The sequence below is a fragment of the Scylla paramamosain genome, chromosome 1 (assembly GCF_035594125.1).
Source record: "Scylla paramamosain isolate STU-SP2022 chromosome 1, ASM3559412v1, whole genome shotgun sequence".
Lineage (NCBI taxonomy): Eukaryota > Metazoa > Arthropoda > Malacostraca > Decapoda > Portunidae > Scylla > Scylla paramamosain.
Window position 1 is genome coordinate 21,203,969 of NC_087151.1, and position 144,179 is coordinate 21,348,147.

Sequence of the window (144,179 nt, forward strand, 5' to 3'; positions counted from 1 at the left end):
ATGTGTATTATGAGTGTGATTCACCATGTTATGTACCAAAACGCGAAAATGCATAGAAAGAACCCTTTCTGGAGAAAAAAAAATAAAAATAAAAAAAATAAATAAATAAATCAGCATATAATATTATAAAATCGTGTGTTTTAAGTGTTTTTGTTAGATATCAAAATGCCAAAACCTATGCAAAGGTTCCAGTATAGGGAAACGAAACGAAATAATCACAAACAAAAGCTATCAGGATGCTAAAACACAAAAATAGTAATCTATATTCAGAAACAGAAGAACATTAAGAAAAGCGTTATGAATTATGAATCTTATTCACTATGATAGGTGCGAAAACTTCAAAATGCTTACCTGTATGCATATATACCTATATACCTGTATTAAGAAACACATCTATATTACCAAAAACCTGGATTATGACTGTTTTTTTTATTTAGTTAGATATCTTAAGATACCTTAAGATATCTTATTAGAAAATAAAACAACTGCCAAAAACATGTTTTTTTCAGGTTTTGCGTATCAAAACGCTAAAATTCATGAAAAACATCCCTTAAGGAGAAACAGAACAATCTCACAAATAAAGTGTTTTTTGAGTGTTTTTTTTTTTTTTTTGAGCTTCTTACGTACCAAAACTCTAAAATGCATGCAAAACTTTCTATCCGGAGGAACATAACAACATTACCAATAATGTGTGTTTTAAGTGTTTTTTTTTTTTTTCAGTTCATTATATACCAAAACGCCTAGACATTTACAAATCGACCATTATGGGGAAACTAAGCGATATTTCCACACACGTGTCTTATGAGAATTTTTTACGATTTATAGGTGATGAGACGCTAACACAAATAAATATTAATCTATATTGAGAAAGAAAACGTTATTACTAAAAGTGTGCGTTATGAGGCTCTTTCACCATATTAAGTACAAAAACGCCAAAAATGTATACATAGAACTTTTCTGGAGAAACAGAACATATCCAAAAAAGTAAGTTTCTTTTTATGCATTTCATCGTTTTTGTACCTAACGTACAATAATAAGACTCATAATACACGTTTTTTTTTTTTTTTCATAAAGTTGTGTTTTTTGTCAGTATAGAGTATTATTCACGTGTTTTAGAGTTCTGATATCTAACAAAATCGAAAACACTCATAATACACATTTGTGATTATATCTTTTGGTATCCCTATATTGGCTACTTTGCATGTTTTTTGGCCTTTTAGTACTTATAAACTTGAAAAAAAATAAATAAAAGAAACGTTTTTTGTTTCTCCAAAAAATTAAGATTTTGTATCTAATATGGTGTATCACTTTCATAATACACATTTTTATTAATGATATTCTGTTACTCAACCTTGAGTATTACTCATATGTTGTAGTGTTTTAACACCTAAGAACCTCAAAAACACTCATAAGAAACGTCTTTGACAATATCATTTAGTATCCCAATACTGGCTAATTTGCATGTGTTTTGGCGTACCTAATAAACTCAAAAGCACACCTTTTTGGTAATGTTTTTCTGTTCCTCGAGAATGGGTGTTTTGGATGCATATTAGAGTTTTGGTACCTTAAAAGGTCATAAACACTGAAAAGACACAATTTTGATAACATTGTTTAATTGTCCATTTTAGGGTGTTTTCCATGCTTTTTAGCGTTTAGGTGCCTAATATGTTTAGAAACAGGCAAATAACACGTATCCCATATAGGTTGCTTTGCATGCATTTGGGGCTTTAATAACTAACTAGCTCAAAACACTCAAAATATACTTTTTGATAAAGTTGTTCTGTTTCTCCAAAAAGGGTGTTTAGCATGCGTTTTAGAGTTTTGGTTTGTAAGAATCCGAATACACTTAAAAGAAACGTTTTTGGTAAAGTTGTTTTCTTTTCCAATATATTGTACTTTTCACCCACTTTGGCGTTTTGGTATCTAACAATAAAAAAAAAAAAAAAAACATTGATCATAGGCTTTTTGGTAATGTAGTCCTGTTTTTTTTTTCTTTTTGTTTGCATGGATTTTCACGTTTTGGTACCTAACATGGTGAAAAATACTGTTCTGTTTCTTAATATATTATACTATTCACGTGTTTTAGCTTTCTGATACATTACAACATCAAAAACACACGTAACACATGTTTTTAAAGATTTTTTTGTAAGAAGATAAAAAAAAACTCAAAAGACACAATTTGTTAAAGTTGTTTAGTTTTCTAAAATAGAGTTTTTTTTCCATACTTTTTTAGCATTTTGGTGCCTAATTTGCTAAACAAATAAAATAAAATAAACAAGCAAATGACACGTTTCTCGTAATGTCGTTTCTTTACCCTTAAACGATGCTTTGCAACCATTTTGGAGATTTGATACATAACAAGCTCAAAAAGTCTCAAAATACACTATTTTGATGAGGTTAATCTCTATAAAGAGTGTTTCGCATGAGTTTTATCGTTTTGGTATATAAGTAGCTGAAAACACTCAAAAGCCACGTTTTTGATAATGTATTCTTTTCCAATATAGTGTGCTTTGCATGAATTTTGGCGGTTTGGTACCTAACAAGTTCAACACATTCATGATGCAGGTTTTTGGTAATGTAGTTAGGTTTCATACTAATCTAATTTTCAATCTGTAAAACACCAGCTTTTCTCTTTTAAACCTCATCTTCTTTTCCTCACTGAACTGACTGAAGCAACTGACAGTAGCCCCTTTTCTGTTCCCTCCTACTTTCTCTATCCTCATTTTCAATCCAAAGCTGGATGTTGCGTGTATGTGCGCAACGGCTCTCGTACCCACGCTCTTGAATCTTCCGAGTTTTCCACTATATGGCTACGACTAGAGAGTCACTCTCAAACTAAATTTATCTGTGCTGTATACCTCTCACCTAACTCCTCTGACAATAAGAAATTCTTTTACTAAACTTCCAAAGTGAGCACATTCTGACTCTCTTCCCTTTTGCAGTGATCTCCATTCTTGGAGACTACAATGTTCACCACCAGCTTGGGTTTTCCTCTCCCTTCACTGACCATCCTGGTGAACTAGCCTTCAACTTTGCTATCCTCCACGACCTAGAGCAATTGGTACAACACCCTACTCGTATTCCTGACCGTCTTGGAGATACGCCTAACATTCTTGACCTTTTCCTGACTTCTAATCCTGATTATGCTGTCACCCTTTCTTCTCCATTGGACTCCTCCGATCACAATCTCATATCTGTATCTTGTCCTCTCGCTCCAATCCCTTCTCAGGATCCACCTAAGCGAAGATGCCTCTGTCGTTTTGCCTCTGATAGTTGGACCTGACTATTTAGCTAATTTTCCTTGGAATGACTACTGCTTCCGTGTCAGAAACCCGTCTTTGTGTGCCAAGCATATAACAGAGATGATAGTGTCTGGCATAGAGGCGTACATTCTTCCCTCTTTTTCTCGATCTAAACCTTGCAAACCATGGTTTAACACAGCTTGTTCTCGTGTTATATATATGCTATATATATATGATAGAGAGGTGGCCCACCAAAGGTACTTAAACCTTCCATCACCAGAATCTCATGCACTTTATATTTCTTCCCGGAACCATGCAAAGTCTGTTCTCCAACTAGCCAAAAACTCCTCCATTAACAGAAAGTGTCAAAAATTTTTTTTTTAAGATCTAACTCACCTTCTGACTTCTGGCACCTAGCCAATAATATCTCCAATAACTTTGCTTCTTCTTCTTTCCCTCCTTTATTTCAACCAGATGGCACCACTGCTATCACATCTATCTCTAAAGCTGAACTCATCGCTTAAACCTTTGCTAAAAACTCTACCTTGGACGATTCAAGGCTTTTTCCTCCCTCTCCTCCACCCTCTGACTACTTCATGCTACCTATTAAAATTCTTCGCAATGATGCTTTCCATGCTGGCCTAAATGCTCTAAAGGCTTATGGACCTGATGGGGTCCCTCCTATTGTTCTCCGAAACTGTGCCTCCGTGCTTGCACCTTGCTTATTCAAACTCTTTCAGCTCGGTCTATCAATATCTACCTTTCCTTCTTGCTGGAAGTTTGCCTACATTCAACCTGTTCCTAAAAAGGGTGACCGTTCTAATCCCTCAGACTACCGTCGTGCCTATCTAAAGATTTTGAATCTATCCTCAACAGGAAGAAACTTTTGCTGTTGCCTTGGATATATCAAAAGCATTTGAAAGAGTCTGGCACAAAGCTGTTCTTCTAAATCTATTAACAGTGGTGTTCTTCAGGATACTTTCCTGTCACCTACTCTCTCCTTATTATTCATCAATGACCTTCTAGACCAAACTTCTTGTCCTATTCACTTCTACGCTGATGATAACATCCTGCACTTTTCCACGTCTTTTTATAGACTTCAGAAGTAAACATTTCATGCAGGGAAGCCACAGAACGCCAGACTTCTGATCTTTCTAAAATTTCTGATTGGGGCAGAGCAAATTATGTATTGTTCCGTGCCTCAAAAACCCAGTTCCTCCATTTATGAACTTGACACAACCTTCCAGACAACTATCCCCTCTTCCTCAATGACACTCAACTGTTCTCCTTTTCTACACTGAGCATCCTCGGTCTGTCCTTTACTTATAATCTGAAGTGGAAACCTCACACCTCATCTCTAGCTAAAACAGCTTCTATAAAGTTAGAAGTTCTGAAACGTCTCTGCCAGTTTTTCTAACCCCCCTTCTGCTGCTAACTCTGTACAAGGGCCTTATCCGTCCATGTATGAAGTATGCTTCACATGTCTGGGAGGGTTCCACTCATACTGCTCTTCTAGACAGGGTGGAATCAAAAGCTTTTCGTCTCATCACCTCCTCTTCTCTAGCTGATTGTCTTCAGCGTCTCTCTCATCGCTGCAATGTTGCATCTCTAACTATCTTCCACCGGAATTTTCATGCTAACTACTCTTCTGATCTTGCTAACTGCGTGCCTCCCCTCCTCCCGCGGCCTCACTGCACAAGACTTTGTTCTTTCTCCCACCCCAATTCTGTCCATCTCTCTAATGCAAGAGTTAACCAGCATTCTCAGTCATTCATCCCTTTCTCTGGTAAATTCTGGAACTCCTTGCCTGCTTTTGCATTTCCATCTTTCTATGACGAATTCCTTCAAGGGTGAGGTTGAAGACACTTATCCTTCAGTTTTTGACTACTGCTCTGGACCCTTTCCTGGGACTGGCATCTCAGTGGGCTTTTTTTTTTATTATTTTTTTTTATTGGATTTTTGTTGCCCTCGGCCGGTGTCTCTCCTACATGAAAAAAATAAATAAATAAATAAAATTAAAAATAAAAATACAAGTTTCTTTGTATGCATTTTGGCGGTTTGGTACTTAACATTGTGAAAGTCTCATAATACCCGTTTTTTGATAATGGTGTTCTGTTTCTCAATTTAGAGTACTATTCACGTGTTTTAGCGTTTTCATACCTAGGAACTTCAAAAACACTCATAATACACTTTTGTGATTATATCGTTTCGTTTTCCTGTATTGGCTAATTTACACGTCTTTTGTCGTTTTGGTACAAAACAAACTGAAAAAAAAAACACTTAAAACACAAGTTTTTGGAAATATTCTCTTATTCCAGAATGTGTTCTTTGTATGTATTTTGCATTTTGGTAACTAATATGGTGAATCATACTCATAATACACGTTTTTTGTTAATGATATTCTGTTACCTAACATAGATTAATATTCATATGTTTTAGCGTGTCTGCACCTAAGAATCTTAAAAAGACTCATAAGAAACGTTTGTGGTTTAGTTTCGTTATATTTTCTAATTTGTATGTGTTTTGCCGTTTTAAGAAACTGAAAAACATCGAAGACACGTTTTGGGTAATGTTTCATGTATTTTAGAGTTTTGGTACATAAAAAGCTTAAAAAAAAGTAAAAGACACAATTTTGATAACATTGTTTTAGTTTTTCAATACAGGGTTTTTTTTTCCTTTGTTTTTAGCGTTTTTATGCCTAATATGCTTAAAAAAAAACACAAATGACACGTTTCTGATAATGTCATTTCATATCCCCATATTGGGTGCTTTCCATGCATTTCGTCATTTTGGTAATTAACAGGCGCAAATAAACTAAAAATACACTTTTTTGGTGAAGTTGTTCAGTTTCTCCTAAAAGGACGTTTAGCATGCGTTTTAGCGTTTTTGGTACGTAAGAAAGATGAAAACACTCAAAAATAACTTTTTGGTAATGTTTCCTTTTTCAATATAGTGTGCTTTGAATGCACTTTGCCGTTTTGGCACCTAACAAATAAAAAAAAAAAATCATTCATAATACAGGTATTTAAGTAATATAGTTTTCTTCATAGAGTTTTTTTTTTTTTTATGCATTTTAGCTTTTTGGTACATAAGATAGTAATTATTGTTGTTTTGTTCCTCAGTATAGAGCTATTCATGTGCTTTAGCGTTCTGATACCTAAGAACATCAAAAACAATCATAACAAATGTTTCTGATTATACAATTTCTTTCTTTTCTTTATATTGGCTAGTTTGCGATTTTGTACCTAATGAACTGAAAAAAAAAAAAACATGTAAAATATACATTTTTTGGAAATGATGTTATGTTTCTAAATATGGAAATATTCATAAGTTTTAGCATTTCAGCACCTAAGAACCTTAAAAAACACTCATAAGACACATTTGTGGTAATATTGTTTTATTTTCCCATATCAGCTAATTTGCATTTGATTTGCGGTTTTGGTACCTAATAAACTCGAAAACACCCTAAACACAAGTTTTTTGGTAATATTGTTCTGTTCCTCCAGAAATGGTGTTTTACATGTATTTTAGAGTTTTGGTACGTAAGAGGCCCAAAAAAATTTAAAATACATGATTTGTTAGTAATGTTTAGTTTTCCCAAATGAGATGTTTTCCATGCTTTTAGCTTTTTGGTGACTTGTATGCTCAAAACAAGAAAATGACAGGTTTCTGGTAATGTTCTTTCATTACTCGATATAGGATGCTTTCCATGCATTTTGTAGGTTTGGTATCTAACAAGACGAAAAAAAAAACACTTAAAATACACTCTTTTGATGAAGTAGTTCTGTTTTATCTATTTTATTTATTTATTTATTTACTTATTTATTTATTTATTTTTTGCGTGCGTTTTAGTGTTTTGGTACGTAACTAGTTTGAAAACATTAAAAAGACACTTTTTTGGTGATGTTTTCTTTTTCTAATTTCGTGTGCTTTGTATGCACTTTGGCGTTTTGGTACCTAACATTCATAATACAGGTTATTGGTATTGTAGTTCTGTTTCTTCATATAGATTTCTTTTTATGCATTTTGTCGTTTTGGTGCCTAACACGGTAAATAAGACTCATAATGCACATTTTTGTTAATTACATTCTGTTACTAAACATAAAGTAATATTAACATGTTTTAGCGTTTCAGCACCAGTGAACCTTAAAAACACTTGTCAAATACGTTTGTAATACTATCATTGTATCCACATATTAGCATATTTCCATGTGTTTTGGCGTTTTTATAAACTCAAACAGACTCAAAACATCCGTTTTTTGTAATGTTCTTTTTCACCAGGAAGTGTATTTTTGCTTCCATTTTAGAGTTTTGGTATGGTACAAGATTAAAAACCGTCAAAATACACGATTTTGGTAATATTCTTTAATTTTCTTATATCGGGTGTTTTCCATGCTTTTTAGTGTTTTCGTGGCTGATATGCTCAAAAACACGCAAATGACACGTTTCTGGACTTGTCATCTCATTATTGTATATAGAGTGTTTTGCTTGCATTTTGGGGATTTGTTACCTAACAAGCTGAAAAATCACTAAAAATACATTTAAAATGAAGTTGTTCGATTTCTCCATAAATGAGTTTTATGTTTTGAATGCGTTTTAGCGTTTCGGCACGTAAACAGTTGAAAACCATGAAAACCCACGTTTTTCGGTAATGTTATTTTATTTTCAAATATAGTGTGCTTTGCATGCATTTTGACGTTTTAGTACATTTATAATACATATTTTTGGTAAAGTAGTTCAGGTTCTTCATATAGATTTCTTTTTTATGCATTTTGGCGTTTTGGTATCTAACATGGTGAATAAGACTCATAATACACGTTTTTTTTTGGTAATATTAATCTCTCTCCCAATATAGAGTACTATTCACGTGTTTTAGCGTTCTGATACATAAGAACATGAAAAACACTGATAACACACTTTTGTGATTATATAATTTAATTTCAATACATTGGCTACTTTGCATGTGTTTCCGTATTTTGGTACCTGAGACACTGAAAAATACTTAAAGCACACGTTTTTGGAAATATTTCTCTGTTTCTTCAAAAAGGGTTACTTGTATGCATTTTGGCATTTTGGTATTTAACATGGTGAATCACACTCATAATACACATTTTTGATAAAGATATTGTTTCTAAAATACAGAGTAATATTCATGTGTTTTAGTGTTTCAGCAACTAAGAACCTTAAAAACACACATCGGAGACATTTGTGGTAATAACGTTTAGTTTCCTTATACTGTCTACTTTGCATTTATTTTGACGTGTTGTTACCTAATAAAATAAAATAAAAATAACTCAAAACACATGTTTTAGGTAATGTCGTTTTGTTTCTTCAGAAAGGGTGTTTGGGTACGTAAAAAGCTCAAAAAACACTCAAAAATACATTTTCTTTTTTTTTATAAAGTGTTTCCGTTTCTCCATAAAGGGTGTTGTGCTTGCGTTTTAGCGTTTTGATACCTCAAAAACCTCGTTTTTGGTAAAGTTGTTTTCATTTCCAATATAGTGTGCTTTGCATGCACTTTGATAATGTAGTTTTGTTCTTTCACATAGGTCTCTTTATATGCATTTTAGCGTTTTGGTACTTAAAATGGTGAATAAGACTCATAGTAAACGTTTTTGGTAATGTTGGTCTGTTTCTCAGTATAATGTACTATTAACGTGTTATAGCTTTCTGATACCTTAGGACATCAAAAAAACTCATATTACAAGTTTGTGATGGATGTCTTTTCGTTTCTTTATATAGGCTACTTTGTACGTTTTTTTTTTTTTTTGCATTTTGGTTGCTAAGAAACTTAAAAACACGTTTTTATGTAGGGAAACAGGCCAAGGTCAACAAAAATCCCCGACCAACAAAAAAATAAATACAAAATAAATAAAGAAAATAAATAAATAACCCACTGAGACAATGATCCCTGAACAGGTTCCGAAGCGGCAGTCAAAAATGCATAAGTGTCTTAAATGATAAGTGTCTTGAAGGAATTCAATTTATAGGAAGGTGGAAACACATAGTCAGGCATGGAGTTCCAAACTTTACCAGAGAAAGGAATTAATGATTGAGAATACTGGTTAACTCTTGCATTAGAGAGGTGGACAGAATAGGGGTGAGAGAAAGAAGAAAGTCTTGTGCAGAGAGGCCGCAGGCGGAGGGGAGGCATCTAGTTAGCAAGATCAGAAGAGCAGTTAGCATGAAAATAGCGGTAGAGGGTAGCTAAAGATTTAACATTGCGTCGGTAAGAAAGAAGCTTATGCCAGTCAGTTAGATGAGAGTTGATGATACGAAAATCTTTTGATTCCACTCTGTCTAAAATAGCCGTATGAGAGGAATCCCCCAAACATGTGAAGCATATTCCATGCATGGACGGATAAGGACCTTGTATAGGCTTAGCAGCTGGGGGGATGAGAAAAATTGTCGTAAAAGTCTCAGAACACCTAACATCAAAGAATTGTTTTTAGCTGGAGATGAGTTTTGAAGTTTCTAGTTTAGGTTATAAAAAAAAAAAAAAAAACAGATGTTCAGTGTAGAAGAGATGAACAATTGATTGTCTTTATACAAGAGAGGATAGTTGTCTGGAAGGTTGTGTTGAGTTGATTGGTGGAGGAATTAAGTTTTTAAGGCATTAAACAATTAATGCAAACAATTAATCAGAAATTTTTGAGAGATCGAAAGCTAGGCATCCTTGCGTGAACTGTTTACTTTCGGAAGGGTTGAACGTCTATAGAAAGAAGTAGAAAAATGCAGGGTGGTATCATCAGCGTTGGATTGGATAGGATAATATGTTTGGTTTAGAAGATCGTTAATGAGTAACGGGATGATAGTGGGTGACAGGATAGTACACTTAGGAACACCTCTGTTAATAGATTTAGAAGAACAGTGACCGTCTACCACAGGAGCAATAGAACGGTCAGAAAGGAAACTTGTGATTAAGATACAGAGAGAAGAATAGAAGCTGTAGGTGGGTAGTTTGGAAATCAAAGTTTTAGGCCAGACTCTATTAAAAAAAGAAAATAATATGTATAAGGCAACAGCAAAAGTTTTACCAAAATCTCTCAAAGAGGATGATCAAGATTCAATAAGGAAAGCCAGATCACCAGTAGAGCGGCCTTGACGGAACCCAAACTGGCGATTAGATAGAAGTTTGTCAAGTGATATATGTTTAATAATTTTCCTGTTGAAGGTAGATTCAAAAACTTTAGATAGGTAGGAGATTAAAGCAATAGGACGGTAGTTTGAGGGATTAGAATGCCCACCATTTTTAGGAAAAAGGCTGAATGTAGGTAAACTTCCAGCAAGATGGAAAGGTAGATATTGAGAGGCAGAGTTGAAAGAGTTTCACTGGGCAAGGTGCCAGCACAGAGACACGGTTTCGTAGAAGAAGAGGGACCCCATCATGTTCATAAGCCTTCCGAGATTTTAGGCCAACGAGGGCATGGAAAACTTCATTACGAAGAATTTTAATAGGTTGAAAGAAGTAGTCAGAGGGTGGAGGAGAGGCAGGATAGCAAAGGTTTGAGCGAAGAGTTCAGTTTTAGAAATAGATGTGATAGCAATGGTGCCACCTGTTTGAAATAAAGGAGATAAAAAAAAAGAAGCAAAGTTATTGGAGATGTTTTTGGATAGATGCCAGAAGTCACGAGGGGAGTTAGATCTTGAAAGATTTTGACACTTTCTTTTAATGAAGGAAGTTTTGGCTACTTAGAGAACAGACTTGGCATGGTTCCGGGCAGACATATAAAGTTCACACAGATACGGGTGTCTGACACAGATGCAGTACTCCTTCCAAGAAAAATCAGAAAAATACCTCCTCAGGTCCTTCCAACTAACAGAGGCAAAACGCCAGAAGCACCTCCGCTTAGGGTGATCCAAAAGAAGGATTGAAGCGACAGGACAAGATACAGATATGAGATTGTGATCGGAGGAGCCCAATTGAGAAGATATGGTAACAGCATAAGCAGAAGGATTAGAGGTAATGAAAATGTCAAGAATACCTGGCCTATCTCGAGGACGGCGAGGAATACAGGTAGGATGTTGCACCAATTACACTAGGTCAAGGAGCATAATTGAAGGCTACTTCACCAGGATGGTCAGTGAAGTGAGAGGAAAGCCAAAGCTGGAGATAACACTGAAGTCTCAAAAAATGGTGATCTCTGTAAAAGGAAAGAAATAATGTGCTCCACTTTGAAAATAAAGCAGGCAAAGAATTTTCTTATTGTTAGAGGAGATAGGTGAGAGGAATACAGCACAGATAAATTTAGTTTGAGAGTGACTCTGTAGTCGTAGCCAGACAGTATAAAACTCTGAAGATTCGATAGCGTGGGCGCGAGAGCAGGTTAAGTCACTGCGCACATAAAAACAACATCAAGATTTGGATTAAAACACAGGTTTTTGAAAATGTTGTACTTTTTCTCTAGAAAGGGTTGTTTGTATCCATTTTTATCATTCTGGTACCATAAATGGTGAATCACACTCATAATAAACGTTTTTGATGACTATGTTCTATTTCTTAATATTGTGTAATATCTATAAATTTGTTTCAACGTTTTAGCATCTAAGAACCTTAAAATCACTCATAAGACAGGTTTGTGGTAATATCTTTTCGTTTCCCATCATTGCATTTGTATAGATATTTTAGTATATAATGAACTCAGAAATACTCAAAACACACGTTTTTCATAATGTTGTTATGCTCCTCCAGAAAGATTAATTTGAATGCATTTCAGAGTTTTGGTACGTAACAAGCTTAAAAGCACTGAAAAGACATAATTTTAATAATATTGTTTTGTTTTTCAATATTTTTTTTTTATATCTTTATTTATTTATTTATTGTGTGTGTGTGTGTGTGTGTGTGTGTGTGTGTGTGCTTTGGTGTCTGATATCCTGATAAAAAAAAAAAAAGCAAATCACCCGTTTTTTGTAATGTCGTTTCATTATCCTATATAAGGTGCTTTGCAAGCATTTAGGCGTTTTGCTACCTAAAAAACTAAAAAAAAAAACTTTCTTCTTTAAGGGTGTTTTGCATGCATTTTAGCGTTTTGGTACGTAAGAAGCTGGAAAACTCTGAAAAGAAACTTTTTTGGTAATGCTGTTTTCTTTTCCAATATAGTGTGCTATAAATGCAGTTTGGTCTTTTGCTATCCAACAGGTTAAAAAAAAAATTGTTAATGTTGTTCTGTTTCTTCATATAGGTTTCTCTGTATTCATCTAGGCGTTTTGGTTAATAACATGCTCAAAAACACTCAAAATCAACTTTTTAATGAAATTGTTGTTTCTCCATAAATTGTGTTTTGAATGGTTATTACCGTTTTGGAACTTAAGAAGATAAAAACACTCAAAAGCCACTTTTTTTTTAGTATTTTTTTCTTCCTAATATAGTGTGCTTTCTATGCACTTTGCCATTTTGGTACCATATATAAATATATATATATATATATATATATATATATATATATATATATATATATATATATATATATATATATATATATATATATATATATATATATATATATATATATATATATATATATATATATATATATATATATATATATATATATATATATATATATATATATATATATATATATATATATATATATATATATATATATATATATATATATATATATATATATATATATATATATATATATATATATATATATATATATATATATATATATATATATATATATATATATATATATATATAATGCTTAGAACATTAAAAACACTCATAATTCACGTTTATGATTATGTTTTCGTTTTCCTATGCTGGCTACTTTTCATGTGTCTTGGCTTTTTGTTACCAATCAAACAGTAAAACGCTTAAAACACACGCTTTAGGAAATGTTCTGCTTTCTTTTTATGAATTCTAGCGTTTTGTTACCCAACATGGTGAAACAGACTCATGACTGTCGTTTTAGGTAGTGATGTTCTGTTTCTCAGTATAGAGTAATATTAATTTGTTTTAGCCTTTCACCGCCTATGAACCATTCATAACCATTCATAAGAGACGTTTGCGGTAATATTATTTAGTTTTCCTTTATTAGTTGATTTGCATGTGTTTAAACAATATGCTTCCTAATAGACTGAAAAACTGTCAAAACACATGTTTTTGGTACCTAATAAGTTCAATTTTTTTTTTTTTGGGGGGGGAAGTAATGCTATTCTGTTTCTTTATATAGGTTTCTTTAAATGCATTTTAACATTCTGGTAAGTAACAAGCTCAAAATATTTTTTTTTGATGAAGTTCTTCTCTTTCTCCATTAAAAATACTTTCCATCTGTTTTAGCGTATTGAAAACACTCACAAGAAAAGTTTTTGGGTAATGTTGTTTTCTTTTCCAGTATGGTGTCCTTTGCATGGACTTTGGCATTTTGATACCTAAGAACAAAAACATTTATAATACAGATTTTGGTTATATAGTTGTGTTTTTTCATATAAGTATCTTTATATGCCTTTTGGCGTTTTGATATTTAAAATGGTGAATAAGTCTCATAATACACGTTTTTGGTAATCTCTTACTTTTCCTCAATATTATTTACGTGTTTACCTGATACCTAAGAAAAACAAAAACACTCATAACGCCCGTTTATGAGTATATCGTTTCGTTTTATTATGTCGGTTACTTTACATGAGTTTTTGCGTTCTTGGACCTAACAAACTATAAAACACTTAAAACATACATTATTGGAAATTATCTGTTTCTCCAGAAAATGTTTTTTGTATACATTTTGGCGTTTTTGTACCTAAAATAGTCAATGAGACTCGTAATACACGCTTTTAGTAATAATAATTTGCTTTTCAATATAGAGTAACACTTATTTGTTTTAGCGTCTCAGCACCTAAGAACCTCATAAAGAACCCTCATAAAACATGCTTGTGGAAATACCGTTTATTTTCCTCATAACGGCTTAATTTACAAATGTTGAGGCGTTTTGGTATATAATGAATTGAAAAATATTTAAAACACTCATTTTTGGCAATATTGTTCTGTCCCTCCGGAAAGGGAGTTTTCATGCATTTTAGAGTTTTAGTATGTAAGAAGCTCAAAAGCACTCAAAAGATACGATTATCATAATGATGTTAGTTTCACCATATCAGGTGTTTTTTATGCTTTTTTTGGTGTTTTTTAGCGTTTTGATGCCCAATATGCTCAAAACATATAGGGTGCTTTAAATGTATCGTTTCGTTTTATTATGTTGGTTACTTTACATGAGTTTTTGCGTTCTTGGACCTAACAAACTATAAAACACTTAAAACATACATTATTGGAAATTATCTCTTCCTCCAGAAAATGTTTTTTGTATACATTTTGGCGTTTTTGTACCTTAAATAGTCAATGAGACTCATAATAAACACTTTTAGTAATATGTTTTGGTACATAAGAAGCTCAAAAACACTCAATAAACAGTTTATTTGTGAAGCTATTCTGTTTCTCCATGAGGGGTATTCTTCCTGCCTTTTAGCATTTTGATACGTAAAAGCTGAAGAAAATTCAGAAACCACGTTTTTTACAATGTTGTCTTCCTTTCCAATATAATATGCTTTGCAAGCGCTTTGGCGCTTTTGTATCTAACAAGTTAAAAAACAGTCATAATGCTGGTGTTTGGTAATGTGGATGTGTTTCTTAATAAAGGATGCTTTGTATGCATTTTGAAGATTTCGTAACTAACATGGTGAGTAACATTCATAATGAATGTTTTTCTTGATGTTGTTTTGTTTCTCAATATAGAGGACTATTTTCGTGTTTTAGCGTTCTGATATTTAACAAAAATAAATAAATTAATAAAAGTAAATAAATAAATAAATAAAAATAAATAAATAACATAAAATAATGTAAAAAATAAATAAATTATGGTAGTTGGTGACTATGTCGTTTTGTTTCCTTATATTGGCTACTTTCCATGTGTTTTGGCGTTTTTGTACCTAACAAAGTGAAAAAAAAAAAGAAGTTTTTGGAAATATTGTCATGTTTCTCTCCATTAGGTGTTCATTGTATGCATTTTGGCGTTTCGATACGTAACACGGTGAATCACATTTATAATAGACATATTTTTCTTTTATTTATTTATTTTTTTCCAATACTGAGTATTATTCATATCATTTAGTATTTCAGCACCAAAGAACTTTAAAAACATTCATAAGATCCCCAGATTGGCCATGTTACCATATTTCCATGGCGATTTGCTACCTAATATACTCAAAAAACACTCAAAATACACATTTTTGGTAATGTCCTTTTGTTCCTTCAGTAAGGATGTTTTCATGTATCTTAGAGTTTTGGTACGTAAGAAGTCCAATAACACTCAAAAGACAAGATTCTGATATTGTTGTTTAGTTTTCTAATATATGGTGTTCATGATTCTTAGCGGTTTGCTGCCTAATATTCTGAAAAACACGGAGACGACACGTTTCTGGTACTGTCATTTAATTACCCATAATGCATGCTTTGCATGCATTTTGGCGTTTTATTACCTAAAAAAAAAAAAAAAACACTAAAAACACACATTTTTGATGAAGTTATTTTTCTCCATAAAGGGTGTTTTACGTGCATTTTAGCGTTTTCGTACGTTATAAGCAAAAAATAGTCAAAAGCCACGTTTTTTGGTAATGTTTTCTTTTCCAAAATAATGTGCTTTAAATGTTGTTTGGAGTTTTCGTATCTAACAAGATAAAGAAAAAAAAATTCAAAATACACTTTTTTGATGTTCTTTTTTCCATAATAGGTGTTTTACATGCGTTTTACTGTTTTGGTACTTAGGAAACTGAAAAAAGAGCCATGTTTTTAGTGATTTTATTTTCCGAAATAGTGTGCTTTGCATGATACAGGTTTTTGAAAATATAGTTTTTTTTTTTTTGTAATAAACGGTTCTTTGTATGTGTATTCTCGTTTTGGTACCTAACATGGTAAATAAGACAATACAAGTTTTTTTTTTTTTTCAATATAGGGTTCTATTCAAGTGTTTTAGTATTCTGATGGTAAGAACATCAAAAATACTCATAATTTACGTTTTTGATTATATCGTTTCGTTTCCCTCTTTCGGGTACTTTACATGTGTTTTGGGGTTTGGTAGCTAATAAATAACACTTTAAACACACGTTTTTAGAAATGTTGTTCTCTATCTCTAGAAAAGGTTCTTTTTATGTATTTTGGTGTTTTGATACTTAACATGATGGAACACACTCATAATACACGTCTTTGGTAATGATTTTTTTTTCTTTTTTAAGATAGAGAAATATTCATATGTTTTAGAGATTCAGCACCTATGAACCTTAAAAAAAAGCACTCATAAGACACGTTTCCGGTAATATTTTTTTTGTTTCCTCATACTAGCATATGTTTAGGCGTTTTGTCACCTAATGAACTGAAAAAAAAACACTAAAGCACACGTTTCTGGTAATTTTATATTCCTCTTGAAAGAGTGTTTTGCATGCATTTTTAGAATTTTGGTATATAAGAAGCTCAAAAACACAAAAGTCATGATTTTAGTAATATTGTTTACAGGGTTACTATATTGGATGTTTTCCATGATTTTTATTAATTTTGTTCTCTATATGCTCAAAAACACGCAAATGACACGTTTTTGGTAAAAGCATTTAATTAACCTACATAGGGTGCTTTGCTTACATTTTGGCGTTCTGGTACCTAAAAAGCTCAAAAAACACTCAAAATACACTTTTTTTTCAAGAATTTGTTTTGTTTCTGTAAAATGGGTGTTTTGCATGCTTTTTACCGTTTTGGTTCTTAAGAAGCTGAAAAAAAAACCCAAGAGTTAGGTTTTTGGTAATGTATTATTTTCTATTATAGTGTGCTTTAAATGCTCTGATGCGTTTTGATATGTAACAATTTCAGTCTTAATACAGATTTTTGGTAATGTAAAAGTGTTTCTTCATATATATTTCATTGCATATATTTTATCGTTTTGGTACCTAATATGGTGAATAGAACTCAACACACGTTTTTGTTAAAGTTGTACTGTTTCTCACTAAAGAGGGCAATTCACGTGTTTTAGAACATAAAAAAAAAAATAAAAAAAAACACTCATAATACACGTTTGTGATTATATCGTTTCGTTTCACTATGCAGGATACGTTGCATGCGTTTGGTAATTTGGTACCTAACAAACTCAAAAATACTTAAAACACACGTTTTTTTTTTAATGTTCTGTTTCTCCAGAAACTGTTATATGGCGTTTTGGTATTTAACATGGCTAATGACACTCATAATACACGTTTTTTGGTAATAAATTTATGTTGCCTCAATATAGAGTAATATTCATATGCTTTAGCGTTTCACCTCATAAGAACCTTAAACACTCATAAGATATGTTTGTGGTAATATCGATTAGTTTCCCCGTATAGGCTACTTTGCACCTAAAAAGCATGTTTTAATAATGCTTTTCTGGTTCTACAGAACGAGTTTTAGAGCTTTTCAGAGTTTTGTTATGTAAGATAAGATGTTATGTAAGATGATGAAAACACTCAAACGACACGATTTTTGTTTAGATTTCTCATAAAGGTAGTTTTCCATGCTTTTTACCGTTTGAGTGATTAATATGATGAAAAGCACGCAAAAGAAACGTTTCTTGTATTGTCGTTTCATTACCCTATATAGGATGTTTTGCATGCATTTTGGCGTTTTGGTATCTAACCAGCTAAAAAAATACTCAAAAGACATTTTTTGATGATGTTCCTTTTCATTCTTAGTAACGGGTGTTTTGAATATGTTTTAACGTTTTGGTACGTAAAAGCACTCAAAAGCTGCGTTTTTGGAAATGTTTTTTTTTTTTTCCATATATAGTGTGCTTTGCATGCACTTTGACGTTTTGGTACCTAACAAGTTCAAAAACAGGATTTTGGTAATAGAGTTATTTTTTTTCCAAAATAAGTTTTTTTTTTTTTTTGTGTATGCATTTTGGCGTTTTGATGTCTAACAGTTTGAGAAACTCACAATACACATATTTTTTTTTTTTCTGTAATATTGTTTTTTCTGAATATAAAATGTTTCAGCATTCTGATACCTAAGAACATCTAAAACTCTCATAATACATGTTTGTGATTTTTATCGTTTCGTTTTCCTATATTGGCTAATTTCCATGTGTTTTGGCATTTTGGTACCTAGCATACTGCAAAAAAAAAAAAAAGAAAAAAATTTTGAAGTTTTTCTGTTTCTTTAGATAGGGTTCTTTGTATGTATTTTGATATTTTGGTACCTTATATGGTGAATCACACTTATAATACACGTTTTTGGTGATGATGTTCTTTTCTCAATATTACTAATAATTAATATTGATTAAAATTAATAATATTAATATGTTTTGGCGCTTCAGCCCCTCAGAATCTTTAAACACTCATAAGGCATGTTTGTGGTGATATATTTTATTTTCCCTATATTGGCTACTTTTGATGTGTTTTAGAGTTTTGGTACGTAATAAACTAAAAAAAAAAAAAAGCGCTCAAAACACTTTTTTGGTAATGTTGTTCTCTTGCTCCAGAAAAGGTGTTTTGTATACTTTTTTAGAGTTTTGGTAGATTAGAAGCTGAAATACACTAATAAGACACAATTTTGGTAATACCACTTTTTTTTTCCTTTATAGAATTTTTTTCCATGCTTTCCAACGTTTTGGTTCCTAATATACTAAAAAACGCGCAAATGACACATTTCTGATAATGTTATAGCATTGTCCCATGTAAGGTGCATTTTGACATTTTGGAACCTAAAAAGCTAAAAACTACTCAAAAGACACTATTTTCAAATAATTTATGTTTCTACATGAAAGGTGATTTGCATGCGTTTTAGTGTTTTAGTACGTAAATTGAAAACAGTCAAAAGCTCCGTTTTTGTTAATGTTGTTTTATTTTCCAATAGAGTGTACTTTGTATGCAGTTTTACGTTTTCGTACCTCATAAGTTTAAAAAGTCATAATACAGGATTTTAGTATTGTAGTTGTTTCTTCATATATTGTTATTTTATATATTTTAGCGTTTTGGCACCTAATATGGTGAATAAGACTCAAAATACACGTTTTTGTTAATGATGTTCTGTTTTTCAATATAAAGTTATATTAATTTGTTTTAGCGTTAAGCACTTAAGAATCTAAAAACACTCATAAGACACGTTTGTCATAATATAATTTAATTTCTAAATAATGACCACTTTGTTTTATTACCTAATAAACTGCAAAATGCTCAAAATACACGTTTTTGGTATTGTTGATCTGTTGCTTCATAAGGGGTGTTTCATATGCATTTTAGAGATTTGGTTTGTTAGAAGCTCAGAAACATTAAAGTGACACGATTTTTGTAATATTGTTTAACTTTCTTAAATAGGTTTTTTTTTCCCATGTTTATATATTTATTTATTTATTTTTACAGTTTTGTGCGTAATATGCTCAATAACACGCAAATGACACGTTTCTGGTATGTTGTTTCATTACCCAATATAGGGTGCTAAGAATGCATTTTGATGTTTTCGTATCTAACACGCTCAAAAACACTCAAAATACATATTTTGGATGTTGTTCTGTTTTTTTTTTCTATTAAGCGCTGTTTTGCATGCGAGGCTGTTGTCTTTAACGTTCGAGAATAAAGTGTATAAAAGGTGTCTGCTCTAACCTCTTAAACTACTGCACTATTGCCTTAATTTCCTGCCCCTCTGAAGTTTTGAATATATCCTGAATAGGAAGATTCTTAAACATCTATCATTTCACGACCATACATGTAATCGCCAGTATGGGTTCAGTCATGGTCGCTCTACTGGCCATCCTTACTGAGTCTTGGTCATTTTCTTTTAAGGATTTTGTGAAACTTTCGCTGTTGCCTAAGAAATATCAAAAAGGTTTTAAAAGAATATGGCACGATCTTTAATTTCCAAACTACCTTCCTACCTACTTACCTTCTATCCTTTTCTCTGTAATTTCACCTCAAATGTCCTTTCTGTCCGTTTTATTGTTGGTGTTGTAGGCGGAGACTATTCTTTTCCTAAGTCTACGTATTAACAGTGGTGTTCCTATTATTCATTAATTATCTAAGACAAAATTCTTGTCCTATCCACTTCTACGCTGATATCACTATGCACTTTCCTACGTCTTTTCGTAGACGTTAAACCCTTTAGAAGCTAAACAGCTCACGTTGTGAAGCCACACTACGCCAGACTTCTAATTTCTTTAAAATTTCTGTTTGGGGTAGAGTAATGCCTCAAAAACTCAATTCCTTCATATATCAACTTAACAGAGCGTTCCAGATAACTATCCCCTCTTTCTTATTGACACTCAGCTGTCCACTGCTGCTACATTGAACTTCCTCTGTCTGTCTTTCATTAATAATCTAAGTTGGAAACTTCACATCTCATCTCTAGCTAAAACAGCTTATATGAAGTTAGGCATTCAGAGTCGTCCCCGCCAGTTTTTCTCACCCCTCCCCCACAACTTGTTTTTGGGCGTAGTATTGTCCATGTGTTCCCAGGAGTGAACGAAAACACAAGTAGAACAGCTACTGTATATATATCAATAATGGTACAGAAGCGTAGAGAGCCACGTGACCAACTGGCCCGCTAGGAGGGGATGTGGGCAGGTGTCAAGCTGTGACTGAGTGGGCGCGCAAGGGAAGACGCCAACTGAGACCCACAAACAAAATAAAAACGAGTAAAGTCCCGTAAGCAAAAAATAAATAACTAAATAAATAAATGAATAAGTGATGAACAATAATACATTTAATAATTACAATAGTTATAATGTAAGAAAAGAAAATAAACTTTATATATATATATATATATATATATATATATATATATATATATATATATATATATATATATATATATATATATATATATATATATATATATATATATATATATATATATATATATATATATATATATATATATATATATATATATATATATATATATATATATATATATATATATATATATATATATATATATATATATATATATATATATATATATATATATATATATATATATATATATATATATATATATATATATATATATATATATATATATATATATATATATATATATATATATATATATATATATATATATATATATATATATATATATATATATATATATATATATATATATATATATACTATCATAAGCTGCTGATCATGTACATATAGAGGGCCATTATCAATCCATGTAAGAAGCTCCAACCATGTATAGGTTGCACTCATACCGCTCTTTTAGACAGGGTGAAATAAAAAGTTTCTCGTCCTATCAATTTCTCTAACTGATTGTCTTCAGCCCTTCTCTCATCGCTGCAATGTTGCATCTCTTGATATCTTCTAATGCTATTTTCACGCTAACTGCTATTAAGATCTTACTGACTGCATGCCTCCTCTACTTCCGCGGCCTTGCTGTACAAAACTTTATACTTTCTCCCACCCCTATTCTGTCCATCTCTCTAATGCAAGATTACCAGTATTCTCAGTCATTCATCACTGAGACTCTCTGCCTGTTTATGTATTTCCTTCCTCCTATGACTTGAACTCTTTCAAAGTAGGCTTTAAGATACTATCCTCCAATTTTGGATGATTCTTTTTGACCTCGGTTTGGGAATTGGCACTCAAGTGGGCCTTTTTCGAACTTTTGATTGCCCTTGACCAGTGTCACTCTTACTTAAAACAAAAAAAGAAACAAGAAATAAAACAAAAAAACAACATCAACGACAACATCAACAACAAAAACAACAACGACGACAACAACAACAACAACAACAACAACAACAACAACAACAAAAACAAAAACAAAAACAACAACAACAACAACAACAACAATAATAGTATCAACAATGAACGTCATCATTAACAACTACATTGTCATCATCAATGATAAAACAGAGTTAACGAAGAAAACAACAACAAACTTAAAATGACAATAACAACATGAGTAAAAAAAAAAAAACTGCAAACACAACACAATTCTTGCAATGAAACGATTATTAAATCTTCCGTACGAAATAGCACACACACACACACACACACACACACACACACACATACACACACATTAACGATGATAATGGCAATAATAATGCCGATAACGTACTATACTAAAATTGTAATTTAAAATTATTATTATCGTTATTACAACTGTAATAATAATAATAATAATAATAATAATAATAACAAGAGGAACAACAAAAACAATACTACTACTACTAATAATAATAATAACGATAATAATAATAATAATAATAATAATAATAATAATAATAATAATAATAATAACATAACAAGCATGCAAGAACATGACAATTAATTATAACGACAAACGACTGTTTCTTATAACTGTTTGCAGGAGGAACTGTCCCCCACTGAATCTTGACATGTATTGCGCCCGTTATTTCGTGGAATGTGGCTTGAATGACCCTTCTTCCTGCCCCCGTGGCGAGCAGTGCTTTCCCGAAGTGTGCGGTACTCTGTGTGTCTCGAGGTCCCATAATCAGTAATGAGGGTGAGTTTTGACGAGAGAGAGAGAGAGAGAGAGAGAGAGAGAGAGAGAGAGAGAGAGAGAGAGAGAGAGAGAGAGAGAGAGAGAGAGAGAGAGAGAGAGAGAGAATTAGGTAGGCATGAAAGTGTTTTCCGCATTTGACTTACTTACTAAAGCTTTATTTATTTACTTTATTTATTTATTTATTATTTATTATTCCAGGAAGTAGAGATGACTTGTGTAAGGAAAATACATACATAGTAATTGTAATTATGTTATTCCGTTGACAGTAAATGGAAATTCAGGTAGTTTGAATTCCTTCCAGTGAAAAAGAGAGAACATGGCTATTATTATTTTTATTATTCTTCATCCACATCTTATAATGATTCTGATTGGTACTATTTTTAATATGGTTTTTTCTTCTTTTTTTTTCTTCTTTTTCTTCTTCTTCTTCTTCTTCTTCTTCTTCTTCTTCTTCTTCTTCTTCTTCTTCTTCTTCTTCTTCTTCTTCTTTTTTTCTTCTTCTTCTTATTATTATTATTATTGTTTTATTATTATTATTATTGCTGTTGTTGTTAATATTATTATTATTATTATTATTATTATTATTATTATTATTATTATTATTATTATTATTATCATCTGAAGAAGCACAAAAAAAAAAGTTTCCAAAAACGTGTATTGTAAGTGTGTTTGAGCTCGTTAGGTACTAAAACGTCAAAATGCATGCAAACCACTCTATATGGGTAAACGAAAAGACATTGTGAGAGACGTGCATGATGAGTTTTTCTGAGCTTCTTTGGTACCAAAACACAAAAACGTTTGAATATTACTCTATATATAAAAGCAGAGCAACATTACAAAAAAGGTATATTTTGATTGTTTTTTTTTTCTCATTGTTAAGTACCAAAACGTTAAAAAGCATGCGAAGCATTCTATACAGGTAAACTCTGCGGCATTACCAAAAAACGTGTCTTTTCAGTGTTTTTGAGCTTGTTACGTATAAAAACGCCAATATGCATGCAAACAACCCTATATACAAAATAAACCGATATTATAAGAAACGTGTGTTATAAGTGTTTCTTAGCTTCTTTGGTACCAAAACTCTAAAACAGAACAAAATTACCAGGTACCAAAACACCAAATGCATGTAAAGTACCCTATAAACAGAAAGAAAAGACATTACGAGAAGCGTGTATTATGAGTGCTTTTGAACTTTTTAGGTACCAAAACTGTAAAACGCGTGAATAGCACTTTATATGGAGAAACACATCATCATCAAAAACATTTATTTTCATTTTTTTTTTTCAAATTCTTAGATACCAAAACGCCAAATTCCATGCAATGCACTATATTGAGGAAACGAAATGACATTACCAGAAAAGTGTCTTTTGAGTATCTTTGAGTGTGTTAGGTACGTAAATGCTTAAAAATATGTAAAGCACCCTGCATTAAAATGGAAAACATAACCAAAAACGTGTTTTTTTGATTTTTTTTTTTTTAGCTTCTTCCGTATCGCAACACTAAACGCATGCAAAAGAGCCTTTATGAGGAAACACAGTAAAAATGCATGTTTCCAGTATTTTTGAGCTTATTAGGTAGGGAAACATCAAAATACGTGGATATTACTCTATATGATGAAATAAATGATATTATCAGAAACGTGTATGTATGTTTTTGAGATTCTTAGGCAACAAGAGTAAAAAACGCGTGAATAATATTATATATGGAGAAACAACACCTTTACCAAAAACATGCATTTTGAGTTTTTTTTTTTTTTATTGTTTTGACAATGTTAAGAATCAAAACGTCAAAATCCAGCACTGTATATGGGAAAGCGAAACGACATTACCAGAGAAATATCTTTTTAGTGTTTTTTTTTTTTTTTTTTTTAGCGTGTTAGGCAGCAAACAGTAAAATCATGGAAAGCACCCTATATTGGAATACAAAACAATATTTCCAAAAAAAGTTTCTTTTCATTGATGAGAAGCTTCTTACGTATCAAAATGCTAAAACGCATGTTAAAAACACTTTATGGAAAAACAGAATAACGCTACCAAAAATGTTTATTTTTAGTGTTTTTGAGCTTATTAGGTACAGAAGCGACAAAATGCATGCATATTACCCTATATGGTGAAAAGAACGTAATTACCAGACGCATGTATTATGAGTGTCATTGACCTTAAGGAACTAAACTCTAAAAGGCATGAAGAGCAATCTACATATAGATTGCACAAAAATGCAAAAATACATAGAAAACACCATATATTCTAATGCAAAAGAACATTACGAAAATTAAAATTTGAGTGTTATGTGTTTATGGACTTCCTACGTAGCAAAATGCTAAAAAGCATGTAAAACACCCTTCACATATAACAGGTGTTTGTGAACTTAATATTTAGACATACATACCAAAACAATAAAATGCGTGTAAACCACTCCATATGGAGAAAAACATTGCCAAAGACTTGTGTTTTAAGTGTTGTTCACATTGTTCGGTACAAACACATCAAAATGCATACAAAGAATGTGGTTTGAATAAAATGAACAAAGTTACCAAAAACTTCTCTTGTGAGTGTGTTTGTGCACATTACGTACTAAAACGACAAAATGCACGCAAACAACCTTATATGGGGAAACGAAGGGACATTATGAGAAACGTGTATAACGAGTGTTTTTTTTTTAGCTTCTTAGGTACCAAAAAGTTACAACACATGAATAGCTCTCTATATCTAGAAAAAGAATACCACCAAAAACATTTTGTGTGTGTGTGTGTGTGTGTTTTTTAGTGGTATCAAAACGCCAAAATGCTAGTAAGGCCTCCTATATGGGGAAACGAAAAGACATTACCACAAACGTGTCTTTTATGTGTTTAAGAGCGAGCTAGGCAACACGATAAAAAGCATGGAGGGTACACTCTTTGGAAAAAAAAAAAAAAGGATTAACAAAAACGTCTTTTTTAGTGTTTTCAAAAATGTATGCAAAAAAAGAAAAAATCTCGATGGAGAAACAGCATAACTTCACAATCAAAACGCCAAAATGGTTGTAAACCCTTCTATATGGGGAAACGAAAAGACATTACCACAAACGTGTCTTTTACGTGTTTAAGAGCGACCTAGGCAACAACACGATAAAAGGCATGGAGAGTACACTCTTTGAGAAAACAAAACAGTATTACAAAAAAAAAACGTCTTTTTTTAGTGTTTAAAAAAATGTAAAAAAAAAAAAAAAAATCTATTGAGAAACAGTATAACTTCAGAAGAAGCGTGTATTTTGAGTATTTTTGAGCTAGTTACTACAAAAACGCCAAAATGAATGCAAGTAACCCTATATGGGAAAACGAAAAAAAAAACACTAGAAACGTGTATTATGAGTTTTTTTTTTTTTTAGTTCCTTAGGTGCTATATTGCTAAAACATATTAATGTACTTCATATCGAGAAACAGAAGAACATTAACAAAAACGTGTATTTTGAGTGTTTTTCACATTTTTATGTATCAATACACAAAAAAGCATGCAAAGTTCCCTATATGGATAAAGGAAATAACATTACCAGAAATGTGTCTTCTGACTGTTTTACAGCGTTGTAGCCATCAAAACCCTAAAAAAAAAAAAAAAAAACATGGAAATCGCCGCATGTGGTAATACAAAACATTACGAGAAAAGTGTCTTTTGAGTGTTTTTGAACTTATTACTTACCAAAACGCTAAAACTGATGCAAAACACCCTTTGTAGAGAAAATAGAATAACATTACCAAAAACAAGCATATTTAGTGTTTTTGAGCTTTCTACGTACAAGAACGCCAAAATGCCTGCAAAGTACCCTGAATGGGGAAATGAGAAAACATTCCAAGAAACATGTATTATGAGTATTTTTGGATTTCTTAGGAACCGAAACCCCAAAACGTATAAATAGCACTCTTATATGGAGCAAAAAAAACATCACCAATAACGTGTATTTTGAAATTCTTTCATATTGTTTGGTAATATAACGCAAAAATGCATGAAAAACAACCTATATGGGAAAAAAATATATATATTTCCAGAAACGTTTTTTTTGAGTGACTGTGAGTGTGTTGGGCAGCAAAAACGCTAAAAAGCACCAAAACCATCCTATATGGGAAAATAAAACAATATTACTAAAAACGTGTCTTTTAAGTATTTTTCAGCTACTTACGTACCAAAACACTAAAACGCAGGGAAAAAAAAAAACTTTTATAGAGAAACACAATAAATTACAAAAAATAAACATTTTGAGACGTTTTAAGCTTTTTAGAAACTAAAACTCGAAAACTCTGTATGGAGAATCAGAACAACATTACCAAAAACGTGTGTTTTTTTAGTGTATCTCACATTGTTAGGAAACAAAAAATAAAAATCAGTGAAAAGCACCCTATATGGAGTAAGGAAACAAGGTTTACAAAAAAAAAAACTTCTTTTGTGTGTTTATGAGCGTGCTGGCACCAAAACACTGAAAAACATGGAAAGCAATGTGCATGAAAAAAGAAAACATTTTTCAAAATTGTTTCGTTTTTTTAATGTTTTTGAGCTACTTACGGAAAAACGTAAAAATGCGTGCAAAACACCCTTAATGCAAAAATGGAATAAAATAACGAAAAACAAGGTTTCGAGGGTTTTTGTGCTCGTTACGTAAAAAAATAAAAAAAAAAGACAAAATGCACGGAAATTACCAACTATGGGGAAACGAAAAGACATTAGTTGAAATATGTATTATAATTGTTTTTGAGCTTTGTAGCTACCAAAACGATAACGATCAAAACTCTATATGGAGAAGCAGAATAACATTACAAAAAAAACGTGTTTTTGATCTTAGTTACTAAAACGCTAAAACGCATGAATCTCTATATAGAGAAACAAAAGAGCATTACCAAAAAACGTAAACTTTGAGTGTAATTCACATTGTCAAGTAACAAAAAACTAAAATGCATGCAAAGCACCCCATATGAGGAAAGGGAATGCGATGTAAAAAAAAAAATAAACAAATAAATAAATAAATGGAAAACACCCCATATGGGAAAACAAAACAATATTCTAGCCTACTTATGTACCAAAACGCTGAAAAGCATGCAAAACTTTTTGTGGAGAAACATTATAACTTTACCAAATACATATATTTTCAATGTTTTTGAGCTTGCTACGTGCAAAAATTACAAAATGCATGAAAACCACTCTATATGGTGAAACGAGAAAAAGAAACGTGTATTCTGAGAGTTTTGAGCTTCTTAGTTATCAAAATGGTAAAACGCTTGAATAGCACTTTATATCGAGAAACAATAACATTACCAAAAACGTGTATTTTTAGTGCTTTCCCATTATTAGGTACCAAAACGCCAAAATGCTTGCAAAGCCGACGAAATGAAGTAAAAAACAACTTTACAAAAAAGTGTCTTTTGAATGCAAAAACACACTTTATGGAGAAACGGAGTAACAATACCAAAAAACAGTATTTTTGCGTGTGTTTCAGCTTGTTACGTACAAAAACTCCAAAATGCATCCAAAATACCTTGTAAGAGGAAACGAAAAGACATTACGAGAAACGTGTATTATGGGTGTTTTTGAGCTACATAGGTATCCAAACAATGAAACCGATAGCATTCTATATGGAGAAACACAATACCATGACCAAATAAGTGCATTTTGAGTATATTTCACGGGTATCAAGACCCTAAAATGCATACAAAGGATCCTGTATGGGAAAAGGAAACGAGATTTTCAGAAACGTGTCTTTAGAGGGTTTTATGAGCGTTGTAGGCACCAAAACGAAAAAAAAAAAAATCATGGAAAGCATCGTATATGGTAAAAGAAAACAATATTACCGAAAACGTCTCTTTTTTAATGTTTTTCAACTAGATATGTACCAAAACGCTGTAAACCATGTAAAAAAATTAATGAAGAAACAGCATAACTTTACAAAAAACGTGTATTTCTAGTGTTTTTGAGCATGTTACGTAGAAAAATGTATGAAAGCTACTTATAGGGGGAAACGAAACGATATTCCAAGAAACATATCTTTTACGTGTTTTTATGCATGTTAGGCACCAAAACGCAAAAAAAAAAAAGAAAATAACGCGAAAATGCATGCAAAATACCCTATATGAGTCAACGAAAACACATTACAAGAAAAGTATATTATAAGTGTTTTCGAGCTTTTTTATTACCAAACCCCTAAAACTCATGAATAGCTCTCTATATGAAGAAGAAGAAAAAAAAAACATTACCAAAAACTTGAATTTTGTGTGAATTCGCAATGATAGATGCCAAAACACTTTATGTGTGCAGAAGAGTGTTTATGAGCGTACTAGGCACCAAAACACTAAAAAGCATGAAAAGCATCCTATGTGGGAAAACAAAAAAACATTACCAAAAACGTCCCTTTTCAGTGTTTTTGAGCTGTTTATGTACCAGAACACTAAAATGCATGCAAAACACCTTTTATGGAAAAACTAAAAAAACATTACTCAAAACAAATATTTTGAGTGTTTCTGATTTTCGTATGTAGAAAAACGTCGAAATGCATGGAAGGTACCCTGTATGGAGAAACAAAAAGACATTACGAGAAACATGTACTGTAAGTGTTTTTGAACTTAGGAATCAAAACGCTAAAACGTATGAATAGCTCTCTATATGGAGAAACAGAGCATTAGCAAAAACATGAATTTTAAATGTTTTTCACATTATTAGGCACAAAAACACCAAAATGCATGTAAAACCCCCTCTATGGGAAAACGATGCGACATTGCAAAAAACAAGTCTTTTGAGTGTTTTTCAGTCTTAGGCATAAAAAAAACTTTAAAGCATGGAATTCATCCTTTATGGGTATAGGAGGGGGCAGTAGACACCTGCCGAAACGATAATTACTCCCAGTGAGGTCTAAAGCACTGTTCCGGTGGTGCTTTGAACTTATCTTTAAACTCAGCTGTGACCTCACTGAACGTTTCCCTTTGTGTCTCACAACACAAGGGGGCAGTCACAACCTGCCCTCTAAAGACAACTCTCTTCCTCCACACAAAACTACAAGCACCAAATAACACACACACCCTTCACTCAAAAATTTTAAAATCAACATGGCGACTCCTACACCAGCCTCGGAGTCCCCATCTGGGGAGGGGACCATAAATGTCCCTAGGTCGGACTGCCTTTCTGTCGACGACCCTAAGTGTCTTGACATCCCCCCTCAACTTTTTCTTCATTAACTTCTGCAACATTCGCGGTCTAAGATCTAATTTTCAATCTGTAGAACACCACCTCTCCTCTTCTAAACCTCATCTTCTTTTCCTCACTGAAACTCAGGTGTCTGAGGCAACTGACAGTAGCCTCTTTTCTGTTCCCTCCTACTTTCTCTATCCTCATTTTCGATCCAAAGCTGGAAGCTGCGTTTATGTGCACAATGACTTAGCCTGCTCTCGTGCCCACGCTCCTGAATGTTCCGAGTTTTTCACCATCTGGCTACGACTACAGAGTCACTCTCATACCAAATTTATCCGTGCTGTATATCTCTCACCTAACTCCTCTGACTATAAGAAATTCTTTGACTACTTAACTTCCAAAGTGGAGCACATTCTGACCCTTTTCTCTCTTGCAGAGATATCCATTCTTGGAGACTTCAATGTTCACCACCAACTTTGGCTTTCCTCTCCCTTCACTGACCATCCTGGTGAACTAGCCTACAACTTTGATATCCTCCATGACCTACTGTATTTCAACCAGATGGCACCACTGCTATCACATCTATTTCTAAAGCTAAGCTCTTTGCTCAAACCTTTGCTAAAAACTCTACCTTGGACGATTCTGGGCTTGTTCCTCCCTCTCCTCCACTTTGTGACTACTTCATGACACCTATTAAAATTCTTCGCAATGATGTTTTCCATGCCCTCGCTGGCCTAAACCCTCGGAAGGCTTATGGACCTGATGGGATCCCTCCTATTGTTCTCCGAAACTGTGCCTCCGCGCTTGCACCTTGCCTAGTCAAACTCTTTCAGCTCTGTCTGTCAACATCTACCTTTCCTTTTTGCTGGAAGTTTGCCTACATTCAACCTGTTCCTAAAAAGGGTGACCGTTCTAATCCTTCAAACTACCGTCCTATTGCTTTAATTTCCTCCCTATCTAAAGTTTTTGAATATATCCTCAACATGAAGATTCTTAAACATCTATCACTTCACAACCTTCTATCTGATCGCCAGTATGGGTTCCGTCAAGGGCGCTCTACAGGTAATCTGGCTTTCCTTACTGAGTCTTGGTCATCCTCTTTTAGAGATTTTGGTGAAACTTTTGCTGTTGCCTTGGACATATCAAAAGCTTTTGATAGAGTCTGGCACAAAGATTTGATTTCCAAACTACCCTCCTAAGGTTTCTATCCTTCTCTCTGTAACTTCATCTCAAGTATCCTTTCTGACCGTTCTATTGCTGCTGTGGTAGACGGTCACTGTTCTTTTCCTAGATCTATTAACAGTGGTGTTCCTCAGGGTTCTGTCCTGTCACTCACTCTCTTCTTATTATTCATTAATGATATTCTAAACCAAACTTATTGTCCTATCCACTCTTACGCTGATGATACCACACTGCACTTTTCCACGTCTTTTCATAGACGTCCAACCCTTCAGGAGGTAAACATATCACGCAGGGAAGCCACAGAATGCCTGACTTCTGATTTTTCAAGAATTTCTGATTGGGGCAGAGCAAACTTGGTATTGTTCAATGCCTCAAAAACTCAATTCCTCCATCTATCAATTCGACACAACCTTCCAGACAACTATCCCCTCTTCTTCAATGACACTCAACTGTCCCCGTGTTCTACACTGAACATCCTCGGTCTGTCCCCTACTTATAATCTGAACTGGAAACTTCACATCTCATCTCTAGCTAAAACAGCTTCTATGAAGTTAGGTGCTCTGAGACGTCTCCGCCAGTTTTTCTCACCCCCCCAGCTGCTAACTCTGTACAAGGGCATTATCCATCCATGTATGGAGTATGCTTCACATGTCTGGGGGGGTTCCACTTATACTGCTCTTCTAGACAGGGTGGAATCAAAAGCTTTTCGTCTCATCAACTCCTCTCCTCTAACTGACTGTCTTCAGCCTCTCTCTCACCGCCGCAATGTTGCATCTCTAGCTGTCTTCTACCGCTATTTTCATGGTAACTGCTCTTCTGATCTTGCTAACTGCATGCCTCCCCTCCTTCCGCGGCATCGCTGCACAAGACTTTCTTCTTTCTCTCACCCCTATTCTGTCCACCTCTCTAACGCAAGAGTTAACCAGTATTCTCAATCATTCATCCCTTTCTCTGGTAAACTCTGAAACTCCCTGCCTGCTTCTGTATTTCCACCTTCCTATGACTTGAATTCGTTCAAAAGGGAGGTTTCAAGACACTTGTTCATCAATTTTTGACCACTGCTTTGACTTTTTTATGGGACTGGCATTTCAGTGGGCATTTTTTTTATTGGATTTTTTTTGCCCTTGGCCAGTGTCCTTCCTACATAAAAAAAAAAAATAAAATATTGCGAAAAAAATGTTATTTTTTGTTTCAGTTTTTGAAGTTCGTATGTACCAAAACGTAAATGGCATACAAAACACACTTTATGAAACGCTAAAATGCATGCAAAGTACCACATGTGGAAACAAAAAGACATTACAAGAAACACGTATTACTCCTATGAGAGTTTTTCAGCTTCTTAGGTAACAAAACGCTAAAAGGCACGAATAGTATGTTATATTGAGAAACAGAACCACTTTACCAAACACGTGTATTTTGAGTGTATTTAACATTGTTAGGTACTAAAAAGCAAAAAATGCATGCAAAGCACCCTCTATGGGGAAAGGAAACTAGATTTCAAGAAACGAGTCTTTTGAGTGTAAGCGTGTAAGGCACCAAAACGCTAAAAAGCATCTAAAACACCCTATATGGGAAGAAAAAGAAAATTACCAAAATAGTGTATTTTCAGTGTTTTTGAAGTACTTACGTACCACTAAAACGCATGCAGATCACTCTATATAGAGTAAGACAATAACATTACCAAAAACAGGTATTTTGTATGTTTTTTTTTTTTTTTAGCTTGTTATGTACAAAAACGTCAAAAACGTACTTCTATATGAGGAACTGAAAAGACATTACAAGAAACGTCCATTATGAGTGTTTTTGAGCTTCTTAGGTACTAAAACACGAAAACGCATGAGTAATACTCTATATGTAAAAAAAATGATAAAAGGAAAACAGAACATTACCAAAACCGTGTAATTTAAGTGTATTTCACTTTGTTAGATACCAAAATGCCAAAATGCATGCAAAGAACACGTTTTTTGGTCATGTTCTGTTTCCTTTTATAGAGTGTTGTTCATGCGTCTTAGCCTTTTGATACCTCTAGAAGCTCTAGAAAACTTTTAATACACGTTTCTCGTGATATGTTTTCGTTGCCCTATCTAAGGTACTTTCTATGCATTTTGGCGTTTATCTATGTAACAATCTCAACAGAAATAATATTCTTTTTTTTTTCATAAAGGGCGTTTTACACGCATTTTAGCATTTTGGTAAAAACACTTTCTTGTTTTTTTTTCCCCATATATTGGGTGTTTTCCATGTTTTTTTTTTTCAGCATTTCAGCATTTCAACACGCTCATAAACACTCAAAAGATACGTTTTTTTTTTTTTTTTTGATATCTTGTATCCTTACCCCTTATAGGATGCTTTTGCAAAACACCCTTTATAGAGGGACACAATAACTTTACCAAAAACATGTATTTTCAGTGTTTATGAGCTTTTTACGTACGAAACCGCCACAAAAGAACACTTCGAGTGACGTGTATTTTGAGTGTTTTTGAGCTTCTTAGGCACCAAAACGCTAAAACGTGTAAATAGCACTATGTGGAGAAACAGAAGAACATTACAAAAAAAAATATGTATTTCTAGTGTTTTTCACATAGCTAGAAAAAAAAACGCCAAAATGCAAGCATAACACCCTCTATGTTGAAATAAAACGACATTACAAGAAACGTATCTTATAATTAATAATTTTGTTCATGTTAGACAACAAAACGCGAAAAAGTATGGAAAGCACGTTATATTGCAAAACAAAACATTATGAAAAACGTTCCTTTTCAATGTTTTTGAGGTACTTACCTACCAAAACGCTAAAACGGATGTAAAACCCTCTTCATTGAGAGAATTAGGTAGGCATGAAAGTGTTTTTCGCATTTGACTTACTTACTAGAGCTTTATTTATTTACTTTATTTATTTATTTATTATTTATTATTCCAGCAAGTAGAGAAGACTTGTGTAAGGAAAATACATACATAGTAATTGTAATTATGTTATTCCGTTAACAGTAAATGGAAATTCAGGTAGTTTGAATTCCTTCCAGTGGAAAAGAGAGAACATGACTATTATTATTTTTATTATTCTTCATCCACATCTTATAATGATTATGATTGGTACTATTCTTAATATAGTTTTTCTTCTTTTCTTTTCTTCTTCTTTTTTTCTTTTTTTTTTTCTTCTTCTTCTTCTTCTTCTTCTTCTTCTTCTTCTTCTTCTTTTTCTTATTATTATTATTGTTTTATTATTATTATTATTGCTGTTGTTATTATTATTATTATTATTATTATTATTATTATTATTATTATTATTATTATTATTATTATTATTATTATTATTATTATTATAATAATAATAATAATAATTATTATTATTATTATTATTATTATTATTATTGTTATTAAAAAGCATGGAATCTATTTTATATTGGAATACAAAACAATACTGCCAAAAACGTGCCCCTGTCAGTTTTGTGAGCTTTTTGCATACTGAAACGCTAAATCGAATGCCAAAAAAAAAAAAAAAAAAAAATTATTGCAAAACAGAATAACATTACCAAAAACGCCTTTTTGAGATTCTTACCTACAACAAAAACGGCAAAATGCATGAAAAATACACTGTATGGGAAACGATACGATATTATAAGAAACATGTATAACAAGTGTTTCTGAATTTCTTAGGTACCAAAACGGTAAAACACGTGAATAGCACATTCTATTTACTAGAAAAGAACAGCATTGACAAATATTTTATTTATTTATTTATTTATTTATTCTTTACGTTGTTTTGTATCAAATCGACAAAATTGATTCAAAACACTCCTTATAGAAAAACAAAAGGGCATTACGAGAAACGTGTGTTTTTGAGCTATTTAACTACCAAAACTCTAAAATGTGTTAATAGTACCCTATATGGTGAAACAAAACTACATTATCAAAAACGCTTATTTTGAAAGATTCTTTTTCACATTGTTAGGTACCAAAGGGACAAAATGCATTTAAAACACTCTGTATTGGGAAATGAAATGACATTACAAGAAACATTTCTTTAGAGTGTTTATGAGCTCGTTAGGCATCAAAATGCTATAATGCATGGAAAGCACTCTATATTGGAATACAAACGCACATCACGAAAAGCGTGCCTTTTGAGTGGTTTTGAGCTTCTTATGTACCAGATCACTAAAATACATACTAAATATCCATTGTGGAGAAACAGAATAACATTACCAAAAATGTGTGTTTATATGGTGAAACAAAACGACATTACCTGAAACGTGTATTATTGTTTTTGACCTTCTCAGGTACTAATATCCTAAAACGCGTAAATAACAATCCATATGTATAAACGGATCAACATTACCAAAAGCGTGTTTTTAGGTATTTTTCACAATGTTAGGTACCAAAACGCCAAAATACCTATATACCCCATATAAAGTGATTTCACTATATATGGGGAAAGGAAACGTTACCAGAAAAGTGTCTTTTTAGTGTTTTAGGCAACAAAACGCTAAAATGCTTAGAAAGCACCCTAGCAGCTGGAAGGAAAAAAAAAAAAAAAACTGACAGAGACATCTCAGAACACCTAACTTCATAGAAGCTGTTTTAGCTAGATATGAGATGTGAAGTTTCCACTTCAGAATAAAAGTAAAGGACAGACCGAGAATGTTCAGTGTAGAAGGGGGGACAGTTAAGTGTCACTGAAGAAGAGGGGATAGTTGTCTGAAAGGTTGTGTCGAGTTGATTGGAGGAATTTAGTTTTTGAGGCATTGAACAATACCAAGTTTGTTCTGCCCGAATCAGAAATTTTAAAAAAGATCAGTAGCCAGGCGTTCTGTGGCTTCCCTGCGTGAAACGTTTACGTCCTGAAGTGTTGGACGTCTATGAAAAGATGTGGAAAAGTGCAGGGTGGTATCATCAGCGTAGGAGAGGATAGGACAAGAAGTTTGGTTTAGAAGGTCATTGATGAATAATAAGGAGAGAGTGGGTGATAGGACAGAACCCTGAGGAACACCACTGTTAATAGATTTAGGTGAAGAACAGTCACCGTCTACCACAGCAGCAATAGAACGGTCAGAAAGGAAACTTGAGATGAAGTTACAGAGAGAAGGATAGAAGCCGTAGAAGGATAGTTTGGAAATAAAAGCTTTGTGGCAAATTCTATCAAAAGCTTTTCATATATCCAAGGCAACAGCAAGAGTTTCACCAAAATCTCTAAAAGAGGATGACCAAGACTCAGTAAAGAAAGCCAGATCACCAGTAGAGCGGCCTTGACTGAATCCATACTGGCGATCAGATAGAAGGTTGTTTTAGAATCTTCCTGTTCAAAAACTTTAGATAGGCAGGGAATTAAAAGAATAGGACGGCAGTTTGAGGGATAAGAACGGTCACCCTATTTAATAACAGGCTGAATGTAGGCAAATTTCCAGCAAGAAGGAAAGGTAGACGTTGACAGACAGAGCTGATAGAGTTTGACTAGGCAAGGTGCAAGCACGGAGGCACCGTTTCGGAGAACAATAGGAGGGACCCCATCAGGTCCATAGGCCTTCTAACTGTTTAGGCCAGCATGGAAAACATCATTAAGAAGAATTTCAATGTGAAGCATGAAGTAGTCAGAGGATGGAGGAAAGGGAGGAACTAGCCATGAATCGTCCAAGGTATAGTTTTTAGGAAAGGTTTGAGCGAAGAGTTCAGCTTTAGAGATAGATGTGATAGCAGTGGTGCCATCCGGTTGAAATAAAGGAGGGAAAGAAGAAGCAAAGTTATTGGAGATATTTTGGGCTAGATGGCAGAAGTCTCGAGGGGAGTTAGATTTTGAAAGATTTTGACACTTTCTGTTAATGAAGGAGTATTTTTGGGTAGTTGGAGAACAGACTTGGCATGGTTCCGGGCAGAAATATAAAGTGCATGAGATTCTGGTGATGGAAGGCTTAAGTACCTTTTGTGGGCCACCTATCTATCATGTATAGCACGAGAACAAGCTGCGTTAAACCAAGGTTTGGAAGGTTTAGGTCGAGAAAAAGAGTGAGGAAAGTATGCCTCCATGACAGACACTATCACCTCTGTTATGCATTCGGCACACAAATATGGGTCTCTGACACGGAAGCAGTGGTCATTCCAAGGAAAATCAGCAAAATACCTCCTGAGGTTCCCCAACTAACAGAGGCAAAACTCCAGAGGCACCTACGCTTAGGGGGATCCTGAGGAGAGATTGGAGCGATAGGACAAGATACAGATATGAGATTGTGATCGGAGGAGCCCAACGGAGAAGAGAGGGTGACAGCATATAGAGGATTAGAGGTGAGGAAAAGGTCAAGAATGTTACGCGTATCTCCAAGACGGTCAGGAATACGACGAGGGTGTTGCACCAATTGCTGTAGGTCGTGGAGGATAGCAAATTGAAGGCTAGTTCACCAGGATGGTCAGTGAAGGGAGAGGAAAGCCAAAGCTGGTGGTGAACATTGATGTCTCCAAGAATGGAGATTTCTGCAAAAGGGAAGACAGTCAGAATATGGTTCACTTTGGAAGTTAAGTAGTCAAAGAATTTCTTGTAGTCAGAGGAGTTAGGTGAGATTTATACAGCACATCCGAATTTAGTTTGAGAGTGACTCTGAAGTTGTAGCCAGATGGTGGAAAACTCAGAAGATTCAAGGGCGTGGGCACGAGAGAAGGTTATGTCGTTTCGCACATAAACGCAACATCCAGCTTTGAATTGAAAATCAGGATAGAGAAAGTAGGAGGGAACAGAAAAAGGGCCTACTGTCACTTGCCTCAGATACCTGATTTTCAGTGAGGAAAAGAAGATGAGGTTTAGAAGAGGAGAGGTGGTGTTCTACTGATTGAAAATTAGATCTTAGACCGCGAATGTTACAGAAGTTAATGGAGAAAAAGTTGAGGGGGGTTGTCAAGACACTTAGGGGCATTATTAGAAGAGCAGTCCACCCTGGGGACATTTGTGGCTCCAAAAAACGTATATTTTCAGTGTTTTCAGCTTGTTACATACAAAAATGCTAAATTGCATGAAAAATAATCTATTTTGGAAATTAAATGATATTAAAAGAAATGTTTATTATTAATGTTCTTGAGCTTCTTAAGTACCAAAAGGCTAAAACGCGTAAATAGCACTTTATATTGAGAAATAGAAAATTACCAAAAACGTTTGTTTTGAGTTCACTTTCCATTGTTAGATACCAAAACGCAAAAGTATATACAAAGCACCTTATTCGAGGAAACGAAAAAAAATATTACGAGAAACGGAAATTATGATTATATATATATATATATATATATATATATATATATATATATATATATATATATATATATATATATATATATATATATATATATATATATATATATATATATATATATATATATATATTTTTTTTTAGGTACCAAAACTCTAAAACGCATGAATAACACACCATCTGAAGAAATAAAACTTTAGTAAAAACATTTATTTTGAGTTTTTTTTTTTTTTTTTTTTTTTTTTTTTACTACGTTAGGTACTAAAACGCCAAAATGCTTGCTGTATATGGTGAAACGAGATGACATGTGTCGTTTGAATGTTTTTGAGCATGTTAGACACCAGAACATTAAAAAAGCACGGAAACCACCCTATATGGTAACAAAACATTACCAAAAACGTTTCTTTGGAGTGTTTAGACCTTCTTACATACCAAAATACTAAAACGCATGCAAAACATTCTAATGGAGAAACAGAATAACATTTCCAAAAATGTGTACTTTGAGTATTTTTAACTTCTTAGGAACACAAACGACCAAATGCATGAAAGATACCCTCTATGATGAAACAAAACGATATTATCAGAAACGTACTTTATGTGTGCTTCTTTTTAGATTCTTAGATACCAAAATGCTAAAACGCGTGAATATCATTTAATATAGAGAAACAGAACATTACGAAAAACGTGCATTTTGAGAGTATTTCACATTATCAATAATCAAAACTCCAAAATGCATCAAAAGCTCTCTATATGAGGTAATGAAAACCAGAAACGTTTCTTTTGAGTGTTTTTGAAAATATTAGGCACGAAAACGTTAAAAAGCATGGAAAGCACCCTATATTTGAATAGAAATCAAGAATAACAAAAACGTTGCTTATATGTTTTAAGCTTCTTCCATACTAAAATACTCAAACGCATGCAAAACACCCTTTATGGTCAAACGGAATAACATTACCGAAATCGTGAATTGAGGTTTTTTTTTTTTTTTTTTTTTTTACTACTTACATAGAAAAACGCCTTTATTGGGAAACGAAATGATATTAGCAGAAACGTGTATAATGAGTATTTCTGAGCTTAGGTGCCAAAACACTAAAACGTGTGAAAAAAAAAACTATAGGGAGATACAGAACATTACCAAAATCGTGCGTTTTGGGTGTTTTTCAATTTATTAATTAACAAAACGCCAAAATGCATACAAAACAACTGATCTGAAGAAGCACAAAAAAAAAAAGTTTCCAAAAACGTATATTGTAAGTGTGTTTGAGCTCGTTAGGTACTAAAACGTCAAAATGCATGCAAACTACTCTATATGGGTAAACGAAAAGACATTATGAGAGACGTACATAATGAGTTTTTCTGAGCTTCTTTGGTACCCAAACACAAAAATGCTTGAATATTACTCTATATATAAAAGCAGAGCAACATTACAAAAAAGGTATATTTTGAGTGTTTTTTTTTCTCATTGTTAAGTACCAAAACGTTAAAAAGCATGCGAAGCATTCTATACAGATAAACAATGCGGCATTACCAAAAAACGTGTCTTTTCAGTTTTTTGAGCTTGTTACATATAAAAACGCCAATATGCATGCAAACAACCCTATATACAAAATAAACCGATATTATAAGAAACGTGTTTTATAAGTGTTTCTTAGCTTCTTTGGTACCAAAACGCTAAAACAGAACAAAATTACCAGGTATCAAAACACCAAATGCATACAAAGTACCCTATAAACAGAAAGAAAAGACATTACGAGAAGCGTGTATTATGAGTACTTTTGAACTTTTTAGGTACCAAAACTGTAAAACGCGTGAATAGCACTTTATATGGAGAAACACATCATCATCAAAAACATTTATTTTCTTTTTTTTTTTTCAAATTGTTAGATACCAAAACGCCAAATTCCATGCAATGCACTATATTGAGGAAACGAAATGACATTACCAGAAAAGTGTCTTTTGAGTATCTTTGAGTGTGTTAGGTACGAAAATGCTTAAAAATATGTAAAGCACCCTGCTTTAAAATGGAAAACATAACCAAAAACGAGTTTTTTGAGTTTTTTTTTTTTTTAGCTTCTTCCGTATCGCAACACTAAACGCATGCAAAAGAGCCTTTATGAGGAAACACAATAACATCAGTAAAAATGCATGTTTCCAGTATTTTTGAGCTTATTAGGTAGGGAAACATCAAAATACGTGGATATTAGTCTATATGATGAAATAAATGATATTATCAGAAACGTGTATGTATGTTTTTGAGATTCTTAGGCAACAAGAGTAAAAAACGCGTGGATAATATTATATATGGAGAAACAGAACACCTTTACCAAAAACATGCATTTTGAGTATTTTTTTTTTATTGTTTTGACAATGTTAAGAATCAAAACGTCAAAATCCAGCACTGTATATGGGAAAGCGAAACGACATTACCAGAGAAGTGTCTTTTTAGTGTTTTTTTTTTTTTTTTAGCGTGTTAGGCAGCAAACAGTAGAATCCATGGAAAGCACCCTGTATTGGAATACAAAACAATATTTCCAAAAAAGTTTCTTTTCATTGATGAGAAGCTTCTTACGTATCAAAATGCTAAAACGCATGTTAAAAACACTTTATGGAAAAATAGAATAACACTACCAAAAATGTTTATTTTTAGTGTTTTTGAGCTTATTAGGTACAGAAGCGACAAAATGCATGCATATTACCCTATATGGTGAAAAGAACGTAATTACCAGACGCGTGTATTATGAGTGTCATTGACCTTAAGGAACTAAACTCTAAAAGGCATGAAGAGCAATCTACATATAGACTGCACAAAAATGCAAAAATACATAGAAAACACCATATATTCTAATGCAAAAGAACATTACGAAAATTAAAATTTGAGTGTTATGTGTTTATGGACTTCCTACGTTGCAAAATGCTAAAAAGCATGTAAAACACCCTTCACATATAACAGGTGTTTGTGAACTTAATATTTAAACATACATACCAAAACAATAAACATTTTTCTCCATATGGAGAAAAACAATGTTTTTCTCCATATGGAGAAAAACATTGCCAAAGACTTGTTTTTTAAGTGTTTTTCACATTGCTCGGTACCAACACATCAAAATGCATACAAAGAATGTGGTTTGAATAAAATGAACAAAGTTACCAAAAACTTCTCTTGTTAGTGTGTTTGTGCACATTACGTACTAAAACGACAAAATGCACGCAAACAACCTTATATGGGGAAACGAAGGGACATTATGAGAAACGTGTATAACGAGTGTTTTTTTTTTTTTTTGAGCTTCTTAGGTACCAAAAAGTTACAACACATGAATAGCTCTCTATATTTAGAAAAAGAATACCAACAAAAACATTTTGTGTGTGTGTGTGTGTGTGTGTGTGTTTTAGTGGTATCAAAACGCCAAAATGCTAGTAAGGCCTCCTATATGGGGAAACGAAAAGACATTACCACAAACGTGTCTTTTACGTGTTTAAGAGCGAGCTAGGCAACACGATAAAAAGCATAGAGGGTACACTCTTTGGAAAAAAAAAAAAAAAGGATTACCAAAAACGTCTCCTTTTAGTGTTTTCAAAAATGTATGCAAAAAAAAAAATCTCGATGGAGAAACAGTATAACTTCAGAAGAAGCGTGTATTTTGAGTATTTTTGAGATAGTTACTACAAAAACGCCAAAATGAATGCAAGTAACCCTATATGGGAAAACGAAAAGAAAAAACACTAGAAACGTGTATTATGAGTTTTTTTTTTTTAGTTCCGTAGGTGCTATATTGCTAAAACATATTAATGTACTTCATATCGAGAAACAGAAGAACATTAACAAAAACGTGTATTTTGAGTGTTTTTCACATTTTTATGTATCAATACACAAAAAAGCATGCAAAGTTCCCTATATGGACAAAGGAAATAACATTATCAGAAATGTGTCTTCTGACCGTTTTACAGCGTTATAGCCATCAAAACCCTAAAAAAAAAAAAAAAAAAAAAACATGGAAATCGCCGCATGTGGTAATACAAAACATTACGAGAAAAGTGTCTTTTGAGTGTTTTTGAACTTATTACCTACCAAAACGCTAAAACTGATGCAAAACACCCTTTGTAGGGAAAATAGAATAACATTACCAAAAACAAGCATATTTAGTGTTTTTGAGCTTTCTACGTACAAGAACGCCAAAATGCCTGCAAAGTACCCTGAATGGGGAAATGAGAAAACATTCCAAGAAACATGTATTATGAGTATTTTTGGACTTCTTAGGAACCGAAACCCCAAAACGTATAAATAGCACTCTTATATGGAGCAAAAAAACATCACCAATAATGTGTACTTTGAAATTTTTCATATTGTTTGCTAATATAACGCAAAAAAGCATGAAAAACAACCTATATGGGAAAAAATATATATATATATTTCCAGAAACGTTTTTTTTTTTTTTTAGTGATTGTGAGTGTGTTGGGCAGCAAAAACGCTAAAAAAGCATCAAAACCATCCTATATGGGAAAAGAGAACAATATTACTAAAAACGTGTCTTTTTTTTTTATATATTTTTCAGCTACTTACGTACCAAAACACTAAAACGCAGGCAAAAAAAAAAAAAAAACTTTAATGGAGAAACACAATAAATTACAAAAAATAAACATTTTGAGCCGTTTTAAGCTTTTTAGAAACTAAAACTCGAAAATTCTGTATAGAGAATCAGAACAACATTAACGAAAAGGTGTGTTTTTGAGTATCTCACATTGTTAGGAAACAAAAAGCCAAAATCAGTGAAAAGCACCCTATATGGAGTAAGGAAACGATGTTTACAAAAAAGAAAAAAACTTCTTTTGTGTGTTTATGAGCGTGCTGGCACCAAAACACTGAAAAACATGGAAAGCAATGTGCATGAAAAAAGAAAACATTTTTCAAAATTGTTTCGTTTTTTTAATGTTTTTGAGCTACTTACAGAAAAACGTAAAAATGCGTGCAAAACACCCTTAATGCAAAAATGGAATAAAATAACCAAAAACAAGGTTTCGAGGGTTTTTGTGCTCGTTACGTAAAAAAAAAATAAAAATAAATAAAAAATGCACGGAAATTACCAACTATGGGGAAACGAAAAGACATTAGTTGAAATATGTATTACAATTGTTTTTGAGCTTTGTAGGTACCAAAACGATAACGATCAAAACTCTATATGGAGAAGCAGAATAACATTACAAAAAAAACGTTTTATTGATCTTAGTTACTAAAACGCTAAAACGCATGAATCTCTATATAGAGAAACAAAAGAGCATTACCAAAAAACGTAAACTTTGAGTGTATTTCACATTGTCAAGTAACAAAAAACTAAAATGCATGCAAAGCACCCCATATGAGGAAAGGGAACGGAATTTCAAGAAACGTGTATTTTGAGTTTAATAATCGTGTTAGGCATCTAAACGATGTAAAAATAAATAAACAAATAAATAAATAAATGAAAAACACCCCATATGGGAAAACAAAACAATATTCTAACCTACTTATGTACCAAAACGCTGAAAAGCATGCAAAACTTTTTATGGAGAAACATTATAACTTTACCAAATACATATATTTTCAATGTTTTTGAGCTTGCTACGTGCAAAAATTACAAAATGCATGAAAACCACTCTATATGGTGAAACGAGAACAAGAAACGTGTATTCTGAGAGTTTTGAGCTTCTTAGTTATCAAAATGGTAAAACGCTTGAATAGCACTTTATATCGAGAAACAATAACATTACCAAAAACGTGTATTTTGAGTGTTTTCCCATTATTAGGTACCAAAACGCCAAAATGCTTGCAAAGCCGACGAAATGAAGTAACAAACAACTTTACAAAAAAGTGTCTTTTGAATGCAAAAACACACTTTATGGAGAAACGGAGTAACAACACCAAAAACAAGTATTTTTGCGTGTGTTTCAGCTTGTTACGTACAAAAACTCCAAAATGCATCCAAAATACCTTGTAAGAGGAAACGAAAAGACATTACGAGAAACGTGTATTATGGGTGTTTTTGAGCTTCATAGGTATCCAAACAATGAAACCGATAGCATTCTATATGGAGAAACACAATACCATGACCAAATACGTGCATTTTGAGTATATTTCACGGGTATCAAGACCCTAAAATGCATACAAAGGATCCTGTATGGGAAAAGGAAACGAGATTTTCAGAAACGTGTTTTTAGTGGGTTTTATGAGCGTTCTAGGCACCAAAAAGATAAAAAAAAATCATGGAAAGCATCATATATGGTAAAAGAAAACAATATTACCGAAAACGTCTCTTTTTAATGTTTTTAAGCTAGATATGTACCAAAACGCTGTAAACCATGTAAAAAAATTCATGAAGAAACAGCATAACTTTACAAAAAAATGTGTATTTCTAGTGTTTTTGAGCATGTTACGTAGAAAAATGTATGGAAGCTACTTATAGGAGGAAACGAAACGATATTCCAAGAAACATATCTTTTGCGTGTTTTTATGCATGTTAGGCACCAAAACGCAAAAAAAAAAGAGAATCACGCGAAAATGTATGCAAAATACCCTATATGAGTAAAGGAAAACACATTACAAGAAAAGTATATTATAAGTGTTTTCGAGCTTTTTTATTACCAAATCCCAAAAACTCATTAATAGCTCTCTATATGGAGAAAAAAAAAACATTACTAGAAACTTGAATTTTCTGTGAATTCGCAATGATAGATGCCAAAACACCTTATGTGTGCAGAGGAGTGTTTATGAGCGTACTAGGCACCAAAACACTAAAAAACATGAAAAGCATCCTATGTGGGAAAACAAAAAAAAAACATTACCAAAAACGTCCCTTTTCAGTGTTTTTGAGCTGTTTATGTACCAGAACACTAAAATGCATGCAAAAACACCTTTTATGGAAAAACTAAAAAAAAACATTACTCAAAACAAATATTTTGAGTGTTTCAGATTTTCGTACGTAGAAAAACGTCGAAATGCATGGAAGGTACCCTGTATGGAGAAACGAAAAGACATTACGAGAAACATGTACTGTGAGTGTTTTTGAACTTAGGAATCAAAACGCTAAAACGTATGAATGCTCTCTATATGGAGAAACAGAGCATTACCAAAAACATGAATTTTTAATGTTTTTCACATTATTAAGCATAAAAACACCAAAATGCATGTAAAACCCCCTCTATGGGAAAACGATGCGACATTGCAAAAAACAAGTCTTTTGAGTGTTTTTCAGTCTTAGGCATAAAAAAAAGCTTTAAAGCCTGGAATTCATCCTTTATGGGTATAGGAGGGGGCAGTAGACAGTCACAGCCTGCCACACAAAACTACAAGCACCTAATAACACACACACCCTTCTCTCAAAAATTTTAAAATCATCATGGCGACTCCTACACCAGCCTCGGAGTCCCCATCTGGGGAGGGGACCATAAATGTCCCTAGGTCGGACTGCCTTTCTGTCGACGACACTAAGTGTCTTGACACCCCCCCCCCAACTTTTTCTTCATTAACTTCTGCAACATTCGCGGTCTAAGATCTAATTTTCAATCTGAAGAACACCACCTCTCCTCTTCTAAACCTCATCTTCTTTTCCTCACTGAAACTCAGGTGTCTGAGGCAACTGACAGTAGCCTCTTTTCTGTTCCCTCCTACTTTCTCTATCCTCATTTTCGATCCAAAGCTGGATGCTGCGTTTATGTGCACAATGCCTTAGCCTACTCTCGTGCCCACGCTCTTGAATCTTCCGAGTTTTCCACCATTAGGCTACGACTACAGAGTCACTCTCATACTAAATTTATCCGTGCTGTATATCTCTCACCTAACTCATCAGCTACAGAAGAGGAGGTGATGAGACGAAAAGCTTTTGATTCCACCCTGTCTAGAAGAGCAGTATGAGTGGAACCCTCCCAGACATGTGAAGCATACTTCATACATGGACGGATAAACCCCTTGTACAGAGTTAGCAGCAGGGGGGAGGGGTTAGAAAAAATTGGCGGAGACGTCTCAGAACGCCTAACTTTATAGAAGCTGTTTTAACTAGAGATGAGGTTTCCACTTCAGATTATAAGTAAAGGACAGACCGAGGATGCTCAGTGTAGAAAAGGGGAACAGTTGAGTGTCATTGAGGAAGAGGGGATAGTTGTCTGGAAGGTTGTGTCAAGTTCATAAATGGAGGAACTGGGTTTTTGAGGCACGGAACAATACCAAATTTGCTCTGCCCCAATCAGAAATTTTAGAAACATCAGAAGTCAGGCGTTCTGTGGCTTTCCTGCATGAAATGTTTACTTCTGAAGTCTATTAAAAGAAGTGGAAAAGTGCAGGGTGTTATCATCAGCGTAGAAGTGAATAGGACAAGAAGTTTGGTCTAGATGGTCATTGATGAATAATAAGAAGAGAGTGGGTGACAGGAGAGTATCCTGGAGAACACCACTGTTAATAGATTTAGAAGAACAGCTTTGTGCCAGACTCTATCAAAAGCTTTTGATATATCCAAGGCAACAGCAAAAGTTTCTTCCTGTTGAGGATAGATTCAAAATCTTTAGATAGGCACGACGGTAGTCTGTGGGATTAGAACAGTCACCCTTTTTAGGAACAGGTTGAATGTAGGCAAACTTCCAGCAAGAAGGAAAGGTAGATGTTGATAGACCGAACTGAAAGAGTTTGAATAAGCAAGGTGCAAGCACGGAGGCACAGTTTCGGAGAGCAATAGGAGGGACCCCATCAGGTCCATAAGCCTTCAGAGCATTTAGGCCAGCATGGAAAGCATCATTGCTAAGAATTTTAATAGGTAGCATGAAGTAGTCAGAGGGTGGAGGAGAGGGAGGAACAAGTTTTTAGCAAAGGTTTAAGCGAAGAGTTCAGCTTTAGAGATAGATGTGATAGCAGTGGTGCCATCAGGTTAAAATAAAGGAGGGAAAGAAGAAGAAGCAAAGTTATTTGAGATAGTTTTGGCTAGGTGCCAGAAGTCACAAGGGGAGTTAGATCTTAAAAAAAATTTTGACACTTTCTGTTAATGAAGGAGTTTTTGGCTAGTCGGAGAACAGACTTTGCATGGTTCCGGGAAGAAATATAAAGTGCATGAGATTCTGGTGATGGAAGGCTTAAGTACCTTTGGTGGGCCACCTCTCTATCATATATAGCATATATATAACATGAGAACAAGCTGTGTTAAACCAAGGTTTGCAAGGTTTAGGTCGAGAAAAAGAGAGAAGAATGTACGCCTCTATGCCAGACACTATCATTTCTGTTATGCGCTCGGCACACAAAGACGGGTTTCTGACACGGAAGCAGTAGTCATTCCATGGAAAATCAGCTAAATAGTCAGGTCCCCCCAACTATCAGAGGCAAAACGACAGAGGCATCTTCGCTTAGGTGGATCCTGAGAAGGGATTGGAGCGAGAGGACAAGATACAATTATGAGATTCTGATCGGAGGAGTCTAATGGAGAAGAAAGGGTGACAGCATAATCAGGATTAGAGGTCAGGAAAAGGTCAAGAATGTTAGGCGTATCTCCAAGACGGTCAGGAATACGATTAGGGTGTTGCACCAATTGCTCTAGGTCGTGGAGGATACCAAAGTTGAAGGCTAGTTCACCAGGATGGTCAGTGAAGGGAGAGGAAAGCCCAAGCTGTAGGTGAACATTGAAGTCTCCAAGAATGGAGATCGCTGCAAAAGGGAAGAGAGTCAGAATGTGCTCACTTTGGAAGTTTAGTCAAAGAATTTCATATTGTCAGAGGAGTTAGGTGAGAGGTATACAACACAGATAAATTTAGTTTGAGAGTGACTCTGTAGTCGTAGCCATATAATGGAAAACTCGGAAGAATCAAGAGCGTGGGTATGAGAGCCGTTGCGCACATACACGCAACATCCAGCTTTGGATTGAAAATGAGGATAGGGAAAGTAAGAGGGAACAGAAAAGGGGCTACTGTCAGTTGCCTGTGACACCTGAGTCCAGTGAGGTAAAGAAGATGAGGTTTAAAAGAGAAAAGCTGGTGTTTTACAGATTGAAAATTAGATTAGTATGAAACCTAACTACATTACCAAAAACCTGTATCATGAATGTCTTGAACTTGTTAGGTACCAAACCGCCAAAATTCATGCAAAGCACACTATATTGGAAAAGAATACATTATCAAAAACGTGGCTTTTGAGTGTTTTCAGCTACTTATATACCAAAACGATAAAACTTATGCAAAACACCCTTTATAGAGATTAACCTCATCAAAATAGTGTATTTTGAGAGTTTTTGAGATTGTCAGGTATCAAATCTCCAAATTGGTTTCAAAGCAACGTTCAAAGGTAATGAAACGACATTACGAGAAATGTGTCATTTGCTTGTTTATTTTATTTTATTTGTTTAGCAAATTAAGCACCAAAATGCTAAAAAGTATGGAAAAAACTCTATTTAGAAAACTAAACAGCTTTAACAAATTGTGTCTTTTGAGCTTTTTTTAGTTTCTTACATAAGAAATCTTTAAAAATACATACAAAACACCTTGTCTGAAGGAACAAAACTGCATTACTAAAAACATGTGTTTTGGGTGTTTTTTTTTAGTTTATTAGGTACAAAACCACATGCAAATTATCTCAAACGTGTCATATGAGTGTTTTTTAAGGCTCGTAGATGTTGAAACGCTAAAGCATATGAATATTAATCAAAATTGAGGAAGAGAACATCATTACTAAAAACTTATATTTTGAATGTTAATCATCATGTTAGGTCCTAAATCGCCAAAATGCATACAAAAAACATTTCTGAAAAAAAAAAGTATTTCCAAAAATGTGTGTTTTAAGTGTTTTTCAGTTTGTTAAGTACCAAAACACCAAAACACTTGCAAAACATCAATATGAAAAAAATGAATTGTATAATCACAAACATGTGTTATGTGTGTTTTTGATGTTCTAATGTATCAGAAAGCTAAAACACGTGAATAGTACTCTATATTAAGAAACAAAGCAGTATTTTTCACCATGTTAGGTACCAAAACGTCAAAATGCATGCAAAAAAAACAAAAACAGAACTACATTACCAAAAAACTGTATGATCAATGTTATTTTTTATATTGTTAGATACCAAAACGCCAAAGTGCTTGAAAAGTACAATATAATGGAAAAGAAAACAACTTTACCAAAAACGTTTATTTTTAGTGTTTTCGGAATCTGATAAACCAAAACTCTAAAACGCATGCTAAACACCCTTTTTGGAGAAACATAACAACTTTATCAAAAAGTATATTTTGAGTGTTTTGAGCTAGTTATTAAAGCCCCAAATGCATGCAAAGCATCCTATATGGGATAACGTAACAATATTACCAGAAACATGTTATTTGCCTGTTTCTAAACATATTAGGCATCTAAACGCTAAAAAGCATGGAAAACACCCTAAAAAGGACAATTAAACAATGTTATCAAAATTGTGTCTTTCCAGTGTTTATGAGCTTTTTAGGTACCAAAACTCTAATATGCATCCAAAACAACCATTCTCGAGGAACAGAAAAACATTACCAAAAAGGTGTGCTTTTGAGTTTATTAGGTACGCCAAAACACATGCAAATTAGCCAATATTGGGAAACTAAATGATATTGTCAAAGACGTGTCTTATGATTGTTTTTGAGGTTCTTAGGTGTTAAAACACTACAACATATGAATAATACTCAAAGTTGAGTAACAGAATATCATTAATAAAAATGTGTATTATGAAAGTGATACATCATATTAGGTACAAAATCTTAATTTTTTGGAGAAACAAAAAACGTTTGTTTTATTTTTTTTTTCAAGTTTATAAGTACTAAAAGGCCAAAAAAACATGCAAAATATCCAATATAGGGATACCAAAAGATATAATTACAAACGTGTATTATGACTGTTTTCGATTTTGTTAGATATCAGAACTCTAAAACACTTGAATAATACTCTATACTGACAAACAAAACAACTTCATGAAAAAAAAAAAAACGTGTATATAAGTCTTATTATTGTACGTTAGGTACAAAAACGATGAAATGCATAAAAAAAAATTACTTTTTTGGAAATGTTCTGTTTCTCCAGAAAAGTTCTTTGTATACATTTTTGGCGTTTTTGTACTTAATATGGTGAATGAGCCTCATAACACACACTTTTAGTAATAAAGTTTTCTTTCTCAATATAGATTAATATTTATTTGAGTTAGCGTCTCATCACCTAAAAACCGTAAAAAACTCTCATAAGACACGTGTGTGGAAATATCGCTTAGTTTCCTCATAATGGCTGATTTGTAAATGTCTAGGCGTTTTGGTATATAATGAACTGAAAAAAAAAACAACACTTAAAACACACATTATTGGTAATGTTGTTATGTTCCTCCGGACAGAGAGTTTTGCATGCATTTTAGAGTTTTGGTAGGTAAGAAGCTCAAAATGAATTTTAGCGTTTTGATACGCAAAACCTGAAAAAAATAAAACATGTTTTTGGCAGTTGTTTTATTTTCTAATAAGATATCTTAAAATATCTTAAGATATCTAACTAAATAAAAAAAACAGTCATAATGCAGGTTTTTGGTAATATAGATGTGTTTCTTAATATAGGTATATAGGTATATATGCATACAGGTAAGCATTTTGATGTTTTCGCACCTATCATAGTGAATAAGATTCATAATTCATAACGCTTTTCTTAATGTTGTTCTGTTTCTGAATATAGAGTACTATTTTTGTGTTTTAGCGTCCTGATAGCTTTTGTTTGTGATTATTTCGTTTCGTTTCCCTATACTGGAACCTTTGCATAGGTTTTGGCATTTTGATATCTAGCAGAAACACTTAAAACACACATATTTTTTTATTATTATATGCTGATTTTTTTTTATTATTTTTTTTTTTCTCAAGAAGGGTTTTTTTTCTATGCATTTTGGCGTTTTGGTACGTAACATGGTAAATCACAATCATAATACACATTTTTGTAATGATGCTTTTTTTTTGTTCCCCCAATATAGAGGAATATTCATAAGTTTTAGCGTTTCAGCACCGAAGAATCTTAAAAAACACTCATAAGATACGTTTGTGTTAATATCGTTTAGTTTCCTCATATGTGCTACATTGCATATGTTTAGGTGTTTTTGCACCTAATGAACTTAAAAACACACATTTTTGATAAAGTTATGTTCCGAAGGAACATAACTGTTTTGATACCTTAGAACATTAAAAAAAAAAAGAAAAAAAAAAAACATATACACGTTTGTGATCATATCGTTTCAGTACATATACTAATTTACATGTATTTGGCAATTTCGTAACTAACAAGCTGAAAAAAAATTAAAACTCATGCTTTTGGAAATTTTTTTTTTTTTTTTTTTTGTACCTAACAAACTAAAAATACTTAAAGCACACATTTTTGAAAAATGTTGTTCTGTTTCCCCAAGTACAAGGCCAAAATCCATAGCCTATATGGCCTATAAAATCCATACCGTATATGGGAAAGTAAAAGACATTAAGAGAAGCAAATTATGCGCATTTTTATTTTTTTTTACTTCTTAGGTACAAAAAGGCGAAAAGGCGTTAATAGCACTCTATATGGAGAAACGAGACACCATTGACAAAAACCTATTTTTTGTGTGTGTGTTTTTGAACTATTTAAGTACCAAAAAGTTAAAACTCAAATAACCCTTTATGGAGAAACAAAAGACATTCAGATAAGAGACATTTCAGATATGAGAGTTTTGAGCTTCTTAGGTACCAAAACGCGAAATCGCATCATTAACACCATATATCGAGAAAGTGAGAGAAGTGTTTTTCTTTTTTAGGTACCAAAAAACACAAAAAATGCTTGCAAAGTCAATTATATTAAGAAATGAAATGACATTACTAGAAACATATTTTGAGTATTTTTGTGCATGTTAAGCTCCAAAACTCTAAGAAAAGACAAAAAGTATGGAAAGCACCCAATATGGGAATAGAAAAAAACTTTACCAAAAACTTATCTTTTTCGGCTTCTTACGTACCAAAACGCTAAAACGCATGCAAAACACCCTGTAAGAAGAAACAAAATAATATTACCAAAATAAAAAAAAATTGAGTTTTTTGAGCTTGTTACGTAAACGCCAAAATACATGAACAGTACACTATATGAGGAAACGAAAGAATATTATGAGAAACGTTTATTATGAGTGTTTTTTACCTTCTTATGTAACAAAACGTGATAAAACATGAATAGCACTCTAAATGGAGAAACTGAACATTAGTAAAACTTTTATTTTAGTGTATTTTACATGATTTAGGTACCAAAACGCCAAAATGCATGCAAAGCACTCTATATGGCGAAAAAAAACAACATTTCCAGAAAAATGCCTTTCGAGTGTTCATGAGCGTGTTAGGCAGCAAAACGCTAAAAAAAAAAAAAAATGGAAAACACTTTATCTGGAAAAAGAAAACAAGATTACTAAAATCATGTCTTTTGAGTGTTTTGAACTATTTATGTACCAAAACGATAAAACGCAGAGAAAACATCCCTTATGGGAAAACACAATAACGTTACCCCCCAAAAAAAAAAAAAAGTATTTTGAGTGTTTTTCCTCAGGTTACATACAAAAAACGCGAAAAATGTGTAGAAAGTATCCTATATGGGGAAACGAAAGGACATTGTGAGAACCGTTTATTATTAGTGCTTTTTTAAGATACCATACCCCAGAGCACATGACACTCTATATGGAGAAACAGAACATTAACAAAAACGTGTATTTATCACATCTTTAGGTATCAAACAACCAAAATGCATACAAAGCACATTAACTGGAGAAAAGAAACGAGATTTCAAAAAAATATATCTTTGACGAGTGTGGTAAGCATGATATCGCTAAAAGCATGGAAAGGAACCTCTATGGGAAAAGAAAACAACATTACAAATAACGACTTTTTTTCAGTCTTTTAAGGTACTTACGTACCAGAACACTAAAACGGATGGAAAACAACCTTTTTATGGCGAAACAGAGTAACATTACTAAAAATCAATACCTTGTCTGTTTTTTTAGCTTGTTACGTAGAAAAAGCCATAATGCATGCAAAATACTCTACATGGGGAAACGAAAAGACATTACGAGAAACGTGTATTATGAATTTTTGGGCTTTTTAGGTAACAAAATGCTAAAACGCATGAGTAGGACCTTATATGGAGAAAAAAAGAACAACGCTACAAAAAAGAGTATTTTGAGGGCATTTCACATTGTTAGGTATCAAAACGCCAAAATGCATGTAAAGCACTTTATATAAAAAAAGGAAAAGAAATTTCCACAAACGTGTCTTTTGACTGTTTATGAGCGTGCTAGGCACCAAAATGAAAAAAAAAAAAAACATGGAAAACACCCTGTATGGGAAAGCAAAATATCATTACCAAAAACGATTATTTTCATTTTTTAAAGCTACTTTCGTAGGAAACGCATGAAAACACCTCTTATGTACAATAATAGAATAAATTTCCCAAAATCGTGTATTTTGAGTGTTTTTCAGATTGTTACGTAGAGAAATACCAAAAAGCATGCAAACTACTGCATATAGGGCAATGAAAAAACATTATCAAAATTATGCATTATTATTATTATTATTATTATTATTATTATTATTATTATTATTATTATTATTATTATTATTATTATTATTATTATTGTTATCATTATTATTATTATTATTATAGGTAAGAAAACGCGAAAGCTGTTAATAGCACTCTATATGGAGAAAAGAAAAAAAAAACATTATGAAAAACGTGTATTTTTATTGTTTTTTACATTGTTAGGTACCAAAACGCAGAAATCTATGCAGAAATGTATGTAGAAATGCATCCCCTTATACGGGGAAAATAAAAAGACTTTACAAGAAACGTATCTGTTGAGTGTTTTCCTGGATATTTGGCACCAAAACGCTAAACAGCATGGAAAGCACCATATATGGAATCAGAAAACAACCTAACTAAAAACAAGTATTTTGTGTGTTTTTAACTACTTACTTACAAAAACACCAAAATATAAAGGAAAGGACATTACGAGAACCGTGTATTTTGAGTGTTTTGAGCTTCTTAGGCACAAAAAACGCTAAAATGCATGAATAGCACTCTATAAGGAGAAAGAGAACATTACCAAAAACGTCTATTTTGAGCGTGTTTCTCATTCTTAGGTACGAAAACGCCAAAAAGCACGCAAAACGCACTATATGGGGAAAGGCAACGAGATCTGGAAAAAACATGTCTTTTGAGTATTTATGAGCGTGCTACGAACCATAACGCTAAAAAGTACTGAAAGCAAACTATATGGGAAAACAAACCAACATTACCAAAAAGTCAGTAGTTTTTGAGCCAAAACGCTAAGACGTTTGTAAAGCACCCTTCATAAGGAAAAACAAACTATTACAAAAATATTAGTAATCTGAGTTTTTGAGCTTGTTACGTAGAAAAATGCCAAAATGCGTCCAAAGTATCCTGTATAAGGAAACTAAATGACATTACGAGAAACATGTATTATAATTTTTTTTTCTTAGATATCTAAACACTAAAATGTATGAAAAGCACTCTATATTTTAGGTATCAAAGCGCTAAAACGGATGAATAGCATTCCATATGTAGAAACAAAACAATATTAACAAAAACGTGCATTTTTAAGTGTTTTTAACATTGATAGGTACCAAAATGCGAAAATGCATAAATAGCACCTTATATGGGGAAAGGAAACAAGATTTCCAGAAACGTGTCTTTTGAGTGGTTATGAGCGTGCTAGGCACTAAAACGCTAAAAAGCATAGAAAACACCTTATAAGGGAAAGGAAAACAACATTACCGAAAACGTGTCTTTTGAGTGTTTTTGAGGTGCATACTGAGCTAATACTCATGCAAAACACCCTTTATAGGGGAAACACAATAACTTTACTAAAAAGTGTATTTTGAGGTTTTTTTTTACCTTATTACGTAAAAAAGCCAAAATGCATGTAAAATACACTAAACGGAATAACAAAAAGACATTACAAGAAACTTTTATTATGAGAGTTTTAAGCTTCTTAGGTTCCAAAATGTTAAAATGCACGATTAGCACTCTATTTTGGAGAAAAGGACATTTCCAAAAACGTGTTTTTTTTCAGAGTTTTTCGCATTGATAGATACTAAAACGCAATTAGCATTAAATGCCCCCTATATGGAGAAACCAAGAGACATTACCAGAAACGTGTCTTTTCAGTGTTTTTTTTTTTTTTTTTTAGTGTTAGGTAACAAAATTTTGTTATCTGGGAGTACTTTTCGACGAGGAAAACAGACAGAATATAGAAATTTTAAATAGAATACAGAAGTACAATGCAAATGTCAGTGCATTGTATCCCATACTTAAAGATAAGAATATTCCAACAAAAGCTAAAACCATAATATTTACAACAATACTAAGACCAGTACTTCTATATGGGTCAGAAATTTGGACACTGGCAACAAGAACATCTTCACAAATACAAGCAGCAGAAATGAGAGTTCTGAGAATTATCCGAGGTGTGACCAGACTTGATAGAATTAGAAATGAAGAAACCAGAGAGAGATTAGGGATAACGTCTGTACTGAAGATAATTGAAAAGAACAAATTGAGATGGTATGGACATGTCCAAAGAATGGAAGATACAAGATACGCAAGGAAGTTTCTGGAATGGGTTCCTCTAGGCAGGAGGCCGGTGGGACGACCTAGGAAGCGATGGATGCAGGGAGTTGAAGAAGCTACTGAACGAAGAGGAAGAAATCTACAAGAAATAACCAGAGATGAGGATTTCATGGATAGAGACCTTTGGAGAAGATTCGTAGAGGCCGGACACTGACAGGCATTGCCTACCTTGCGTCTGGTGAGAAAGGTGAGAAAGGTACCAAAAAAACGATAAAAATCATGGAAAACACAAATACAAAACATTAAGTGTGTCTTCGGACAATTTTTTTAACTTCTTACATACCAAAACGCTGAAAGGCATGGCTAAGAAGAATTACATTACCCAAAACACAAGTATTTTTAGCTTTTTAAGGTTGTTACGTTGAAAAATTTAGAATTGCAGGGAAAGTACCCTATATGGGGAAACGAAAAGAAATTATGAGAAACATGTATTATGAGAGTTTTTGAGTTTCTTAGGTACCAAAATTCGAAAACGCATGAATAGCACTCTGGTGAAAAGAACAATATTACAAAATATGAATATACCAAGTGTATTTCACATTTTTAGATGCCATAACGCTAAAATGCATGCAAATCACAATATATGAGGAAAAGAAACGACATTTCCAGAAACGTGTCAGAGACGTCTCAACAGCATTACCAAAAACGGGTATTTTTAAGTGTTTTGAGCTTGTTACGTACATAAATGGCAAAATATATGGAAGTACACTATATGGGGAAAGGAAAGGACCTTACAAAAACCGTGTCGTATGAATGTTTTTGAGCTTTTTAGTTAGCATAACTCGAAAACGCATGAATAGCATTCCATATGGAGAAACATAACATTACCAAAAACACGTATTTTGACTGTAATTCACATTTTTTATGTACCAAAACGCCAAAATGCACGCAAAACACCCTTTATGAGAAAAATAAATGAGATTTATAAAACCTGCCTTTTGTGTATTTATGAACGTCCTAGTCACTATAACGCTAAAAAAAAAAAAAAAGCATGGGAAGAACCTAATACTTTAAAACAAAACATTACGAAACACGTTTCTTTTCATAGTTTATGATCTACTTACAAGTCAAAACGTTAAAGCCCATATAAAAAAAAATCTCTATGAATGAAAATAACATTACAAAAAAAAAACAAGTATTTCGAGTCTTTTTTTTTACTTTTTACTTTTTACTTTTTTATGATTTTTTTGCATTTTTACTTTTTTTTTACTTTTTGTATTTTCCCAAAATGCAAAAAATATTTAATTGAAAAAACACAATAACATTAACAAAAACAAGTTATATGAATGTTTTTAACCTTGTTATGGACAAAAATCGCAAAAATGCATGGAAAGTACCTTACATAGGGAAACAAAAGGACACTATGAGAAACGTTTGTTATGAGTGTTTTTAATCTTCTTGGTATTAAAACTTGAAACAGCATGAATAACACTCAATATGGAGAAAAAGAACAAAATTACGAAAAATATGTGTTTTGAGTGTACGAGTATTTCACATTATATGGTACCAAACCGCAGGCATATACGGAAAGCACACAATATGGGGAAAGAAAACGACTTAAAAAAAAATGTCTTTTAAATATTTATGAGTAGGTGGTAGTCACAATAACCCTAAAAAGCATGGAAATACCTTATATGAGAAAACAGAACAACTTTACCAAAAAGTTTTCTTTTAAGTGTTTTTTTTTTTTTTTTTAGTTACTTACATAGCAAAGAGCTGAAACACATGCAAAACACCCTTTAAGGAGAAAGAGAAAAACATTACCAAAAACAAGGAGGAGGCAGTAGGCACCTGCCGAAACGATAATTACTCCCGGTGAGGTCTAAAGCACAGTTCAGGGGGTGCTGTGAACTTATCATTAAACCCAGCAGTGACCTCACTGAACGTTTCCCTTTGTGTCTCACAACACAAGGGGGCAGTCACAGCCTGCCTTCTAAAGACAACTCTCTTCCTTCACACAAAACTACAAGCACCTAATAACACACACACCCTTCACTCAAATATTTTAAAATCATCATGGCGACTCCTACACCAGCCTCGGAGTCCTCATCTGGGGAGGGGACCATAAATGTCCCCAGGTCGGACTGCCTTTCTGTCGACGACCCTAAGTGTCTTGACACCCCACTCAACTTTTTCTTCATTAACTTCTGCAACATTCGCGGTCTAAGATCTAATTTTCAGTCTGTAGAACACCACCTCTCCTCTTCTAAACCTCATCTTCTTTTCCTCACTGAAACTCAGGTGTCTGAGGCAACTAACAGTAGCCCCTTTTCTATTCCCTCTTACTTTCTCTATCCTCGTTTTCGATCCAAACCTGGATGCTGTGTTTATGTGCGCAGTGACTTAACCTACTCTCGTGCCCAAACTCTTGAATCTTCCGAGTTTTCCACCATCTGGCTACGACTACAGAGTCACTCTCAAACTAAATTTATCTGTGCTGTATACCTCTCACCTAACTCATCTAACTATAAAAAATTCTTTGACTATTTAACTTCCAAAGTGGAGCACATTCTGACTCTCTTCCCTTTTGCAGATATCTCCATTCTTGGAGACTTCAATGTTCACCACCAGCTTTGGCTTTCCTCTCCCTTCACTTACTATCCTGGTGAACTAGCCTTCAACTTTCCTATACTCCATGACCTAGAGCAATTGGTGCAACACACTACTCGTATTCCTGACCGTTTTGGAGATACGCCCAACATTCTTGACCTTTTCCTGACCTCTAATCCTTCTGCTTATGCTGTCACCCTTTCTTCTCCGTTGGGTTCCTTCGATCAAAATCTCATATCTGTACCTTGTCCTCTCGCTCCAATCCCTCCTCAGGATCCCCCTAAGCGAAGGTGCCTCTAGCGTTTTGCCTCTGCTAGTTGGGGGGACCTGAGGAGGTATTTTTCTGACTTTTCTTGGAATGACTACTGCTTCCGTGTCAGAGACCCGTCTTTGTGTGCTGAGCACATAACAGGGGTGATAGTGTCTGGCATGGAGGCGTACATTCCTCACTCTTTTTCTCGACCTAAACATTCCAAACCTTGGTTTAACACAGCTTGATTTCGTGCTATACATGGTAGAGAAGTAGCCCACAAAAGGTACTTAAGCCTTCCATCACAAGATCTAACTCCTCTCGTAACTTCTGGCATCTGGCCAAAAATATCTCCAATAACTTTGCTTCTTCTTCTTTCCCTCCTTTATTTCAACTAGATGGCACCACTGCTATCACATCTATTTCTAAAGCTGTACTCTTCGCTCAAACTTTTGCTAAAAACTCTACCTTGGACGATTCAGGGCTTGTTCCTCCCTCTCCTCCACCCTCTGACTACTTCATGCTACCTATTAAAATTCTTCGCAATGATGTTTTCCATGCCCTTGCTGGCCTAAACTTTCGGAAGGCTTATGGACCTGATGGGGTCCCTCCTATTGTTCTCCGAAACTGTGCCTCCGTGCTTGCACTTTGCCTAGTCAAACTCTTTCAGCTCTGTCTGTCAAAATCTACCTTTCCTTCTTGCTGGAAGTTTGCCTACATTCAACCTGTTCCTATAAAGGGTGACCGTTCTACTCCCTCAAACTACCGTCCTATTGCTTTAATTTCCTGCCTATCTAAAGATTTTGAATCTATCCTCAACAGAAAGATTCTTAAACATCTATCTTTTCACAAACTTCCATCTAATCACCAGTATGGGTTCCGTCAAGGCCGCTCTACTGGTGATCTTCTGGCTTTCCTTACTGAGTCTCTTTTAGATATTTTGGTGAAACTTTTGTTGTTGCCTTGGACATATCAAAAGCTTTTTAATAGAGTCTGGCACAAAGCTTTGATTTCCAAACTACCCTCCTACGGCTTCTATCCTTCTCTCTGTAACTTCATCTTAAGTTTCCTTTCTGACCGTTCTATTGCTGCTGTGGTAGACGGTCACTGTTCTTCTCCTAAATGTATTAACAGTGGTGTTCCTCAGGGTTCTGTCCTGTAACCCACTCTCTTCTTATTATTTATCAATGATCTTCTAAACCAAACTTCTTGCCCTATCCACTCCTAAGCTGATGATACCACCCTGCACTTTTCCACGTCTTTTCATAGACGTCCAACCCTTAAAGAGGTAAACATTTCAGGCACGGAAGCCACAGAATGCTTGATTTCTGATCTTTCTTAAAATTTCTGATTGGGATAGAGCAAACTAGGTATTGTTCAGTGCCTCAAAAAATTCAATTCCTTCATCTATCAACTCGACACAACCTTCCTGACAACTATCCCTTCATCTTCAATGACACTCAACTGTCCCCCTCTTCTAAACTGAACATCTTCGGTCTGTCCTTTACTTATAATCTGAACTGGAAACTTCTGCTGCTAACTCTTATTCGTCCATGTATGGAGTATGCTTCACATGTCTTGAGGGGGTTCCACTCATACTGCTCTTCTAGACAGGCTGGAATCAACAGCGTTTCGTCTCATCAACTCCTCTCCTCTAAATGACTGTCTTCAGCCTCTCTCTCACCGCCGCAATGTTGCATCTCTAGCTATCTTCTAACACTATTTTCATGCTAACTGCTCTTCTGATCTTGCTAACTGCATGCCTCCCCTCCTTCCGCGGCCTCGCTGCACAAGACTTTCTTCTTTCTCTAACCCCTATTGCTGTCCTCCTCTCTAATGCAAGAGTTAACCGGTATTCTCAATCATTCATTCCTTTCTCTGGTAAACTCTGGAATTCTCTGCCTGTTTCTGCATTTCCACCTTCCTATGACTTGAATTCCTTCAAGAGGGAGGTTTCAAGACACTTATCCATCAATTTTTGACTACTGCCTTGACCCTTTTATGAGACTGGCATTTTAGTGGGCATTTTTTTTATTTTATTTATTTTTTTTGTTTCCCTTGGCCAGTATCCTTCCTATATGAAAAAAGGAAAAAGAAAAGTATTTTGAGTGTTTTGAAGTTTTTAGAAAAACACCGAAAATGCAGGAAAAGATCCTTATATGGGGAAACAAAAAGGCATTACAAAAAAAACGTGTATTATGAGAGTTTTTCAGCTTCTTATGTACCAAAGCGGTAAAAGGCATGAAAAGCACTCTATATGTAGAAACACAAGAACACTACAAAAAAAAATAAATAAATAAATAACTGTCTCACATTGTTAAGTACTAAATGCCAAAATGCATGCACAACACCCTTTATGGGAAATGGAAGCAAGATTTATAGAAATGTCTTTTTTGGGTTTTTTTTTCATCGTGTTAGGCAGTAAAATGCTAAAAACCATGGAAAACACCCTATATAGAAAAAAAAAACACCAAAAAATGTGTCTTTTAAATTTTTTCAGCTTCTTACATACTAAAACCCTAAAACTCAAGCAAAACACCCTTTTTAGAAAAAAAAACACAATAACTTTACAATAAACGTGTATTTTGTTTGTTTTGAGCTTGTTACGTTGGTGTTAGGCACCAAAAAGCTAAATAAAAAAAAAAAAAAAAGCAAGGAAATCACCCTCTATGGGAATACAAAACTATAAGAAAAACGTGCCATTTTTTTTTTTAGCTTGTTTTTGAACTTCTTGCGTACATAAACGCTAAAACGTATGTAAAACACCATTCATGATTAAACAGAATAACATTACCGAAAACAAGTATTTTGAGTGTTTTTGAGCTTCTTACATTGAAAAACACCCAACTGCATGCAAATTACCCTATATGGGAAAATGAAATGACATTACGAAAAACATGTATTATGAGTGTTTCTAAGGTACCAAAATGTTAAAATGCGTTAATAGGACTCTATATGGAGAAACAGAACAATATTACCACAAATGTGTTTTTTTGAGAATATTTCACATTATTAGATACCAAACCACCAAAATGCATGTATAGCACCCTCGATGGGGAAAGGAAACGACATTTTCAGAAACGTGTCTTTTGAGTGTTTTTGAGCGTGTTAGGCACCAAGACGCTTGAAAAAAAACATGGCAATCAGCCTACATAAGAAAACAAAACAACGTAAGCAAAAACGTGTTTTTGAAAGTGTTTTTGAGGTACTTACTAAAACGCTAAAACGCAGGGAAAACATCTTTTACGGAGAAACACAATAACTTTACCAATAATGTGAATTTTGAGTGTTTTGAGCTTGTTACGTACAAAAACGCCAAAATGCATGGAAAATACCCTATATGGAGAAAGGAAAGAACATTACGAGAAACGTGTATTATGAAAGTTTTTGAGCTCGTTAGGTATCAAAACGCTACTACGCACAAATAGCACTCTATATGGAGAAACAGGAAAACATCACCAAAAATATGTATTTTGAGTGTATTTCACATTATTACGTACAAAAATGTAATGTAATGGAATACAGTACAAGAATGTAATGGACGCAAAGCACCTTATATGGGTAAAGGAAACTATATATCTAAAATTGTCTATTTTCACCCTTTATAAGCGTGCTAGCCACAAAAACCAGGAAAAGCATGGAAAGCACCTCATATTAGAAAACAAAACATAACTAATAAAAAAGTCTCTTTTTTAGTGTTTTTGAGCTACTTATGTACAAAAACGCATGGAAAAAAAAAACATTTTTGGAGAAATACATTACCAAAAACGTGTATTTTGCGTGTTTTTGAGCTTGTTACGTAGAAAAAATAACAAATTGCATGCATGGAACTCAATATGGCGAAACGAAAAGACATTACGTGAAACATGTATTATGAGAGTTTATGATCTTAGGTTCTAAAATAATGAAACGCATGAATTGCATTTTATATGTGCAACCAGATCATTACCAAAAAAGGTGTATTTTAATCGTTAGAATGTTAGATACCAAAATGCCAAAATGCATGCAAAGCCCCTTATATGGGGAAACAAAATGATGTTACAAGAAACGTGTTTTTGAGTGTTTTTGAGCGTGTTAAGTCCCAAAATGATAAAAAGCATGGAAAGCATCCTACATGGGGATACAAAGCAATATTTCAAGAAACATGTCTTTTATTTTATTTTATTGTATTTTATTATTTTTTTTAGTTACATACCAAAACGCTGAAACGCATGCAAAACACTCTTTTTGGAAATACATAATTACATGACCAAAAACAAGAATTTTTGGTGTTTTTTTTTCAGCTTGTTATGTTAAAAACGGTTAAATTCTTGCAAAACAGTTTATATTAGGAAACAATAAAACATTACGAGAAACGTGTTTTATGACTGTTTTTAAGGTAACAAAATGGAAAAACGCGTTAATAACACTTTATACAGGGAAAGAAAACATTATCAAGAATATCTATTTTGAGTGTTTTTCATATTGTTTGGTTACAAAACACCAAAATGCATGTAAAGCCCCTTTATATGGGAAAACGAAACGACATTAAAAGAAACGCATCTTTTGAGTGTTTTTGTATATGGTAGGCATCGAAACACTAAAAAGCATGGAAAGCACCCTATATGCGAATAGAAAATATTATTACCAAAAATGTGTCTATTGTGTTTTTTTTTTTTTTAGCTAATTACGTACCAAAACTCTAAAATGAGTGAAAAAAAAACAACAACACATTATGCAGAAACATAAAAACATTAACAAAAAACAGGTATTTTGAGTCTTTTTTAGCTTGTTACATATAAAAACGCCAACAAAGCATGGAAGATACACTATAAAGGGAAAATGAAAGGACCTTATAGGAGACGTGTATTATGAGTGTTGTTGAGCTTCTTAGATACCAAAACGCTAAAACGCATAAATAGCACTTTATATGGAGAAACAGAAAAACATTACAAAAAATGGATCTTTTTAGTGTATTTCACATTGTTAGGTACCAAACGCGAAAATGCATGCAACGCACCCAATATGGGGAAAAAAACTACACTTCCAGAAATGTCTTTTGAGTATTTATGGGCATATTAGGTAATAAAATAAAAAGAAAAGCATAAAAAGCACCTTATATGGGATAACATATCAAATAAAAAAAAAAGTGTCTTTTGAATGTTTTGAGGTATGCACCAAGGCGATAAAAAAAATCTTTATTGTTAATCAGAAAAAAAAAAACAGGTTTTTGAATGTTTTTGAGCTTGTTACGTTGAAAAACGCCAAAATGCATGCAAAATACCCTGTATGGGGTAACTAAAAATGTATGACTAGGTACGTGTATTATCTGTGTTTTTTTTTTATTTAGCTTTTTTAGGTACCAAAACGCTAAAACGTGTTAATAGCACTCTATATGGAGAAAAAAACATCATTAACAAAAAGAAAAATTTTTTTCATTGTTTTTCATACTGTTAGGTACCAAAATGCCAAAATATGAGCAAAACATTCAATATAGGAATATAAATAATTACCCAAAACGTGCATTTTGAGTGTTTTTCAGCTTCTTATATACCAAAAAGCTAAAACATATATTTTGTTTTTCCCTTATGGAAAAATCTTACCAAACCAAAAACATTAAAAAAACTTTTTTTGTGTGTGTGTGTTTTTTGAGCTATTTAATTACCAAAATGCAAAAACGGATGTAAAACGTTTTGTGTTTTGAGAAACACAATAGCTTTACCGAAAAAGTGTATTTTCAGCGTTTATGGGTGTGTTACGTAGAAAAATGCCAAAATCCATGCAAATGAATCTAAGCTTCCTAAATATGAAAATACTACAACGTATGAAAAGCACTTTATATACAGAAACAGAACTGCAATACAAAAAACGTGCATTTTCAGTGTTTTCACATTGTTAGGTACCAAAACACAAAATACATTTATATATATATATATATATATATATATATATATATATATATATATATATATATATATATATATATATATATATATATATATATATATATATATATATATATATATATATATATATATATGAGGAACACTGGCCAAGGGCAGCAAAAATCCTATAAAAAAAAAAATTTCACTGAGATACCAGTCCCAGAAAAGGGTCCAAAGCGGTATTCAAACATTGAAGGATAAGCGTCTTGAGACCTCCCTCTTGAAGAAATTCAAGTTATAGGAAGTTGAAATACAGAAGCAGGCAGGGAGTTCCAGAGTTTACCAGAGAAAGGGATAAATGATTGAGAATACTGGTTAACTCTTGCATTAGAAAGGTGGACAGAATAGGGGTGAGAGAAAGAATACTGTCTTCTGCAGCGAAGCCACAGGAGGAGAGGAGGCATGCAGTTGGCAAGATCAAAAGAGCAATTAGCATGAAAATAGCGGTAGAAGATAGATAGAGATGCAACATTGCGGTGATGAGAGAGAGACTGAAGACAGTCATTTAGAGGAGATTCCACCCTGTCTAGGCATGGAAAGCTTCCTGTATGGAGAAACGAAAGAACTTTACCAGAAACGTGTCTTTTGAGTTATTTGGAGCATGTTAGACACCAAAATGTTAAAAAAAGCATGGAAATCTCCCTATATACAAATTCAAAAGAATAAATACATGTTTTTTTTTCTTTTATTAATCTTTTTCAATGTCTTAAGTACCAAAACGCTGAAACGCGTGCAAAACACCCTTTATAAGTAAACAAAATAACTTTTCCAAAAACACATATTCTGAGTGTTTTTGGGCTTGTTATATTATAAAATGTCAAAATGCATGGAAAATACACTATGGGGAAACGAAAAGATTTTACAAGAAAGGTGTCTTATGATCGTTTTTGAGCTTCTTAGGTATCAAACGGGAAAATGCGTTAATATCACTCGATATGGAAAAAGAGAAGAACTTTACCAAAAACGTGAATTTTCATTGGTTTTAACATTGTTTGGTACAAAAACGCCAAGATGGTACAAAGCTTCTCCATGTATGGAGAAACAAAACGACGGTGGAATTTTTAGTATTTTCTGCATGTTAGTCACCAAAATTCTAAAAAGCATGAAAAAGCATCCTATATTTGGAAAAAAAAAACGAGACCTCCAGAAACGTCTCTTTTGAGTGTTTATGACCGAGCTAGGCATTAAAACGTTAAAAATGGAAATGCACTTTATATGGGAAAAGAAAACAACATCACCAAATTTTTTTTTTTTTTACTTCTTACGTACCCAAAAAAGCTAAATTACATCGAAAAGATCCCTTACTGAGAAACATAATAAGTACCAAAGAACGCTTGACTTCTGATCTTTCTAAAATTTCTGATTGGGGCAGAGCAAACTTGATATTGTTCAATGCCTCAAAAACTCAATTCCTCTATCTATCAACTCGACACAACCTTCCAGACAACTATCCCCTCTTCTTCAATGACACTCAACTGTTCCCCTCTTCTACACTGAACATCCTCGGTCTGTCCTTTACTTATAAACTGAACTGGAAACTTCACATCTCATCTCTAGCTAAAACAGCTTCTATGAAGTTAGGTGTTCTGAGACGTTTCCGCCAGTTTTTCTCATCCCCCCAGCTACTAATTCTGTACAAGGGCCTTATCCGTCCATGTATGGAGTATGCTTCACATGTCTAGGGGGGTTCCACTTATACTGCTCTTCTAGACAGGGTGGAATCAAAAGCTTTTCGTCTCATCAACTCCTCTCCTCTAACTGACTGTCTTCAGCTTCTTTCTCACCGCCGTAATGGTGCATATCTAGCTGTCTTCTACCGCTATTTCCATGCTAACTGCTCTTCTGATCTTACTAACCGCATCCCTCCCCTCCTTCCGCGGCCTCGCTGCACAAGACTTTTTTCTTTCTCTCACCCCTATTCTGTCCACCTCTCTAACGCAAGAGTTAACCAGTATTCTCAATCATTCATCCCTTTCTCTGGTAAACTCTGGAACTCTCTGAATGTTTCGGTATTTCCACCTTCCTATGACTTGAATTCCTTCAAGAGGGAGGTTTCAAGACACTTATTCACCAATTTTTGACCATTGCCTTGACCCTTTTATGGGAATGGCATTTCAATGGCCATATTTTTTTTATTGGATTTTTGTTGCCCTTGGCCAGTGTTCTTCTTGCATAAAAAAAAAAAAAAAAGTGTTTGAGCTATTTATGTACCAAAACGCTAAAACGCAGGTAAAACACGTTTTATGGAAAACAGAATAACTTTACGAAAAACAAGTATTTTCAGTATTTTTGATCTTGTTCTGTACAGAAACGCCAAAATGTAAAGAAATATGCAACACCAAAATGCAATGAAATAGTTTCTCCTATATGGGGAAACTAAAGAATATTATGAAGAAAGTGTATTATTAATTTTTTTGAGCATCTTAGGTACCAAAACTTGAAAACGCATGAATAAGTATTTCAAGTGTATTTCACATTGTTAGGTACCAAACTGCGAAAAAAAAAAAAAAAAAATATGTATATATATATATATATATATATATATATATATATATATATATATATATATATATATATATATATATATATATATATATATATATATATATATATATATATATATATATATATATATATATATATATATATATATATATATATATATATATATATATATATATATACATATTTTTTTTTTTTTTTTTTTCGCAGTTTGGTACCTAACAATGTGAAATACACTTGAAATACTTATTCATGCGTTTTCAAGTTTTGGTACCTAAGATGCTCAAAAAAATTAATAATACACTTTCTTCATAATATTCTTTAGTTTCCCCATATAGGAGAAACTATTTCATTGCATTTTGGTGTTGCATATTTCTTTACATTTTGGCGTTTCTGTACAGAACAAGATCAAAAATACTGAAAATACTTGTTTTTCGTAAAGTTATTCTGTTTTCCATAAAACGTGTTTTACCTGCGTTTTAGCGTTTTGGTACATAAATAGCTCAAACACTTTTTTTTTTTTTTTTTTATGCAGGAAGAACACTGGCAAAGGGCAACAAAAATCCAATAAAAAATATGGCCACTGAAATGCCAGTCCCATAAAAGGGTCAAAGCAGTGGTTAAAAAATTGGTGAATAAGTGTCTTGAAACCTCCCTCTTGAAGGAATTCAAGTCATAGGAAGGTGGAAATACCGAAGCAGGCAGGGAGTTCCAGAGTTTACCAGAGAAAGGGATGAATGATTGAGAATACTGGTTAACTCTTGCGTTAGAGAGGTGGACAGAATAGGGGTGAGAGAAAGAAAAAAGTCTTGTGCAGCGAGGCCGCGGAAGGAGGGGAGGCATGCAGTTAATAAGATCAGAAGAGCAGTTAGCATGAAAATAGCGGTAGAAGACAGCTAGATATGCAACATTGCGGCGGTGAGAGAGAAGCTGAAGACAGTCAGTTAGAGGAGAGGAGTTGATGAGAAGAAAAGCTTTTGATTCCACCCTGTCTAGAAAAGCAGTATGAGTGGAACACCCCCAGACATGTGAAGCATACTCCAAATATGGACGGATAAGGCCCTTGTACCGAGTTAGCAGCTGGGGGGGGGGGTGAGAAAAACTGGCGGATATGTCTCAGAACACCTAACTTCATAGAAGCTGTTTTAGCTAGAGATGAGATGTGAATTTTCCAGTTCAGATTATAAGTAAAGGAGAGACCGAGGATTTTCAGTGTAGAAGAGGGGGACAGTTGAGTGTCATTGAGGAAGAGGGGATAGTTGTCTGGAAGGTTGTGTCGAGTTGATAGATGGAGGAATTGAGTTTTTGAGGCATTGAACAATATCAAGTTTGCTCTGCCCCAATCAGAAATTTTAGAAAGATCAGAAGTCAAGCGTTTTTTGGTAGTTATTATGTTTCTCAGTAAGGGATGTTTTTGATGTAATTTAGCCATTTTTGGTACGTAAGAAGCTAAAAAAAAAAAAGAAGTTTTTGGTAATGTTTTCTTTTCCCATATAAAGTGCATTTTCATTTTCAACGTTTTAATGCCTAGCTCGGTCATAAACACTCAAAAGAGACTTTTATGGAAGTCTCGTTTCTTTTCCCAATATAGGATGATTTCCATGCTTTTTAGAATTTTGGTGACTAACATGCAGAAAATACTCAAAAAAAAAAATTCTTCCACTGTCGTTTTGTTTCTCCATACATGGAGAAGCTTTGTACCATCTTGGAGTTTTGGTACCAAACAATGTTAAAACCACTGAAAATTCACGTTTTTGGTAAAGTTGTTCTCTTTTTCCATATCGAGTAATATTAACGCATTTTCCTGTTTGATACCTAAGAAGCTCAAAAACGATCATAAGACACCTTTCTTGTAAAATCTTTTCGTTTCCCCATAGTGTATTTTCCATGCATTTTGACATTTTATAATATAACAAGCCCAAAAACACTCAGAATATATGTTTTTTGGAAAAGTTACTTTGTTTAGTTATAAAGGGTGTTTTTCATGTGTTTCAGCGTTTTGGTACATAAGACGTTAAAAAAGAATAATAAAAGAAAAAAAAACATGTATTTATTCTTTTGAACTTGTATATAGGGAGATTTCCATGCTTTTTTTAGCATTTTGGTGTCTAACATGCTCCAAATAACTCAAAAGACACGTTTCTGGTAAAGTTCTTTCGTTTCCCCATACATGAAGCTTTCCATGCCTAGACAGATTGGAATCTCCTCTAACTGACTGTCTTCAGTCTCTCTCTCATCACCGCAATGTTGCATCTCTATCTATCTTCTACCACTATTTTCATGCTAATTGCTCTTTTGATCTTGCCAACTGCATGCCTCCCCTTCTCCTGTGGCTTCGCTGCACAACACAGTCTTCTTTCTCTCACCCCTATTCTGTCCACCTTTCTAATGCAAGAGTTAACCAGTATTCTCAATAATTTATCCCTTTCTCTGGTAAACTCTGGAACTCCCTGCCTGCTTCTGTATTTCCACTTCCTATGACTTGAATTCCTTCAAGAGGGAGGTCTCAAGACGCTTATCCTTCAATGTTTGAATACCGCTTTGGACTCTTTTCTGGGACTGTTATCTCAGTGAACTTTTTTTTTTTTTATTGGATTTTTGCTGCCCTTGTCCAGTGTTCCTCATATATATATATATATATATATATATATATATATATATATATATATATATATATATATATATATATATATATATATATATATATATATATATATATATATATATATATATATATATATATATATATATATATATATATATATATATATATATATATATATATGTATATAAATGTATTTTGGCGTTTTGGTACCTAACAATGTGAAAACACTGAAAATGCACGTTTTTGGTAATGTAGTTCTGTTTCTGTATATAAAGTGCTTTTCATGCGTTGTAGCATTTTCATATCTAAGAAGTTTAGATTCATTTGCATGCATTTTGGCATTTTTTTCTACGTAACACACCCATAAACGCTCAAAATACACGTTTTCGGTAAAGCTATTGTGTTTCTCAAAACACAAAACGTTTTACATTCGTTTTTGCATTTTGGTACGTAAATAGCTCAAAAACACTAAACAAAAAAAAAAAGAAGTTGTTTTGTAATGTTTTGGTTTGGTAAGGTTTTTTCATAAAGAAAAAACAAAATATATGTTTTAGCATTTTGGTACATAAGAAGCTGAAAAACACTCAAAATGTACGTTTTGGGTAATTATTTATATTCCTATATTGAATGTTTTGCTCCCATTTTGGCATTTTGGTACCTAACAGTATGAAAAACAATAAAAAAAAAAAATTTGGGTAATGCTGTTGTTTCTCCATATAGAGTGCTATTAACACGTTTTAGCGTTTTGGTACCTAAAAAAGCTAAAAAAAAAAAAAAACACAGATGATACACGTATCTGGTAATACATTTTTAGTTTCCCCATACAGGGTATTTTGCATGCATTTTGGCGTTTTTCAACGTAACAAGCTCAAAAACATTCAAAAACCTGTTTTTGTTATTTTTTTTTCTGATTAACAATAAAGAGTGTTTTGCATGCGTTTAAGCGTTTTGGTACATGAAAAAAAAAAAGAAAGAACACAAAAGATACGTTTTCAGTAAAGTTTTATTTTTTGCTTTTATTTCCATGTAGTGTGATTTCCATGTTTTTTAGTGTTTTGGTGCCTAAACACTCAAAAGACACGTTTATAATAATGTCGTTTGGTTTCTCTTTATAGAGAGCTTTGCATGTATTTTTAGTCTTTTGGTACCTAAGAATGTGAACTCAAAATACTCGTTTTTTGGTAATGTCGTTCTGTTTCTCTATATAGAGTGCTCAAAAACTCTTATAATACAGGTTTCTCGTTATGTCTTTTTGTTTCCCCATATAGAGTACTTTGCATGCATTTTGCCATTTTCTACATAAAAAGCAAAAAATAAATAAAGAAAAACACACGTTTTTGATGAAGTTATTGTGTTTATAAATTGTGTTTTAGCTGCGTTTTACCGCCTTGGTGCGTACCTCAAAACATTCAAAAGACACTTTTTTTTTTTATTTGATATGTTTTCCCATATAAGGTGCTTTCTATGCTTTTTTTTTTTTATTACCTAATATGCCCATAAACACTCAAAAGACATATTTCTGGAAATGTAGTTTCTTTTCCCAATATTGGGTGCGTTGCATGCATTTTCGCGTTTGGTACCTAACAATGTGAAATACACTGAAAGATCCATTTTTTGTAATGTTATTCTGTTTCTCCATATAAAGTGCTATTTATGCGTTTTAGAGTTTTGGTATCTAAGAAGCTCAACAACACTCATAATACACGTGTCCTGTAATGTCTTTTTATTTTCCCTTTATAGTGTATCTTCCATGCTTTTTGGCGTTTTTATACGTAACAAGCTCAAAAAGACTCAAAATACCTGTTTTTTGTTAATGTTTTTATGTTTCTGCATAATGTGTTGTTTTTTTTTTCACCCACTTTAGCGTTTTAGTACGTAATTAGCTAAGAAAAAAAAAAACACAATAGACACATTTTTGGTAATAATATTTTCTATTCGCATATAGGGTGCTTTCCATGCTTTTTAGTGTTTTGTTGCCTAACATATACAAAAACACTCAAAAGATGCCTTTCTTTTAATGTCGTTTCGTTTTCCCATATAAAGGGGCTTTACATGCATTTTGGTGTTTTGGTACCAAACAATGTGAAAAACACTCAAAATAGATGTTCTTGATAATGTTTTCTTTCCCTGTATAAAGTGGTATTAACGCGTTTTTCCGTTTTTATTACCTTAAAAACTTAAAAACAGTCATAAAACACGTTTCTCGTAATGTTTTATCGTTTCCTAATATAAAGTGTTTTGCAAGAATTTAACCGTTTTTAACATAACAAGCTTAAAAAAAAAAAAAAACACCAAAAATACTTGTTTTTGGTCATGTAATTATGTATTTCCAAAAAGAGTGTTTTGCATGCGTTTCAGCGTTTTAGTATGTAAGTAAAAAATAAATAAATAAAATACAATAGAATAAAATAAAAGACATGTTTCTTGTAATATTGCTTTGTATCCCCGTGTGGGATACTTTCCATGCTTTTTATCATTTTAAGACATAACACGCTCAAAAACACTCAAAAACACGTTTCTTGTAACATCATTTTGTTTCCCCATATAAGGGGCTTTGCATGCATTTTGGCATTTTGGTATCTAACATTCTAACGATTAAAATACACCTTTTTTGGTAATGATCTGTTTGCACATATAAATTCACATATGCAATTCATGCGTTTCATTATTTTAGAACCTAAGATCAAAAACTCTCATAATACATGTTTCACGTAATGTCTTTTCGTTTCCCCATATAGAGTTCCTTGCATGCAATTTGTTATTTTTTCTACATAACAAGCTCAAAAACACGCAAAATACACGTTTTTGTTAATGCGTTTCTCCAATTTTTTTTTTACATGCGTTTTTTGTACATAAGTAGCTCAAAAACACTAAAAAAGAGATTTTTTTAGTTATGTTTTGTTTTCTAATATGAGGTGCCTTCCATGCTTTTCCTGGTTTTTGTGGCTAGCACGCTTATAAAGGGTGAAAATAGACAATTTTAGATATATAATTCCATTTACCCATATAAGGTGCTTTGCGTCCATTACATTCTTGTACTGTATTCCAATACATTACATTTTTGTACGTAATAATGTGAAATACACTCAAAATACAGATTTTTGGTGATGTTTTCCTGTTTCTCTATATAAAGTGCTATTTGTGCGTATTAGCGTTTTGATACCTAACGAGCTCAAAAACTTTCATAATACACGTTTCTCGTAATGTTCTTTCCTTTCTCCATATAGGGTATTTTCCATGCATTTTGATGTTTTTGTACGTAACAAGCTCAAAAACACTCAAAATTCACGTTATTGGTAAAGTTATTGTGTTTCTCCGTAAAAGGTGTTTTCCCTGCGTTTTAGCGTTTTAGTAAGTACCTCAAAAACACTTTCAAAAACACGTTTTTGCTTAAGTTGTTTTGTTTTCTTATGTAGGCTGATTGCCATGTTTTTTTTTTTTTTAGCGTCTTGTTGCCTAACACGCTCAAAAACACTAAAAAGACACGTTTCTGAAAATGTCGTTTCCTTTCCCCATCGAGGGTGCTATACATGCATTTTGGTGGTTTGGTATCTAATAATGTGAAATATTCTCAAAAAACACATTTGTAGTAATGTTGTTCTGTTTCTCCATATAGAATCCTATTAACGCATTTTAACATTTTGGTACCTTAGAAACACTCATAATACATGTTTCTCGTAATGTCATTTCATTTTCCCATATAGGGTAATTTGCATGCAGTTGGGTGTTTTTCAATGTAAAAAGCTCAAAAACACTCAAAATACTTGTTTTCGGTAATGTTATTCTGTTTAATCATGAATGGTGTTTTACATACGTTTTTGCGTTAATGTACGCAAGAAGTTAAAAACAAACTAAAAAAAATGGCACATGTTTCTTATACTTTTGTATTCCCATAGAGGGTGATTTCCATGGTTTTTATTTATTTTTTTTATTTATTTATTTTTTTTAGCATTTTGTTGCCTAACAAGCTACAAAACATTCAAAAGACACGTTTCTGGGAATGTCGTTTTGGTACCTAAAAGCACAAAAACTCTCATTATACACTTTTCTCTTAATATCTTTTTTGTTTTCTTATAGAATACTTTCCATGGATTTTTGCATTTTTCTATGTAACAAGCTCAAAACAAACAAAATTCACGTTTTTTGTGAAGTTATTGTGTTTTTTTTTCTAAAAAGGGTGTTTTGCTTAAGTTTTAGGGTTTTAGTATGTAAGAAGATGAAAAAAACTCAAAAGACACTTTTTTGGTGTTTTTTTCTATATAGGGTGTTTTCCATTGTTTTTAGCATTTTGCTGCCTAACACGATGAAAAAAAAAAAAAATCAAAAAATACATTTCTATAAATCTTGCTTCCATTCCCCATAAAGGGTGTTGTGCATGCATTTTGGCATTTAGTACTTAACAATGTTAGACAGTCAATTTTTTTTTTTTTTTGTATTGTTCTTGTGTTTCTACATATAGGAGGGGCCCCATCAGGTCCAAAAGCCTTCCGAAGGTTTAGGCCAGCAAGGGCATGGAAAATATCATTGCGAAGAATTTTAATAGGTAGCATGAAGTAGTCAGAGGGTGGAGGAGAGGGAGGAACAAGCCCTGAATCGTCCAAGGTAGAGTTGTTAGCAAAAGTTTGAGCGAAGAGTACAGCTTTAGAAGTAAATGTGATAGCAGTGGTGCCATCTAGTTGAAATAAAGGAGGGAAAGAAGAAGAAGCAAAGTTATTGGAGAAATTTTTGGCTAGATGCCAGAAGTTACGAGAGGAGTTAGATCTTGTGATGGAAGGCTTAAGTACTTTTTGTGGGCCACCTCTCTACCATGTATAGCACGAAAACAAGCAGGGTTAAACCAAGGTTTGGAAGGTTTAGGTCGAGAAAAAGAGTGAGGAATATACGCCTCCATGCCAGACTCTATCACCCCTGTTATGTGCTCAGCACACAAAGACGGGTCTCTGACACGGAAGCAGTAGTCATTCCAAGGAAAGTCAGAAAAATACCTCCTCAGGTCTCCCCAACTAGCAGAGGCAAAACGCTAGAGGCACCTTCGCTTAGGGGGATCCTGAGGAGGGATTGGAGCGAGAGGACAAGATACATATATGAGATTGTGATCGGAGGAACCCAACGGAGAAGAAAGGGTAACAGCATAAGCAGAAGGATTAGAGGTCAGGAAAAGGTCAAGAATGTTGGGCGTATCTCCAAAACGGTCAGGAATACGAGTAGGGTGTTGCACCAATTGCTCTAGGTCTTGGAGTATAGCAATGTTGAAGGCTAGTTCACCAGGATGGTCAGTGAAGGGAGAGGAAAGCCAAAGCTGGTGGTGAACATTGAAGTCTCCAAGAATGGAGATCTCTGCAAAAGGGAAGAGAGTCAGAATGTGCCCCACTTTGGAAGTTAAATAGTCAAAGAATTTTTTATAGTTAGATGAGTTAGGTGAGAGGTATACAGCACAGATAAATTTAGTTTGAGAGTGACTCTGTAGTCGTAGCCAGATGGTGGAAAACTCGGAAGATTCAAGAGTTTGGGCACGAGAGTAGGTTAAGTCACTGCGCACATAAACACAGCATCCAGGTTTGGATCGAAAACGAGGATAGAGAAAGTAGGAGGGAATAGAAAAGGGGCTACTGTTAGTTGCCTCAGACACCTGAGTTTCAGTGAGGAAAAGAAGATGAGGTTTAGAAGAGGAGAGGTGGTGTTCTACAGACTGAAAATTAGATCTTAGACCGCGAATGTTGCAGAAGTTAATGAAGAAAAAGTTGAGTGGGGTGTCAAGACACTTAGGGTCGTCGACAGAAAGGCAGTCCGACCTGGGGACATTTATGGTCCCCTCCCCAGATGAGGACTCCGAGGCTGGTGTAGGAGACGCCATGATGATTTAAAAATTTTTGAGTGAAGAGTGTGTGTGTTATTAGGTGCTTGTAGTTTTGTGTGGAGGAAGAGAGTTGTCTTTAGAGGGCAGGCTGTGACTGCCCCCTTGTGTTGTGAGACACAAAGGGAAACGTTCAGTGAGGTCACTGCTGGGTTTAATGATAAGTTCACAGCACCCCCTGAACTGTGCTTTAGACCTCACTGGGAGTAATTATCGTTTCGGCAGGTGCCTACTGCCTGCGCCTTTTTTCTTTGGTAATGTTTTTCTGTTTCTCCTTAGAGGGTGTTTTGCATGCGTTTCAGCTTTTTGCTATGTAAGTAGCTAAAAAAAAAAAAAACACTAAAAAGAAAACTTTTTGGTAAAGTTGTTTTGTTTTCTCATATATGCTGTTTCCATACTTTTTAGGGTTATGGTGACTACCACGTACTCATAAATATTTAAAAGACATTTTTTCTTTTTTTAAAGTCGTTTCCTTTCCCCATATAGTATGCTTTCCATATATGCTGGCGGTTTGGTACCTAATAACGTAAAATACACTCAAAACACATATTTTTCGTAATTTTGTTCTCCTTCTCCATATTGAGTGTTATTCATGCTGTTTCAAGTTTTAATACCAAGAAGATCAAAAACACTTATAACAAACGTTTCTCAAAGTGCCCTTTTGTTTCCCTATGTAAGGTACTTTCCATGCATTTTTGCGATTTTTGTCCATAACAAGGTTAAAAACACTCAAATAACTTGTTTTTGTTAATGTTATTGTGTTTTTTTCAATAAAATATTTTTTTGCATTTTGGGCAAATGCTAAAAAAAAATAATAATTCTAAGTAAAAATGCAAAAAGATTTTGGATTTTTACTTAGAAAAATGCATTTTGCATTTTTCTAAGTAAAAAGTAAAAAAAAAAAACACCCGAAATACTTGTTTTTTGTAGTGTTATTTTAATTCATAGAGATTTTTTTTTTACATGGGCTTTAACGTTTTGACTTGTAAGTAGATCATAAACTATGAAAAGAAACGTGTTTCGTAATGTTTTGTTTTCCAGTATTAGGTTCTTCCCATGCCTTTTTTTTTTTTTTTTAGCGTTATAGTGACTAGCACGTTCATTAATAAGCAAAAGGCAGGTTTTATAAATCTCGTTTCTTTTTCTCATAAAGGGTGTTTTGCGTGCATTTTGGCGTTTTGGTACATAAAAATGTGAATTACAGTCAAAATACGTGTTTTTGGTAATGATATATTTTTCCATATAGAATGCTATTCATGCGTTTTCGAGTTATGCTACCTAAAAAGCTCAAAAACATTCATACGACACGGTTTTTCTAAGCTCCTTTCCTTTCCCCATATAGTGTACTTCCATATATTTTGGGATTTATGTACGTAACAAGCTCAAAACTCTTAAAAATACCCGTTTTTGGTAATGCTGTTGAGACGTCTCTTACGCGTTTCTGGAAATGTCGTTTCTTTTCCTCCTATATTGTGATTTGCATGCATTTTAGCGTTATGGCATCTAAAAATGTGAAATACACTTGGTATATTCATATTTTGTAATATTGTTCTTTTCACCAGAGTGCTATTCATGCGTTTTCGAGTTTTGGTACCTAAGAAACTCAAAAACTCTCATAATACATGTTTCTCATAATGTCTTTTCGTTTCCCCATATAGGGTACTTTCCCTGCAATTCTAAATTTTTCAACGTAACAACCTTAAAAATCTAAAAATACTTGTTTTTTTTTTTTGGTAATGTAATTCTCCTTAGCCATGCCTTTCAGCGTTTTGGTATGTAAGAAGTTAAAAAAAAAATTGTCCGAAGACACACTTAATGTTTCGTATTTGTGTTTTCCATGATTTTTATCGTTTTTTGGTACCTAACACTAAAAAAAAAAAAAAATAAAACACTGAAAAGACACGTTTCTGGTAATGTCTCTTGGTTTTTCCATATAGGGGGCATTTAATGCTTTTTGTGTTTTGTTATCTATCAATTTGAAAACCTCTAAAAAAAAAAAAACAAGTTTTTGGAGATATCCTTTTTCTCCAAAATAGAGCGCTAATCGTGCGTTTTAACATTTTGGTACCTAAGAAGCTTAAAACTCTCATAATAAAAGTTTCTTGTAATGTCTTTTCGTTATTCCGTTTAGTGTATTTTCCATGCATTTTGGCTTTTTTACGTAATAAGCTAAAAAAAAACCCTCAAAATACACTTTTTTAGTAAAGTTATTGTGTTTCCCCCATAAAGGGTGTTTTGCATGAGTATTAGCTCAGTATGCACCTCAAAAACACTCAAAAGACACGTTTTCGGTAATGTTGTTATCCTTTCCCTTATAAGGTGTTTTCTATGCTTTTTAGCGTTTTAGTGCCTAGCACGCTCATAACCACTCAAAAGACACGTTTCTGGAAATCATGTTTCCTTCTCCATATAAGGTGCTATTTATGCATTTTCGCATTTTGGTACCTATCAATGTTAAAAACACTTAAAAATGCACGTTTTTGGTAATATTGTTTTGTTTCTACATATGGAATGCTATCCATCCGTTTTAGCGCTGATACCTGAAATATAGAGTGCTTTTCATGCATTTTATTGTTTAGATATCTAAGAAAAAAAATTATAATACATGTTTCTCGTAATGTCATTTCGTTTCCTTATACAGGATACTTTGGACGCATTTTGGCATTTTTCTACGTAACAAGCTCAAAAACTCAGATTACTAATATTTTTGTAATAGCTTATTTTTCCTTATAAAGGGTGCTTTACAAACGTCTTAGCGTTTTGGCTAAAAAACTACTGTCTTTTTTGGTAATGTTGGTTTGTTTTCCCATATAATTTGCTTTCCATACTTTTTAGCGTTATGGTTCGTAGCACGCTCATAAATACTCAAAAGACATGTTTTTTTTTCTAAATCTCGCGTGCATTTTGGCGTTTTCGTACCTAAGAATGAGAAACACGCTCAAAATAGACGTTTTTGGTAATGTTCTCTTTCTCCTTATAGAGTGCTATTCATGCATTTTAGCGTTTTTGGTGCCTAAGAAACTCAAAACACTCAAAATACACGGTTCTCGTAATGTCCTTTCCTTTATATTTTGGTGTTTTTGTACGTAAGTAGTTAAAAACGCACAAAATACTTGTTTTTAGTTAGGTTGTTTTCTGATTCCATATATGGTGCTTTCCATGCTGTTTAGCGTTTTGGTGCCTAATATCCAGGAAAACACTCAACAGATACGTTTCTTGTAATGTCTTTTCTTTTCCCCATATAAGGGGATGCATTTCTACATACATTTCTGCATACATTTCTGCGTTTTGGTACCTAACAATGTAAAAAAACAATAAAAATACACGTTTTTCGTGATGTTTTTTTTTTGCTTTTCTCCATATAGAGTGCTATTAACAGTTTTCGCGTTTTCTCACCTATAATAATAATAATAATAATAATAATAATAATAATAATAATAATAATAATAATAATAATAATAATAATAATAATAATAATAATAATAAAAAAATAGTAATAATGCATAATTCTGATAATGTCTTTTCATTGCCCTATATGGAGGAGTTTGCATGCTTTTTGGTATTTCTCTACGTAACAAGCTGAAAAACACTCAAAATACACGATTTTGGTAAATTTATTCTATTATTACACATTAGAGGTGTTTTCATGCGTTTCCTACGAAAGTAGCTAAAAAAATGAAAATAATCGTTTTTGTAATGATATTTTGATTTCCCATATAGGGTGTTTTCCATGTTTTTTTTTCATTTTGGTGCCTAGCACGCCCATAAACAGTCAAAAGACACGTTTGTGGAAATTTCTTTTCCTTTTCTTATATAAAGTGCTTTACATGCATTTTGAGGTTTTGATATCTAACAATGTTAAATGCCCTCAAAATACTCTTTTTTGTAGCGTTGTTTTTTTTTTTTCTCTGCATAAAGTCCTACTCATGCGTTTTAGCATTTTGTTACCTAAAAAAGCCCAAAAATTCATAATACACGTTTCTCGTAATGTCTTTTCGTTTCCCCATGTAGAGTATTTTGCATGATTTTTTTCTTTTTCTACGTAACAAGCTAAAAACACACACAAGGTATTGATTTTTAGTAATGTTATTCTGTTTCGCCATAAAAGGTTGTTTTCCATCCGTTTTAGCGTTCTGGTACGTAAATACCTCAAAAGACTGAAAAAAGGTCGTTATCTGTAATGTTGTTTTCTTTTCCCATAGAGGTTCCTTTCCATGCTTTTTAGCGATATGGTGCTTACCACACTCGTCAAAGATATATATTTTTTGAAATCTCGTTTCCTTTCTCCAGTTAATGTGCTTTGTATGCATTTTGGTTGTTTGATACCTAAAGATGTGATATACATTTAAAATACACGTTTTTGTTAATGTTCTGTTTCTCCATATAGAGTGTTATGTGCTCTCGAGTTTTGGTATCTAAAAAAAAACACTAATAATAAACAATTCTCATAATGTCCTTTCGTTTCCCCATATAGGATACTTTCTACACATTTTGCGCGTTTTTTTGTACGTAACATGAGGAAAAACACTCAAAATACTTTTTTATTTTTTTTTTTGGTAACGTTATTGTGTTTTCCCATAAGGGATGTTTTCCCTGCGTTTTATCGTTTTGGTACATAAATAGTTCAAAACACTCAAAAGACATGATTTTAGTAATCTTGTTTTCTTTTTCCATATAAAGTGTTTTCCTTTTTTTTTTTTTGTAGCGTTTTGCTGCCTAACACGCTCATGAACACTCGAAAGGCACTTTTCTGGAAATGTTGTTTTTTTTTTCGCCTTATAGAGTGCTGTGCATGCATTTTGGCGTTTTGGTACCTAAATCATGTGAAATACACTAAAATAAAGGTTTTTAGTAATGTTCACTTTCTCCATTTAGAGTGCTATTCATGTTTTATCACGTTTTGTTACATAAGAAGGTAAAAAAACACTCATAATAAACGTTTCTCATAATATTCTTTCGTTTCCTCATATAGTGTACTTTCCATGTATTTTGGCGTTTTTGTACGTAACAAGCTCAAAACACTCAATTTTTTATATTTTGGTAATACTATTCTGTTTCTTCTTACAGGGTGTTTTGCATGCGTTTTAGCGTTTTGGTACGTAAGTAGCCGAAAAAGATAAGTTTTTGGTAAAGTTCTTTTCTATTCCCATATTAGGTGCTTTCCATAGTTTTTGTTTTTTTCTTAGAGTTTTGGAGCTTAACATGCACAAAAATACTCAAAATATGTTTCTAGTAATGTTATTTCATTTCTCAATATAATTGACTTTGCAAGCATTTTTGCGTTTTTTGGTACCTAAAAAAGAAAAACACTTGAAATTCAAGTTTTTGGTTATGTTCTTTTTCTCGATATAGGGTGTTACTGATGCGATTTCGCGTTTTGGTACCTAAAAAGCTCAAAACTCTCATATCTGAAATGTCTCTTATCTGAATGTCTTTTGTTTCTCCATAAAGGGTTATTTGAGCTTTAGCGTTTTGATACTTAAATAGTTAAAAAACACACACACAAAAAAAATGTTTTTGTCAATGGTGTTTCGTTTCTCCATATAGAGTGCTATTAACGCCTTTTCACCTTTTTGTACCTAAGAAATAAAAAAAAAATGCTCATAATTCGCTTCTCTTAATGTCTTTTACTTTCCCATATAGGGTACTTTCTATGGATTTTGGCCTTGTACTTGGGGAAACAGAACAACATTTTTTAAAAAATGTGTGCTTTAAGTATTTTCAGTTTGTTAGGTACAACAAAAAAAAAAAATTCCAAAAGCATGAGTTTTAATTGCTTTTCAGCTTGTTAGGGACGAAATTGCCAAATACATGCAAATTAGCATATATAATGAAACGATATAATCACAAACGTGTATATGTTTTTTTTTTTTTTTTTAAAGTTCAAAGGTATCAAAAAAGTTATGTTCCGGAGGAACATAACTTTATCAAAAACGTGTGTACTTCGTGTTTTTAAGTTCATTAGGTGCAAAAACGCCTAAACATATGCAATGTAGCATATATGAGGAAACAACGATATTACCACAAACGTATCTTATGAGTGTTTTTTTAAGATTCTTCGGTGCTGAAACGCTAAAACTTATGAATATTTCTCTATATTGGGGGAACAAAAAAAAGCATCATTACAAAAATGTGTATTATGAGTGTGATTCACCATGTTACGTACCAAAACGCCAAAATGCAGAGAAAGAACCCTTTCTGAAGAAAAAATAAATAAAAAAAAATCAGCATATAATATTAAAAAAACGTGTGTTTTAAGTGTTTTTGTTATATATCAAAATGACAAAACCTATGCAAAGGTTCCAGTATAGGGAAACAAAACGAAATAATCACAAACAAAAGCTATCAGGATGCTAAAACACAAAAATAGTACTCTATATTCTGAAACAGAACAACATTAAGAAAAGCGTTATGAATTATGAATCTTATTCACTATGATAGATGCGAAAACTTCAAAATGCTTACCTGTATGCATATATACCTATATTAAGAAACACATCTATATTACCAAAAACCTCCATCATGACTGTTTTTTTTTATTTAGTTAGATATCTTAAGATATCTTAAGATATCTTATTAGAAAATAAAACAACTGCCAAAAACATGTTTTTTTCAGGTTTTGCGTATCAAAACGCTAAAATTCATGAAAAACATCCCTTAAGGAGAAACAGAACAATCTCACAAATAAAGTGTTTTTTTGAGTGCTTTTTTTTTTTTTTTGAGCTTCTTACGTACCAAAACTCTAAAATACATGCAAAACTCTCTGTCCACAGGAACATAACAACATTACCAATAATGTGTGTTTTAAGTGTTTTTTTTCTTTTTTTTTCAGTTCATTATATACCAAAACGCCTAGACATTTACAAATCGGCCATTATGGGAAAACTAAGCGCTATTTCCACACACGTGTCTTATGAGAGTTTTTTACGGTTTTTAGGTGATGAGACGCTAACACAAATAAATATTAATCTATATTGAGAAGGAAAACGTTATTACTAAAAGTGTGTGTTATGAGGCTCATTCACCATATTAAGTACAAAAACGCCAAAAATGTATACAAAGAACTTTTCTGGAGAAACAGAACATTTCCAAAAAAGTAAGTTTCTTTTTATGCATTTCATCGTTTTTGTACCTAACGTACAATAATAAGACTCATAATACACTTTTTTTTTTTTTCATGAAGTTGTTTTGTTTGTCAGTATAGAGTATTATTCACGTGTTTTAGAGTTCTGATATCTAACAAAATCGAAAACAGTCATAATACACGGTTGTGATTTTATCTTTTGGTATCCCTATATTGGATATTTTGCATGTTTTTTGGCCTTTTAGTACTTATAAACTTGAAAAAAAAAATAAAACAAACGTTTTTTCTTTCTCCAAAAAATTTAGATTTTGTACCTAATATGGTGTATCACTTTCATAATACACATTTTTATTAATGATATTCTGTTACTCAACTTTGAGTATTATTCATATGTTGTAGTGTTTTAACACCTAAGAACCTCAAAAACACTCATAAGACACGTCTTTGACAATATCATTTAGTTTCCCATGTGTTTTGGTGTACCTAATAAACTCAAAAGCACACCTTTTTTTGGTAATGATTTATGTTCCTCGAGAATGGGTATTTTGGATGCATATTAGAGTTTTGGTACCTAAAAAGCTCATAAACACTGGAAAGACACAATTTTGATAACATTGTTTAATTGTCCATTTTAGGGTGTTTTCCTTGCTTTTTAGCGTTTAGGAGCCTAATATGTTTAGAAACAGGCAAATAACACGTTTCTGGTAATATTGTTACGTTATCCCATATAGGATGCTTTGCATGCATTTGGGGCTTTAATAACTAACTAGCTCAAAACATTCAAAATATACTTTTTGATAAATTCGTTCTGTTTCTCCTAAAAGGGTGTTTAGCATGCGTTTTAGAGTTTTGGTTTGTAAGAATCCGAAAACACTTAAAAGAAACGTTTTTGGTAAAGTTGTTTTCTTTTCCAATATATTGTACTTTTCACGCAGTTTGGCGTTTTGGTATCTAACATAAAAAAAAAATAACATTGATCATTCAGTTTTTTGGTAATGTAGTTCTGTTTTTTTTTTTCCATGCATTTTGACGTTTTGGTACCTAACATGGTGAAAATACTGTTCTGTTTCTTAATATATAGTACTATTCACGTGTTTTAGCTTTCTGATACATTAGAACATCAAAAACACACGTAACACATATAATTCATTTTTCCCATATTGATATTTTGCAAGTGTTTTGGTGTTTTGAAACTTAACAAACTGAAAAACACTTAAAACACACATTTTTGGAAATACTTTTTTTTTCAGAAATGGTTTTTGTATGCATTTTGGCGATTTAGGAACTAACATGATTAATAACATTCAAAATACAAGTTTTTAGTAATGATGTTCTCTTCCTCAATTTTGATTAATATTCATATGTTTTAGCGTTTCAACATCTAAGAACATTAAAAAACACTCATATGACACTTTTGAGATAATTTGCATGTGTTTTGGTACCTAATAAACTAAAAAAAACACCCAAAACACATGTTTTTAGTAATGCTGTTCTGTTCCTCCAGACAAGGTGTTTTGTATGTATTTTTAAAGATTTCTTATGTAAGAAGCTAAAAAAAGCTCAAAAGACACAATTTGTTAAAGTTGTTTAGTTTTCTAAATAGAGTTTTTTCCATACTTTTTAGCATTTTGTTGCCTAATTTGCTAAACAAATAAAATAAAATAAACAAGCAAATGACACGTTTCTCGTAATGTCGTTTCATTACCCTTAAACGATGCTTTGCAACCATTTTGGAGATTTGATACCTAACAAGCTCAAAAACTCTTAAAAAACACTATTTTGATGAGGTTAATAAATAAATAAATAAAATAAAGGGTGTTTTGCATGAGTTTTATCGTTTTGGTATATAAGTAGCTGAAAACACTCAAAAGCCACGTTTTTGATAATGTATTCTTTTCCAATATAGTGTGCTTTGCATGAATTTTGGCGGTTTGGTACCTAACAAGTTCAAAACATTCATAATACAGGTTTTTGGTAATGTAGTTAGGTTTCATACTATTCTAATTTTTAATCTGTAAAACACCAGCTTTTCTCTTTTAAACCTCATCTTCATTTCCTCACTGAACTCAGGTGTCTGAGGCAACTGACATTAGCCCCTTTTCTGTTCCCTCCTACTTTCCCTATCCTCATTTTCAATCCAAAGCTGGATGTTGCGTGTATGTGCGCAACGGCTCTCGTACCCACGCTCTTGAATCATCCGAGTTTTCCACTATCTGGCTACGACTACAGAGTCACTCTCAAACTAAATTTATCTGTGCTGTATACCTCTCACCTAACTCCTCTGACAATAAGAAATTCTTTGACTAAACTTCCAAAGTGAGCACATTCTGACTCTCTTCCCTTTTGCAGCGATCTCCATTCTTGGGGACTTCAATGTTCACCACCAGCTTGGGCTTTCCTCTCCCTTCACTGACCATCCTGGTGAACTAGCCTTCAACTTTGCTATCCTCCACGACCTAGAGCAATTGGTGCAACACCCTACTCGTATTCCTGACCGTCTTGGAGATACGCCTAACATTCTTGACCTTTTCCTAATCTCTAATCCTGATTATGCTGTCACCCTTTCTTCTCCATTGGACTCCTCCGATCACAATCTCATATTTGTATCTTGTCCTCTCGCTCCAATCCCTTCTCAGGATCCACCTAAGCGAAGATGCCTCTGTCGTTTTGCCTTTGATAGTTGGGGTGACCTGACTATTTAGCTGATTTTCCTTGGAATGACTACTGCTTCCGTGTCAGAAACCCGTCTTTGTGTGCCGAGCGCATAACAGAGATGATAGTGTCTGGCATAGAGGCGTACATTCTTCCCTCTTTTCCTCGACCTAAACCTTGCAAACCTTGGTTTAACACAGCTTGTTCTCGTGTTATATATATGCTATATATGATAGAGAGGTGGCCCACCAAAGGTACTTAAGCCTTCCATCACCAGAATCTCATGCACTTCATATTTCTTCCCGGAACCATGCAAAGTCTGTTCTCCAACTAGCCAAAAACTCCTTCATTAACAGAAAGTGTCAATTTTTTTTTTTTTTTAAGATCTAACTCCCCTTGTGACTTCTGGCACCTAGCCAAAAATATTTCCAATAACTTTGCTTCTTCTTCTTTCCCTCCTTTATTTCAACCAGATGGCACCACTGCTATCACATCTATCTCTAACGCTGAACTCTTTGCGTAAACCTTTGCTAAAACTCTACCTTGGACGATTCAAGGCTTGTTCCTCCCTCTCCTCCACACTCTGACTACTTCATGCTACCTATTAAAATTCTTAGCAATGATGCTTTCCATGCTGGCCTAAATGCTCTGAAGGCTTATGGATCTGATGGGGTCCCTCCTATTGTTCTCCGAAACTGTGCCTCCGTGCTTGCACCTTGCTTATTCAAACTCTTTCAGCTCGGTCTATCAACATCTACCTTTCCTTCTTGCTGGAAGATTGCCTACATTCAACCTGTTCCTAAAAAGGGTGACCGTTCTAATCCTTCAGACTACCGTCGTGCCTATCTAAAGATTTTGAATCTATCCTCAACAGGAAGAAACTTTTGCTGTTGCCTTGGATATACCAAAAGCTTTTGATAGAGTCTGGCACAAAGCTGTTCTTCTAAATCTATTAACAGTGGTGTTCTTCAGGATACTTTCCTGTCGCCCACTCTCTTCTTATTATTCATCAATGATCTTCTAGACCAAACTTCTTGTCCTATTCACTTCTACGCTGATGATAACACCCTGCACTTTTCCATGTCTTTTCATAGAATTCAGAAGTAAACATTTCATGCAGGGAAGCCACAGAACGCCTGACTTCTGATCTTTCTAAAATTTCTGATTGGGGCAGAGCAAATTTGGTATTGTTCCGTGCCTCAAAAACCCATTTCCTCCATTTATGAACTTGACACAACCTTCCAGACAAATACCCCCTCTTCCTCAATGACACTCAACTGTTCCCCTTTTCTACACTGAGCATCCTAGGTCTGTCCTTTACTTATAATTTGAAGTGGAAACCTCACACCTCATCTCTAGTTAAAACAGCTTCTATAAAGTTAGGCGTTCTGAGACGTCTCCGCCAGTTTTTCTAACACCCCCCCCTGTTGCTAACTCTGTACAAGGGCCTTATCCTTCCATGTATGAAGTATGCTTCACATGTCTGGGAGGGTTCCACTCATACTGCTCTTCTAGACAGGGTGGAATCAAAAGCTTTTCGTCTCATCACCTCCTTTTCTCTAGCTGATTGTCTTCAGCCTTTCTCTCATCGCTGCAGTGTTGCATCTCTAACTATCTTCTACCGGTATTTTCATGCTAACTGCTCTTCTGATTTTGCTAACTGCGTGCCTCCCATCCTCCCGCGGCCTCACTGCACAAGACTTCCTTCTTTCTCCCACCCCAATTCTGTCCATCTCTCTAATGCAAGAGTTAAACAGCATTCTCAGTCATTCATCTTTTTCTCTGGTAAATTCTGGAACTCCCTGCCTGCTTCTGCATTTCCATCTTCCTATGACGAATTCCATCAAGGGTAAGGTTGAAGACACTTATCCTTCAGTTTTTGACTACTTCTCTGGACCCTTTTTCTGGGACTGGCATCTCATTGGGCTTTTTTTTTTTTATTATTTTTTTATTGGATTTTTGTTGCCCTCGTCCAGTGTCTCTCCTACATGAAAAAATAAATAAATAAATAAAATAAAAAATAGAAATACAGGTTTCTTTGTATGCATTTTGGCGTTTTGGTACTTAACATTGTGAAAGTCTCATAATACCCCTTTTTTGGTAATGGTGTTCTGTTTCTCAATTTAGAGTACTATTCACGTGTTTTAGCGTTTTCATACCTAGGAACGTCAAAAACACTCATAATACACTTTTGTGATTATATCGTTTCGTTTTCCTGTATTGGCTAATTTCCACGTCTTTTGTCGTTTTGGTACCAAAAAAACTGAAAAAAACACTTAAAACACATTTTTTTGGAAATATTCTCTTATTCCAGAATGTGTTCTTTGTATGGATTTTGCATTTTTGTAAATAATATGGTTAATCATACTCATAATACACGTTTTTTGTTAATGATATTTTGTTACCTAACATAGATTAATATTCATATGTTTTAGCGTGTCTGCACCTAAGAATCTTAAAAAGACTCATAAGACACGTTTGTGGTTTAGTTTCGTTATATTTTCTAATTTGTATGTGTTTTGCCGTTTTAGTACCTAAGAAACTGAAAAACATCGAAGACACGTTTTGGGTAATGTTCCATGTATTTTAGAGTTTTGGTACATAAAAAGCTTAAAAAAAAAGTAAAAGACACAATTTTTATAACATTGTTTTAGTTTTCCAATACAGGGTTTTTTTTTTCCTTTGTTTGTAGCGTTTTTATGCCTAATATGCTGGTAAAAAAACGCAAATGACACGTTCTGATAATGTCATTTCATATCCCCATATTGGGTGCCTTCCATGCATTTCGTCATTTTGATAATTAACAGGCGCAAATAAACTAAAAATGCACTTCAGTTTCTCCTAACAGGACGTTTAGCATGCGTTTTAGCGTTTTTGGTACGTAGGAAGATGAAAACACTCAAAAATAACTTTTTGGTAATGTTTTCTTATTCAATATAGTGTGCTTTGAATGCATTTTGCCGTTTTGGCACCTAACAAATAAAAAAAAAATCATTCATAATACAGGTATTTTAGTAATGTACTTCTGTTTCTTCATAGAGTTTTTTTTTATGCATTTTTAGCTTTTTGGTACCTAAGATAGTAATTATTGTTATTGTGTTCCTCAGTATAGAGCTATTCATGTGCTTTAGCTTTCTGATAACTAAGAACATCAAAAACAATCATAACAAATGTTTCTGATTATACAATTTCTTTTGTTTCTTTATATTGGCTAGTTTGCGATTTTGTACCTAATAAACTGAAAAACATGTAAAATATACATTTTTTGGAAATGATGTTATGTTTCTCAATATGGAAATATTCATAAGTTTTAGCATTTCAGCACCTAAGAAACACTCATAAGACACATTTGTGGTAATATTGCTTTATTTTCCCATATCAGCTAATTTGCATTTGATTTGCGGTTTTGGTACCTAGTAAACTCGAAAACACCCTAAACCCTAAGTTTTTTTGTATTATTGTTCTGTTCCTCCAGAAATGGAGTTTTACATGTATTTTAGAGTTTTGGTATGTAAGAGGCTCAAAAACATTTAAAATGCATGATTTGTTAGTAATGTTTAGTTTTCCCAAATGAGATGTTTTCCATGCTTTTAGCTTTTTGGTGCCTTGTATGCTCAAAACAAGAAAATAACAGGTTTCTGGTAATGTTGTTTTATTACCCGATATAGGATGCTTTCCATGCATTTTATAGGTTTGGTATGTAACAAGACGAAAAAAACACTTAAAATACACTCTTTTGACGAAGTTGTTCTGTTTTATCCATATTATTTATTTATTTATTTATCTTATTTTATTTATTTATTTTTTTTGCGTACGTTTTAGTGTTTTGGTACGTAACTAGTTTGAAAACACTAAAAAGACACTTTTTTGGTGATGTTTTCTTTTCTAATTTCGTGTGCTTTGTATGCACTTTGGCGTTTTGGTACCTAACATTCATAATACAGGTTATTGGTATTGTAGTTCTGTTTCTTCATATAGATTTCTTTTTATGCATTTTGTCGTTTTGGTGCCTAACACGGTAAATAAGACTCATAATGCACATTTTTGTTAATTACATTCTGTTACTAAACATAAAGTAATATTAACATGTTTTAGCGTTTCAGCACCAGTGAACCTTAAAAACACTTGTCAAATACGTTTGTAATACTATCATTGTATCCACATATTAGTATATTTCCATGTGTTTTGGCGTTTTTGATAAACTCAAACAGACTCAAAACATCCGTTTTTTTGTAATGTTCTTTTTCACCAGGAAGTGTATTTTTGCTTCCATTTTAGAGTTTTGGTATGTTACAAGCTTAATAACCGTCAAAATACACGATTTTGGTAATATTCTTTAATTTTCTTATATCGGGTGTTTTCCATGCTTTTTAGTGTTTTCGTGGCTGATATGCTCAAAAACACACAAATGACACGTTTCTGGACCTGTCATCTCATTATTGTATACATAGTGTTTTGCTTGCATCCTGGGGTTTTGTTACCTAACAAGCTCAAAAATCACTAAAAATACATTTAAAATGAAGTTGTTCGATTTCTCCATAAATGAGTTTCATGTTTTGAATGCGTTTTAGCGTTTCGGCACGTAAACAGTTGAAAACCATCAAAATCCACGTTTTTCGGTAATGTTATTTTATTTTCAAATATAGTGGGCTTTGCATGCATTTTGACGTTTTAGTACCTAGCAAAATCCAAAATCATTTATAATACATATTTTTGGTAAAGTAGTTTAGGTTCTTCATATAGATTTCTTTTTTATGCATTTTGGCGTTTTGGTATCTAACATGGTGAATAAGACTCATAATACACGTTTTTTTGGTAATATTAATCTCTCTCCCAATATAGAGTACTATTCACGTGTTTTAGCGTTCTGATATATAAGAACATCAAAAACACTGATAACACACTTTTGTGATTATATAATTTAATTTCCATACATTGGCTACTTTGCATGTGTTTCCGCATTTTGGTACCTGAGAAACTGAAAAATACTTAAAGCACACGTTTTTGGAAATATTTCTGTTTCTTCAAAAATTGTTACGTGTATGCATTTTGGCATTTTGGTATTTAACATGGTGAATCACACTCATAATACACATTTTTGATAAAGATATTGTTTCTATAATACAGAGTAATATTCATGTGTTTTAGTGTTTCAGCAGCTAAGAACTTTAAAAACACACATCGGAGACATTTGTGGTAATAACGTTTAGTTTCCTTATACTGTCTACTTTGTATTTATTTTCACGTGTTGTTACCTAATAAAATAAAATAAAAATAGCTTAAAACACATGTTTTAGGTAATGTCGTTTTGTTTCTTCAGAAAGGGTGTTTGAGTACGTAAAAAGCTCAAAAACACTCAAAAATACATTTTTTTTTTTAAGTGTTTCCGTTTCTACATAAAGGGTGTTGTGCTTGCGTTTTAGCGTTTTGATACCTCAAAAACCTCGTTTTTGGTAAAGTTGTTTTCATTTCCAATATAGTGTGCTTTGCATGCACTTTGATAATGTAGTTTTTTTCTTTCACATAGGTCTCTTTATATGCATTTTAGCGTTTTGGTATAATGTACTATTAATGTGTTTTAGCTTTCTGATACCTTAGGACATGAAAAACACTCATATTACAAGTTTTTGATGGATGTCTTTTCGTTTCTTTATATAGGCTACTTTGTACATTTTTTTTTTTTTTTTTGCGTTTTGGTAGCTAAGAAACTTAAAAACACTTTTTTATGTAGGGACACAGGAGAAGGGCAAAAAAAATCCTCCACCAACAAAAAAAAAATAAATGCAAAATAAATAAAAAAAAAATAACCCACTGAGGCAATGGTCCCTGAACAGGTTCGGAAGCGGCAGTCAAAAATGCATAAGTGTCTTAAATGATAAGTGTCTTGAAGGAATTCAATTTATAGGAAGGTGGAAACACATAATCAGGCATGGAGTTCCAAACTTTACCAGAGAAAGGAATTAATGACTGAGAATACTGGTTAACTCTTGCATTAGAGAGGTGGACAGAATAGGGGTGAGAGAAAGAAGAAAGTCTTGTGCAGAGAGGCCGCAGGCGGAGGGGAGGCATGTAGTTAGCAAGATCAGAAGAGCAGTTAGCATGAAAATAGCGGTAGAGGGTAGCTAAAGATTTAACATTGCGTCGGTGAGAAAGAAGCTGATGCCAGTCAGTTAGATGAGAGTTGATACGAAAATCTTTTGACTCCACTCTGTCTAAAATAGCCGTATGAGTGGAATCCCCCAAACATGTGAAGCATATTCCATGCATGGACGGATAAGGACCGTAGAAGTCTCAAAACACTTAACTTCAAAGAAGCGTTTTCAGCTGGAGATGAGTATTGAAGTTTTTAGATGTTCAGTGTAGAAGAGATGAACAATTGATTGTCTTTATACAAGAGAGGATAGTTGTCTGCAAGGTTGTGTTGAGTTGATTGGTGGAGGAATTGAGTTTTTAAGGCATTAAACAATTAATGCAAACAATTAATCAGAAATTTTAGAGAGATCGAAAGTTAGGCATCCTTGCGTGAACTGTTTACTTCCAGAAGGGCTGAACGTCTATAGAAAGAAGTGGAAAAATGCAGGGTGGTATCATCAGCGTTGGATTGGATAGGATAATATGTTTGGTTTAGAAGATCGTTGATGAGTAATGGGATGACAGTGGGTGACAGGACAGTACACTTAGGAACACCTCTGTTAATAGATTTAGAAGAACAGTGACCGTCTACCACAGGAGACGGTCACTGTTCTTCTAAATCTATTAACAGAGGTGTTCCTAAGTGTACTGTCCTGTCACCCTTAATAATCTTCCTGTTAAAGGTAGATTCAAAAACTTTAGATAGGTAGGAAATTAAAGCAATAGGACGGTAGTTTGAGGGATTAGAATGCCCACCATTTTTAGGAAAAGGCTGAATGTAGGTAAACTTCCAGCAAGAAGGAAAGGTAGATATTGAGAGGCAGAGTTGAAAGAGTTTCACTAGGCAAGGTGCCAGCACAGAGACACGGTTTCGTAGAAGAAGAGGGACCCCATCATGTTCATAAGCCTTCCGAGGTTTTAGGCCAACGAGGGCATGGAAAACTTCATTGCGAAGAGTTTTAATAGGTTGAAAGAAGTAGTCAGAGGGTGGAGGAGAGGCAGGATAGCAAAGGTTTGAGGGAAGAGTTCAGTTTTAGAAATAGATGTGATAGCAATGGTGCCATCTGTTTGAAATAAAGGAGATAAAAAAAAGAAGCAAAGTTATTGGAGATGTTTTTAGATAGATGCCAGAAGTTACGAGGGGAGTTATATCTTGAAAGATTTTGACACTTTCTTTTAATGAAGGAAGTTTTGGCTACTTGGAGAACAGACTTGGCATGGTTCCGGGCAGACATATAAAGTTCATGAGATTATGGTGTTGGAAGGCTTAAGTACTTTTTTGTGGGCCACCTCTCAATTATATACAGCATGAGAACAGGCTGTGTTAAACAAAGGTTTGGAGGGTTTAGGTCGAGAAAAAGAGTGAGGAATGTATGCCTGCCTCTATGCCAGACACTATCTCCTCTGTTATGCACTCGGCACACAGATACGGGTCTCTGACACGGATGCAGTAGTCTTTCCAAGAAAAATCAGCAAAATACCTCCTCAGGTCCTTCCAACTAACAGAGGCAAAACGCCAGAGGCACCTCCGCTTAGGGTGATCCAAAAGAAGGATTGGAGCGACAGGACAAGATACAGATATGAGATTGTGATCGGAGGAGCCCAAATGAGAAGAGATGGTAACAGCATAAGCAGAAGGATTAGAGGTAATGAAAATGTCAAGAATACCTGGCGTATCTCGAGGACGGCGAGGAATATAGGTAGGATGTTGCACCAATTACACTAGGTTATGGAGCATAATTGAAGGCTACTTCAGCAGGATGGTCAGTGAAGCGAGAGGAAAGCCAAAGCTGGAGTTAACACTGAAGTCTCAAATAATGGTGATCTCTGTAAAAGGGAAGAAATAATGTGCTCCTCTTTAAAAATAAAGCAGGCAAAGAATTTTCTTATTGTCAGAGGAGATAGGTGAGAGGAATACAGCACAGATAAATTTAGTTTGAGAGTGACTCTGTAGTCGTAGCCAGACAGTATAAAACTCTGAAGATTCGATAGCGTGGGCGCGAGAGCAGGTTAAGTCACTGCGCACATTAAAACAACATCAAGATTTGGATTAAAACACAGGTTTTTGGAAATGTTGTTCTGTTTCTCTAGAAAGGGTTGTTTGTATCCATTTTTATCATTTTGGTAGCATAAATGGTGAATCACACTCATAATAAACGTTTTTGATGACTATGTTCTATTTCTTAATATTGTGTAATATCTATTAATTTGTTTCAACGTTTTAGCGTCTAAGAACCTTAAAATCACTCATAAGACAGGTTTGTGGTAATATCTTTTCGTTTCCCATCATTGCATTTGTATAGGAATTTTAGTATATAATGAACTCAGAAATACTCAAAACACGCGTTTTTGATAATGTTGTTGTGCTCCTCCAGAAAGATTAATTTGAATGCATGTCAGAGTTTTAGTACGTAACAAGCTTACAAACACTGAAAAGACATAATTTTAATAATATTGTTTTGTTTTTCAATATATTTTTTTTATATCTTTATTTATTTATTAATTATTTTGTGTGTGTGTGTGTGTGCTTTGGTGTCTGATATCCTGAAAAAAAAAAAAAAAACGTAAATCACCCGTTTTTGGTAATGTCGTTTCATTATCCTATATAAGGTGCTTTGCATGCATTTAGGCGTTTTGCTACCTAACAAACTAAAAAAAAAAAAAACTTTCTTCTTTAAGGGTGTTTTGCATGCATTTTAGCGTTTTGGTACGTAAAAAGCTGGAAAACTCATAAAAAACATTTTTGGTAATGCTGTTTTCTTTTCCAATATAGTGTGCTATAAATGCAGTTTGGTCTTTTGCTATCCAATAGGTAAAAAAAAAAATTTTGGTGATGTTGTTCTGTTTCTTCATATAGTTTTCTCTGTATTGACCTAGGCATTTTGGTTAATAACATGCTCAAAAACACTCAAAATCAACTTTTTAATGAAATTGTTGTTTCTCCATAAATTGTGTTTTCCATGTTTTTTACCGTTTTGGAACGTGAGAAGATAAAAACACTCAAAAGCCACTTTTTTTTTAGTATTTTATTTTCTTCCTAATGTAGTGTGCTTTCTATGCACTTTGCCATTTTGGTACCTCAAAAGTAGGGAAAAAAAAAATGTATATATATATATATATATATATATATATATATATATATATATATATATATATATATATATATATATATATATATATATATATATATATATATATATATATATATATATATATATATATATATATATATATATATATCCGCGACGGTTCATGGGCCTACTCCACATGAACAAGGAACTGTGTAACTTTGAAGAAGTGTCGCGGCTTACCCTAACCTGCAGGCTTGCCCGGGGACTAGTAGGAGATTCCCTGTAACCAGTTGGGGGCAATAAGCAGCAGGAAAGGACTAATTAACAGTTCCGAAGAGCCAGGATAGGCCTAGCAAGCCACTGGTGTTACAGTTTTTGCTCAAGAAACGCAGAACGTGCCTCGGAATCGGACTGACCAAAGGGTAACGAACCGGAATGGAACTGGACATGAAAATAGGAAACAAAAGACAATAAAGATTGCAACGATAAACTTGGCAACATTCAAGGATAAAGAAGAGGAAATAATAGAGATGATGAAGGAAAGAAAGCTGGAAATCGTTGGATTATGTGAAACTAGAATCAAAGGGAAAGGTGAAAAAACATTACATGAAAATTATAAGATCATATATAGTGGTAATGAGGATGTAAGACATGGGGTTGCTATAATGATGTCACCACTGATGGCAGAAAGGATGGACAGTATGGACTGCAGAAATGAGAGAGTGATGGGTATAACGTTAACTATAGATCAGACAAAAATTAGCATTATCCAAACATATGCTCCACAACAGGGCAGAAGTCTGAGGGAGAAAGAGCAGTTTTATGAAACTCTACAGGAAATGACAGAAACAATAAGACATCACGAGAATGTCATTGTCATGGGAGACATGAATGGACATGTCGGACAGAATAGAGATGGAGTAGAGCACGTCATCGGAGAGTTTAGCATTGGCGAAAGGAACCAGGAGGGAGAAAGAATAATAGATTATTGTGTGATGAATAACATGTCCATTATGAATACTTATTATAAACATCAGGAGAGCCATAAATGGACATGGTATCGGTGGAATGCAGCACAACAAGGATATACTGAGAGGTCAATGATTGACCTGTTTCTCACCAACATGAAAAACATATTTAAAGATGTTAGGACCATACCATCTGTGTCCTTAGACTCTGATCACAGGTTGGTGGTGGCTAAATTAATTGTAATTGAATTGTAAAACCAAAGGAAAAAGTCAAGAAAAAGAAAAAGAGATTCAAACTGGAAAACCTCAAGGACGAAGAGAAGAAGCAAGCACTGCGGCAACTGGTAACATTACGAAAACCAACCGAACTGGAATTGGAAGAAATGAACATAGAAGAACAATGGAATAAATTCAAGAACACTGTGTATGGGGCAGCTGAGGAGACAGTTGGTATTAAAATCAAATATGGAACCAAAAAGAAAAGTACTGCATGGTGGACTTATGATGTTAAGGAAGCAGTCAAAGAAAAAACGAGATCTTTCAGAAAATGGATGAAAACAAGAAACATTGAAGATAGAGAAGATTACGTAGATAAACGAAACAGTGCAGAAGCAACCAAAAGAGCAGCCAAGGAGGACATGTGGATCAAGATTGGTCAAGATCTAGAGAGAGATGTAGAAGGAACAAGAAAATTATTGTATAGCATGGCTAAGAACTATAGGAAAGGAAATAACGAATCAACATATGCAATAATGAACAAAACAGGAGAACTACTAACAAAACCACAGGAGATTGAAGAAAGATGGAGAGAATACTTCCAAGAACTTCTAAATGTGGAGGATGTGGAAGTGGATGAAGAGCGGAATCTAGATATACAGGAAGAACAAGGAGAGAACCCAAATGAGATCAGTATAGAGGAAGTGAAGGAGGCACTAAAGAAGATGAGAAGCGGCAAAGCCCCAGGGGACGACGAGATCCCTATAGAGCTATTTAAAGCTGCTGGGGAAGAATGTGTAGAGTGGATGAGGTACATTTTCAGTAATGCGTGGAAAGAGGAGAAAGTGCCCCATGACTGGCACAAAGCAATAGTATGTCCAATATATAAGAAAGGCAGTAAAACAGATTGTGCAAATTATAGAGGTATATCCCTGTTATCTCATGTTGGAAAATTGTATGAAAGAATAGTTGAGAAAAGATTAAGAACCTGTGTCGAGGAGAAACTAGGAATATGGCAGTATGGTTTCAGGCCCAATAGGAGCACGACAGATCTAGTGTTCACTTTAAAGATGATAATGGAGAAGAGTTGGGAGTGGAGCATTGATAAATATGTGGCTTTTATAAATCTGGAAAAAGCCTTTGATAGAATTAGAAGAGATTGCTTGTGGAGAGTCTTACAACATCAAGACTACGGCATAAACTCTAAACTGATACGAGTAATTAAGAGTATATATAAGAACACGGAGAGCAGAGTCAAGAACAGAGAGCTGGAGAGTGAATGGTTTAGCATTAAGACAGGAGTGAGACAAGGGGGAGTGCTCTCTCCTTTGCTATTCATTATATACATGGACAGATGCCTGAAGGAAGTGTGTGTAAGGGAGGATAAAGAGATCACGCTGGCCTATGCAGACGATGTCGCTGTCGTGACAGGAAGCCAACAAGATCTTCAAAAGGCCATGACAAGATGGAATGATGTCTTAAATAGGGAAGGAATGAGAATGAACAAACAAAAAACAGAAATAATGAAAGTTGGCAGAATAAAGGAGGAATGTAATATTTACATAGAAAACGTTAAACTGAAGCAGACCGACAAATTTTGTTATCTGGGAGTACTTTTCGACGAGGAAAACAGACAGAATATAGAAATTTTAAATAGAATACAGAAGTACAATGCAAATGTCAGTGCATTGTATCCCATACTTAAAGATAAGAATATTCCAACAAAAGCTAAAACCATAATATTTACAACAATACTAAGACCAGTACTTCTATATGGGTCAGAAACTTGGACACTGACAACAAGAACATCTTCACAAATACAAGCAGCAGAAATGAGAGTTCTGAGAATGATCCGAGGTGTGACCAGACTTGATAGAATTAAAAATGAAGAAACCAGAGAGAGATTAGGGATAACATCTGTACTAAAGATAATTGAAAAGAACAAATTGAGATGGTATGGACATGTCCGAAGAATGGAAGATACAAGATACGCAAGGAAGTTTCTGGAATGAGTTCCTCTAGGCAGGAGGCCGGTGGGACGACCTAGGAAGCGATGGATGCAGGGAGTTGAAGAAGCTACTGAACGAAGAGGAAGAAATCTACAAGAAATAACCAGAGATGAGGATTTCATGGATAGAGACCTTTGGAGAAGATTCGTAGAGGCCGGACACTGACAGGCATTGCCTACCTTGCGTCTGGTGAGAAAGGTGAGAATATATATATATATATATATATATATATATATATATATATATATATATATATATATATATATATATATATATATATATATATATATATATATATATATATATATATATATATATATATATATAATACAGGTGTTTGATATTGTGGTTGTGGTTTTTCATATGGATTTTCTCGGTAAGCATTTTGGCGTTTTGGTACCTAACATTGTGTATAAGGCACATAATACACGTTTTTGGTTATGTTCTCTTCCTCAATATAGAGTACTATTTACGTGTTTTAGCGTTCTGATAGCTTAGAACATTAAAAACACTCATAATTCACGTTTATGATTATGTTTTCGTTTTCCTATGCTGGCTACTTTTCATGTGTCTTGGCTTTTTGTTACCAATCAAACAGTAAAACGCTTAAAACACACGCTTTAGGAAATGTTCTGCTTTCTTTTTATGAATTTTAGCGTTTTGTTACCCAACATGGTGAAACAGACTCATGACAGTCGTTTTAGGTAGTGATGTTCTGTTTCTCAGTATAGAGTAATATTTATTTGTTTTAGCGTTTCACCACCTATGAACATTAAAAACATTCATAAGAGACGTTTGCGGTAATATTATTTAGTTTTCTCTTGTTAGTTGATTTGCATGTGTTTAACCAATATGGTTCCTAATAGACTGAAAAACTGTCAAAACACATGTTTTTGGTACCTAATAAGTTCAATTATTTTTTTTTTTTTTTTTGGTGGGGGAGGTAATGCTATTCTGTTTCTTTATATAGATTTCTTTAAATGCAATTTAATATTATGGTAAGTAACAAGCTCAAAATACTCTTTTTTGATGAAGTTCTTCTCTTTCTCCATTAAGAATACTTTCCATCTGTTTTAGCGTATTGAAAAACACTCACAAGAAAAGTTTTTGGGTAATGTTGTTTTCTTTTCCAGTATGGTGTACTTTGCATGGACTTTGGCATTTTGATACCTAAGAAGTTCAAAAACATTTATAATACAGATTTTGGTAATATAGTTGTGTTTTTTTCATATAAGTATCTTTATATGCCTTTTGGCATTTTTATATTTAAAATGGTGAATAAGTCTCATAATACACGTTTTTGGTAATCTTGTACTTTTCCTCAATATTATTTACGTATTTACCTGATACCTAAGAAAAACAAAAACACTCATAACGCCCGTTTATGATTATATCGTTTCGTTTTATTATGTTGGTTACTTTACATGAGTTTTTGCGTTTTTGGACCTAACAAACTATAAAACACTTAAAACATACATTATTGGAAATTATCTGTTTCTCCAGAAAATGTTTTTTTGTATACATTTTGGCGTTTTTGTACCTAAAATAGTCAATGAGACTAATAATACACGCTTTTAATAATTATGATTTGCTTTCCAATATAGAGTAATACTTATTTGTTTTAGCGTCTCAGCACCTAAGAACCTCATAAAGAACCCTCATAAAACATGCTTGTGGAAATACCGTTTAGTTTCCTCATAACTGCTTAATTTGCAAATGTTGAGGCGTTTTGGTATATAATGAATTGAAAAATATTTTAAACACTCATTTTTGGCAATATTGTTCTGTCCCTCCGGAAAGGGAGTTTTCATGGATTTTAGAGTTTTAGTATGTAAGAAGCTCAAAATCATTCAAAAGATACGATTATCAGAATGATGTTAGTTTTACCATATCAGGTGTTTTCCATGCTTTTTAGCTTTTTGATGCCCAATATGCTCAAAACAGGCAAATGACACACTTCTGGTAATGTCGTTTCATCGCCCCATATAGTGTGCTTTAAATGTATCGTTTCGTTTTATTATGTTGGCTACTTTACATGAGTTTTTGAGTTCTTGGACCTAACAAACTATAAAACACTTAAAACATACATTATTGGAAATTATCTGTTTCCCCAGAAAATGTTTTTTTGTATACATTTTGGCGTTTTTGTACCTAAAATAGTCAATGAGACTCATAATACACGCTTTTATTAATATGTTTTGGTACATAAGAAACTCAAAAACACTCAATAAATAGTTTATTTGTGAAGCTATTCTGTTTCTCCATGAGGGGTATTCTTCATGCCTTTTAGCATTTTGCTACGTAAAAGCCGAAGAAAATTCAGAAACCACGTTTTTTACAATGTTGTCTTCTTTTCCAATATAATATACTTTGCAAGCGCTTTGGCGCTTTGGTATCTAACAAGTTAAAAAACAGTCATAATGATGGTGTTTGGTAATGTGGATGTGTTTCTTAATAAAGGAGTCTTTGTATGCATTTTGAAGATTTCGTAACTAACATGGTGAATAATATTCATAATTAATGTGTTTCTTGATGTTGTTTTGTTTCTCAATATAGAGGACTATTTTCGTGTTTTAGCGTTCTGATATTTAACAAAAATAAATAAATTAATAAAAGTAAATAAATAAAAAAATAAAATAAATAAATAAAATAAAATAATGTAAAAAAAATAAATAAATTATACTGGTTGGTGACTATGTCGTTTCGCTTCCCTATATTGGCTACTTTGCATGTGTTTTGGCGTTTTTGTACCTAACAAAGTGAAAAAAAAAATATAAAAAAAAACAAGTTTTTTGGAAATATTGTCATGTTTCTCTCCATTAAGTGTTCATTGTATGCATTTTGGCGTTTCGATATGTAACACGGTGAGTCACATTTCTAATAGACATATTTTTCATTTATTTATTTATTTTTTTTCTAATACTGAATATTATTCATATCTTTTAGTATTTCAGCACCAAAGAACTTTAAAAACATTCATAAGATCCGCAGATTGGCTAATTGCCATGTTACCATATTTCCATGGCGATTTGCTACCTAATAAACTAAAAAAAAACACTCAAAATACTCAGTTTTGGTAATGTCCTTTTGTTCTTTCAGTAAGGATGTTTTCAAGTATCTTAGAGTTTTGGTACGTAAGAAGTCCAATAACACTCAAAAGACAAGATTCTGATATTGTTGTTCAGTTTTCTAATATATGGTGTTCATGATTCTTAGTGGTTTGCTGCCTAATATTATGAAAAACACGGAGACGACACGTTTCTGATAATGTCATTTAATTACCCATAATGCATGCTTTGCATGCATTTTGGCGTTTAAAAAAAAAACACTAAAAACACACATTTTTGATGAAGTTCTTTTTTCCATAAAGGGTGTTTTACGTGCATTTTAGCGTTTTCGTACGTTATAAGCAAAAAAAAAGTTTAAAAGCCGCGTTTTTTGGTAATGTTTTCTTTTCCGAAATAATGTGCTTTAAATGTTGTTTGGAGTTTTTGTATCTAGCAAGATAAAGAAAAAAAAAATCAAAATACACTTTTTTGATGTTCTTTTTTTTTCCATAATAGGTGTTTTACATGCGTTTTACCGTTTTGGTACTTAGGAAGCTGAAAAAAGCCATGTTTTTAGTGATTTTATTTTCCGAAATAGTGTGCTTTGCATGATACAGGTTTTGGAAAATATAGTTTTTTTTTTTTAATAAACGGTTCTTTGTATGTGTATTGGCCTTTTGGTACGTAACATGGTAAATAAGGCAATACATGTTTTTTGTATTTTTTTTTTATCTTTTTTCAATATAGGGTACTATTCAAGTGTTTTAGCATTCTGATGGTAAGAACATCAAAAACACTCATAATTTACGTTTTGGATTGTATCGTTTCGTTTCCCTCTTTCGGGTACTTTACATGTGTTTTGGGGTTTGGTAGCTAATAAATAACACTTTAAACACACGTTTTTAGAAATGTTGTTCTCTATCTCTAGAAAAGGTTCTTTTTATGTATTTTGGTGTTTTGATACTTAACTTGATGGAACACACTCATAATACACGTCTTTGTTAATGATTTTTTTTTTTTTTAGATAGAGAAATATTCATATGTTTTAGAGATTCAGCACCTATGAACCTTAAAAAAAAATACTCATAAGACACGTTTCCGGTAATATTTTTTTTGTTTCCCCATACTAGCATATATTTAGGCGTTTTGTCACCTAGTGAACTGAAAAAAAAAAACACTAAAACACACGTTTCTGGTAATGTTATATTCCTCTTGAAAGAGTGTTTTGTATGCATTTTTAGAATTTTGGTACGTAAGAAGCTCAAACACACAAAAGTCATGATTTTAGTAATATTGTTTACAGGGTTTCTATATTTGATGTTTTCCATGATTTTTAGCAATGTTGTGCTCTATATGCTCAAAAACACGCAAATGACACGTTTTTTGGTAAAAGCGTTTAATTACCCTACATAGGGTGCTTTGCTTACATTTTGGCGTTCTGATACCTAAGAAGCTCAAAAAACACTCAAAATACACTTTTTTTCAAGAATTTGTTTTGTTTCTGTATAATGGGTGTTTTGCATGCCTTTTACCGTTTTGGTTCTTAAGAAGCTGAAAAAAAACCCCACAAAAGTCAGGTTTTTGGTAATGTATTCTTTTCTATTATAGTGTGCTTTAAATGCTCTGATGCGTTTTGATATGTAACAATTTCAGTCTTAATACAGATTTTTGGTAATTTAAAAGTGTTTCTTGATATATATTTCATTGCATATATTTTGTCGTTTTGGTACCTAATATGGTGAATAGAACTCAATACACGTTTTTGTTAAAGTTGTACTGTTTCTCACTATAGAGGACAATTGACGTGTTTTAGTGTTTTGATACCTTAGAACATATAAAAAAAAAAAAAAAAACACTCCTAATACACGTTTGTGATTATATCGTTTCGTTTCACTTTACAGGCTACGTTGCATGTGTTTGGTAATTTGGTACCTAACAAACTCTAAAGTACTTAAAACACACGTTTTTTTTAAATGTTCTGTTTCTCCAGAAACTGTTACATGGCGTTTTGGTATTTAACATGGCTAATGACACTCACAATACACGTTTTTTGGTAATGAAGTTATGTTGCCTCAATATAGAGTAATATTCATATGCTTTAGCGTTTCACCTCATAAGAACCTTAAACACTCATAAGACATGTTTGTGGTAATATCGATTAGTTTCCCCGTATAGGCTACTTTGCACCTAAATCGCACCTTTTAATAATGCTTTTCTGCTTCTACAGAACGAGTTTTAGAGCTTTCCATAGTTTTGTTATGTAAGATAAGATGTTATGTAAGATGATGAAAACACTCAAACGGCACGATTTTTGTAATGTTGTTTCGATTTCTCATAAAGGTAGTTTTCCATGCTTTTTACCGTTTGAGTGACTAATATGATGAAAAACACGCAAAAGAAACGTTTCTTGTATTGTCGTTTCATTACCCTATATTGGGTGTTTTGCATGCATTTTGGCGTTTTGGTATCTAACAAGCTAAAAAATACTCAAAAGACATTTTATGATGATGTTCTTTTTCTTTCTTAGTAACGGTTGTTTTGAATATGTTTTAACGTTTTGGTACGTAAAAGCACTCAAAAGCCGCGTTTTTGGATTTTTTTTTTTTTCCATATATAGTGTGCTTTGCATGCAGTTTGACGTTTTGGTACCTAACAAGTTCAGAAACATGATTTTGGTAATAGAGTTAGGTTTTTCCAAATAAGTTTTTTTTTTTTTTTTGTATGCATTTTGGCGTTTTGATGTTTAACGGGGTGAGAAAGACTCACAATACACATTTTTTTTTTTTTCTGTAATATTGTTGTTTCTGAATATAGAGTACTATTCACGTGTTTCAGCATTCTGATACCTCTAAACAACTAAAACTCTCATAATAAATGTTTATGATTTTTATCGTTTCGTTTTCCTATATTGGCTAATTTCCATGTGTTTTGGCATTTTGGTACCTAGCATACTGCAAAAAAAAAAAAAAATAAATAAAAAAAAAAAAAAAAAATATATATATATATATATATATATATATATATATATATATATATATATATATATATATATATATATATATATATATATATATATATATATATATATATATATATATATATATATATATATATATTTTTTTTAGTTTTTCTGTTTCTTTAGGTAGAGTTCCTTGTATGTATTTTGATATTTTAGTACCTTATATGGTGAATCACACTTATAATACACGTTTTTGGTGATGATGTTCTTTTCTCAATATTACTAATAATTAATATTAATTAAAATTAATTATATTAATATGTTTTAGCGCTTCAGCCCCTCAGAATCTTTAAACACTCATAAGGCATGTTTGTGGTGATATATATTTTTTTTCCTATATTGGCTACTTTTGATGGGTTTTGTATACTTTTTAGAGTTTGGGTAGATTAGAAGCTGAAAAACACTAATAAGACACAATTTTGGTAATACCACTTTTTTTCCTTTATAGGATTTTTTTCCATGCTTTCCAACGTTTTGGTTCCTAATATACTAAAAAACGCGCAAATGACACATTTCTGATAATGTTATAGCATTGTCCCATATAAGGTGCTTTGTATGCATTTTGACATTTTGGAACCTAAAAATGTAAAAAAATACTCAAAAGACACTATTTTCAAATAATTTATGTTTCTACATGAAAGGTGATTTGCATGCGTTTTAGTGTTTTAGTACGTAAATTGAAAACAGACAAAAGCTCTGTTTTTGGTAATGTTGTTCTTTTTTCCAATATAGTGTACTTTGTATGCAGTTTCACGTTTTGGTACCTCACAAGTTTAAAAAGTCATAATACAGGATTTTAGTAATGTAGTTGTTTCTTCATATATTGTCATTTTATATATTTTAGCGTTTTGGCACATAATATGGTGAATAAGACTCAAAATACACATTTTTGTTAATGATGTTTTGTTTTTCAATATAAAGTTATATTAATTTGTTTTAGCGTTAAGCACTTAATAAACTAAAAACACTCATAAGACACATTTGTCATAATATCATTTAATTTCCAAATAATGACCACTTTGTTTTATTACCTAATAAACAGCAAAATGCTCAAAACACACGTTTTTGGTATTGTTGATCTGTTGCTTCATAAAGGGTGTTTCATATGCATTTTAGAGATTTGGTTTGTTACAAGCTCAGAAACATTAAAGTGACACGATTTTTGTAATATTGTTTAACTTTCTTAAATAGGTTTTTTTTCCCATGTTTATTTATATATTTATTTATGTTTATAGTTTTGCGCGTAATATGCTCAATAACACGCAAATGACACGTTTCTGGTATGTTGTTTCATTACCAAATATAGGGTGCCAAGAATGCATTTTGATGTTTTGGTATCTAACACGCTCAAAAACACTCAAAATACACATTTTGGATGTTGTTCTGTTTTTTTTCTATTAAGCGGTGTTTTGCATGCGAGGCTGTTGTCTTTAACGTTCGAGAACAGATTGTAAAAAAGGTGTCTCCTCTAACCTCTTAAACTACTGCACTATTGCTTTAATTTCCTGCCCCTCTGATATTTTGAATATATCCTGAATAGAAAGATTCTTAAACATCTATCATTTCACGACCATACATGTGATCGCCAGTATGGGTTCAGTCATTTTTTTTTCTTTTTTATGTAGGAAGGATACTGGCCAAGGGCAACAAAAATCTAATAAAAAGAATGCCCACTGAAATGGCAGTCCCATAAAAGGGTCAAAGCAGTGGTCAAAAATTGGTGGATAAGTGTCTTGAAACCTCCCTCTTGAAGGAATTCAAGTCATTGGAAGGTGGAAATACAGAAGCAGGCAGGGAGTTCCAGAGTTTACCAGAGAAAGGGATGAATGATTGAGAATACTGGTTAACTCTTGCGTTAGAGAGGTGGACAGCAATAGGGGTGAGAGAAAGAAGAAAGACTTGTGCAGCGAGGCCGCGGAAGAAAGGGAGGCATGCAGTTAGCAAGATCAGAAGAGCAGTTGGCATGAAAATAGCGGTAGAAGACAGCTAGATATGCAATATTGCGGCGGTGAGAGAGGGGCTGAAGACAATCAGTTAGAGGAGAGGAGTTGATGAGACGAAAAGTTTTTGATTCCATCCTGTCTAGTAGAGCAGTATGAGTAGAACCCCCCCAGACATGTGAAGCATACTCCATACATGGACGGATAAGGCCCTTGTACAGAGTTAGCTGCTGGGTGGGTGAGAATAACTGGCGGAGACGTCTCAGAACACTTTAGCTAGAGATGAGATGTGAAGTTTCCAGTTCAGATTATAAGTAAAGGACAGACCGAGGATGTTCAGTGTAGAAGAGGGGGACAGTTGAGTGCCATTGAAGAAGAGCAGATAGTTGTCTGGAAGGTTGTGTCGAGTTGATAGATAGAGGATTTGAGACATTGAACAATACCAAGTTTGCTCTGCCCGAATCAGAAATTTTAGAAAGATCAGAAGTCAGGCGTTCTGTGGCTTCCCTGCGTGATATGCTTACCTCCTGAAGGGTTGGACGTCTATGAAAAGACGTGGAAAAGCTCAGGGTGGTATCATCAGCATAGGAGTGGATAGGACAAGAAGTTTCGTTTAGAAGATCATTAATGAATAATAAGAAGAGAGTGTTTGACAGGACAGAACCCTGAAGAACACCACTGTTAATAGATTTAGGAGAAGAACAGTGACCGTCTACCACAGCAGCAATAGAACGTTCAGAAAGGAAACTTGAGATGAAGTAAAAAAAAAGCATGGAAACCACGCTATTTGGTAACAAAACATTACCAAAAACATTTCTTTGGAGTGCTTAGACCTTCTTACGAACCAAAATACTAAAACGCATGCAAAACATTCAAATGGAGAAACAGAATAACATTTCCAAAAATGTGTACTTTAAGTATTTTTAACTTCTTAGGAACACAAACGTCCAAATGCATGAAAAATACCACCTATGATGAAACAAAACGATATTATCAGAAACGTGCTTCATGAGTGCTTCTTTTTAGATTCTTAGGTACCAAAATGCTAAAACGCATGAATATCATTTAATATAGAGAAACAAAACATTACGAAAAACTTGCATTTTGAGAGTATTTCACATTGTCAATAATCAAAACTCCAAAATGCATCAAAAGCTCGCTATATGAGGTAATGAAAACCAGAAACGTGTCTTTTGAGTGTTTTTGAAAATATTAGGCATGAAAACGTTACAAAGCATGGAAAGCACCCTATATGGGAATAGAAATCAAGAATAACAAAAACGTAGCTTATATGTTTTTAAGCTTCTTCCATACCAAAATACTCAAACGCATGCAAAACACCCTTTATGGTCAGACGGAATAACATTACCGAAATCGTGAATTGTTTTTTTCTTCTTTTTTTTTTTACTTCTTACATAGAAAAACGCCTATATTGGGAAACGAAATAATATTAGCAGGAACGTATATAATGAGTATTTCTGAGCTTAGGTACCAAAACACTAAAACGTGTGAAAAAAAAAAAACTATAGGGCGATACAGAACTTTACCAAAATCGTGCGTTTTGGGTGTTTTTTTCTTTATTAATTAACAAAACGTCAAAATGCGTACAAAGCAACTGATCTGAAGAAGCACAAAAAAAAAAAAATTTCCAAAAACGTGTATTGCAAGTGTGTTTGAGCTCGTTAGGTACTAAATCGTCAAAATGCATGCATACCACTCTATATGGGTAAACGAAAAGACATTATGAGAGACGTGCATAATTAGTTTTTCTGAGCTTCTTTGGTAACCAAACACAAAAACGCATGAATATTACTCTATACATAAAAACAGAGCAACATTACAAAAAAAAGGTATATTTTGAGTGTTTTTTTTTTTCTCATTGTTAAGTACCAAAATGTTAAAAAGCATGCGAAGCATTCTATACAGGTAAACAATGCGGCATTACCAAAAAACGTCTTTTCAGTGTTTTTGAGCTTGTTACGTATAAAAACGCCAATATGCATGCTAACAACCCTATATAAAAAATAAACCGATATTATAAGAAACGTGTATTATAAGTGTTTTTTTTAGCTTCTTTGGTACCAAAACGCTAAAACAGAACAAAATTACCAGGTACCAAAACACCAAATGCATGCAAAGTACCCTATAAACGGAAAGAAAAGACATTACGAGAAGGGTGTATTATGAGTGCTTTTGAACTTTTTAGGTACCAAAACTATAAAACGCGTGAATAGCACTTTTGTATGGAGAAACACATCATCATCAAAAACATTTATTTCCATTTTTTTTTTCTCAAATTGTTAGATACCAAAAACGTCAAAATCCATGTAAAGCACTATATTGAGGAAACGAAATGACATTACCAGAAAAGTTTCTTTTGAGTATCTTTGAGTGTGTTAGGTACGAAAATGCTTAAAAATATGTAAAGCACCCTGCATTAAAATGGAAAACATAACCAAAAACGTGCTTTTTTATTTATTTTTTTTAGCTTCTTCCGTAACGCAACACTAAACGCATGCAAAAGAGACTTTATGAGGAAACACAATACCATCAGTAAAAATGCATGTTTCCAATATTTTTGAGCTTATTAGGTAGGGAAACATCAAAATACGTGGATATTACTCTATATGATGAAATAAATGATATATTTTTTTTCTTTTTATTGTTTTGACAATGTTAAGAATCAAAACGTGAAAATCCAGCACTGTATATGGGGAAGCGAAACGACATTACCAGAGACATGTCTTTTTAGTGTTTTTTTTTTTTTTTTTTAGCGTGTTAGGCAGCAAACACTAAAATCCATGGAAAGCAGCCTATATTGGAATACAAAACAATATTTCCAAAAAGTTTACGTATCAAAATGCTAAAACAGAATAACATTACCAAAAATTTTTATTTTCAGTGTTTTTGAGCTTATTAGGTACAGAAGCGACAAAATGCATGCATAGTACCCTATATGGTGAAAAGAACGTAATTACCAGACGCATGTATTATGAGTGTCGTTGACCTTAAGGAACTAAACTCTAAAAGGCATGAAGAGTAATCTACATATAGATTGCACAAAAAGGCGAAAATACATAGAAAACACCATATATTCTAATGCAAAAGAACATTACGAAAATTAAAATTTGAGTGTTATGTGTTTATGGACTTCCTACGTAGCAAAATGCTAAAAAGTATGTAAAACACCGCTCACATATAATAGGTGTTTTTGAGCTTAATATTTAAACATACATACCAAAACAATAAAATGCGTGTAAACCACTCCATATGGAGTGGTTTGGGTACCTAATAAACTCGAAAACACCCTAAACACAAGTTTTTTGGTAATATTGTTCTGTTACTCCAGAAATATTGTTTTACATGTATTTTAGAGTTTTGTTACGTAAGAGGCTCAAAAACATTTAAAATACATGATTAGTTAGTAATGTTTAGTTTTCCCAAATGAGATGTTTTCCATGCTTATAGCTTTTTGGTGCCTTGTATACTCAAAACAAGAAAATGACAGGTTTCTGGTAATGTTGTTTCATTACCCGATATAGGATGCTTTCCATGCATTTTGTAGGTTTAGTATCTAACAAGAAAAAAAAAATACTTAAAATACACTCTTTATTTATTATTTTTTATTTATTTATTTATTTTTTCTTTTTTTGCGTGCGTTTTAGTGTTTTGGTACGTAACTAGTTTGAAAACACTAAAAAGACTCTTTTTTTGGTGATGTTTTCTTTTCTAATTTCGTGTGCTTTGTATGCACTTTGGCGTTTTGGTATCTAACATTCATAATACAGGTTATTGGTATTGTAGTTCTGTTTCTTCATATAGATTTCTTTTTATGCATTTTGTCGTTTTGGTGCCTAACACGGTAAATAAGACTCATAATGCACATTTTTGTTAATTACATTCTGTTACTAAACATAAAGTAATATTAACATTACCGAAATCGTGAATTGTTTTTTTCTTCTTTTTTTTTTTACTTCTTACATAGAAAAACGCCTATATTGGGAAACGAAATAATATTAGCAGGAACGTATATAATGAGTATTTCTGAGCTTAGGTACCAAAACACTAAAACGTGTGAAAAAAAAAAAAAACTATAGGGCGATACAGAACTTTACCAAAATCGTGCGTTTTGGGTGTTTTTTTCTTTATTAATTAACAAAACGTCAAAATGCGTACAAAGCAACTGATCTGAAGAAGCACAAAAAAATAAAAAAATTCCAAAAACGTGTATTGTAAGTGTGTTTGAGCTCGTTAGGTACTAAATCGTCAAAATGCATGCATACCACTCTATATGGGTAAACGAAAAGACATTATGAGAGACGTGCATAATTAGTTTTTCTGAGCTTCTTTGGTAACCAAACACAAAAACGCATGAATATTACTCTATACATAAAAACAGAGCAACATTACAAAAAAAAGGTATATTTTGAGTGTTTTTTTTTTCTCATTGTTAAGTACCAAAATGTTAAAAAGCATGCGAAGCATTCTATACAGGTAAACAATGCGGCATTACCAAAAAACGTCTTTTCAGTGTTTTTGAGCTTGTTACGTATAAAAACGCCAATATGCATGCTAACAACCCTATATAAAAAATAAACCGATATTATAAGAAACGTGTATTATAAGTGTTTTTTTAGCTTCTTTGGTACCAAAACGCTAAAACAGAACAAAATTACCAGGTACCAAAACACCAAATGCATGCAAAGTACCCTATAAACGGAAAGAAAAGACATTACGAGAAGGGTGTATTATGAGTGCTTTTGAACTTTTTAGGTACCAAAACTATAAAACGCGTGAATAGCACTTTTGTATGGAGAAACACATCATCATCAAAAACATTTATTTCCATTTTTTTTTTCTCAAATTGTTAGATACCAAAAACGTCAAAATCCATGTAAAGCACTATATTGAGGAAACGAAATGACATTACCAGAAAAGTTTCTTTTGAGTATCTTTGAGTGTGTTAGGTACGAAAATGCTTAAAAATATGTAAAGCACCCTGCATTAAAATGGAAAACATAACCAAAAACGTGCTTTTTTATTTATTTTTTTTAGCTTCTTCCGTAACGCAACACTAAACGCATGCAAAAGAGACTTTATGAGGAAACACAATACCATCAGTAAAAATGCATGTTTCCAATATTTTTGAGCTTATTAGGTAGGGAAACATCAAAATACGTGGATATTACTCTATATGATGAAATAAATGATATATTTTTTTTCTTTTTATTGTTTTGACAATGTTAAGAATCAAAACGTGAAAATCCAGCACTGTATATGGGGAAGCGAAACGACATTACCAGAGACGTGTCTTTTTAGTGTTTTTTTTTTTTTTTTTTTAGCGTGTTAGGCAGCAAACACTAAAATCCATGGAAAGCAGCCTATATTGGAATACAAAACAATATTTCCAAAAAGTTTACGTATCAAAATGCTAAAACAGAATAACATTACCAAAAATTTTTATTTTCAGTGTTTTTGAGCTTATTAGGTACAGAAGCGACAAAATGCATGCATAGTACCCTATATGGTGAAAAGAACGTAATTACCAGACGCATGTATTATGAGTGTCGTTGACCTTAAGGAACTAAACTCTAAAAGGCATGAAGAGTAATCTACATATAGATTGCACAAAAAGGCGAAAATACATAGAAAACACCATATATTCTAATGCAAAAGAACATTACGAAAATTAAAATTTGAGTGTTATGTGTTTATGGACTTCCTACGTAGCAAAATGCTAAAAAGTATGTAAAACACCGCTCACATATAATAGGTGTTTTTGAGCTTAATATTTAAACATACATACCAAAACAATAAAATGCGTGTAAACCACTCCATATGGAGTGGTTTGGGTACCTAATAAACTCGAAAACACCCTAAACACAAGTTTTTTGGTAATATTGTTCTGTTACTCTAGAAATATTGTTTTACATGTATTTTAGAGTTTTGTTACGTAAGAGGCTCAAAAACATTCAAAATACATGATTAGTTAGTAATGTTTAGTTTTCCCAAATGAGATGTTTTCCATGCTTATAGCTTTTCGGTGCCTTGTATACTCAAAACAAGAAAATGACAGGTTTCTGGTAATGTTGTTTCATTACCCGATATAGGATGCTTTCCATGCATTTTGTAGGTTTAGTATCTAACAAGAAAAAAAAAATACTTAAAATACACTCTTTATTTATTATTTTTTATTTATTTATTTATTTTTTCTTTTTTTGCGTGCGTTTTAGTGTTTTGGTACGTAACTAGTTTGAAAACACTAAAAAGACTCTTTTTTTGGTGATGTTTTCTTTTCTAATTTCGTGTGCTTTGTATGCACTTTGGCGTTTTGGTATCTAACATTCATAATACAGGTTATTGGTATTGTAGTTCTGTTTCTTCATATAGATTTCTTTTTATGCATTTTGTCGTTTTGGTGCCTAACACGGTAAATAAGACTCATAATGCACATTTTTGTTAATTACATTCTGTTACTAAACATAAAGTAATATTAACATTACCGAAATCGTGAATTGTTTTTTTCTTCTTTTTTTTTTTACTTCTTACATAGAAAAACGCCTATATTGGGAAACGAAATAATATTAGCAGGAACGTATATAATGAGTATTTCTGAGCTTAGGTACCAAAACACTAAAACGTGTGAAAAAAAAAAAAAAAACTATAGGGCGATACAGAACTTTACCAAAATCGTGCGTTTTGGGTGTTTTTTTCTTTATTAATTAACAAAACGTCAAAATGCGTACAAAGCAACTGATCTGAAGAAGCACAAAAAAAAAAAAAAATTTCCAAAAACGTGTATTGTAAGTGTGTTTGAGCTCGTTAGGTACTAAATCGTCAAAATGCATGCATACCACTCTATATGGGTAAACGAAAAGACATTATGAGAGACGTGCATAATTAGTTTTTCTGAGCTTCTTTGGTAACCAAACACAAAAACGCATGAATATTACTCTATACATAAAAACAGAGCAACATTACAAAAAAAAGGTATATTTTGAGTGTTTTTTTTTTCTCATTGTTAAGTACCAAAATGTTAAAAAGCATGCGAAGCATTCTATACAGGTAAACAATGCGGCATTACCAAAAAACGTCTTTTCAGTGTTTTTGAGCTTGTTACGTATAAAAACGCCAATATGCATGCTAACAACCCTATATAAAAAATAAACCGATATTATAAGAAACGTGTATTATAAGTGTTTTTTTAGCTTCTTTGGTACCAAAACGCTAAAACAGAACAAAATTACCAGGTACCAAAACACCAAATGCATGCAAAGTACCCTATAAACGGAAAGAAAAGACATTACGAGAAGGGTGTATTATGAGTGCTTTTGAACTTTTTAGGTACCAAAACTATAAAACGCGTGAATAGCACTTTTGTATGGAGAAACACATCATCATCAAAAACATTTATTTCCATTTTTTTTTTCTCAAATTGTTAGATACCAAAAACGTCAAAATCCATGTAAAGCACTATATTGAGGAAACGAAATGACATTACCAGAAAAGTTTCTTTTGAGTATCTTTGAGTGTGTTAGGTACGAAAATGCTTAAAAATATGTAAAGCACCCTGCATTAAAATGGAAAACATAACCAAAAACGTGCTTTTTTATTTATTTTTTTTAGCTTCTTCCGTAACGCAACACTAAACGCATGCAAAAGAGACTTTATGAGGAAACACAATACCATCAGTAAAAATGCATGTTTCCAATATTTTTGAGCTTATTAGGTAGGGAAACATCAAAATACGTGGATAATACTCTATATGATGAAATAAATGATATATTTTTTTTTTTTTTTTATTGTTTTGACAATGTTAAGAATCAAAACGTGAAAATCCAGCACTGTATATGGGGAAGCGAAACGACATTACCAGAGACGTGTCTTTTTAGTGTTTTTTTTTTTTTTTTTTAGCGTGTTAGGCAGCAAACACTAAAATCCATGGAAAGCAGCCTATATTGGAATACAAAACAATATTTCCAAAAAGTTTACGTATCAAAATGCTAAAACAGAATAACATTACCAAAAATTTTTATTTTCAGTGTTTTTGAGCTTATTAGGTACAGAAGCGACAAAATGCATGCATAGTACCCTATATGGTGAAAAGAACGTAATTACCAGACGCATGTATTATGAGTGTCGTTGACCTTAAGGAACTAAACTCTAAAAGGCATGAAGAGTAATCTACATATAGATTGCACAAAAAGGCGAAAATACATAGAAAACACCATATATTCTAATGCAAAAGAACATTACGAAAATTAAAATTTGAGTGTTATGTGTTTATGGACTTCCTACGTAGCAAAATGCTAAAAAGCATGTAAAACACCGCTCACATATAATAGGTGTTTTTGAGCTTAATATTTAAACATACATACCAAAACAATAAAATGCGTGTAAACCACTCCATATGGAGTGGTTTGGGTACCTAATAAACTCGAAAACACCCTAAACACAAGTTTTTTGGTAATATTGTTCTGTTACTCCAGAAATATTGTTTTACATGTATTTTAGAGTTTTGTTACGTAAGAGGCTCAAAAACATTTAAAATACATGATTAGTTAGTAATGTTTAGTTTTCCCAAATGAGATGTTTTCCATGCTTATAGCTTTTTGGTGCCTTGTATACTCAAAACAAGAAAATGACAGGTTTCTGGTAATGTTGTTTCATTACCCGATATAGGATGCTTTCCATGCATTTTGTAGGTTTAGTATCTAACAAGAAAAAAAAAATACTTAAAATACACTCTTTATTTATTATTTTTTATTTATTTATTTATTTTTTCTTTTTTTGCGTGCGTTTTAGTGTTTTGGTACGTAACTAGTTTGAAAACACTAAAAAGACTCTTTTTTTGGTGATGTTTTCTTTTCTAATTTCGTGTGCTTTGTATGCACTTTGGCGTTTTGGTATCTAACATTCATAATACAGGTTATTGGTATTGTAGTTCTGTTTCTTCATATAGATTTCTTTTTATGCATTTTGTCGTTTTGGTGCCTAACACGGTAAATAAGACTCATAATGCACATTTTTGTTAATTACATTCTGTTACTAAACATAAAGTAATATTAACATGTTTTAGCATTTCAGCACCAGTGAACCTTAAAAACATTTGTCAAATACGTTTGTAATACTATCATTGTATCCACATATTAGAATATTTCGATGTGTTTTGGCGTTTTGATAAACTCAAACAGACTCAAAACATCCGTTTTTTGTAATGTTCTTTTTCACCAGGAAGTGTATTTTTGCCTCCATTTTAGAGTTTTGGTATGTTACAAGCTTAATAACCGTCAAAATACACGATTTTGGTAATATTCTTTAATTTTCTTATATCGGGTGTTTTCCATGCTTTTTAGTGTTTTCGTGGCTGATATGCTCAAAAAAACACGCAAATGACACGTTTCTGGACCTGTCATCTCATTATTGTATATAGAGTGTTTTGCTTGCATTTTGGGGTTTTGTTACCTAACAAGCTCAAAAATCACTAAAAATACATTTAAAATGAAGTTGTTCGATTTCTCCATAAATGAGTCTTATGTTTTGAATGCGTTTTAGCGTTTCGGCACGTAAACAGTTGAAAACCATCAAAACCCACGTTTTTCGGCAATGTTATTTTATTTTCAAATATAGTGTGCTTTGCATGCATTTTGACGTTTTAGTGCCTAGCAAATTCAAAAACATTTATAATACATATTTTTACTAAGCGGAAGACATTATGACTCTCATTAAAGATGGGGAGAAGCTGTACCAAAAATTGTCGAGTAGCTCTCCCACCCCAGAGGGTCATCAGTTTTGCAAAATATGTTTCAGCTCAGTTCCCAAGTCTGTCAGTTTGAGCGATTACGAGTGCCATTGCGACTTCACTCAAACTCTTCTTTTTCCAGGTGATGCTGAAAAAGTAAAATTCAAAAATTTTGCCTACAACTATCAGCCTGCCTACTTAGCATTTTTTTTATTTTGAAACTATGATAAAACCTAAGGAGAATAGGAGTGTGATAGCTGAACATGAGCCAATTGGATACTCGTATCTCATCATCTATAGGCATGGAGGTGCCGTGGAAAAGAGAAGTTATTTCGGCGAAGATCCAGTGAATAATTTCATTGATAGTCTATCCGAGGATGAAGTCCACTTCTAACGTCAGCGCCACTGCGAACTCTGCCGTCAACTCTTTAATGTGAAAACCCCACCTCATAAACATCACGACCACTCATTACCACAAAATAATTACAAGGGGGCATTGTGCGCACGATGCAACCTCCAGTGTCGTGACATAAGGAAATATCTCATTTCTCTGGCGCATAATATGAGTTTTGACGTCTCCTTAATCATAAAAGACCTTCAGTTGCCAGAGTCACACGTGGACATCCTTGCCAAGTTTATTGAAAGTAAGGATTAAGGAATTGCAGTTTCAGGACATGCTTTCCATTATTAATGCCGGCCTCAGTCATCTCGCTCAGAGTCACATGCAGGCGGGCTATGACATGCGTTACGCCCAGGAGATGCTGAATTACCTCCCCGAGCATGTAAGACGTGTAAATTAGACTCAAAAACAGTTTCTTTGTTATGAGTACATCACCGACTTTGCCCGCTTATAAAATCAGCAATTGCCACCCCGCGAAGCATTTTATGACACGCTCAAGGAGAAGGCACTGTCACCTGGAGAATATGAACACGCTGAAAGCGTGTGGAGTATGGCATCCTGTCACACTTTAGGTGATTAAATAAAACTGTATTGTGAGATTGATGTGGGGTTATTAGCCGACACATATCTCAAATATAGATCATACCTGCATGAATTTTATGGACTGGACGTGGCACATTATGTGTCACTGTCTTCTTATGCTTATGACACTTTTTTTAAAGTCGACAGGCGTTCAATTTGATCCGCCTTACGATCCTAACATGTATCACCTGATCAAAAGAAATTAACGAGGAGGCTTTGTAACTTGTGTCAGACCACACCTGCAGTCAAACCACGAACCCAACGGTGGACCCGGAACCTATGTGTTCTATCTGGACTATATTTCATTATATGCAACCGTTATGTGTTCCCCTCTGCCTATGGGCAACATCAATAAACTTTCTCAGTCAGAGACGGATGATTTTTTTGAAGTTGGCATCCAGATTCACGCGACAGATGGTGACATCGGTTACTGGCTGCATTTGGACGCCTGCGATGTTTCCCCCGACGTGGCCCGGGTCATGGACGAGTTCTCTCTGTGCCTCGCACACATGACTATTACAGAAGATGACATCTTGCCATACAGTAAAAGACTGCTAGAAGTTGAGGGTCGTAAGCTGGAGAGGAAAAATCGTAAACTCGTGGCAAGTCATAAGGGGCTGAAAGATCATCTCATCAATCTGGAATTGCTGCAACTTATGCGTCAACAGTAAGAATACGATTAAAATCAGTCAGCCAAATTACTTGGGATACCATATTTTAGAAGTGGCAAAGAAGTACATGTACAACTTTTGGTATCATGTCATCAAAGCCAATTATGGGGAGAGAGCCAAATTAGCTTGTGAAGATACTGACAGTTTCATATTCAGTCTACACATACCTACAAACTTAAATGATGAGCTGAAACATGGACCCATGGCAAATTTTCTCGACACCAGTAACTTTGCTTCAGATCACATGTGTTTTAATGGGGAGCGGAAGGGTCAACTAGGCTTGCTGAAATCTAAAACCGGATCCACGCTCATCAAAGAGGCAATCATATTAAAACCAAAGATGTATTCGCTGCTGTTGGAAGATGACAAGCAAGTATCTCGAGGTAGAGGCATTCCAACTCACCATCAGCAAAATATATTGCATCAGCAGTATATGGAAACACTTAATAATGTCGCATGTGGGATGGTGGATTGCTATAATATCAGGAATGTGAAAGGGTAAATTTGTACCACTCACATGCTAAAGCGTACATTGTCACATTTTGACGACAAACGTTTTCACGTATTACCACCCCGACAATGATCAGCGGGAAAGAGATGTGGAGAATGATATGGATGAGGAGGTGGCAGAGGATGTGGAGTAGGAGGAGGAGGAGGAGGAGGAGGAGGAGGAGGAGGAGGAGGAGGGGAAGGGGGAGGATGGGATAATGAGTGGACTGTGGCGTGATCGGGAGAGACTTTCCACGACATTATTCACATCATAATTAAGGGGTGGAGAGAGACCGCGTTGGCTAGCAGCTGCCATTCATGTAATGTAAGAACATTTGTATTGACCACGTGGTTAAGGATGGGGAGGAGGGGGATTGTTCATGTAATGTAAGAACATTTGTACTGTTCACGTGGGATAAAGAGGAGGAAGAGGAAGAGGAGGAAGAGGAGGAGAAGGAGGTAATGTAAGAACATTTGTACTTAGGTTAAGGAGAGGGAAGAGGAGGTAGAGGAAGAAGCGTGAGTCGGGAGAGATCCACGCCATAATTAGAGGGCAGGGATGAGGATGCAGCTGGGGAGGCTAGTTATGCTGTTACCTACATGACCATGTAAATAAAGGTTAAGCAATAAATACTGTAAACATATCGAAGCGTCTTTTAGTGACCCTCTGAACTTAACATGGACAAGACATTTAGCAAAGAGATGCTGATTCTCTTCAGATATCCTACACGCATAAATATCGCAGGTTATACAAATTCCGGCAAAACATTGCCGGAATTTGTATAATTTGTATATTTGTGGCGTCTCAATGCATTCGCTACAGCAGAATTCTCCTTTTCAAGATAAGGTCAAAGTGCATGAGAAAATTATTGATCCCGTGATGGATGATGACAATCCATATGCCGATCCGCAAACGCACACGCTTTTGATATTAGATGACAATTTCCTCATGGCTGGCAATTCTCAAACGATAGCAGAGGCCTTTACTAAAGGGAGACATAAAAATTTGTCAGTTATAATGATAGCGCAGAATGTCTTTTTCCTCGTAAAGTATGCTAGAACGATAACTTTAAATGCCTCGCATTACATTCTTATGAAAAACAGAGATATATATCAAATCGAATGTCTGGGCAGGCAACTTTATGGAAAGGAGCACGCCAAACACTTTGTGGAAATTTATAAAAATGTCGTGCTTAGACGAGATCACGGTTATTTGTGGTGCGATTCATCCCCGAACGTACCCAAAGAAATTCAACTGCGCACAAATATTGTGGATGAGCCGCCCTGTGAGAAAGTCTATCTGCTATGAACGCAGTTTTGGACGAAATTTACCGGGATATGACGAATCCTGCGGCTTTAGGAGGTGTGCAAGCACTCTACAGAGAGGGGAAGAAAAGCGATAAGAATCTAACACTCCGCGATGTGAGGGCATTTTGCAGGGTGTCCGCTCTTATACGCCTCACAAGCCGACACTGAAACGTTTTCCGCAATGAAAAATTCTCGCTCCTAAACCGTCCGTCATTTTAACTTGTGATTTGGCAGATTTTACAAAGCTGTACAGACACAGTGGTGGCATTCGATACATCATGTTTTGCCTGGACGTTTCCAGCAGGTACTTGAAAGTAGCAACGCTGACAAGTAAATCTGGACGAAGTAGCCTGCAAGCGTTGAAAACAATTTTAAAGTCAGGAAGTTTTACAGGCGTGTCGCGTCTTTTTTACCGATCAGGGATCCGAATTTTATAAACAAGCAGTGAAAAATTATATAACTTTGAAAGGTATTATCTTGTATTCCAATTACTCGCGCGAAACAAAGGCAAGTTTGGCAGAAAGGGTCATCCGAACCATAAAGGCGAAAATAAATCAATATCTCACACATAACAATACACTGATGTATATTAACGTATTGCCCACCCTAATAAACACGTACAATCACACCCCACACAGCGGTTTGGGTGATAACCAAACACCGGCCCAGGTTCACCACCTCCACCACCTGTCACAAGTCAGGAGGCAATTTAAACAAATTTATATAAATTGGCCAAGAGGAGAGAAAGTATCTGTATTTGACGAGTCTGGGCAACTCCGAGCTCTACTCCCATAACCAGCCCCATCGCTTTGAAAATAGAATCACTCCCCCCATCCATCTTGATCCAAATAAGGAATATGAAGTAGGTATGATAAACTGCTTTTATCCAAAACAGTTCTTGTGTCTAGTGGTGGGTGATTATACTTGCAGGATTGATATTTGAGCCATAACCCACACCGATGAAACACGCATGTATAAACTCCATACATACACACCTCGAACGAGCATGGAGGTGGGCGATACTGGGTATATGGTTGACGTCATTAATATCGAATTAGCCGCAGAATTAAAAAGCAATATGAAGACTGACTATGACCGGTATTTTGAGGGTGATCAATTTTTTAACTATAATGAAAAAATGTGAAGGGTGGAGCACGTCCTTCAGAATGCCACACAGTGCGAGAACAATGGCCATTTCTGCTACTTGACTGCGAAATTTGGATCCAGGATGGCTCACATCTTGGGCTTTGATTAGTATGCCAAGTATAATTTATACAGTCCATATGCCGAAAACGACTCCCCCTTCATTCCCGCCCTTTTCCCGCCTCGAATGGATGGGGGAATAGATTTCGCACTATTTTACACGGACTGTGTGTCACCGACGATATATGGTGGTCAGAATGTCAACTTATTAGAAGTCATTAGTATGAAATCCGCTGGCGGTAAAGATTTCCATCAGACTGCATATAAATCGCTCAGTAAAACTATTATCGATTTGATTGCGATTCAACTCGCGGATCAAGTTGGCCGGCCCATTCACTTTGGGAGGGGTAAATCAATTACACTCTTACTGCATATCAGACAGAAATAAAAAGTCGGTGATTATGCTCGGTGTCTTATTCGTGACATGGCGGTCATCATGACGAGAGCGTTCACACCTCCCACTTGAGTGGAATATGACTTGCTTTTTACGCAAAGCAAAGGCGGGGGTTTGACGACATCCAGGTTTTTATTCCACCCCATTCAAGAAGAGGTGGTGGCATATTTTCCGTTTTGAGCGGCTTTGCTAAAAGACCAATTCCCTTTCTCATGCGTACAGTGACACCCGAAGCACTCCAAATGGCAAAAGGTTTATTAACAGATATTTTAGAGGGGAAACAACTTCGCAAATCTTTAAGAAATAGAGGCGTCGTCGCCGTGAAGGGTGTGGGTGAAAGGATAGTTCGAGGTGCATGAGTAATGAAACAGAGGAAAGTAGGAGTCGCAGAAAAGAAAAAAAGAGAAAACAGCCAACCAGGCAACTGAAAAGAAAGACATGCTATAAAGCAGATATCTTCAATATTTAGCTTAGTCGCGAAGATGACTCATTACAGGCTGGATTAGCAGGGTGGAGCGACCTCCACCCCCTGAGCAATTATCTGACGGCTGTGAGTGAGAACTTCCCGCAGGTGAATCGCCTGCATACCAATGAATCGTCAGTCGCTGCGAGACGAAAGTTGGACGCATTATCCGTTAATTTAGACGCTAATGCTAATAATCATGCGGGGATTAACGACCCTTACATTGAATTTAGACTGCCTGGCATTCCAGGACAATTTTTGGATCTATCAACACGGTCTCTAGAATTGCGAGTTAGCATAGCGAAGGCAGATGGCGCGCCACTAGACGATGACGATCACATCGCTTTTAGTAATGGCTTGAATAATACGATGTTTAAGTCTTGCACTTGTTATTTTAACGAACAGCTTGTGGAGTCATCCTCTTTGTTCAACTATCACGCCTTCATTAAAATAGTTACAACAATCCCTCAGGATAAAATTGACTCTATTGGTCGCGTCGCCTTCTACAACCGCGATTATGATGGATCAAAAGGCACAATCAATAAATTTCATGAAGACTATTTCACGGGTGGGAATAAAAATGAGAAACAAATGATAAAAGATTGTAAAACACACGGCCTTTCAATGACTTCGCCTTTGTTTTCGAATATATCAAGTCTGAACGCTTACCTGCTTGACTCTGTCGATGTGAGAATTTAATTAGAATTGGCTAACAAAACATGGATTCTTAATTCACACCAAGACGCCAGCAGTTTCAAATTTAAGCTCGAGATGGCTAAGTTATGGATTGACCACATCACGCTGCATCCATCCGCCTTAGAATCGTTAAATAACTCCTTGACTCTAAATCCAATGCAATACACTTTCAATAGGACACTCAGTAAGACGTATGTGTTAAACGCCAATCAAACATCTTTGATTGCAGAATTACCTTATGCGCAAATCATACCTCAAAATTTGACCAGGGCAATAGTTGATATGGACAGCTTACAAGGCATAATTGATAAGAACGGTTTATATTTTCATCACGCTGATCTGTCACATGTACATATCACTGTAAATGGGGATACCATTTATAACGTTCGCAGCTCTTTCCCGCATCACGCGTCAAAATTATTTTACACGACCCTTGAGTCACTAGGATTGGACACGCGTAATTCCCTAGCATTTGATGCTTTTAATAAAGGTCGGACAGTATGTTTCCTTAACTTTGTGACAGAGAACGTGCACAATGCCATCCCTCTGGATAAATTAGGGAATCTAAGAATTAATCTGTCTTTTGCTAAGGAACGTAATCATAACCGCATCATCATGTTTTTCGCCGACACTACCGGTGTCATAGAAATTGATCATTATCGTCACGTTCACTGCATTGTCCACGCATAAGCTGTCATGAATGCACGTGAAATACAAGCCGGTCTAGCAGGCATCTTGGGCAGTTGAGTTTATTTTTAGGCTGTCACAACCAACACCGTGTGACAGAGCTGATACATCTTGCCAGAAAACAGGAGAAGCCATGCGTTTTCATTCTAAATACATTGAGTGACTCGAAGACCATGGGCAACTGGATTACTGTTTATCTTAATTTTCAAAGTCAGACCATAGGCTATTACGATACCTGTAACTTACATCCCAAATACAATTCCGCCGTCTTACATCATTTCATGCAAACTTGTCCATATATAAAAATTAGCACATTAAATTATCGACTTCAGGGGTTGAATTCCCTCGTGTGCGGCATTTATTTCATGTTATTTTGCCTTATACTGAGTTGGCATACATTAAAACGTGCAATGTGCATTATTCACACCAGCTTCAAAAAGCATCAATATCTATATAATGACAAAAAAAATTACTCGTACGGCTTACGTAATATTTCGTAAAATGCCACATTGCATGCCTACGTTTTGCCCGGCCGGCAACCGAGCGAGATGTCATAATATCTGTAAAGTTGTAATAAGGTAGATGAGGGAAAAGGGGCGGGGTGTGGGAAAGGGGTCAATATGGGGTAAATGCTGACGGATAAGTGTCACTTTGCCATCGCCTCTCAACCCAGTTGGACGTCGAGGACTCATCTCCAAGTATGGAGCAGGCTGACAAGCATTTCATCTTGAGAACCTTGGGTAAATATACCATTGCCTTGCATGCCATCACGCACCTTCGCCATTGTAAATTACATGAATAAGAAGAGGAGGGGAGAAAAACAAACTTTTCCATTATTCTCATCTTTTTTTTTTTTTTTTCTGTTACAGAACGTATCTCTTTCCGCTTTGATACTTACCTGGGTGATGTTGGGAGTAAGCTAAGCCGCGCTAACCATGAGGATGTCAATGTGGAGAGAATGTCAGAGCCTGCAAAGAAGAAATTGATCTTTAGGTATAACGACATGTCACCGCTGCCAGCAAGCCCACCACCTGATGTCCCATCAGGACAGGAGTCGCAGCAATCGCAGCAGCAGCCACAACCACAGTGGCAGCCGCTGCAGCAATCGTGACCGCTACCTCCGGAGTCGCTGATGCTGCCGCCTGCCAAAACACAGCCGCGGCAGTCAGATGAGTCAGCTGTAGGCGGCAATGAGGGTCAGGAGGTGAAGAAGAAGTCGCAGGAAAACTGAAAAAAAAAAAAAAAAATATGCCCCCTAACATGCTAGAGGATGTCAGCACACCAAAACTCCTTAATGCCCCACCTGCCCCTTGTAAGAAGCTGATTCCTAGATTTATTAAAACTACGCCCCGTCATTGACAGCGATGATGATGATCTCTTTGCCTTCATTTTGCAAATGTTTTGAATGAATGATATGTATTTGTCCTAATAAATCAATGATCTGTATTTGCCCTAATAAAAATAAAATGCCCCATCGACTCTGCATAACCTTTCTAATAATAATGATGATAATAATAATAATAATGATAATAATAATAATAATAAGGTGACCATCCGTCATAAGTACTACGTCAACGAAATCGGCCACACCACGGGCGGTCAGTGAAAGTGAAGGTGACAGCCGCCGTCCCCACTGTCACAGATGCTTCGTCCAAGGTAAAGGGATCGCAGGTAACGGAACCACGTGGGTAGTCACGACGACCTTGGCCATCTGGAAGAGGCAGGACATTGGAATGTACTGAGATGTCAGAGGGAACACGTGATGGCAAGACTCGCCACCCAGGCCGTCCAGGAACCGCGTGTGCGACTAGCGCATGGCAGCTGCGTGGTGGCGTTGCCACCCACTTTCCTGATGCATTCAGACCTCCCCCACCCTCTTCCCTTCTGTCAACCTTTACCATTGAGTGGTGGAGACATTGGAATGTACTGAGATATCGGAGGGAACATGTGATGGCAAGACTCAAACCACCCTGGCTGTCCAGGATCCACGCGAGTGAAAGGGAGGCCTCCATGGCAATGTCGTCAGAGTCTCCCAGATCACGCGTGTGATGGCGACCCTAACGTGTAGCTGTCAGTGATCCCAGCCGCCTGCCGTGCCTGATGCGTTCAGTCCCCCCACCCCCTTCCCATTCAATTATTTCCTACCCACCATCATTGATTGATTTAGTCATTCCATAGCTGCTGAAGGATAAGGACACACGCCCCCACCTCTCCCGTCAGCGCCGCCATAGCCTTCCCCCACCCCCCCTTAACATGGGCCCTGATGACGTCCTCGTGAATGATCCGCTCCTTCCCCCCGTGTTAATTTACAGCCAGGGTCGCCATTCTGAAATGGATTGCCACTGAGGCCTCCGGAAAATTGTCATGGGAGTCGCCCATCCTAATTTGGCATTGCCATGGGAGTCCCCATTCCATGGGGACTCCAATGGCATGCCAATTTAGGATGGGCAACTCCCATGGCAATGTCCCTACTACTTACTTTTTAGCGTTTTGATACATAAGAAGCTCAAAAACACAAAACACCCAAAAAATACACATTTTTTGTATTGTTCTTTTGTATCCCAGTATAAGGTGCTTTTTTATGTAATTTAGCGTTTTTGGTGCCTAAAACACTAAAAACAGATGAAGTACTGTATACATATGAAGTGCTATTCACGCATTTTTAGCATTTTGTTACCTGAGAATGTCTAAAACACTTTTAATCCACGTTTCCGGTAATATTACTTTGTTTCACCACATAAGGTTCTTTAAATGCATTTTCCTGTTTTTGTACCTAAAACAAACTAAAAAAACACTGGAAATGCATACTTTTGGTAATGTTATTTTGTTTCTACGGAAAGGGTGTTTTCCATACGTTTAAGTGTTTTGGTACATACAAAACTGAAAAAAAACACTCCAAAGACACGATTTTCTTTATGTTTTTGTGGTCCAATATTGAGTGCTTTCCACGTATTTTAGCATTTTGGTGCCTAATAGGTTAAAAAGACTCAAAAGACATGTTTCAGGTATTGTCATTTTGTTTCCCCATATAGAATGCTTTGCATACATATCGTTGCTTTGCTACATAACAATGTGAAAAAATAAACGTTTTTCATAATGTTGTTTTCTTCCTTCATATAAAGTGCTATTGACGCATTTTAGACTTTTGGTACTTAAGAAGCTCAAAAAACACTCACAATACATGTTCCTCGTCATGTTCTTTCATTTCCCCATATAGAGTGTTTTGCATTCATTTTGGCGTTTTGGTACATAACAATGTAAAAAACCCTCAAAACAGACGTTTTTGGAAATGTTGTTCTGTTTCTCCATATAAAGTGTTTTCACGTATTTTAACGCTTTGTTACACACGTTTCTTGCTACATCGTTTCCTTTTCAATATAGGATACTTTACATGCATTTTATCGTATTTTTTACGTAAGGAGCTCAAAACACTGAACATACAGTTTTTTTTTTGTAAAGTTATTCTGTTTCTTCTTAATGGTTGTTTTGAAGCGTGTTAGCGTTTTGGTACATAATAACTCAAAAAATTTAAAAGGCACGGTTTTTGGTAATGTTTTGTCTTCCATTATACAATGCTTTCCATCATTTTAGTGTTCTGATGCCAAAAACGCAATAAATCATTGAAAAAAGCACCTCTCAGGTAATCTTGTTTCCATTGTCTATAAAAAGAGCTTTGCATGCATTATGGTATTTTGGTACCTAACACTAAAAGAAACACTCAAAACACAAGTTTATATATATATATATATATATATATATATATATATATATATATATATATATATATATATATATATATATATATATATATATATATATATATATATATATATATATATATATATATATATATATATATATATATATATATATATATATATATATATATATATATATATATATATATATATATATATATATATATATATATATATATATATATATATATATATATATATATATATATATATATATATATATATATATATATATATGTTTAGTTTCTACATATAGACTGCTATTCACGCGTTTTTGCGTTTATTTACTTAAGGTCAATAATACTCATAAAACACGTTTCTGGCAATCAATATTTTTTTTTACCAAATAGGGCACTATGCATGCAGCTTGCTGTTATTGTACCTAACATAAGTGCTTTCATGGATTTTGGCGTATTATCAAAATATACGTTTTTGGTGATGTTCTATTTCTTCTTAAAGAGTGCTTCTTCACTCGTTTTTGCGATTTAGTAACCAAGATGAAAAAAAAAAAAAAAAATATATATATATATATATATATATATATATATATATATATATATATATATATATATATATATATATATATATATATATATATATATATATATATATATATATATATATATATATATATATATATATATATATATATATATATATATATATATATATATATATATATATATATATATATATATATATATATATATATATATATATATATATATATATATATATATATATATATATATATATATATATATATATATATATATATATATATATATATATATATATATATATATATATATATATATATATATATATATATATATATATATATATATATATATATATATATATATATATATATATATATATATATATATATATATATATATATATATATATATCATGGCGACTCCTACACCAGCCTCGGAGTCCTCCACACAAAACTACAAGCACCTAATAACACACACACTCTTCACTCAAAAATTTTTAAATCATCATGGCGACTCCTACACCAGCCTCGGAGTCCTCATCTGGGGAGGGGACCATAAATGTCCCCAGGTCGGACTGCCTTTCTGTCAACGACCCTAAGTGTCTTGACACCCCCCTCAACTTTTTCTTCATTAACTTCTGCAACATTCGCGATTTTCTGATCTAATTTTCAATCTATAGAACACCACCTCTCCTCTTCTAAACCTCATCTTCTTTTCCTCACTGAAACTCAGGTGTCTGAGGGAACTGACAGTAGCCCCTTTTCTGTTCCCTCCTACTTTCTCTATCCTCATTTTCGATCCAAAGTTGGATGCTGCGTTTATGTGCGCAATGACTTAACCTGCTCTCGTGCCCACGCTCTTGAATCTTCCGAGTTTTCCACCATCTGGCTACGACTACAGAGTCATTCTCATACTAAATTTCTCTGTGCTGTATACCTCTCTCCTAACTTCTCTGACTATAAGAAATTCTTTGACTACTAAACTTCCAAAGCGGAGCACATTCTGACCTTCTTCCCTTTTGCAGAGATCTTCATTCTTGGAGACTTCAATGTTCACCACCAGCTTTGGCTTTCCTCTCCCTTCACTGACCATCCTGGTGAACTAGCCTACAAATTTGCTATCCTCCATGACCTAGAGCAATTGGTGCAACACCCTACTCGTATTCCTGACCGTCTTGGAGATACGCCCAACATTCTTGACCTTTTCCTGACCTCTAATCCTTCTGCTTATGCTCTCACCCATTCTTCTCCGTTGGGCTCCTCCGATCACAATCTCATATCTTTATCTTGTCCTATCACTCCAATCCCTCCTCAGGATCCCCCTAAGCGAAGGTGCCTCTGGCGTTTTGCCTCTGCTAGTTGGGGGGACCTAAGGAGGTATTTTGCTGATTTTCCTTGGAATGACTACTGCTTCCGTGTCAGAGACCCGTCTTTGTGTGCTGAGCGCATAACAGAGGTGATAATGTCTGGCATGGAGGCGTACATTCCTCACTCTTTTTCTCATCCTAAACCTTCTAAACCTTGGTTTAACACAGCTTGTTCTCGTGCTATACATGATAGAGAGGTGGCCCACAAAAGGTACTTAAGCCTTCCATCACCAGAATCTCATGCACTTTATATTTCTGCCCGGAACCATGCCAAGTCTGTTCTCCAACTAGCCAAAAACTCCTTCATTAACAGAAAATGTCAAAACCTTTCAAGATCTAACTCCCCTCGTGATTTCTGGCATCTAGCCAAATATATCTCCAATAACTTTGCTTCTTCTACTTTCCCTCCTCTACTTCAACCAGATGGCACCACTGCTATCACATCTATTTCTAAAACTGAACTCTTTGCTCAAACCTTTGCTAAAAACTCTACCTTGGACGATTCTGGGCTTGTTCCTCCCTCTCCTCCACCCTCTTACTACTTCATGCCACGTATTAAAATTCATCGCAATTATGTTTTCCATGCCCTCGCTGGCCTAAACCCTCGGAAGGCTTATGGATCTGATGGGGTCCCTCCTATTGTTCTCCGAAACTGTGCCTCCGTGCTTGCACCTTGCCTAGTCAAACTCTTTCAGCTCTGTCTGTCAACATCTACCTTTCCTTCTTGCTGGAAGTTTGCCTACATTCAACCTGTTCCTAAAAAGGGTGACCACTCTAATCCCTCAAACTACCGTCCTATTGCTTTAATTTCCTGCTTATCTAAAGTTTTTGAATCTATCCTCAACAGGAAGATTCTTAAACATCTATCACTTCACAACCTTCTATCTGATCGCCAGTATGGGTTCCGTCAAGGCCGCTCTACTGGTGATGTTCTGGCTTTCCTTACTGAGTCTTGGTCATCCTCTTTTAGAGATTTTAGTGAAACTTTTGCTGTTGCCTTGGATATATCAAAAGCCTTTGACAGAGTCTGGCACAAAGCTTTGATTTCCAAACTACCCTCTTACGGTTTCTATCCTTCTCTCTATAACTTCATCTCAAGTTTCCTTTCTGACCGTTCTATTGCTGCCGTGGTAGACGGTCACTGTTCTTCTCCTAAATCTATTAACAGTGGTGTTCCTCAGGGTTCTGTCCTGTCACCCACTCTCTTCTTATTATTCATTAATGATCTTCTAAACCAAACTAACTAAACCATGCTAACTGCTCTTCTGATCTTGCTAAATGCATGCCTCCCCTCCTTCCGCAACCTCGCTGCACAAGACTTTCTTCTTTCTCTCATCCCTTTTCTGTCCACCTCTGTAATGCAAGAGTTAACCAGTATTCTCAATCATTCATTCTTTTCTCTGGTAAACTCTGGAACTCCCTGCCGGCTTCTGTATTTCCACCTTCCTATGACTTGGATTCCTTCAAGAGGGATGTTTCTAGACACTTATCCACCAATTTTTGACCACTGCTTTGACCCTTTTATGGGACTGGCATTTCAGTGGGCATTTTTTTATTAGATTTTTGTTGCCTTTGGCCAGTATCCTTCCTACATAAAAAAAAAAAAATTCTTGTCCTATCCACTCCTACGCTGATGATACCACCCTGCACTTTTCCACATCTTTTCATAGACGTCCAACCCTTTAGGAGGTAAACATATCACGCAGGGAAGCCACAGAACGCCTGACTTCTGATCTTTCTAAAATTTCTGATTGGGGCAGAGCAAACTTGATATTGTTCAATGCCTCGAAAAGTCAATTCCTCCATCTATCAACTCGACACAACCTTCCAGACAACTATCCCCTCTTCTTCAATGACACTCAGCTGTCCCCCTCTTCTACACTGAACATCCTCGGTCAGTCCTTTAATTATAATCTCAACTGGAAACTTCACATCTCATCTCTAGCTAAAACAGCTTCTATGAAGTTAGGTGTTCTGAGACGTCTCCGCCAGTTTTTCTCACGCCCTCAGCTGCTAACTCTGTACAAGGGCCTTATCCGTCCATGTATGGAGTATGCTTCACATGTCTGGGGGGGTTCCACGCATACTGCTCTTCTAGACAGGGTGGAATCAAAAGCTTTTCGTCTCATCAACTCCTCTCCTCTAACTGACTGTCTTCAGGCTCTCTCTCACCGCCACAATGTTGCATATCTAGCTGTCTTCTACCGCTATTTTCATGCTAACTGCTCTTTTGATCTTGCTAACTGCATGCCTCCCCTTCTTCCACGGCGTCGCTGCACAAGACTTTCTTCTTTCTCTCACCCCTATTCTGTCCACCTCTCTAACGCAAAAGTTAACCAGTATTCTCAATCATTCATCCCTATCTCTGGTAAACTCTGGAACTCCCTGCCTGCTTTTGTATTTCCACCTTCCTATGACTTGAATTCCTTCAAGAGGGAGGTTTCAAGACACTTATCCACCAATTTTTGACCACTGCTTTGACCCCTTTATGGGACTGGCATTTCAGTGGGCATTTTTTTTTATTAGATTTTTGTTGCCCTTGGCCAGTATCCTTGCTACATAAATAAATAAATAAATATATATATATATATATATATATATATATATATATATATATATATATATATATATATATATATATATATATATATATATATATATATATATATATATATATATATATATATATATATATATATATATATATATATATATATATATATATATATATATATATATATATATATATATATATATATATATATATATATATATATATATATATATATATATATATATATATATATATATATATATATATATATATATATATATATATATATATATATATATATATATATATATATATATATATATATATATATATATATATATATATATATATATATATATATATATTTCCGTATAGTATGCTTTCCATGCTTTTTTTTCAGCGTTTTGACGCCTAGCACGCTCATAAATACTAAAAAGACACTTTTCTGTAAATCTCGTTTCCTTTCCTCCATATAGGGTGCTTTGCGTGCATTTTGCCGTTTTGGTACCTAAGAAACTGAAATATATAATATAATATATAATATATATTATATAATATAGTAGATAATATAATATATAATATATAATGATGTTATATTTATCCATATAGAGTGCTATTCATGCGTTTTAGCGTTTTAATACCTAAGAATCTCAAAAAATACTCAAAATATTTGTTTTTGGTAATGTTATTTTCTTTGTTCATAACGTGTGTTTTGTATTTATCCTAGCGTTTTAATACTTAAGTAGCTCAAAGGCATAGAAAAGACACGTTTTTTTTTTGTAAATTCTTTTATTCCTATATAGGGTACTTTCCATGCGTTTTAGCGTTTCGGTACCTAACACGCTCATAAATACCCAAGACACTTATCTGGAAATGTCTTTTCTTTTCCCTATATAGGGTACTCTGCATGGATTTTTTTGCGTTTTCGTACCTAGCAATGTGAAATAATCTGAAAATACACATTTTTGGTAATGTTATTTTATTTATTTTTTTCTGTTTCTCCATATAGAGTGCTATTCATGCGTTTTAGGAATTTGGTACTCAAGAACCTCAAAAAAACTCATATTACACTTCTATTTACGTTTTTTTATTTCTGTATAGGGTATTTTCATGCATGCATTTTGGGATTTTTTCTACATATCATGTAAAAAAAAAACTCTAAATTTTTGTTTCTGGTAATATTACTTGTCTTCTCCATAAAAGAAAAAAAAGGTGTTTTTGTTCATTTTCTCTCTGAAGTTTTTTTTTTTTTTTGGCATCCGTTTACCGTTTTCGAACGTAGGAAGCTGAAAAAAAAATACAAAAATACAAAAAACGAGTCTTTTACACGTTTTTTTTTTCTTTTTCCCATATAGGGTGCTTTCCATGTTTTTTTTTTTTTTTTTTTTTAGCGTTTTGGTGCCTGACACATCATAAACACTTAAAAGCTATGTTTCTGGAAATGTCGTTTTCATTTTAGGCGTTTTGATACCATTCAATACATTCAAGATACAAAATATTGTATCTTAAAATACATTCAAGATACAAAGTTTTTGTATTTTTGTTATGTATCTCAATATAGAGTCCTCTTATTGGGTTTTAGCTGTCTCGGTAACTATGAAGCTCAAAAACGCTCATAACACACGTTTCTCAATTTAATTTACTTTTCCCATGTAGGATATTTTCCATACATTTTGGTGTCTTTTTTTTTTTCATAGCAAGCTCAAAAACCCTCAAAATATTTGTTTTGATAATTTGATTCTGTTTCTCAATGTAGGGTGTTTTTGATGTGTTTTTTTTTTTTTTGGTACACAAGAAGCTAAAATCAATCAAAAACACTCGTTTTTGGTAATTTTGTGTTCATTTCCTATATAGAGTGCTTTCCATGCTTATTTTGCGTTTTGGTGCCTAATATGCACAAAAACACTGAAAACCTATGTTTTTTTGGAATGTCGTTTCGTTTCTCCATAAATGAGGCTTTTTATGCAATTTGCTGTTTTGATACCTAACAATGTGAGGAAAACTCAAAGTACAAGTTTTTCCTATTTTTTTTTTTTTTTTTTTTTATCCATATAGAGTGGTATTGACCTGTTTTCGCGTTTAGTACCAAAAAAGATAAAACAAAAAAAAACACTTAAAATTCACGTTTTTCTTAATGTCTTTTCGTTTCACCATATAGAGTTCTTTAATTGCATTTTGTCGTTTTCTACGTAACAATTAATAACAAAAAACTAAAAGAGTTATCTTTAATAATGTTATTCTATATCACCATAAAATTTGTTCTGGATACTTTTTAACGTTTTGGTACGTAAGAAGTTTAAAAACACTCAAAACATACGTTTTTCGTAATATTTTTTTTTATTTATTTATTTTTTTTTCATATAAGGTGAATTCCATTTTTTTTTTTAGCGTTTTAGTAGCTAACACGCTCAAAAACACTGAAAACAGATTTCTGGTAAAGTCGTTTTGTTTCCACATATAGGATGCTTTGTGTGAATTTTGGCATTTTTGTACCTAATAATGTGAAAACACTTAAAATACACGTTTATGGTAATGTTTTTATTTATATATTTTTTTTTCCATACCACGTGCTATTCATGCGTATGAACGTTTTGGTATCTAAGAAACTCAAAGATACTTAAAATACACACCTCTGGCAATATGCTTTCTTTTGCATATATATGGTAATTTTTTTTTTTTATGCATTTTGGCGTTTTTGTATGTAACAAGCTCAAAAACACTTAAAAGACTTGTTTTTGATAATGTTAATCTGTTTTTCCACAAAGGGTGTTTTGCATGCGTTTTAGCGTTTTGGTAAGCAAGAAATTGAAAAACACTCAAAACACTCAAATGTAATGTTGTTTTGTTTTCCCATATAAGGAGCTTTCCTTGCTTCTTATCGTTTTCGTGCCTTACACGCTCATAAACACTAAAAAGATGTTTTTTTTTATTTCGTTTCCTTACCCCATATAAGGTGGTTCGCATGGATTTTGCGTTTTGGAATTTAATAATGTGAAAAACAGTCAAAATACAGGTTTTCGGTAATGTTCTGTCTTTCCACATAGAGTGCTATTCATGCGTTTTTAAGTTTTAGTACCTAATATATGGTGCTTCCTATGTATTTTAGCCTTTTGGGGCGTAAAAAAAAAAAAAAAAATTAATTAATCAATTAAAGTAAAAGACACTTTTCTGGTAAAGTAGTTTCGCTTCGCCATATGCTTTTTGGCGTTTTGGTACCTAACATTGTGAAAATACTCGAAATACAAAATTTTTGGTAATGTTCTTCACTACATACAGAATGCTATTCGTACCCTTTAAAGTTTTGGTACCTAAGAAGCTCAAATACACTTAAAATGCTCAATTCTCGTAATGTCTTTTCGTTTCCCCATATTGGGTACCTTCCATGCATTTTTTCGTTTTTGTACGAAAGAAGCTGAAAACACTCATAATACTTGTTTTTGGTAAAGTTATTCTCTTTCTCCTTAAAGTATGTTTTTTGCAAGAATGTTAGCATTTTAGTACGGAAGTAGGTCAAAAAACGTGTTTTGTAAATTTCTTTGTTTCCCCATATAGAGAGTTTTCCATGCCTTAGAGCGTTTTGGTGCCTAACACGTTTATAAACACTCAAAAGACACATTTCTGGAACTGTCGTTTCTCTTCGCCATATAAGGTACTTTGCATGCATTTTGGCGTTTTGGTATCAAAACATGTGAAATACGCTGAAAATAAACGTTTTTAATAATATTATTTTAGTGTTTTGGTACCTAAGAAACTTAAAAACACTCATAATACACGTCTCTGGTAATGTCCTTTCATTTCCCCATATTGCCTGCATTTTGCGTTTTTCTACGTTACATGCCAAAAAAAAGATAAATAAATAAATAAATAAATAAATAAACAAATAAATAAACATTAAAAACACTTGTTTTCGTAATGTTTTTATTTTGTTTTTCGCCACAGAGTGGATGCACGCGTTTCAGCGTTTGGTTTATCATAAGTTGAATAACGTAATGTTTCGTTTCCTCATATAGTGAGCTTTACATGGACTAATAATAATAATAATAATGTGAAAAAAACAGTGAAAATACACGTTTTTTGGCAATGTTGTTCTGTTTCTCGATATAGATATGCTAGCCATGCGTTTTAGCATGTAGTATCTAGAGGCTCAAGAATCCCGTAATACACTATTCTCGTAATGTCTTTTAGTTTCCATATATATTCCTATTTTGTTTTCCTTTATAGGGGGTTTTCCATGCGTTTTGCCTAACACGCTCATAACCAGTCAAAAAGACTCGTTTCTGGATATGTCGTTTTTTTTCCATATTTTTTTTGTTATGTGGTTCTGTTTCTCCATATAGAGACATGTTAATGCGTTTTAGCGTCTGGGAACCTATAAAGTTGATAAACATTTATAGTAAAAGTGTCTCGTAATGACCTTTCCTTTCCTCATTGGATACTTTACATGAATATAGGTTTTTTTTTTTTTCGTAACACGTCCTAAAACACTGATAATACTTCTTTTTGGTAATGTTATTTTTTATTCATAAAGGGTTTTTTTCATGCGTTTTAGAGTTTTGGTACCAAAGCAGCTGAAAAACACTCAAAAGACACGTTTTTGGTAATGCTGTTTTCTATTCCCATAGAAGGTGCTTTTAATACTTTTCAGCGCTTTGGTGCCTAGCACGCTCATAAACACTCGAGACACGTTTCTGGAAATCTCATTCTCTTTTCGCATGGAAGGTGCATTGCATGCAAATACACATTTTTGGCAATATTATTTTGTTTTTCTATATAGAGTGCTATTCATGTGTTTTAACGTTTTGAAACCTAAAAAAAACACAAAAACACTCATAATACACGATTCATGTAATGTCTTTTCTTTTCCGCATTAAGTTTACTTTGCATGCTTTTTGACATTTTTCTACGTAAGAAGCTGAAAAACTAAAAAAAAAAAAATCTTGATTTTGGTAATATTATTTTGTTTCTCCATAACATATATTTTTGCATGCGCCTTAGCATTTTGGAACATAAGAATTTCTAAAACACTCGAAAGGCACGTTTTGCGTAATGCCGTTTTATATTTCCATGAAGTGTGATTTCCATGCTTTTTACCGCTTTGGTGCCTAACAATATCGAGTATTTTGTATAATTTATAGTGTTTTGATGCCTATTACACTCATAAACACTCAAAAGACACATTTATTCTTTGGAAATCTTGTTTCCTTACCCCATATATGATGCTTTGACTGCATTTTGGCGTTTTGATAATGTTATTCTATTTCTCCATATAGAGTGCTATTCATGAGTTTTAGGGTTTTGGTAGTTAAGAAGCTGAAATAAACTCATAATACACGTTTTTCGTTTTTTTTTTCTATTCCTCATATAAGGTAGTTTGTAGTATTTGGGCGTATCTGTTCATAACAAGCTCAAAAACCCTCAAAATACTTGTTTTTGTTAGTTATTCTCTTTCCCACATATTTTACATGTGTTTTAGCGTTTTGTTAAGAAAGTAGCTCAAAACACCTTAAAAAATGTTTTTGGTAATGTTTTTTTTTTTTTCCAGTATAGAGTGCTTTCCATGCTTTTTAGTGTTTTTGTGTCTAACAAGCTCATAAATACTCAAAAGAAACGTTTCTGTAAATTTCGTTTTGTTTCCCCATATTTTGGGCTCTACATGCACTTTGCCAATTTGGTACCTAACAATGTGAAAGACTCTCAAAATATTAATTTTTGGTAATGTTCATTCGTTTTCCAATATAGGCTGATTTCCATGCTTTTAAGCGTTTTGATAGCTAGAACGCTCATAAATTCCCAAAAAATAAACTTTCTGGAAATTTCGTTTCGTTTGCTCATATAGGGGATTTTGCATGCGTTTTTAGCTTTTTGGTACCTAAGAATGTGAAAAAAAACACTCAAAATACACGTTTTTATTAATGTTGTTCTGTTCCTTAACATAGAGGGATATTTAGGCGTTTTTGCGTTTTTTTTATCTAAGAAGTTTAAAAGCACTCATAGAACACGTTTCTCGTAATGTTCTTTCGTTACCCCATACAGGTTATTTTGCATGCATTTTGTCGTTTTCCTACGTTACAAACTCAGAACACTCAAAATACCTTTTCTTTTTTTTTTATAAGGGTATTTTGCATGCGTTTTATCGTTTTGGTATGGAAGAAGCTAAAAAAAAAAAAACACACACAAAAGACAAGTTTCTCGTAATGTAGTTTTGTATTCCATATAGGGTGATTTCCATGCTCTTTAGCGTTTTTGTGCCCAGCACTCATACAAACACTGAAAAGACACGTTTCTGGGAATCTCGTTTCCTTTTCAAATATATCGTTTCGATACATAAATCGCTTATAAACACTCAAAAGAAAGGTTTCTGAAAATTTCCTTTGGTTTCCCATTATGAAGGGCTTTTGCATGCATTTTGACATTTTGGTACCTAAGAATGTGAAATATACTGAAAAACACATTTTTGCTAATGCTCGTTTCTTCATACTGTATGGTATTTATGCGTTTTAACGTTTTTTGTGCCTAAGAAGCTTAAAAGCACTCATAATGTTTCTCGTAATGTTCTTTCGTTACCCCATATAGAGTATTTTCAATGCATTTTGGCGTTTTGTGCATGAAAAGCTCAAAAACAATGAAAATACTTGATTTTGGTAATGTTATTATGTTTCTCCGTAAAGCGCGTTTTGTTTGCGTTTTAGAGTTTTGGTAGGTAAGGATATCAAAAACACTGAAAAGAGATGTTTTGTTTTCTTTTCCCATATAGAGTGTTTTCTTTTTCTTTTTTTGCATTTTCGTGCCTAACGCGCTCATAAACGCTAAGAGACACTTTTTTTTTGTGGGGGGAAACCTCGTTTCCTTATCCCAGATAGGGTGCTTTGCATGCATTTTGTCGTTTTGGTACCTAACAATGTGAAATATACTCAATATACACGTTTTTGTTAATGTTGTTCTGTTTCTTCATATAGAGTGATATTTATGCGTTTTAGCATTTTGACACCAATGAAGCTCAAAAACGCTCATAATACAAGATTCTCGTAATGTCTTTTTATTTCCCCATACAGGGCACTTTCCAAGCATTTTGAGGTTTTTGTACTTAACAAGTATGAAAACACTCAATATACTTTTTTTTTTTATAATGTTATTGTTTCTCTATTTGTGTGTTTTGCTTACGTGTTAGCGTTTTGATACGTAAATAGCTCCAAAAAACACTCAAATAACACATTTTTGGTAATATTGTGTTCTTTTCCAATATAGCATATTTTACATGGGTTTTAGGTTTTTTGTGCCTAACAACCTTACAAACACTCAAAAGGCACGCTACTGTAAATGCCGTTTTCTTTCATCTTATAGAGTGGTTTGCATGCATATTGGGTTATGGCAACTAAGAATGTGAAATGCACTCAAAATGCACGTTTTCTGTATTTTTTTTTCTTAAGGAATTCTATTCATGTATTTTAGTGCTTTCGTACCTAATAATAAATATTTCTCGTAATATTTTTTTTTCCGACATGTAAAGTTGTTCACATCATTTTGCCTTTTTTTTACATAACATGCTCAAAAACTCTCAAAATGCTTGTATTGGTATTGGTAGTTATTCTGCTTTCTATACAGGGTTGCATGCCTTTTAACATTTTGTTACGTAAGTAGCTCAAAACACAGATAAAAGACGTTTTTAGTAATGTTTTTTTTCTTTTTCTCCATTTCCCATATAGGGTACTTTCCATGCTTTTTATCGTTTTCATGCCTAGCACGCTCACAAACATTCAAAAGACACATTTTTTGAAATCTCCTTTCGTTTTCTCATATAGAGAGCTTTGCATGTAGTTTTGCGTTATGAGAGCTAACAATGTGAAATACACCCAAAATACACATTTTTGGTAATATTGTTCTGTTTCTTCATAAAGAGTTTTAGCATCTTTGTACCTACGAAGCTCAAAAACACTCATACGACAAGTTCCTTATAATGGCGTTTTGTTTAGCAATATAGGGTATTTTGAATAAATTTTGGCGATTTTGTACATGATTTATTACCTAAAAAAAAAAAAAAGAAAAAAAAACACTCATAATACATATTCCTCGTAATATGGTATCGCTTCCCTATATAGGGAACTTTGCATGCATTTTGGCTTTTTTTTTAAGTAACAAGCTCAAAAATACTCAAAATAATTGTTTGTGGTAATGTTATTCTGCTTCTCCATATGCGTTTTAGCGTTTTAGTATTTAAGGAGCTCAAGACCACTGATAATACACATTTTTCGAAATTTTCTTTTTTTCTTTTTGTCTCCCCATACAGGGTACTTTTATGTATTTTTTGCGTTTATGTACGCAATGAGTATAAAAAAAAATATTCAAAATACTTGTTTTTGGTAATGTTATTCTGTTTCTCCATTATAGATGTTTTTGCATGTGATTTTGCGTTTTGTTGTGTAAGTAACTCAAAAACACTGAAAGGGGTATTGTAGGATCGCTAATCCCGTGTTAAATTGCTTATGTTTTGTCCATGCCTTTTAGCGTTTTAGAACCTAGCACGCTCATAAATACTAAAAAGACACGTTTATGGAAATCTCGCTTCCTTTCCCCCATAAAGGGTGCTTTGCATTCAGTTTGGCGTTTTGGTACCTACCAAAGTGAAATACACTGAAAATACACATTCTTGTTAAAGTTGTACTGTTTCTTCATATTGAGTGGTATTTATGCATTTTAGCGTTTTGGTATCCAAGAAGCTCAAAACCATTGCTAATACACGTTTCTGGTAACTTTTTTTTTTTCTTTTTCTCGTTTCTCCATAGAGGGTACTTTGCATGCATTTTGGTGTTTGTCTACGTAACAAGTTCAAAAAAAAAAAATCAAAACTCTTGTTTTTGATAATGTTATTCTGTTTCTACAAAAAAGGTGTTTTGCATGTGTTATAGCGTTTTGGTATGTAAGTAGGTCAAAAACAATCAAAAGAAACTAACTGTGAAATACACGTAAAATACATGTTTTGGTAATATTTTTTCTGTTTCTCCAAATGGAGAAACATGCATGCATATGAAAGTTTTGGTACCTAATAAGCTCAAAAACACTCGTAATACGCGTTTTTCGTTTTTTTTTTTTTTTTCGTTTCCGCATTTAAAGTAGTTTGAAATATTTTGGCCTTTTGTAAGAAACATGCTCAAAAACATTCAAAATAATTGTTTTTGGTATTTATTTTGTTTTCCATAGAGATACATGCGTTTTAGCGTTTTCTTACAAAAATAATTCAAAACACTGGAAAGAGACGTTTTTAGTAATATTCTTTTGTTTTCCCATATAGGGTGCTTGCTAACACTCGAAAGACACGTTTCTGGAAATCTCTTTTTCTTTCTCCATATGGGATGCTTTCTATGCATTTTGGCGTTTTGGTATCTAACAATGTGAAACACATTCAAAATATACCTTTCTTTTTGTTGTTGCTCCTCCATGAAGAGTGCTATTCATGCTTTTTAGCGTTTTGGTACCTGAGAAGCTCAAAAGCTCTCTTAACACAAGTTTCTCGTAATGTATTCTCCTTTGCCCATATAAAGTACTTTCCACGCATTTTTGGCATTTTTCTACGTAAGAAGCTCAAAAACACTCCAAATACACGTTTTTAGTAGAAATATACTGTTTTTCCATGAAGGGCGTTTTACATACGTTTTAGCGTTTTGATAAGTAGCTCAAAACACTTAAAAGAGACATTTTTGTTGAAGTTATTTTGTTTTTACTTATAAGGTGTTTTACATGCTTTTTAGTATTTTAATTCCTAGCGCGTTCATAAACTCTCAAAAGAAATGTTTCTGGAAATCTCATTTAGTATCCAAATATAAGCTGTTTTGTATGCTTTTTGACGTTTTGGTACCTAACTAACAAAGTGAAAAACACTCAAAATACTTCTTTTTGGGTTATGTTATTTTGTTTCACTATAAAAGGTGTTTTGCATGAGTTTTAGCGTTTTCCTACATAAGTGGTTCAAAAACACTCAAAAGACTTTTTTCCTGATATTGTTTTATTTTTTTCCATACAGGGTGGTATCTATGCTTTTTAACGTTTATTGTGTCTAACATACTTAATAAAATCACAAAAGACACGATTCTGTTAATGCCGTTTTCTTTCCCCATGTAGGTGACTTTGCATGCATTTTGGAGTTTGGTAATTAACAATGGGAAAAACATTCAAAATACACGTCTTTGGTAATGAAGTTTTATTTCGCTATACAGAATGCTATTGATGCCTTTTAACGTTTTGGTACCTAAGAAGCTTAATAACTCTCATTACACACGTTTCTCTTAATATTATTTTCTTTCCCAATATAGAGTACTTTTCATGCATTTTTAGAATTTTTGTATGTAACAAGCTCAAAACCTCTGAAAATACCGTTTTTTTTGGTAAACTTATACTGTTTTTCCATAAAGGGTGTTTTGCCTGCGTTTTAGCTTTTTGGTACGTAAGTAGCTTAAAAACATCGAAAAGAGAAGAATTTGATAATGATGTAGTCTTCTTCCACATAGGATACTTTCAATGCTATCTAGCTTTTTGGTATCTAAACATACCATAATCACTCAACAAACACGTTTCTTAATATGTCGTTTCCTTTCCCCATATTAGGTGCTTTACATACATTTTGTATACATGTTTTTTTTTGGTAGTGTTGCTCTATTTGTCCATGTAGAGAGCTATTCATGCTTTTTAGCGTTTTGGTACTTGAGAAGCTCAAAAATATTCTTAATATACGTTTCTCGTAATGTCATTTTCTTTCCCCATATAGGTTCTTTGCATGCATTTTGACGTTTATGTACGTAACAAGCTCAAAAACATTAAAAACACTTGTAATTTTTTCTTAAGTAAAAATACTTGGTAATGTTACTTTGTGTCTCCACAAAGGGTGTTTTCCGTGCGTTTTAGTATTTTGGTACATATGCAGCTCCAAAAAAAAAAAAAATCAAAAGACTTTTTTTTTGTTTTCCCATATAGGATGCTTTCCAAGATTTTTAGAGTTTTGCTGTGTAACATACAAAAAATACTCAAAAGATACGTTTCACTTAATATCGTTTCTTTTTCTCATATAGGGCACATTGCATGCATTTTGGCGCTTTGGTACTTAACAGTGTAAAAAAAAAAAAAAACACTCAAAATACACGTTTTTTTGGTAATATTGTTGTTTCTCTATATTAAGAGTTATTCAATGCTGTTTTGCTTTTTTTTTTTTTTTTGGTACTAAGATGCTCAAAAACACTCCTAAAACAAGTTATTCGTAGGGTCCTCTTGTTTCCCCATTCTTCCCCTGTTTAATTTTTGTATTGTTATTCTGTTTCTCCGTATAGAGTGTTATTCGTGCGTTTCAGTGTTTTGGTACCTAAGAAGCTCAAAAATATTAAGAATACACGTTTCTCATAATGTTCTTTAGTTTCGCGATGTAGTGTACTTTGCAAGCTGAAAACACTTAAAATACTTGTTTTTGGTAATGTTACTCTGTATCTCAATAAAGGGGTTTTGCATGCGTTTTAGGGTTTTGTTAGTTAAGTAGCCCAAAAACACTCAAAAGGAACGTTTTTTGGTAATGTTATTTTGTTTTCCCATATCGGGTGCTTTCGATGCTTTTTAGCGTTTTATTATCAAACATGCACAAAAACACTTATAGGATACGTTTCCTGTAAAGTCGTTTAATTTCACCGTAGAGGTTGCCTTGCATGCTTTTTGGCGTTTTGTTATCTAATGATGTTAAAAACACACAAAATACACTTTTTTTTCTGTATTCTTAATCTGTTTCTCCATATATATTGAGTGTTATTCATGTTTTTCAGGTTTTTTGGTACATAGCTCAAAAAGAAGCTCAAAAACACTAAAAATACACGTCTCTCGTAATGTTCTTTATTTTCTTTTAATATATATTTGCGGTTTTTTACGTAACAAGCAAAAACAAAAACAAAAAAAAAATGAAAATGGACGTTTTTATTAAAGTTCTTATTGTTTCCCTATAAAAGGTGTTTTGCAAGTGTTTTAGCGTTTCGGTACGTAAGTACCTAAAAAACACTCAAAAGACACGTTTTAGTATTTTTTCCCATATTGAGTTTTTCCATGCTTTTTAGTGTTTTCGTGCCTTCAAAGGACATTCAAAAAGACATGTTTATGTAAACGAAATTTCAGTTCACAATTGAGGGTGCTTTGCATGCTTTTCGGCGTTTCGGTATTTAAGAATGTTAAAAAAACATTTGATAATGTTGTTCTCTATCCGAGATAGAGTGCTATTCATGCGTTTTAATACCTGAGACGATCCAAAGCACTCATAATACATATCTCTAGCAATAATTTTTTCATTACCTCAAATAGGGTTTTTCACATGCATTTTATCGTTTTTGTACGTAACAAGCTAAAAAGGTTCAAAACACTTCTTTTTGGTAATGCTTTTCTTTCTCCATAAAGTGTGTTTTGCATGCGTTTTGCCATTTCGCTACGTAAGAAGCTAAAAACACTGAAAGGATACGTTTTTTGTAAAATTGTTTGGTATTCCCATTCAGAGTGATTTATATGCATTTTAGCGTTTTGGTGCTTAAAATACTCATATACACTCAAAAGAGATGTTTCTGGAAATATCGTTTATTTTCCCCATATGGGATGCTTTGCATGCATTTTGGCACTTTGGTACCTAACAATGCAAAAAACACTCAAAATACACGTTTTTGCTATCAATGCTATTTTAGTGTTTAATGCTATTAAAGTGTTTTTGCGTTTTGGAACCTAGAAAGCTCAAAAGCTCTCATAATACATATGTATATATATATATATATATATATATATATATATATATATATATATATATATATATATATATATATATATATATATATATATATATATATATATATATATATATATATATATATATTTTTTTTTTTCGTAATGCATTTCGTAATGCCTTTTCGTTATTCCATATGAGACACTTTGCATGAATTTTCGCGTTTTTGTACATACTAATGCTACTAACACTCATAACACACGTTTTTAGTACTGTTGTTCTGTTTCTACATATAGAGTGTTGTTGAGAATTTTGTTAGCTAAGGTTTAATAATTCATAATACGTGTGTATTAATAATGCAATATTATTGTAATTAATATTGTTATCTTTCATCATATAAGGTCCATTGCATGCATTTTCCTGTTTCTGTACCTAACGATCTGAAAAATCATCGTAATACACATTTTTGGTAATGGTATTCTGTTTCTCCATAATGAGTGTTTTGCATTAATTTTACCGTTTTGGTACGTAAGAAGCTCAAAAACACACAAAAGACACCTTTTTTGTAATGTTGTTTTGTAGGATACTTTCCAAGCATTTTTATTGTTTTGGTGCATAAAACGCTAAAAAAAAAAAAAAAACACGTTTCTGGTAATGTCGCTTTGTTTTCCTATATAGAGTGCTTTGCATGCGTTTTGTCAGTTTGGTATCTAACAATGTAAAAACACTCAAAATAAACGTTTTTGGTAATGTTTTAATTCTCCACATAGAGTGTTATTCAACGCATTCTCGCGTTTTGGTACCGAAGAACCTCAAAAACACTGCTTATACACGTTTCTCGTAATGTTCTTTCGTTTTCCCATACCGGGTACTTTCCATGAATTTTAGCGTTTATGGACGTAATAA